The sequence below is a fragment of the Lynx rufus genome, unplaced genomic scaffold (assembly GCF_022079265.1).
Source record: "Lynx rufus isolate CCGP_SWC_20201006 ecotype Redwood Valley unplaced genomic scaffold, mLynRuf1.p SCAF_7, whole genome shotgun sequence".
Classification (NCBI taxonomy): Eukaryota; Metazoa; Chordata; class Mammalia; order Carnivora; family Felidae; genus Lynx; species Lynx rufus.
This window is the reverse complement of record NW_025814889.1, coordinates 41,964,745-42,108,923: the sequence shown is the minus strand read 5'-3', so window position 1 is coordinate 42,108,923 and position 144,179 is coordinate 41,964,745. Positions and strand designations below refer to the sequence as shown.

The 144,179-nt window shown below is 41.3% G+C and overlaps 1 protein-coding gene, 1 long non-coding RNA gene and 1 pseudogene across 2 annotated transcripts; 2 read left to right on the top strand and 1 right to left on the bottom strand.

Annotated features, from left to right (window-relative positions):
* Positions 1-24,164: 24,164 nt before the first annotated feature.
* On the top strand, positions 24,165-25,558 carry LOC124501227 (uncharacterized). Its single transcript, XR_006959722.1, has 3 exons — positions 24,165-24,887; positions 24,991-25,050; positions 25,179-25,558. It is a non-coding gene; the product is annotated as an uncharacterized LOC124501227 (long non-coding RNA).
* Positions 25,559-59,992: 34,434 nt separating this feature from the next.
* On the bottom strand, positions 59,993-118,535 carry LOC124502477 (antigen WC1.1-like). Its single transcript, XM_047067156.1, is given in 14 exon segments — positions 59,993-60,249; positions 61,330-61,464; positions 62,350-62,442; positions 62,827-62,964; positions 63,516-63,548; positions 63,778-64,092; positions 64,175-64,216; positions 69,065-69,379; positions 70,750-71,064; positions 71,140-71,232; positions 77,125-77,442; positions 77,536-77,841; positions 84,328-84,648; positions 118,333-118,535. Coding segments are annotated over 14 exon segments (2,643 nt in total). The 5' UTR covers positions 118,409-118,535; the 3' UTR covers positions 59,993-60,106.
* LOC124502478 (AN1-type zinc finger protein 6-like) lies at positions 106,369-107,020 on the top strand (annotated as a pseudogene).
* Positions 118,536-144,179: the final 25,644 nt, after the last annotated feature.

The following is a 144,179-nucleotide window of genomic DNA, read 5'->3' as shown; positions in this document are numbered from 1 at the left end:
CGAGCTGAAGTCGGACGCTCAACTGACTGAGCCACCCAGGCGCCCCTGCAACTGCTATTTTTAATATCAGGACTACTGATCTTTCCTCTATGTTATTTGTTGCATTCAATCTCCCAGTTTGTCATTTGACTGTAAATACTTTAGACAGATTTGTATTGCACTGAAGAAATTTAAGGCTTGGGCACAAAAAATAAAACAGACAGTGATCTTAGTCTTTTAATAGCACTCTATATTTTATCTGATTGAAAATGTGGACCCCACTTATCTCTCTAATGGTGGTGGGGTTATTATACTGTGTTAGTTCGCTACAGCTGCCGTTAGAAAGCCACTCTGGATTACTTAAACAGCAGATATTTGTTTCCTCACAGTTGCAGAGTTTGGAGGTCTAAGATCAAAGTGTCAGCAGAGGTGATTTCTTCTGAGGTCTCTTCTCTTGGCTTTTCTCTGTCTCTTCACATCTTCCTTCTGAACCTTTCTCTGCTCTGGTTTCTTCTTCTTGTAAGGACACCAGTCATATTAGATTAGGGCCCACCTTAATGATCTCATCTTAATTGTCTTTTGTAGACCATATCTCCAAATATACTCCCATTCTGAGGTACAAGGCATTAGGAGGATTGCAACATGTGAATTTTGTAGGGACACGACTCAGCCCATCACATGCCCCTAGTAAAGGAATTGCACCAATCTAGAATATGCTACCTTGAAGCTCCCCAGATCTATCCAGTTGTTTTTTGAAGTGATTGTTTTCATTTCCACTTTCGACAGTACAGGAATGCTCCCACCTATTACTCCACAGTTTTATTAATTGGTATCTGATTAGACTGATCTGATCTGCATCTGTGCAGTCTGCCAGAGGGCAAACTGAATCTTCTTTTGAGAGAAATAATATCATCCAGAGCATCCAAAAATTTTAAAAACGGGGCGCCTGGGTGGCTCAGTCGGTTGAGCGTCCGACTTCGGCTGGGGCCATGAGCTCACAGTTTGTGGGTTCGAGCCCCACGTCGGGCTCTGTGCTAACAGCTCAGAGCCTGGAGCCTGCTTCAGATTCTGTGTCTCCCTCTCTCTGCCCCTCCCCCGCTCATGCTCTGTCTCTCTCTCTCTCTCTGTCAAAAATAAACATTAAAAAAAATTTTAAACACAATATTCGGTATTTAAAAACAAACAAACAAAAAAACCACCACCAGGCATACCAAGGAATAAGACCATACGTAAAAAGATGCCAAAGAATGAAAACCAAAGTGGACCCCGATACTGGGGTTATCAGTTAGGTATTTTAAAGTAATTATGATTAATGAATTCAAGAAAAAAGCTGTCCAGGTAGAGAATTTCACCACAAAATGGGAAGCTATGAATAAAAATGAAATAGAAATTCTATGATAAATACAAAACTGAAATTAAGAATGCAATAGGTGGGGTGCCTGGGTGGCTCAGTTGGTTAAGCATCCTACCCTTGATCTCAGGTCAGGTCATAATCTCACAGTTCATGAGTTCAAGGCCGGCATCAGCTGTTGGTGCAGAACCTGCTTGGGATTCTGTCTCTCCTTCTCTCTGCCCCTCCCCTACTGGTATGCTCTCTCTCTCTCTCTCAAAATAAATAAATAAACTTAAAAAAAAATAAGAAAGGGGGCACCTAGGTGGCTCAGTCGGTTAAGCATCTGACTACAGCTCAGGTCATGATCTCACAGTTCGTGGGTTCGAGCCCTGTGTCGGGCACTGTGCTGACAGCTCGGAGCCTGGAGCCTACTTCTGATTCTGTGTCTCCCTCTCTCTCTGCCCCTCCCCTGCTCACACTCTGTCTCTCTCTGTCTCTCAAAACTAAATAAATGTAAAAAGAAAAAAAATTGACAAAAAAATAAGAAAGAATTCAATAGGTAAGTTTAAGAGCAAACTGAATAGAGCTCAAAAGAGAAAGAATGAGCTGTATGATAAACCAATAGATAATAATTAGACTTACAGAAAGCAAAAAAAAAAAAAAAAAGATGACAATACAGCAAAACACAAGAGAAAAATAAAGTATGATAAAAAGTCTCTAATTAATGTAATCGGTGACATCAGTTTCAAGCGAGATACAGCCTGTGTCTCCTGCTGATGAAAACTAATACCTCTGAGCAAACATAAAAAACCAACCACTCACCTCAGACCCATCAGAATGGCTACTACTAAATAAATAAACAAGCAAATAGGTAGAAAATAACAAGTGTTGGCAAACATGGAGAAAATGGAAACCAATGCATTGCTTATGGGAATGTAAAATGGTAGAACCACTATAGAATATACTATGCTAGCTCCTCAAAAAATTTGAAACAGACCTACCAGATGCTCCAGCAATCCCCCTGCTGGGGATACACCCAAAAGAACCAAAGGCAGGTCTCCGAGGGGTACTTGTACTCTCACGTTCATAGCAGCATTTTTCACAGCAACGAAAACATGGAAGTCACCCACGTGTTCATCAGCAGATGAATGGATCAGCAAACTGTGGTACGTAAATACAACAGATTGTAGTTCAGCCCTAAAAAGGAAGTGAAGTCTGACGAGCTACAACATGGGTGAAACTTGAGGACCCTGTGCTAAGTGAAGTCAACCATGAAAAGACATCCTATTTGATTCTGTTTCCATGAGGTACCTAGAGGAGTCCAAATCATGACAACAGAAAACAGAATGGCGGTTACCAGGGGTGTGGGAGACCAGGAATGGGAAGTAATTGTTTAGTGGCTACAGAGTTTCAGTTTCGCAAGATGAAAAGACTTCTGGAGATAGATGGTGGTAATAGTTGCACAACTGTCTGGATGCACTTAATACCATTTAACTGTACATTCAAAAATAGTAAAGATGTCAAAAAGAAAAATTTTTAAAAAAACACAAAAAAACCTTAGGACTCTATGACTCCATAAAGTAAATAATAGATGGAGGAGGATTTTCTTTATTTTTTTAAGTTTTTATTTACTCATTTTGAGAGAGGGGGAGAGAAAGAGAGAGAGAGAACATATGTAAGTGAGGGAAGGGCAGAGAGAGAGGGGGTGGGGGAGAGGGAGAATCCCAAGCAGGTGCCCCTAACTTCTAGCCCACCTTTCTGGCCGGAGGACCAAGGAAGGGAGGACCAGGGAGCACGGCGGAATCCTTTGGGGTTTTTCTTTTTTGCTCTCCTGCCCCTGCCCCTAAGGCAGTTTTAGGGCATATCTATGACAGTGTTATTGATTTCTAGTATTTCTTTTTTAATTTTTCTTGTCATTCCCTCTCTGCTTACGTTATCCATACGCTCTTACAGGTTGTCTATGTTCTTCACTTGAGTCATTAGCATGTTAATCATAGTTATTTTATTTTTTTAAATTTTTTTAACATTTATGTATTGTTTTGAGAGACAGAGCATGAGAGGGGGAGGGGCAGAGAGAAAAGGAGACACAGAATCTGAAGCAGGCTCCAGGCTCCGAGGTGTCAGCACAGAGCCTGACACGGGGCTCAAACCCAAGAACCCTGAGCCAAAGTCAGATGCTCAACCAACTGAGCCACCCAGACGCCCCATAGTTATTTTAAATTCCTGGCCTAATCATTCTAATCTCTCTGCCACAATTTGAGTCTCATTCTGATGCTGGCTCTGTCTCTTCTTTTTTTTTAAGATTTGTTTTTTTTTATTTTGAGAGAGGGAGAGAACATGAGCAGGGGAGAGGGGAAGAGAGAGAAGGAGAGAGTGAGATGAGAGAGAGAGAGAGAGAGAGAGAGACTCAAGCAGGTTCCATGCTCAGCAAGGAGGCCGAAACAGGGCTCAATCCCATGACCCTTGCGATCATGACCTGAGCCAAAATCAAGAATCTGATGCATAACCAACTGAGCCACCCAGGCGCCCCTTGCTCAGTCTCTTCAAACAGTAGTTTTATTTTTCAGTGTCCCTTGTAATCTTTTCTTGAGAGCCAGATGCGATGCGCTGGGTAAAAGGCATTGAGGTAAATAAGCCTTTAGGGTAAGGTTTGATGTTTATCTGGCTGGGAGTTACACTGTTTGCTATAAGCTATAGGTGTCAGAGGCTAAAATTTCCAGTGGTGTTTTTGTCTCCCATGTTGTCTTTGGGGTTCCCTAGTGACTTCTTCATTAATAATGTCTCAGATGTGCCGTTCTTTCTGTGGTCATCCCCTGTTAGTATATAGCAGCCCATTGATGTGGTGGTGAGGTGTTGGGGGAGGCGAAGCGTTCTGCAGGCCTGTCGTTTGATCTCAATTTTTTAGTAAGCCCGTGCTCCCTGGCCGTGACCTTCACCTCTGTCTTCCCTTCTTAGGGGAAGGAGACAGGAAGGCCAGAAGGGGCTGAGGTTGAATATTCCCCTTCCCTCAGGTCTTTTAGGCTGTGGTAAAATCCCAGTCCTTCAGGCTCAGATTAAATAGTTTCCCTCGAGGGCAGACCTTGTGTAAGTAAGTGAGTAAATCAATCAAACGTTCAGTCAGCCAAGCAACCAACCAGAATGCTCTGGGTGTCTTTCCAAATGGCTGCTTTTCTCTTTTTTCCTGCTGGAATCTCAAGGGGATTTCTCTCCAGTCTTCACTGTGAGAACCTGGTACAGGTCCCAACGGTAAAACTCACAAAAGCGTGGGACCCCTGAGGTTTTTACATTCCAGTTGGTCCACACGGAGCCTCCAGCAATTTGCCCGTAGCGGCTGAGGCTGAGGCGTTTCTTTACCGTTACTGGTCCCACAGAGCTTTCTGCTCTTGGGCTTCTGTTCCAGTCAACTTACTGGAACAGTACTCTGTGCTCTGTCTCTGCCTGCCGCTCTCCAATTTGGGGAGCAGCAGTTTGCCCGGTGACCTCAAGTCTCCGGCAAATCTAAGAAAAGTTGCTGGTTTTCAGTTTGTTCAGCTTTTGTTCTTGCTGTGTGGCTAGGAATGATGGTTTCCAGGCTTCTTACACGCAAGATGGGAAACCGAAGTGCAGACGGTCACTCCTAATAGATCCAGTCACAGGCAGCCTTATTAATGTTGAGTCACCAGATTTCTCCATCCGTGGACAATGCTCCATTGCTCTCAATTCTGCTATGAATGGGGCTGTGGTGTGTGTGTGTGTGTGTGTGTGTGTGTATTACAGTTCTAGGCCTTTAAGATACTGGGAGCAAATCTGATCATCTAATTATAAATGCATTTTTAGTGATGATACCTCAATGGCTTGCCCGTCTAAATTTCACAATTAAATGTTTTCACTCAAAACAGTAACTGAGCTTGCTTTTCAAGGAATGTAATAACGTTCCTTGCTCTATTGTATTTTCCCAGCTGCTCAAAGACTCCACCTGACAGCTCTTCCCTCCGCGGTGCAGTGGTCTCCTACTGGATAATACAGAGGAGCTGGCCTTCTGTTAGAGGCACCCGCACCCACGATCGTGAAGGTGCTGGCCACATCACAATGCTGGATGTTCTTCCTGCCTCGGAAACCAGAAACGACTGTGGGCTTCCAAAGCCCGCGCGGCAAGTTGAGAAGCATTACGCAGTCCCTGGAACGCAACACACACAGATCTACCCTCACAGAATTCAGCGTACCTCTTTTCTATCTTTATGGCTCACATCCTCAGTCTGTTCAGCACTCCAAGTTTCCTCCTGGAAAAGGTTACGGGTGATGAGACAGTTGTTCTAACAGAAAGAAAGCTTACAGAATGTATCAGGACTCTTTCCGAGCATTGGCTGAAGCTGTGGATAGTCTATCATTGAGGAGAAGGGTAATTAGATCTCAGCTTCCGATACGGCTCATTAATGTCTTCCGTTCCTAGGACTTCCGCTTATTTTTATTACACAGAGTAGGATATTCACATTTTGTTCTCTTTAGTGCAACCCAGATTCGGTGCATTAATATTGTCTTTTTTTGTTTTAATCTCCAGGGCCTAGCACATGATACGCACTCAATATTTGTTAAGTGTAGGTGGCTTTGCCTGATGAGAAAACATCAGCGTAATAAACAAGCTCCGGAGATTTAGAGAAACATGCACTCATTACATGAAGATGTCATATATATGTGCACGTGTGTGTATATATATATATATGTGTATATATATGTGTATATGTGTATATATATACGTATATATATGTATATATACATATGTATATATGTATATATGTGTATATATGTATATATACGTATATATGTATATATATACACGTGCACATATATATACACATAAATATAAATATAAATAATATAAATATATACACATATACATTTAAAAGTCAATTCTAAGACACCTACCAGTGCCAGAACAAGGAGAAAAAAAAGCCAACTGGGAGTTCTGTCATGAAAAGAGCAATGTTTTCTAAGTCCTAAGGTCCTCGCTTATTAGAAATAGAGCTCACTGACAATTTTTGCTAAAATGTCAAGGAATCGGAAGGTTTCATGAGATCTGATCACTCACTGCACCCAGAGAGTAGAGTGAGTGGGCCAGGCACAATGGAGAAGGGAATTGAACTTGTAGAAGTCACAGCACTAGAAAGCACGATGCTTTACAAATAGCATTGAGAAAACATTCTAATTCCCAGCATGGGTAAACTAGCAATTCGGAAAAGATTGTTCCTGTGTAATCCAGAGTCAATTCTGAATGCTTTTTTTAAAGTTTATTTTACTTATTTTGAGAGGGATGGGGTAGGGGTGGAGAGAATCCCAAGTAGGCTCCATGCTACCAGCACGGAGCCCGATGTGAGGCTCAATCTCAAGAACCACGAGATCATGACCTGAGCTGAAATCAAGAGTCGGGCACTCAACTGACTGGGCCACCCAGGCACCCCTGCGTGTTTTTATGGGAATAGATACTAGGATGCAGATATAGGTCATCTCTCCTGATTTTTATTATAGAATATTCAGGTATCACTGGCACAAAACTATTCCAAATTTGACCCAAGCATCCAAGTGAATGAGCTTGCATTTCTTTTTTTTCCTCTCAAAAATATATTTAATTACCAAAATAAGAGAAAAATGTTGGAAAAGTCAGAGGCAAAGTACATGAAAACCATTTCAGTGGTAACTAGCCCAACTATAACACAGTAGTTACTCTTGTGAGTAATACTGGAACTTACTTGTATTTATGGTTGCAACCCCCTTCCTACTCATATGCCATTCCTTAGTTATTGATGATGATATTAATTTCTCTATCTGGAAAAGTTCAGTGAAAAGCGTAAACTAAAATATTCTTTAAACACAGGAGTGCTGGGGAAACTCACTCACTTAAGCGTCTGACTCTTGATTTCAGCTCAGATCATGGTCTCATGGTTCGTGAGTTCAAGCCCCACATCAGGCTCCGTGCTGACAGTGCAGAGCCTTCTTTGGATCCTCTGTCTCCCTCTCTCTCAGCCCCTATCCTGTTCTCTCTCTCTCTCTCTCTCTTTTTTTTTTTTTTTTCAACTTTTACTTACTTTTGGGACAGAGAGAGACAGAGCATGAACGGGGGAGGGGCAGAGAGAGAGGGAGACACAGAATCGGAAACAGGCTCCAGGCTCTGAGCCATCAGCCCAGAGCCCGACGCGGGGCTCGAACTCACGGACCGCGAGATCGTGACCTGGCTGAAGTCGGACGCTTAACCGACTGCGCCACCCAGGCGCCCCGTCTCTCTCTCTTTCAAAGTAAATAAATAAACTTAAAAAATAAAATAAAATAAACATGTACCTTATAATATTTCCATCTATATGATGTAAAGAACAAAAGATTGTCTAGATTATTCTAAACAATTTTTTATAATCAGCAATTTGTATTAGCACAAATTATTCTTTGCGAAAAAAAATAAATGTTATTTTTAACACACTTAAAATTAAGTTTCTATGTTAGAAAACATTTTCCCTCAGCAATTCTGTTTATTTTTTTAAGTTTATTTATTTTGAGAGAGAGAGAGAGAGAATGACTGGGGGAAGGGCAGAGAGGAAGGGGGACAGAGGATCCAAAGTGGGCTCTGTGCTGATAGCAGAGAGCCCAATGAGGGACTCGAACTCACAAACCATAAGATCATGACCTGAGCTGAAGTAGGACGCTTAACCAACTGAGTCATCCAGGCGTCCCTTTGTTTAGTTTATTATTGTGCTTAATCTATCAGTGTGCTAGGGCCACCATAACAAAATACCACGGACCAACGGGTTTAGACAACAGAAATGTATTTTCACACAGTTTTGTAGGCTAGAAGTCTGAGATAATGGTGTCAGCGTGTTAACTTCTTCTAAAGCCTCTCCTTGGCCCATAGATGCCATCATCTCTCTGTGTCCTCACATGTTCACCTCTTGGTCTGTGTGTGTCTGTACCCTAATCTTCCTACTTCATAAGGATATCAGTCATATTGGATTAGGGGCCACTAAATGACCTAATTTTTCCTAAGTACCTCTTTAAATCCCTATCTCCAAATATAGGCACACTCTGAGGTACTGGGGGTTAGGACTTTGATATATGAATTTGCAGGGACATGATTCAGCCCATAACACTTAGCACATCAGTTATCATACGAAACAAAGGGCCACCTTTGCCCTGTCTAAACCTTATTAATCATAAACTTAGAGTTATTAGAGTCCAAACTAAAGACTTTTTAAAGAAGCATGTCAAAAGCAAAACCACATACAGTTTTACCTTCCTCTTTCACTCTGAGGTTATCTAGCTGTTTCTTGTCAAATGAGTTGTTTTTACGTTCTGGGACTCACTAAGGAGACAAGAAGAAAACGCTTAAGATCTGGGCATAGAACGTAATATTAGGATATAACACCGGAGAAATCTGTCCTAAGAATTTAGGAAATCTGATCAATTCTTTGTGTGTGTGTGTTCGTGTGTGTGTGTGTGTGTGTGTGTGTATCTTCATATATTCAAGCAGCTTTATTTCGAATAGGAACTTATTGCCTCTTTTATAATTTCAGATCAGCTTCCAAATGTCTCTGAAAGAGACAGTAAATGTTGAGTGAAGAGGAAGAAATCAACTTACCCTATGAAAAGCTGGTCCAAACAATAGTTACTGAGCAATAAAAGAACAGCTAAATTGATAAAGACTGGTGATAATAAAAGTTAATTTTCATGTATCGCTGTTACGGACTTAATGTTTCTCACCCTCTCTTCCCACCCCACCATATTCATATATTGAAATCTTAACACCCAGCATGGTGGCATTAGGGCCTTTGGGAAGGAATTACTGCCCTTATAAACGGGATCGCAGAGAGCTCTCTCACTCTCACCGTGTGAGCTACAGTGAGAAGTTGGCCATCCACACCCTGAAAGAAGGCCTTCACCAGAACCCCATCATATGCTGGCACTCTGATCTCAGACTTCCAGCCTCCAGGACTTGAAAAGTAAATTTCTCTTTTTACAAGCCACCCAGTCTATGGTATTCTGATATAGGAGTCTGAACTAAGACACCACTAAGACTTCTGTAATAAACTAAACAATTAGAAACATTATCTGAGAATGTGGAAAACACCATTTTCTTTTTTCTTTTTAAATGTTTATTTTTGAGAGAGAGAGAGAGAGTGTGTGTGTGTGTCTGTGTGTGTGTGTGTACAGGGGAGGGACAGAGAAGGAGACACAGAATCTGAAGCAAGTTCCAGGCTTTTGAGCTGTCAACACAGGGTCCTATGTGGGGCTTGAACTCACAAACACGAGATCATGACCTGAGCCAAAGTCGGATGCCCAACCGACTGAGCCACCCAGGTGCCCCATGAAAACACCATTTTTAAAACTGAATATCAGAATCGTCATCTTTATTTTTATCCCTGTTTGATTTATTCATGACGCCTTTGGTCAATTGCCTTGCTTCTAGTTTAGCTTCCTTGCATTTTGAACGTATCTGCCTTTCCATAGGAATTGTAACAAATTATAGCAATAAATACCTGTCTCAAAAGAAAAAGAATTTTGGAAAAACCAATAGGCTTCATGGAGCTCTTATAAGAGATGTAATAGAGAGAAAAGGAAGACCAGGTTATGATACAGGAAATTTTTATTTATTTATTTTTTAAATATAATTTATTGACAAGTTGGCTAACATACATTGTATAGTGTTCTCTTGGTTTCGGGGGTAGAACCCTGTGATTCATCACTTACATACAATACCCAGTGCTCATCCCAACAAATGCCCTCCTCAATGCCCATCATCCATTTTCCCCTTTCCCTCCCCTTCCCATCAACCCTAAGTTTGTTCTCGCTATTTAAGAGTCTCTTATGGTTTCCCTCCCTCCCCCTCTGTCTGATCTATTTTTTTTCCCTTCCCTTCCCCCATGGTCTTCTGTTAACTTTCTCAAGTTCCACATATGAGTGAGGACATATGATCTTTGTCTTTCTCTAACTTATTTCACTTAATAATACCCTCCAGTTCCACCCACATTGCTGTAAATGGCTGGATTTCATTCTTTCTCATTGCCAAGTAATATTCCATTGTATATATAAACCAGATCTTCTTTATCCATTCATTAGTTGATGGACACTTGGGCTCTTTCCATAATTTGGCTATTGTTGAAAGCGCTACTATAAACAGTGGGGTACATGTGCCCCTATGCATCAGCACTCCTGTATCCTTTGGGTAAATTCCTAGTAGCACTCAGTCATAGGGTAATGTTTAATTTTTTGAGGAACCTCCACACTGTTTTCCAGAGTGGCTGCACCAGTTTGCATTCCCACCAGCAGTGCAAAAGAGATCCTCTTTCTCTGCATCCTCACCAACATCTGCTGTTGCCTGAGTTATTAATTATAGCCATTCTGACAGGTGTGAGGTGGTATCTCAGTGTGGTTTTGATTTGTATTTCCCTGATGATGAGTGATGTTGAACATCTTTTCATGTGTCGGTTGGCCATCTGGATGTCTTCTTTGGAGAAGTGTCTATTCATGTCTTCTGCCCATTTCTTCACTGGATGATTTGTGTTTTGGGTGTTGAGTTTGGTAAGTTCTTTGTAGATTTTGGATACTCACGCTTTATCTGATATGTCGTTTGCAAATATCTTTTCCCATTCTGTCGGTTGCCTTGATAAGGGAAATTTTTAAATCTTTAAGCTCCCAAGAAACTTTTGTTTATTTAGGGTCTCTGCTCTCAAGGAGTCGGGGATTTTGTAAATCAGAACATTTGGTCCATGAATGCAATCAGAAAGAATAATTAGCCCTGTTCCAAGAGAAACTTGTTTTGTGAGCTTCTTTTCAAAAGAGAACAAGGCTTTGGTCCCTTAGATTTGATATAAATCCCAGGACCTATCCATGCATTATGTTTGCAGTAAATATTATGAGGAAATGTAGTAGAGTGTTTAAATATTAAAATTTAACCTTGACCTATTAAGATATGTTTAATTAATATTTTGTCCTTCACTAAAAAGTTTCCTGTATAAAAGTGCAGAGATATCCCTTCCTCTATTTATGGAAACTTCAGTTCTTTTATTAGAAAATGAATGCATGTTTCATAAAAATATGGAAAATATTAAAAAGACAATAATAAACACTAATAATTCTACCATTCTGAGATAATTACTGTTGATGTTTTAGAATGTTTCTGTCAGTCTTTTATTTATCTTTGTATGGAATATAAGTGAATGTATATTGTTCATCTGTGTAAAATAAAGATGCTTTGTTCTTATTACATTAGTTTTTTTGAACTTCCATTAAGTCTAGCATAAATCGTGTCGTACAGAAGTCATTTTTCCCTTGCTGTTTTTGATTTTCTCGTTGTTTTTCAATAGTTTGGTTTTGATAGGTCAAAGTGAGGATTTCTTCATACATTCCTCTTAACCTTGTCTCTTAATAAGATCATTAGTGGTCCACCATATTCCATTCCTTCTTATAAGGAATATGATTTTTAGTAGATGTGTCAGCTATAATTCTCAGCCTTTTTTATGTGATGATGTGACTGGGGCTCAGCCAAGGAATGTGAGCCACCTCTGTGCATCGTACCCGCTCTTTCCCCTTCCGTGAGTGAATACAGATGACTGACCACCAAACGGGTGGAGGAGTCACAAGATGGGATGAAGTCCCATTAACCAGCAGAATCAAATAAATCTGTTATGCAAGTGCAAAACAAATCAATTTTGTTTTTAAGCATTATACATTTTTTGGCTCTCTATGATCCAATCGTTTTCTGGTAAACTAACCAGTGAGTGAAAAAGGAGTGTCTGAGAAAGAGGAAGGATACAAGTCATTTATAGGGAAAGAGCAAACAGGAAAATTTCGGAATAGTGAACACGTGGCATGAAAGTGAGTAAAGGACTACAGTGCTTTAATAGTAAAAACTATAGGGGTGGCTCAGTTGGTTAAGCATCCGACTCAATTTCAGCTCAGGTCATGATTTTGTAGTTCATGAGATCAAGCCCCGCATCGGGCTCTGTGTTGATGGTGCAGAGCCTGCTTGGGATTTTCTCTCTCCCTCTCTCTTTCTCTCTCTGTCTCTCTCTGTCCCTCCCCTACTCATGCTACACACTCTCTCTCTCAAAATAAATAAAGAAACTTAATATCTATCTATCATCTATCTATCTATTGGCACTGCTGGTGCCTAAGCCACATGTGAGGTAAAATGAGTCAGATTGTGGTGATATTTGTCTATTGTGTTAAGAATATTTTAAATTATGGGCCAGCTGTTGTTGTGATATACTAAACAACATGAGAAGAAGAATATAAAGTTACAGTGAAGGCCGGGAAACTCTAACAAAGAGGCCAAAAAATATGGTGACTAGTGAACCAAGAAGTTTATTCTGTCTAAGGGAAATGTGCAGGGGCAAGAGGTGGCCTCTGCTGTATCTAGAATCATGGCTGGAAAAGCTGTTCTCTTTGCTCTAAACAGGGCTTCGAATTGAAGAAGATACCCAAAAAATGGAAAAATATTCCATGCTCATGGATTGGAATAACAAATATTGTTAAAATGTCCCTACTACCCAAAGCAATCTACATATTCAATGCAATCCCTAACAAAATGACACCAGCATTCTTCACAGAGCTAGAACAAACAATCCTAAAATTTGTATGGAACCAAAAAATACCTTGAATAGCCAAAGCAATCTTGAAAATGAAAACCAAAGCTGGGGGCATCACAGTCTCAGACTTAAAGATGTATAACAAAGCTCTAATCATCAAGACAGTATGGTACTGGCACAAGAACAGACACTCAGATCAATGGAACAGAATACAGAACCCGGAAATTAACCCACAAAAGGTATGGCCAATTAATCTTTGACAAAGCAGGAAAGAATATTCAATGGAATAAAGACAAATTTGTCTCTTCAGCAAATGGTGCTGGGCAAACTGGACAGCGACATGCAGAAGAATGAACCAGGACCACTTTCTTACACCACACACAAAAATAAACTCAAAATGGATGAAAGACCTAAACCTAAGACAGGAAGCCATCAAAATCCTCGAGGAGAAAGCAGGCTAAAACCTCTTTGACCTCAGCTGCAGCAACTTCTTACTCAACACATCTCCAGAGGCAAGGGAAACAAAAGCAAAAATGAACTACTGGGACCTCATCAAGATAAAAAGCTTTCGCACAGTGAAGGAAACAATCAGCAAAATTTAAAGGCAACTGACAGAATGGGAAAAGATATTTACAAATGACATATTGGATAAAGGGTTAGTATCCAAAATCTATAAATAACTTATCAAACTCAATACCCAAATAAACAAATAATCCAGTGAAGAAATGGGCAAAAGACATGAATAGACACTTCTCCAAATAAAACATCCAGATGGCCAACCGACACGTGAAAAAATGCTCAACATCACTCCTCATCAGGGAAATACAAATCAAAACCACAATGAGATGCCACCTCACCCCGGTCAGAATGGCTAACATTAACAACTTGGGCAACAAAAGATGCTGGCAAGGGTGTGGAGAAAGAGGGTCTCTTTTGCACTGCTGGTGGGAATGCAAACTGGTGCAGCCACTCTGGAAAACAGTATGGAGGTTCCTCAAGAGATTAAAAATAGAACTACCCCACGACCCAGCAATTGCACTATTGGGTATTTATCCAGGGATAAATAAGATACAGGTGTGCTGTTTCAAAGGACCACATGCACCCCAAAGTTTATTGCAGCACTATCGACAATAGCCAAAGTATGGAAAGAGCCCAAGTGTGCATCGATGGATGAACGGATAAGGAAGATGTAGTATATATATATATATATATATATATATATATATATGTGTGTGTGTGTAGTATATTATATATGTATAGTATATGTATGTAGTATATATATATGTATATACAATATAGTTACATAAATATACACAATGCAGTATTGCTCGGCAATCAAAATGATAAAATCTTGCCATTTGCAACTACGTGGATGGAACTAGAAAGTATTATGCTAAGCAAAATTAGTCAGAGAAAGACAAAGATCATATGACTTCACTCATATGAGAATTTAAGATACAAAACAGACGAACATAAGGGAAGGGAAGCAAAAATAATATAAAAACAAGGAGGGGGACAAACCATAAAAACTCTTAAATACAGAGAACAAGCTGAGGATTGCTGGAGGGGTTTTGGGAGGGGGGTTGGGCTAAATGGGCAAGGGGCATTAAGGAAGACACTTGTTGGGATGAGCACTGGGTGTTATACACAGGGGATGAATCCCTGGAAGCTACTCCTGAAATCGTTATTGCACTATATGCTAAGTAACTTGGATATTAATTAATTAATTAATTAATTAAACAGGGCTTCTAAGGTGACCTCAGTTGGTTCCATTTCCAAGTCAAGGACAGAGAAAACATTTCCCTTTTAGCCAATGACATGGATTCAGCATGGATCATTTGTTAGCATTCTACTGGTTCAGTCACTACAGCAACAGCTACTACGACCTGCTATAGCTACCACTTGCTTACAGGGAAGTTAAGAAACATAGCCTCTTGCTGAAAAGCCATGTGCCCAGGAAGAAGAAAAACACAGATTAGGGGAGCGAGCAAAGAACTTTGTTCCATGTGCTTCTTAACATGCACCTCTTCAAAATGAGAGAGATTACACCAGGGAATCTTCATTCTTTTTTAGTATGGAAGTTGATCCAATGAATGCCACAGTATAAGAGTACTAAGATAGTTGAGGAAGAGCCAACAGAGACCTTTATGCAGAGAAAGAACATGTTAAAACATGATTTTTAGGCTAAATGGGATGAAATGTGGAACATAGCATGAAAAGGGGACGGATTAGCTCCATAGTCTGAATTGTGAAGCAGTTATAATTGCACAGAAGAAAAATATGATGCTCCGGGGGGGGGGGGGGCATAAAGCTTAAGGAAGAATAAGAAAAGCCACAGCAGTTCCTCCCCCACACATCTGTGAAACAATGTTCCATTGTAGGATGGGGGAGGAGCATGGCGCTTGTGCAAGAAAATGTTGTAATCTGGACAAAACACTTCAGAATATTTACGTGATTTGTGAAATCATTTTGGGTGGAGGGAGGAAAGGCTCAGCTCTGGTCCTGGAATCAGTGTCTGCTTATTCCGGTAAGAATCATGAGCATTTCTTTACCTACGACAGTGAAACCACATGTTGCACTGAGAAAGGAAATAGCACAGGTCACTCACATAGGACAACAGAAGTGTGCTTGGGATTTTGATTTATTAAAAGAAATGGGGGGGGGTGTGCCTGGGTGGCTCAGTTGAGGGTCTGACTCGTGATTTTGGCTCAGGTCACTGGATCGAGCCCCACGTTGGGCTCCTCAATGAAAGTGGAGCCTGCTTGGGATGCTCTCAATCCCTCTGCCCCCTCCCCAACTCACATGCTCTCTCTCTCTCTCTCTCTAAAAGAAGTTTTTTTAATTAAAAAAAAAGAAACGAAATGAAAGAGGATAGATATTCAGTAAAGAATTCCTTAAAGCATAGCGCTTTTCTGAGAATATCAAAACGTTTATTATCAATTTTCATTTCCGTACACACAGATAATGAGGGTCTCAGAAGCCGTTTCCTGTCGGAGACATCACATCACAGAGAATCCCTTACAGGTAAAGCCACTCTCAAACTGATGTTACGAGGCCGACTTCCTGGGTTCTGTCTCCTACCACCTTCACAATGAGTGAGTGATCTTGTCTCATCCTGGTTTCTGCCCCTCTCAGAGCTTCTCTCCCAGGTAGCTGAAGAGGATGGCCTGAAACAGAAAGAATGCTCTTTGGCTAAAGCTTAATGCAGCAAAATGACAGAACCCTCTTTAGGCAGATCCAATTTCAAGAGACGCAGACTGCAAATATTTCAGAACATCAATAAATATCTCTCAGCCTTTATATCAGGGTAGAGTTATGTGGCTCATGGGCCATAGTCTGGTAAATACTTACAAGAGATTATAGCCAGACAACCACTGTGTGCAGAACTGTCTCCCTGTTTACATAATCAGTAAGGACATGAGGGCAAAGAGGCAAACATTTCATTTTGCAAAATGTGGATAAATTCACAAGGAATGGAAGGTAGGAAAATGCAGCTCCAACCATCATGCCTGTCTTGATTTTCCAAAATCTCCATGTGGATAACCCCAGCCTTGTTTATCCCCAAATAAATAGGAGTGATTACTTGAGCTTCATGAATAAGTTTACCAAAAACCATGCAACTCTCATCTTACCCATTCTGTAATTGGAAAGATTAGAGCTTATATTTTCTGTGGTTCCTTCTAGATCTAACTGCCTATGTGTATGTCTACTGTTCTCCTAAAATCTGATATCTAACTCATTGAAACTCCATATCTATCAGGAAAGTCTTAATCGGAATTACTAGGGTCAACAATCACCAAAAGTCAAACATGTCACAAATGTGCCAATATTTTAAAATTTGAACAGATTACCCACAATTCATCACACCTGGAGTTAGTGCAAATGAATCATGATATTCTGAGGAACTAACATTTGAATTTAGGGATGTGTGCATCAATGACTGAGAATGTAGGTGAGAGAGAAGGGAAGAGTATGATTTCTTTTTTTTTATATGAAATTTATTGTCAAATTGGTTTCCATACAACACCCAGTGCTCATCTCAACAGGTGCCCTCCTCAATGCCCATCACCCACTTTGCCCTCCCTCCCACCCCCCATCAACCCTCAGTTTGTTCTCAGTTTTTAACAGTCTCTTATGCTTTGGCTCTCTCCCTCTCTAACTTTTTTTTCCCCTTCCCCTCCCCATGGGTTTCTGTTAAGTTTCTCAGGATCCACATAAGAGAGAAAACATATGCTATCTGTCTTTCTCTGTGTGACTTATTTCACTTAGCATAACACTCTCCAGTTCCATCCACGTTGCTACAATAGGCCAGATTTCATTCTTTCTCATTGCCAAGTAGTATTCCATTGTGTATATAAACCACGATTTCTTTATCCATTCATCAGTTGATGGACATTTAGGCTCTTTCCATAATTTGGCTATTGTTGAGAGTGCTGCTATAAACATTGGGGTACAAGTGCCCCTATGCATCAGCACTCCTGTATCCCTTGGGTAAATTCCTAGCAGCGCTATCTTAGCCGAGGGTCATTGAAAGGTTTAAGACCCAGAGATGAGGAACTGTTTTCCCAGATCATGTATTAACCACACACTTTATTCAGCCTCTGTGAGGATAAAGGGGAATGACAGAAATGCCTTGCAAAGGACACAGCTGATGTGTAGGAGAGAGAGGAACCCACTCAGCTTCTGAACTCTCAGAAAGGATAGTTATTCTAACTTCAACTTTCCTTGGCCACTTACAAGAGGCACCAGATGATCAAGCTGTGTCTCTTCACCCCTCCATGAAGGCGATACCCCTCTCACCCATGGCTGCAATAGGAAAAGTTCTAGACAGAGGCACCCATTTGACTCTTTTGAAATTATCACTTGAGATATTGTTTTTCTGACTTTGGGTTCTTATGGGCAAATGGGTCTCAAGAACAGTAGCAGAGTGGTAGAGTGGAGCATGAATTGGGGAAGTGGAGACATTTATACAAATGACTAAGAACTACAGTGAGTTATTGTGAAATTTGGGGCAACTCAACTTCTTCAACTACCATACTACATTATATATTCTCGTGTATATAATGGCAATGTTGTGATAGATGGCAATGTTGTGTGGTTGCTTACAATTAAAATTACCATATACTTTGGTTATGTTGGGGGTGTGGCAGATACAAATACATGGTCTCCCACTCTTCCCTTGAGTTAACAAAAACATTCCCAAATCCAAATACTTCCTTCAGCCCAAAATGTATTTCTCACCTGTTTTACTTACCTCACAGCAACACAATAACCTTTTATATACCAGACATTTCAATTTTATGAGAGGAAACCTTGGTCAAGGTATTGGTAGGACATGTAACATTCATATTGAGGGTGGGAGATGGTGGGCACAGAGAACCCAAGAATCTGGTGCTTTCTCTCCTCGTGATGCCATGAAGGGCCATAGAACAGCACAAAGGAGGGAAGAACTGACCCTACGTCGAGAGGCAAGTCACCTCATATACACAGTCTATGGAAGTTACTAGTTAACAGATGATGAGAATGATTTTCAATCTTTCTCTGAAGGTCTCGTCTCTATAGATGAGAGGATCCTGGGATCCTTCTATCTTTATTCCTATTTCAAAACCAAATTTATAACCACTGCCTGGTTATAAATTGTTTCTTTCCTTTCACCCTCTAGCATGTTAATGTGGAAATTTCATCACTGAGTCAGTTGAAAGGGACCTTTAACAATAGAAAGAGAAACATCACAGAAATAGACAAAAAGGAGAAATGTTTCCACTCACAGGAATTAATGAGAGCTCAGAAGAAAAAGTCAGTTTGATACATTTTCTCCCCAGAAAGAAGGCTCAGAGGACTTAGGTTTACCTGAGACAAAGGGGAGGGCATTTACAGAGCCTATGGGGACTGTCTCACTAAGACCAGATTTCTGCACGTCTAAACTGCCTAGCACATGGGCTTTGGAACTCACCGGAGCTGCCAGGTTTTTGTACAGAAGAACCTAGAGGTGAGGGCAAAGAATACTCACCTGGCCTTTCCAGATGGTCCATCTTTATAATTTCGTCATCTTTATCATTACACAGAGCATTACACAGGGACCATCTGTACCTGAGCAGGACTAAGACAAAGTTCCCTGGATCAGAGACAAATACTTGGAAACTCCCTCATGGGTCCCCAGATTCTATAGGGTTTTTCATATTCTTATACCTGGTCACTAACCTCAGCTCAGTCAGGGCCCCAAATACTTCCTCAGACTCCACAGGCATACCGAGAACAGACTTCCTAGCCTGATCCTGACCTCTGTCCCTAGGTATTTCTATCATACATGAAAGTATGATTTTTTAAGAACTCTTAGCCCAGGGACATTGAAGGATTTAAGGCACAGGGATGAAGAACTGTTTTCCCAGATCATGTGTTAAGGGACATATTTTCAAATACCTTATACTTTAATGGATCCCTCCCCTCCCCTTCCAGGCCCCACATTAAGACTCACATTTCCTTATGTGTTCATCAACCTCACCAAAGAAGGGAAAAAAATGAGAAAAAGAAAATAAAAAGAACAGTGATGGTAAGCCACATTTAGGGGTAAGCAGAGAGAGAGGGAGACACAGAATCAGAAGCAGGCTCCAGGCTCTGAGCTGTCAGCACAAAGCCCGACGTGGGGTTCAAACCCACGAACCATGAGATCATAACCAGAGCCGAAGTCGGACGCTTAACCGACTGAGCCACTCAGGCGCCCCAGGAAGAAAACTCTCAGGCCATCTTAAATCTCAGTTTAAGTCCCAGAGGTTGGGTTACAAAGTATATTTGTTAATAAATACATCAGGCTTCTCACCCCTCAGAGAACGTTTTGGAAGAGCAACAGTTTTCTGGGAAGGACATTAGGACTAGAACCTTCATGTCACACATGAAATATATAGGTTTAAATAACCAAGATTTGGGGAAAATAAATGGAAAGCTATTGGGATTGTAGTGTGCTTTTAGAAAGGTAAGGAAGAAGATGGTTTCCAACTTGGCAATGATTTCAAAAGGGTGGGATCTCAGCTTGAGCAAGGTTAAGCCCTCCTGACCCAGCACCCTGAAGAATCCCTGTGAAGAACAGAAAATGAAGTAATGAGAGAAGTATTGCCACGTACAACAGAAAATGAAGTAATGAGAGAAGTATTGCCACGTACATTACAGTGTACTAGAATCACTAGGATTCTCCGGAGGATAAGCAGAGAGCTCCCCTGTGCACTGACTGGGCAACTGAGCTGTATTACCTCTTACAAATTCCTCACTATCCCTGCTATCTCGTATGCTCTCCCTCAACAGCAGGGGCTGGAAGACTGAGAACTACATTTCCCGCAAACCTGTACGGGTGGAATCTGGGCCAGGTTGCACTGTGCTGGGTTCTCCTGTCTGTGGGAGATTTTGTTTTGTAGGGGCCTTTGCACTTGCCCTGAAATTTGCTAGACTTGGTTTTGCAACACGGTGCAGTGGTTTCCTGAGGTTTTTGAAACTTCATGATGAGGAATTTGTAAGCGTATAATTTCCCATAGTAAACCACTTCCTGCTTTAAATACCTAGACGGCTGTTTGGTGTCTAATTTTAGAGCTCTGGGTCTCCTTAAATTCATTCAACCTGGAGAAGGATTATGTTTGGGGGAGCAGGGCAATAGGGCCTCGGAGTTGTATTCTCTCATTCCAAAGTAGTGAAACATGAAGAATGAAACATTTGCAAGAAATTTATTGGGTTGGTAGACAGAAAAAAAGAGAAAGTAAAAGAAATTATACTGAGTAGGAAATAATCAGAAATTTAGATAACCGAGGGGGGTGGGGAAGATGGCAGCATAGGAGGGCGCTGGGCTCACCTCGTCCTGCTGATCCCTTAGATTCCACCCACACCTGCCTAAATAACCCAGAAAACTGCCAGAAGGCTAGCAGAACGGACTCTCCAGAGCCAAGCATAGACCAGAGGCCCACAGAAGAGGATCCACCCCAGCTAATATGCCAGATCCCATCAAGACAGCACCACAAGCCTGGCAGTGTGCAAGTAGCCTGGACAGGGGCCACACCACTCAACAGTGAGTCCTGCCCCTGGGAGAGGGGAAGATAAGGTACACACCAGTCTGACTGTGGCCCCAGCAGTGGGCTGGGGACAGACATCGCATGACTGCAGCCCCACCCACCAACACAAGTTACTCCAGACAGCACAGGGGAAGTGCCCTGCAGTTCCACGCCACCCCAGGGACTCCCCAAAATGATGAAACGGAAGAACTCTCCTCAAAAAAACTCCAGGAAGTAGCGACAGCTAACTAATTGATCAAAAACGATTTAAGTAATATAATGGAACAAGAATTTAGAATAATAGTCATAAAATTAATCGCTGGGCTTGAAAAAAGTATAGAGGACAGCAGAGAATCTATTGCTACAGAGATCAAGGGACTAAGAAATAGTCACGAGGAGCTAAAAAATGCTATACATGAGGTGCAAAATAAAATGGAGACAACCACAGCTCGGATTGAAGAGGCAGAGGAGAGAATAGGTGAATTAGAAGATAAAATTATGGAAAAAGAGGAAGCTGAGAAAAAGAAAGATAAAAAAAAATCCAGGGGTATGAGGGGAGAATTAGAGAACTAAGTGATGCAATCAAACAGAACAATATCCGTATAATAGGAATTCCAGAAGAGGAAGAGAGAGAGAAAGGGGCTGAAGGTGTACTTGAACAAATCATAGTTGAGAACTTCCCTGCTCTGGGGAGGGAAAAAGGCATTGAAATCCAAGAGGCACAGAGAACTCCCTTCAGACGTAACTTGAATCGATCTTCTGCATGACATATCATAGTGAAACTGCACAATATACAAGGATAAAGAGAAAATTCTGAAAGCAGCTAGGGATAAACATGCTCTAAGTTATAATGGGAGACCCATAAGACTAGTGGCAGACCTATCTACTGAAACTTGGCAGGCCAGAAAGAAATGGCAGGAAATCTTCAATGTGATGAACAGAAAAAATATGCAGCTGAGAATTCTTTATCCAGCAAGTCTGTCATTGAGAAGAGAAGGAGAGATAAAGGTCTTTCCAAACAAAAACAAGAAATTCATCACCACTAAACCAACCCTACAAGAGATCCTAAGGGAGATCCTATGAGACAAAGTATCAGAGACATCGCTACAAGCATGAAACCTACAGACATCCCAATGACTCTAAACCCATATCTTTCTATAATAACACTGAATGTAAATGGACTAAATGCTCCAACCAAAAGGCATAGGGTATCAGAATGGATAGAAAAACAAGACCCATCTGTTTTCTGTCTACAAGAGACTCATTTCAGACCTGAGGACACCTTCAGATTGAGAGTGAGGGGATGGAGAACTATTTATCATGCCACTGGAAGTCAAAAGAAAGCTGGAATAGCCATACTTATATCAGACAAACTAGACTTTAAATTAAAGGCTGTAACAAGAGATGAAGAAGGGCATTATATAATAATTACAGGGTCTATCCACCAGGAAGAGCTAACAATTATAAATGTCTATGTGCCGAATACAGGAGCCCCCAAATATATAAAACAATTACTCACAAACATAAGCAACCTTATTGATAAGAATGTGGTAATTGCAGGGGACTTTAATACTCCACTTACAACAACAGATAGATCATCTACACACAGGATCAATAAAGAAACAAGGTCCCTGAGTGATACATTGGATCAGATGGACTTGACAGATATATTTAGATCTCTGCATCCCAAAGCAACAGAATATACTTTCTTCTTGAGTGCACATGGAACATTCTCCAAGATAGATCACATACTGGGTCACAAAACAGCCCTTCATAAGTATAAAAGAATTGAGATCATACCGTGCACACTTTCAGACCACAATGCTATGAAACTTGAAATCAACCACAGGAAAATGTCTGGAAAACCTCCAAAAGCATGGAGGTTAAAGAACACCCTACTAAAGAATGAATGGGTCAACCAGGCAATTAGAGAAGAAATTAAAAAATATATGGAAACAAATGAAGATGAAAATACAACAATCCAAATGCTTTGGGATGCAGCGAAGGCAGTCCTGAGAGGAAAATACATTGCAATCCAAGCCCATCTCAAGAGACAAGAAAAATCCCAAATACAAAATCTAACAGCACACCTAAAGGAACTAGAAGAAGAACAGCAAAGACACCCCAAACCCAGAAGAAGAAGAGAAATAATAAAGATCAGAGCAGAAATAGACAATATAGAATGTAAAAAAACTGTAGAGCAGATCAATGAAACCAAGAGTTGGTTTTTTGAAGAAATTTAGAAAACCGAAATAGGAAAGACATGCACAAACCCAGAGATGAAGATGAGAAAAATTATTTAAAACTTTCTAGGGGCACCTGGGGGGCTTAGTGGGTTAACCATCCGACTTCTGCTCAGGTCATGATCTCACCGTTTGTGAGTTCAAGCCCCGCGTCGGGCTCTCTGCTGTTAGCACAGAGCCTGCTTTGGTTCCTCTGTCTCTCTCTCTCTGCCCCTCCCCTGCTCTCACTCTCTCTCTCTCAAAAATGAAATTAACATTTAAAAAAAACTTTTTAAAATAATCAATATTAAAAAAAGAATCAATAAAATCTAATAAATAACATACAAAAAGAGAACAAGAAAATGGAAAATGGAAAAAGAGAAATGTGCCCCCAGAAACTGCAGGAGAACTTTTGAAGAAAAAAAGATACACAGACATACCAAGAGACAACGCTCCATGCAAAGACACAGATGCAGACACACACACACAAAAACAATATCCCATGGCCATTTTGAATAGCATCTTAATAGGCAGCCATACAGTTTTGTGAGCATCAAAGTAAATTGAAATTTAACAGTCCTTTCTCAAAAGTTATTGTAGGGGCGCCTGGGTGGCTCGGTCGGTTGAGCATCTGACTTCGGATCAGGTCATGATCTCACAGCTCGTGAGTTCGAACCCCGCGTCGGGCTCTGTGCTGACAGTTCAGAGCCTGGAGCCTGCTTTGGATTCTGGGTCTCCCTCTCTCTCTACCCCTCCTCTGCTCATGCTCTGTCTCTCTCTGTCTCAAAAATAAATAAACATTAAAAAAAATTTTTTAACTTATTGTAATTATTATACAATGAAGGGACTTTTCCAGACAATTTTAACATTGAATGCAATGCGGAAATCTGTCACATAACTGTTCTGACAGGTAGTGCCAGACTTTTCTTTAGAATTTCTTTTTTTTTTTTAAGTATGAAATTTATTGTCAAATTGGTTTCCATACAATACCCAGTGCTCCTCCCAACAGGTGCCCTCCTCAATGCCCCTCACCTCCCTCACACCCCCCATCAACCCTCAGTTTGTTCTCAGTTTTTAAGAGTCTCTTATGGTAGTCTCTTTCATCTCACAACAACTTATTCCGAGTCTCCAAGCTAGATATCACTGCCCTCTTTTTCCCTCCCTCCCCTTTTCCTTTCCTTCTCTCCCCCTTCCTCCTTCTCTCTCTCCACAATCGCTTATATACCTCTCCAACTAGAGGTTTCCACACAGATGCTTTAATGACCCATCGTGACAAAAATACTGCACTTGGTTAAAAGAGGGGAACAGAGAGGAAGAGCCAGTAAGTAGACATATGTGGTAGGTAAGAATGAGTGAGAATCATGTGGAGGAACTTCCGTGAAAATGGTTCCATTGGTAATGAAGCAGCAGCATTTGGGGGGCCATGATGCTTTGGGTAGAAAGAGGAAATCTATGCCAATCTATACCAATCCCTTCCCTATGCGTCTGACTTCATGAAACTATATTCTATGCTAAGATGTGAAAGGAGCCTGGCACTTATTTAAGACAACAATCTAGACAGAACATTTTAGAACGTTCTGATGAATTAGCTGTGTGATCATCTTGGGTGGGGAGGAGGAGGACTCAGCTGTGGTCCTGGATTAAGTGCTTGCTTTTCTTCCCCTGAAAGAATTACTCTACATGTTGTTTAGAAGAATAAGAGAACGTAAGTCATTCGCCTAGGATTTTGCCTGAAAATGGGAAATGTGAGATTTGGATTGACTATAAGCAACGGAGGGTAAGTTTGACAAAAAAATTCCTGGCAACATAGAACTTTTCTGAGAGTCTCAAAATATTTATTATCTCTCTCTCTCTCTCTCTCTCTCTTTTTTTTTTTTCAGTATAAACATACATAATGAGGGACTCAGAAGCCCTCTCATGTCTGGAATACGATGTCACAGGTGATTCCTTACAGGCTCAGCCACTCTCAAACTGATGGCCCAGGGGTGCAGATGTCAGCCTTAGAATCCCTTGCTACCCTCACAAGTAGAGAGGGATCTTTTCTCATCCTGTCTTCCTTCCTTCCCAGAACGTCTCTCCTTGGAGACTCCAGAGGACAGCCTGAAACAGGAAGAAAATTGTTTGATTATAACTGTGACCCAGCAGAATGGTGGTACCCATTTGGGACAGCAGACACAATGAAACAGAGGCAGGTCATAAAATTTTCTGTGCATCATTAAACACTCAGCAAAATCCTGTCGGGACAGGATTATACGACTCTCGACCTATAGTCTGGGAAATAGTTGTCACAAGAGATTATTGTTTCTCAAGATGAATGTATAAGAAATGTTTTAATCTCTAAAGCATTTGTTCCTCAATGGCCAACCCTTTCTTGTGACTTTGTCCTGATTCTACCTATGAAGATAACCCCACCCTTTATAATAATAAAGCTATATAATGTTACTGTTATAGAATTGTTATATTGTTATAATAATTATATAATGGGAGTTGTCAAATGAGCTGTAAAAGTCAATCCTCACCAAATAGCCCACAACTTTCACCTTCCATAGCAGGGAGAAAACAGAAGTTTAACATGCAACATTCCTATTGAGGGGGTGATATGTGGGACATGAAGAACTCAGTGATGTCTTAAGTTCAAGGACCAAAAACGCAAGAATCTGGTGTGTTATCTCCCTGTGATGTCACAAGCGAGTCACAGAAAAGCACAAAGAAAGCTAGAGCTGACCTTACCTAGAGAGGCACGCACACAATTTTCAGGAATTATGGTCACCTGGGGGTCAGAATGTCCCCCTGAACAGTGGACTTTCAGTCTCCTCAGGCTATTTGTACGATGATCTATCCCTACAAGGTCCTTCTGCACTTATCACTATCACAAAGGCAACTTTATTACAGGTGCCTGGACAAGAGTCACCTAATTTTTTTTAATGTTTATTTATTTTTGAGACAGAGAGAGACAGAGCATGAACGAGGGAGGGTCAGAGAGAAACAGAGACACAGAATCGGAAGCAGGCTCCAGGCCCCAAGCTCTCAGCACAGAGTCTGACGTGGGGCTCGAACTCACTGACCGTGAGATCGTGACCTGAGCCGAAGTCAGATGCTCAACCGACTGAGCCACCCAGGCGCCCCGCCTAATTTTTTTTTTTTAATGGTAGCTTCGTCAACGAAACTATCAGGAGAAACATCACAAGTATAGATGAGTAAAGAGAAACTTTTCCACCTACAGGAGACCCTAGATTCTGAAGTCAGTGAGGGCTCAGAACCAAACTTCTGCTTGAAAACTGTTCTCCCTAGAGAGAAGACTCAGAATTCCTAGGCTAAACAGAGCGCGAGGGGGCTGTCTCGCAAAGACTAGATTTGGATGTGGAGTTCTCGGCCATCTAGCACATTGACCGTGAAAGTTACTAGAGCTGACAGCTTATGGACACAATGAGCCCATAGAGAAGTGAAAGGCAAGGAATACTCACCTGGCCTTCTCAGATGGTCCATCTTTATCTCATTTCCTTTATCCTTACGCACAGCATTATGCAGAGAATACCTACATCTAAGCAAGACTAACACGAAGCATGGTGGGTCAGAGACCATCATCTGAAAATTCCTTCATCTGTCACCAGATTACACAGAGTTTCCTGTGAACTTCTACCTGGGCCTTACATCAACGCAGGCAGGGCCCTAGATACCTCCTCATGCTTTATACATGTACCACAAATGGGCTTCCTAGTCCATTCCTGGCCTGTGTCCCCCAGATACTTCTAGCACCTGTAAGATTAGGATTTCTAAGACGTTTAGCCCTGGGTCATTAAGACCTTGAAGTTCAGAGAACAGCAAACATTGTTTCCATGTCCCCCGCCTTACAATGTGTACCTTCTCACTCCACACACACATTCTCTCATTCAGCTCCCCTGTGTCCTAAGGCCGAGGGGAAATATACTCACATTTCTTTATATATTGTTCAATCTCAAGTAAAAAGGGAGAGAACATGACAAAGAGAAAAAATACAAAAAGCATAGCAAACAGGGCGTAGAGCCAAGGAACACCATTTGGGAGTAAATTGGCCCCGGGTTCAACTTCCGCCATTGAGATCTGAGAGAAGGCACAGAATTCTCTGCCCCAGGCTGTCTCACCTCCTAGGTGATCCAGGTGATGAAGTCACAGCCTCAGGCACAATGGGAGGGATGAAGATCTCTATGGGGATTGGCCAAGCCTCATTCTATACATGCTGTATAGAAACAAGGAATCTCAGGGAGCTTAGAAGCCACAGCTCTATTGAACCAAAAATACTAGACTATCAGGCCAAAGCGGCAAGAAGGTAGATTGTTCCATAGATATTCAGAGTGTTCAGTTCACCGCACTGGAACCGTATCCATTCACGAAATGAAGGAACTGTTTTCCTAGACTTCACAGTCCCAGAGCTACTCTTTGGCAGCAGAATGATGTCTAAGTTGAAAGACCAAATTTTCCTGAGGAGAGAGTTCAGATCCTTCCCTAGAAGCTCGGAAATAGCTTGTCTTTGTGTGCTCATCATGTCAGGACTGTGTGTCACATGGATCATGGGAACTTCTCCCCAGTCATGTCAATGGGGAGGGAAGAGTTTATTTTCTTCTTCTTTTTTTTACTGTTTATTTTTTAAGAGAGAGCATGAGCAGGGGAGGGACAGAGAGAGTGGGGGAGGAACAGTCGATCCAAAACAGGGTCTGTGCTAACAGCACAGAGCCCGATGCAGGGCTCGAACTCTCTCCAACCGTGAGATCATGACCTGAGCCAAAGTCCAGAGCACAACCGACTAAGCCACCCAGGTGCCCCAGGAAGAGTTTATTTTCTTTTTTTATAATGTTTTTTCTTTATTTATTTTTGAAACAGAGAGAGACAGAGCATGAACAGGGGAGGGGCAGAGAGAGAGGGAGACACAGAATCTGAAACGGGCTCCAGACTCTGAGCTGTGGGCACAGAGCCCGATGCGGGACTCGAACTCACGGACCTCCAGGTCGTGACCTGAGCCGAATCAGACCAGGCGCCCCAGAAGAGTTTATTTTCTAAGATGGGGGTTATGTTCTTTTAAATGAAACAGAACATTAGGCAGGAGTGTTGCTCCGAATATCGCCGTTCTTTTCCTATGTTTTAATTCCTAACCTACTACACAAACCCATCTAACACGTTTCGAAGAAGAACTTTGATTAATCGATTTCCCCCCCCCCCCCCACGTTCAAAAGAGCACTTGACACTTGTCTTATGCTTCAAGCCACTTTCCCCAGAGATTCCCAGCCCACCGCCACAGGCAGCACCCTGTCCCGGCGCCACTCCCCCTGCCCACAAGCATCCCAATCCCCGGTCTGAACTCGACCTTCTCTAACGTCACCCGGCCACACCCGCTAACCAAGTGCCAATGTGCCTCCACGGTCTTTGCCAGCTGCCAACACTTGTTACGGACCGTCTCCGGGAGCCTTCGTGCCTAATCTCTCTCTGCCACGAATACGGGCTTCCTCCCAAAGTCCACAAACGCCCTCTTGCTCACCCAGAACATCAAGGAGAAAAGTCGCTGACACCATCCCACTGCCTAAGAACAAAAACAGTGCCCAGTGCTGTCTTAGGACAGGAACCCCCCCGGCCTAGAGGAACTGCCCTCTAGGGGCTTCTCGTCCAGCTGAGGAAATAACACCCCAGGTGGAAAAGGGGGGGGCCATTGTGGGAAAACTGGGGAGTTCTTTATGGAACATGAGAGGAGAAAAATCTAGTAAATTAACGGAACTAAAAGGAAATGATCTCCTGAGAGTCAAAAGGACTTCCTGGTTTCAAGGAATGTAAATAGGGAACCACGACGCCTGCTTGCCTTTATTGGCTTTGTTTCTAGTTGAGTCTCAGAAACCAAAGTTCTTCCACCCGAGCCTTTTAAAAACTTATCAGGATAAGAATTAATGTCTAGAAGCTGAAACAAAACAAACAGACAAAAAAAAGTTGGTCATTACTGTTACTGTTACTAACAACCGCACTAGAATAAAATCTACATGATTCTGTTATTTTGTGTTGAAATCCTATACAGAAAGCCTCATGTTTTAGGCCAAACCAGTATTCCTTGACCCCAGCACATCTTTCTTCTCCCAAAAAGCTCTTTCCTCCTTATGGAGGACTCTGTTAAAATTCTTTTCTCCTTTTCATATAATCTGTTTGAATCTCCATGTATATAGGGGGAAAAAATCAAGGAGGATACAATTTTTTTAAGTTTTTTAATTAAAAAAATAAAGAAATACAAATAAAATAAATTTAATTAATGTGTTGGTTAATTCCAGTTAGTTAACATACAGCGTAATATTAGTTTCAGGTGTACAATTTCATGATTCAGCACTTACATAAACACAGGATGGAAAGATACAATTTATTTTTTTTTATTTTTTTTTTCAACGTTTATTTATTTTTGGGACAGAGAGAGACAGAGCATGAACGGGGGAGGGGCAGAGAGAGAGGGAGACACAGAATCGGAAACAGGCTCCAGGCTCTGAGCCATCAGCCCAGAGCCTGACGCGGGGCTCGAACTCCCGGACCGCGAGATCGTGACCTGGGTGAAGTCGGACGCTTAACCGACTGCGCCACCCAGGCGCCCCAAGAAAGATACAATTTAAATAATCACGAGCGAGGAGGCTTTTTAAACCAATAGCACTTGCCTCATGCTTTTAACAAGAAAGGCATTTTAAATCCCAAGGCTCGGGGCCCCGGGGTGGCTCAGTCGGTTAAGCGTCCGACTTCGGCTCAGGTCATGATCATGCGGTCCGTGAGTTGGAGCCCCGGGTCCAGCTCTGTGTTGACTGCTCCAGCCTGGATCCTGCTTTGGATTCTGTGTCTCCCTCTCTCGCTGCCCCTCCCCCTCTCAAAAATAAATAAACATTAAAAAAAATTTTTTTAACAGCCCTCAGAACCTCAAAATTCCTACAAGGGCTTGCGCCGTATTAATCACAGCTTTTACCCAACCAGACAACACCGAAAACCTTACAGCAGCGTCTGGATCTTGAACTTTCTGAGGGTTCCCTGCCCATCCTCTCCCTTGCAGATGCTCCAGTAAGGCTTTGTCCTGCAGCAGAGACAAGTCTTCCCATGCTACCATTGTATCATCAATGTAATTGGCCCATGGTACTGATGTGGGGAAGGAGAACAGGGACAGGTCCCAGCAACCATTCCGGGACATATGGTGGGGCTGAGCAGGCAGCCCTGGGGGAAGCACTTGAAAGGTTCATCATTGTCCCTCCCATGTGAAGGCAAATTGATCTTAGGAGAAACATATTTGTCAGTCTTTTCCATGAAACTCTTGAAAATGAAGCACTTTTGCAGGAACACTTTTTGCCAAAGGGTCAGAGAAAAACCAGTGCTGTCTGCAAGAAACACAAGACTTAAAAGTGGCCAGGGTTAAAATCCGATGAGAGGTCATTATAATGCGGTGAACAAAGGAACTTCTACAGATGTATATTACAAATGTATGTTACAGATATATGTTACAAAGTATGCCCCCTTTCTTTCCTTCAGTCTCTGTGGGCCAGGTTTTGATTACCTCCTGGAGAGTTTACATTTCAAAGACATGATAACATTTACAACTTGAAGGGACAGAGAAAGAATGCAAGTTTTCTAGAAGTTTTTGAGTAACTGCTATTTAAAACATTTTTTTTTTTTTTGGTAAGGGTCAGAAAGCATGGGGTGTTTTGTCTGTGTTTTCATCAGTTACCATAACATTCTCCCCTTTTCCTTCATTTCATCACTTTCTCAAAGATTTCACCTCTTTGTGCACTAAGCAGGCTTTGCCACAAATGCCCGGATCTTAATCAGTGGCAGCTTGCACCCTCCTGGCTTTGCAAAACAGCACCCTAAGGTCTCCAACTGACTATCCTGCTCTCCCATCCCTGTCTTCCAGCCCTGAAAGTAACAGACTAGTGGACACCCCCACATCCTTCTCTAACCTCAGCTCTTCTAACTTTCTAACCCGAGCTTCACTCTCTAGTCGAGCCTGGTGGCCAGCGAGCTGCCCACAGTAGAGGCCAGCCCACCACGGCAACGACATGCTTCCCTCCTCCCTCACAGTGTGCCCTGAGCGGCTTCACCAAGTGCATTATATCAGCCTGTGCTTTTGGGGCGTCCCTGTAGTCATGCAGTGGTCCATCTGACATACAAGTCACCCCCCCGCCCCCCGCACACACACAGAAGTCGATGGCCAACTTAGGAGTCCCCCTGCAGATGCCTCTTGACCAAGGCCCATTTTTTCAATCTGCTGACTGGCTCACCAATTGTTGGTTCATAATCCTCTCGGGAGATTCCCAGGTGAAATCTGAAACCAGCCCCATATGAAGAAGGCAAATAGAGGCAGGCCACTCCGGGTTGGTAGGTGGCAGTTTTAATAAAGGAATTTACAAAAGGAATTTACATGAGAGGCTTGTCTTGGGAGGCAGCAAGACCGGTGGGTGCCCCCCACTTGCTTGGGCTCGGTCACGTACACCATGCAGGTGTTCTCATCACCACATCACTATCTCAAGGCTGTGTCCTCTGGGAGTGAGAACCACCATTCCAAGAACAGGGGAAGGCATGAGGAACCTCCAAGTGCCTGGGTCCAGGTCACAGGTCAGCTGGTGGTCACGTCTCTTTGATGACGTTCCCAAACAATATCACTTTCAGATACTGATTTCATTTTCTTTGGATATATACCCAGAATTGGACTGCAGGATCATATGGCAGTTTGATTTTTAATTTTTTGAGAAACTTCCATACTGTTTTCCATAGTGGCTGCATGCACCAGTTCGCATTCCCACCCAAGTGAATTCACCCAAGTCAGTTCTCCCTTTTCTCCACACCTCACTAAAAGTTGTACCTCGGAGCATTTGGGTGACTCAGTCGGTTGAGCATCTGACTCTTGATTTCAGCTCAGGTCATGATGAAGCCCCGCATCAGTCTCTGCCCTGAGCATGGAGACTAGTTAAGATTTTCTCTCTCTCTCTCTCTCTCTCCTTCTGTCCCTCTCCCCTGCTCCTGCTCTCTCTCTCTCAGTCTTTCTCCCCAATAATAAATAAATAAATAAATAAATACTGTCTCTTGTCCTTTTGATGATAGCCATCCTAACAGGTATAAGGTGACATCTCATTGTGGTTTTGATTTGCAATTCCCTGATAGTGATGGTGAATGTCTCTTTACCGACTTCTTGGCCATTTCTATGTCTCCTTTGGAAAAATGGCTGTTCACATCCTTTGTCCATTTTTTAATTGTTTTTTTTTTTTTTGTTTTTGGGGGTTTTTTTGCTGTTAAATTGTGTGAGCTTTCTATGTAATTTGGATAGTAACCCTTCATCAGATAGGTGGTTTCCAAATATTTTCTTCCACTCCCTAAGTTGACTTCTAGTTTTGTTAATTGCTTCCTTTGCTGTGCAGACATTTTCATGTTATATAGCCCACTTGTTTGTTTTTGCTTTTGTTGCCTGTGCTTTTGGGGTCTTATCCAAAAATTGGTGTCAAGACCAATGTCTAGGAGCATTTTCACTATGTTTTCCTCAGTAATTTTTATGGTTTCAGGTCTTACATTTAAGCCTTTAATTCCTACTAGTTAATTTTTGTGAGTGGTATGATATAAGGGTCCTGTTTTATTCATATTTACTTATGAATATCCAGTTTTATTAACACCATTTATGGAAGAAACTATCATTTCCCCATTGAGTGTTCACGGCATCCTTGTCAAAAATTAGTCAACTGTACATGGGTTTATTTCTGGGCTCTGTACTCTATTCCATTGGTCCATGTGTCTGTTTTTATGCCATTATTATGCTGTTTTTTGATTACTACAACTTTGTAATAGTTTGAAATCGAGAAGCAGGTTGCCTACCGCTTTGTTCTTCCTCAAGATTGCTTTGGCTATTTAGGGATCTTCTGTGATTTCGTATGAATTTTAAGATTGTTTGTTCTATTTCTGTGAAAACAGTCAATGTAATTTTAGTAGAAATTGTATTGAATCAGTAGGATACAGGATACTTTTCTATTTATTCTTTTGTTTCTTAAATTTCTCTCACCAATGTCTCATCATTTTCAATGTACTTTCACTTCCTTGGTCAAATTCATTGCAAAGTATTTTGCTTTTTTTAAATTTTTTTAATGTTTATTCATTTTTTGAGAGACAGAGAGAGACAAAGCACGAGTGAGGGAGGAGCGAAGAGAGAGGGAGACACAGAATCCGAAGCAGGCTCCAGCTCAGAGCCTAACGTGAGGCTCAAACTCACAAACCATGAGATCATGACCTGAGCTGAAGTCGGATGCTTAAATGACTGAGCCACCCAGGTGCCCCAGTATTTAGTTTTTGATGCTCTTGTAAATGGGATTGTTTTCTTCACTTCTTTTTCACATAGTTTCTTGTTAGTATGTAGAAACACAACTGATTTTGTGTATGATGACTTTACCTCCTACAACTTTGCTGGATTTATTTATACATTCTAACAGTTTTTGTACCGTCTTTAGGATTTTATGTAGGTAAGATCATGTCACCTGCGAACAGAGACAATTTTACTTGTTTCTGTCTGATTTGGATGTTTTCTTTCTTTTTCTTGTCTAATTGCTCTGGCCGGGACTTCCAGAACTATGTTAAATAGGAGTGTTGAGACGGGCATACTTTTCTTCCTGACATTAGGAAAAAGCTCTCAGTTTTCCGCCACTGAGTGAGATGATACCTGGTGGCTTTTCATATACAGCCTTCATTATGTTGATGACCATTCCTCCTCTACCCAATTTGTTGAGGATTTTTATCAGGAAAGAAGGTTGAATTTTGTCAAATGCTTTTTGTGCGTCTGCTTCGATGATCATATGACTTTTATCTTTTGTTCTATTAATATGTTGTTTCACATTTGTTGACTTACACATGTTGAACCACGTTTGCAATCCAGAGATAGCTACAGCTCGATCACTGTGTATGATTCTTTTAATGTGCTGTTGAAAACCTGCTTGCCAGTATTTGGGTTTTTTTTTTTTTTAAGTTTATTTATTTTGAGAGAGAGAGAGTGCGAGTTTATTTATTTATTTTTGAGAGAGAGGAAGAGTGAGAGGATCCCAAGCAGTCTCAGGCACTGTCAGCACAGAGCCTGATGTGGGGCTCTAACCCACAAACCGTGAGATCATGAACTTGAGTTGAAATCAAGAGTCAGTTGCTTAATGGACTAAGCCACCCAGGCATTCTGATCCAGTATTTTGTTGAAAAAAATTGCGTCTATATTCATCAAGGATGTTGGCCTATAGTTTTCTCTTCTTGTAGTGTCCTTATCTGGCTTTGGTATCAGAGTAATACTGGCCTCATCAATTAAGTATGTGTTCCCTCTTCAGTTTTTCAGAAGATTTTGAGAAAGATTGACATTGAGTCTTTAAATGTGGTAGAAGTCACCCATGAAACTGCCAGGCCTTGAGTGTTTCTTTGTTGGGAGGTTTTTGATGACTGAGCCAGTTTCTTTATTCACTATTGGTCTGTTCATACATTCTTTTGTTCATGATTCAATATTGGTAAGTTGTATGTTTCTGGGCATTCATCCATTTCTTCTATGTTCAGTTTGTTAGCATGTGATCATTCATAAGAGTCTCATGATCCTTTCTTTGTATTTCTGTGCTATTTGTAATGTCTTTTCTTTCATTCCTTTTTTGTTTTTAAGTCTTCTCTCTCTTTTTGTAGTTAACCTAGCTAAAATTTTGTCAACCTTGTTCATATTTTCAAAAAATTAAAGCTTAGTTTCACTGACCTTTTCTATTGTTTTTCCAGTTCCTATGTCATGTATATCTGTTCTGATCTTTGTTATTAATTTCCATATGCTAACCTGGGGCTTAGTTTGTTCTTTTTCTAGTTCCTTAAGTGTAAAGTTAGGTTATTTATTTGAGATATTTTTTCCTAAAGCAATCATTTATCAGTATAAATTTCCCCCTTAGCACTCGTTTTGCTGCCTCCCATAAATTTTGGTCTGTTGTTTTCCACTTACATTTGTTTCCATATTTTTTTAAATCTCTCATTTGCTTTCTTCTTTGACCCATTGGCTGTTCTGGAGTATGTTGTTTAATCTCCACATATTGGGGATTTTTCTGTCTTCTTCCTATTATTAAATCCTCCTTTCATAAAATTTTAATTGAAAAAGATGCTTGGTGTGATTTCATTCATCTTAAATGTACTAAGACTTGTTTGTGACATAACATATGATCTATTCTGGAAAATGTTCTATGTACTATTGAGAAGAGTGTGTATATGCTGCTGTTGGATGGAATGTTCTGAATAGATTTTTAGGTCCATTTTGTCTAAAGTACAGTTCAAGTCCATTATTTCCTTATCAATTTTCCATCTGGATAATCTATCTGTTGTTAAAAATGAAAGGTTGTAGTTCCCTACTATTATTGTTTTGTTAGCTGTGTCTCCCTTCACATCTCTATGTGCTTAAATATTTAGGTGCCCTGATGTTAGGTGCATATATGTTTATAACTGCTATATCCTCTTAATGAATTGACCCCTTATTACTTATAATGACCTGTTTCTTATTACAGTTTTTGCTAATAATCTATTTTGTCTGATATAATCATAGCTATCTTGCTCTCTTTTGGTTTCCATTTGCATGGAATAGCTTTTTCCATTCCTTCACTTTCAGCCTGTGTATAACCTTAAAGCTGGAGTAACTTATAGGCGGTATATAGTTGGGTCTTGTTTTTTGTTTTGTTTTGTTTTTTGTTTGTTTGTTTGCTTGTTTGTTTTACCCATCCAGACTCTGCTTGGCTGAGTCTGCTATTGAAGCTTTATATTAAATTCTTCATGTAGTCATTGTGTAGAATTTTTGTTTGTTTTTAATGGTTTTTTTTAAGTTTATTTATTTTGAGAGAGAGAGAGAGACCCACACACATGGGAGAAGGGGGGCAGGGACAGAGAGAGGGAGAGGGAGAATCCCAAGCAGGTTCTGCACTGGCAGCGCAGAGCCCAATGTGGGGTTCGATCTCACAAACGGTGAGATCATGACCTGAGCCGAAATCGAGAGTTGGACACTTAGCCAACTGAGCCACCCAGGCAACCTTGCTGTTAATGGTTTCTGTTTCTTTGTTGAACTTTTTTTGTTCATAAATTGCTTTTCTAATTTTATTTATTTGTTTATTTGTGTTTTCTTGGCCTTTCTTGTGGTGCATGACTTTCTTTAAGAGGGTTTCTCTCAATTTTTTGTAAGTTTATAGATCTGCATATGATTAGTTTCAATCATTGGAGCTTTATTTATACCCTATAACCCCAGAGTTCCTCTTCTGAGAATTCCTAAAAAAATAGCTTTCATCAACTTTGGGTCATACTTGTTGATATGAATATCTTTACATAAGTGTTTTGGTAGGTAAAGGAACTCATTTTTTTGATTCCCCATTATTTCTCACATCATCTCTATTTATAATAGTCAAACACTAAAAATAATTTAATTTTCAAAACACAGTAGAATAAATAAATTGTGATGTAGTCTTGCATTAGGATATTAGATAGCAATTTAAAAGAAATACTGAGACATGTAGCACCAGACTTGACTCTCACAGGTACACTATTTTGTAAAAGAAGGCAGGCAAAAAAGAATTCTCACTCTTCAGGGACATCTGGGTGGCTCAGTCCATTGAGCATCTGACTCCTGATTTTGGCTTAGGTCATATCTCTCAGTTACTGAGATCAAACCCCACATCAGGCTCTGTGCTGACAGTGTGAAGCCTGCTTGGGATTCTCTCTGTCTATCTCTCCCCCCCCTCTCTCTCAAAATAAATGAATAAACATAAAAAAATTCTTACTGTTAAAACAGATCAAAATGATGATAAGAGGTCAATATAGTAATACGCAGGAGAGGCAGGCATGACAGAACCTTTTGTGGCATGGAAAATATTCTTTATTTAGCATACACATATGGCTATATAGATATGCAACGATTCTCGAATTGTATACTTAATATTTGTGACATTTTCTCTATGTAAGTTTATCACTCTATAAAAAAAGTACAATTAATATTACACTAGGCTTTTTAAAGAAGCTGGGACTTTTTCCGTTTTCTGCTTCTTCTACTTTTTGGTATAAAATAGTAATTGTTACTTGAGAGTTTGATGGAACTTACCAATAAAACTATCTAGGCCTTCAGCATTAAATTCAATTTCTTTGCTTCTTCTTGTGTTAATAGCCGCTTTAAATATATTTCATAAAAATTGTGGCTTATATCGCATATTTCTTTCTCCCTTAGGAATGATAGTTGGCTCCAGATACAATTCCAAATTCAGTGTTCTTGCTTCTTTTAAGATATTACTTTGTCTTATAAGTAATGTTGCCACTGAGAAGTTTAGAGTCAATCTGATTCTTGTTCCTTAACAGGTGATGTGCTCTTTCTTCCGGAAATTTTACTCTGGTACTTTAAAAAAAAAAAAAAAACAAAAAAAAACTTCTCTATAGTTTGTCTGGGTGTGAAAGTTTTTTCTCATCTTCCTTTAGTGGCAATCCAGAAGTGCTTCCAAAATGAAGCACTCACAAATCCTTTTTATTCTGTGAAATTTCCATCTATTGATAGAATTCTTCAGCTCTTTCCTCCCCTATAGTTTTCTGTTTCTTACTTGTAGGACCCCTGTTAAGTATATGCTGAGGCTTTTCTTCTGTCCCCTGTATCCCTTACCATTTTATATTTTCCATGTTTTTGTTCTTTTTTTCACGCCTTCTTGGAAAATTACTGAAACTGATTGGGGCGCCTGGGTGGCTCAGTCAGTTGAGTGTTCGACTTTGGCTCAGGGCATGATCTCACGATGATTCATGAATTTGAGCCCTACGGTGGGCTTTGTGCTGATAGCGTGGGACCTGCTTCGGATTCTCTGTCTCCCTCTCTCTCTGCCCCTCCTCCGCGAGCACTCTCTCTCTCCAAAATAGAATAAACATTAAAAAATGAAAATTACTGAAACGGATATTTCAACTCAGCAATTTGTTCTCTGCCTATATTTATCCTTCTATTTATTTCTTAATTGTTTTCCTTAACTTCTTAGCTTAGTAGCTAGCACTTTTATACTTGCCTGATATTAGTCATGGACAGACACGGTGAGCAGCTTGGATCACTGCCACAGATTTCTGTGTCTGTAAAATTAAAATAAGTGATAAAATGAATTGGGGGAGATACAAGATCAGAACTGGCCCACTGTCTACACTTTCATCCCTCCCCTCCTGCCGCTCTCCTCCTGGACTGCAGGCATTGACCACCTTCTGCCCCGTCCACTGCTCTCAGGTCACCATTTCAACCTAAGTTGGTCTCGTTCTAATGTGATTAATTCTTTAGATGCTTATTTCCGTTTTACCTCAATCACTTCTCCAGAGGTGATTTTGGGAATTGGTAGCCCTGTTGATTTTACCATGTTGGCAGTAACAGGATTCATGGTGTATAAAACAGATTTCCCACGGAAGGAGAAACACTTTGAGAAGATAATACAAATATGTGTCGTTCTGGAGCCCAGCTACACCCAATAGGATTCATTAATAAATCAAAATTCCAATTTCCAAAGTTAATCACCCCTTTATCTCTATGACTGATCAATGGTGAGGCTGGTAGCGTAGGGAATTCTGTAGATACTCTAGATCTTTCATAGCAATCTAACATATACAAAGTACACCACAATTTTCTGCCAAGTAGAGATCAGTGAAGCCTCTTACATTACTGTTAATCAGATATTACTAGGGGATGTGCAGAATGCTTTTCTGTTCATTGTTAGGTCCATTTGCCATTATAACCACAGTGGTGTGAAACAGGAAAGAAAACCTTGCTATATCAAAAGAAATAACAGCAGTAGCTTTTGCATTCAGGAAACGGGGGTGGGTTATGGGTAACAGTAGTAAAAGTTTACTCTCCATGTGTATTACAGGAGGTTAACCAGTGCCCAAATAGTATGATTGGAGTCATATTCCTCACATAAGTCTGCTATGTGGGTAAGATTCCTGTGCATACTTATAAACTAGACTAATCTATTTATATGCTAAAGCTCTGTCATATTCCAATGTGAAAATCTAGGCAGCTCCTGCTAGACCAAAGCACAAGGCTGACCTGAGCCCCGAAGAAGCAGAACATGCAAATTCTGTGGAGTGGGGGCAGCTTATGCACAAAGGTAATTATAAGAATCCAGGAACCAAAAGCTGTCCAGGCAGCAGCTGATAGAAGGATAAACCTTTTCTTGGATTTCTTGCCCAAGAATCAAGCACAGGAGCTAAAGTGGATGATATTCCTCTACTTTGTCTTTGTTGGAAGAAGGATTTTTAATTGATCTACTCTCCCACCACCTCTCGATACCTGAGGCAGAGGCAGGAGGGCCAATTTCGAGAGGACTTATGAGAGCATTTCAAACCCCATCTGAGAAAGAAATTAGGAAAGGAAAGAAATTAGAGACAGGGGTAGATGTGTGCTAAGTAATAGGGAAAGAGGAACAAAGAGAAACCCCCTCAGGCAGGGGGGATAGGAGAAAACAGCAGCGGGACATTAAGTTTAGGTCAAATTTGGGGTGACTGGCTGGCTCAGTCGGAAGAGCATGCAACTCTCGATCTCGGGTTCGCGAGCTCAAACCCCACACTGGGCGTGGAGATTACTTGAATAAACATTAAAAAAAAAAAAAACTTTGTAAGATTAGGTGAAATTTGGTAATTATGTGTATCTTTTACCAGGCTATATTCCCTTCTTCCCACCCCCTCTTAACACTAAATTTCAGTGAATGCTGATTGCAAGAGCTTTTGATAATGTTTTAGAGGAGGAAGAAGGAGCAAGCTGTCCACACATTCGGTGACATGGGGCAGAGGGAAGATAAGAGGCCTCAGGAGAAAAGGGAAAAAAAAAAAAAAAAAACAAGAGATGGAGAATTCAACAAAAAGACACTGTGAGGAAGCAGTAGTTAGAAGCATCACAGCCCAAACACACTCGAGAACCATTAGAAATTCTAGGGACAGGATGTAGAGCTAATGATTCAAGTCACTTCATTTCTTATTTTGCAAAGGACCTGAGAACTTGGACATGTTTTTTTTTTTTTTTTTAATAATGTTTTTGAGTTTTTCTGAATTCATTTTTTATTTATTTATTTATTTATTTTAAAGTTTTTTTTTTAATGTTTATTTATTTTTGAGACAGAGAGAGACACAGCATGAGCAGGGAAGGGGCAGAGAGAGAGGGAGACACAGAATGTGAAGCTGGCTCCAGGCTCTGAGCTGTCAGCACAGAGCCCGACGCGGGGCTCGAACTCACGAACTGTGAGATCATGACCTGAGCCGAAGTCGGACGCTTAACCCACTGAGCCACCCAGGTGCCCCAGAACTTGGACATGTTATATGTAGATTGTGTATCTGTCCCCAGCAGATGTGTGAGCTCTAACGATTTTTCTCAGGATCCCCAGGCGATGAGCCTACTCTATTACCTGCGATCCCGTTGACTTTAACACAGCAGGTCAGACATAAAGGACCTCATTCTTTTTTCCCCTTTGATGGATAGGCACACACTCGGATGCAATTTGCGTATGAAAGCAGGCACTTTTTCCTTGTAAGGGTTTATCATTTGACTTTCCGGTACACGTAGCTTGAAGCTAAGGGCTTACTTCGTATCTTCAAAACAAGTAATTCGGAGATAGTGGTGTAGAGAGTAATTTTACAGAGACACTGTGACTCTTTTTAGCAGCTATTTTCCCAGATGTCGTGCACCTGTTCTCACTTCTCCAGGCTATCGGGAAAGAGCAGAAACTACATATCACTGGGTGAATATTGGGAATGCCAGAAGCCAGATTAGGGTCAGGTTTAGGAGTTAGGACATTCCTGTTCCCTCAGCATGTTACAGCCTTGGTGAATGTGGAGTGTCTTCTCAATTCATATCCTAGAAGATGCTCCGCCCGGGGGGGAATTTGAACCAATTTACATTTTCAAAGATCGCTGTGCTTGAGGATACAAGAAATAATATTTATTTTAATTAAATGTGTAACACACATGTGCTACGCCCAAAAACTCAACTATGAGAAGACAATTAGGTTTGGAAGCAAGTTGAGGTATGAGTATGTTCCCAAAGTCACAAAGTTAACGTAAAATCTTTCTCCTTCCAAGTGACCTGCACTCTCCTATTCCAATTATGCCTCCGTGAAATTTTTAGATTTATTTATGTTTACTAAGAAATTTCGGACATACCCACATCTACCCCAAGTGAATTGAAATTCCAGAGTCTGTAGGGTGGAAGGGAGGGGCTGAAATTATGTAAGAAAAGATGATATAATTAGGATAGAACATTTCTGGAATCTTCAAATGTTCTTACTGTGATGTCATCTTGAGGAAAGAAACCTCAGCTCCGGAGCTGGATTCAACGTCTCTTTCAGTGTGACCACAGAGCAATCACCTAGGATTTCACTCAGGAAAAGAAAATGTATACCTGGATTAAAGCAGCTAAGGTATGAATTCCATAAAAAGCGGTTTAGCGTTGGTGGTATAGTGGTGAGCATAGCTGCCTTCCATAAAAAGCGGTTTGTGTTAGAGTCTCTAGATGTTCACAAAGATTTCTTGATAACACAGAACTGGTCTGGAAGGAGCCAAGTATTTATTATTGGACATTTTATATAAAGATAGACCACAAGTTAGCACTGTCCTATCCTGATGTAGGCAGTGATATTTTCTGAACGTCTAGCCTGGACCAAAATGTAATAGGAGTTTCAATACAGGCATATTTATTCTTCAAATGACACCCCATTGACTCCAATCTCAACATTCTCACATACAAGCTCTTCTTCATTCAGGAGTTTCTCCTCTTCTAGACCTTCTTTCTCTGAAGACCGTGAAAACCAACCTGCAATAGCAAATTCAGGGCCCTGTTATAATTACAACTCAGAGACTAATCAGAGCCTTCGAGAGGCATCAGAACCATGGACAAGAGGAAAACGGCACCCTGGGGGACCCAGATTGAGATAATTTCTGCATAATATAAAACCCATCAGGGAAATCATCCATACAAACTGTTGATGTCACACCGTTGTGTAGGAAAGATCTGTAATAGAGACTAAAGACCTCTGAAGAGCTGCTTCGCAGTCAATACAAACAGCAGAGACATGAAATTGGAGAAGGAATGGTGAGAATCCTACTTTTCTCAGTTAGATTGGGCCACATCAAGGGAAATTGGTAACAGGAAGGTATAACTCTATTACCATATATCCCATGAAGTCACCTAGGCACCAGATCCTGACTCCCCCAGTGTCCACAAGGATAATCCCAATCTTTTCTGAAAGCCCCTAAATGGGTATAGCTGCTTCCGCTTCCCCTGTTGTTCTCCTCCCAAGGAACCCCACCCCACCTTCAAGAAGGCTGCGGTAGCAGATGATCTGTTGGGCCTTCCAACTCTGAATACTGTGGATCCAGCTCCATGGACATGTAGCTCATGAGGTTGTGTAGGACTCCACGCTCCAGAAGGCCCTGTGCTTGGTCTCACACCCCGTTGTCACCATCTTCAAAGTCTTAGTATCTTTGAGGGGCACCTGGGTGGCTCAGTCGGTTGAGCACCCAACTTCAGCTCAGGTCATGATCTCAACAATCGTGAGTTTGAGCCCCGCAGCGGGCTCACTGCTGTCAGCGTAGAGCCTGCTTCGGATCCTCTGTCCCCACTCTCTCTGCCCCTCTCCTCCATTCACTCCCTCTCTGTCAAAAATAAATAAGAACAGGAGTGCTTGGGTGGCTCAGTCGTTTGGGCGTCTGACTTCGGCTCAGGTCATGATCTCACTGTTCGTGAGTTGGAGGCCCACATCAGGCTCTGTGCTGACAGCTCGGAGCCTAGAGCCTGCTTCGGATTCTGTGTCTCCCCCTCTCCCTGGTCCCCCCTGCTTGTGCTCTCTCTGTCTCTCAAAAATAAAAAAAGATTAAAAACATTTAAATAAATACATTAATAATTTTTGAACAAGGAATCCCACTTCATTTTTCACTGGGCCCTGAAAATTATGAAACCAGTCCTGCCATAGGTCTTAAAGAAATATGGAGTAATTCTTGCCCTTCACCCAAAACCTGACCCCATGGAAACCCATACTTATCAGAGTAATTTTAATATATTATTAGCAGCCATAGAATATCAAAAAGTAGTCTAACGTTAATGTTTTGCCATTTTAACTACATTTCTCACTTTGTCACATTTTGAATTCCCCCCCCCAAAACTCTTTTAATAATCTATGTGATTGCTGTGATTGGGAAAACATGACCACAGCATCAAAAAGTACCTGCATGGCCACAACTGCAGGAAAGTCCCTATCACCAGATCCAACCCATTCCCATTCTCCCTAAAGATGCTAAGAAATAACTGAAATGACTTGGGAAGCTAACTCTCTCTCTGATTAAGAGATATTCTTTTCCTTGTCGGTAAGGGACTATTTTACTACTTGTCTGTGAGGTACTATTCTCAGGATTACATAATTTGCGGGGCCTAGTGCAAAACAAAATCAGAGCCTCTTGTTCAAAGACCATCAAAAAGCTCAAGATGGCAACAGGAAGGCAACAAGCCAAGTGTGAGGTCCTTCTTAGTGTGGGACGTGGGCAGTTGCACAGGTCACATTCCCATGAAGGTGGCCCTGAGCAGGTCTATCTCATCTGTCCCACATAAAGAAGTCTTGGCAAGAATTTCAGGGACGGGAAATCCTTCATTTATGTAATTGTATTCCGGATCACCTGTCTCTTGTCCTCTAAGGGCAGGCTAGGGCCTCTGGTGGAGCACGTAAGTAGAGCGGACCTACCCCCAGGAATCAGGATAGGATCATTCTGGATCTAACAGTGACCTCTTGGTGACCTTGAGAAAGTCACATCCTATCTACTTTCAGTTATTTTATCTATGTAGTAGTGGTTGATTATACAATTCCTCTGATCCCTTTAAGTACCAATAATCCCTGAGGCTATAATTGAAGGCATTCTGGATAATTGGTGGATATATCAGCTTATGGGGCGCCTGGGTGGCTCAGTCGGTTGAGCGTCCGACTTCGGCTCAAGTCATGATCTTGCCATCCGTGAGTTCGAGCCCCGCATCGGGCTCTGTGCTGACAGCTCGGAGCCTGAAGCCTACTTCGGATTCTGTGTCTCCCTCTCTCTCTGACCCTCCCCCGTTCATGTTCCGTCTCTGTCTCAAAAATAAATAAATGTTAAAAAAAAATTATAAAAAAAAAAAATCGGCAGCATTCGCCCCTAAAATACCAAAAGGTTCGCCAAATCCCAATATATTTCAGTAAAATGATCTCTCAGTTGCCTCCCACCCTGGAGTTTTACAATGTTTTGTCAAACCAGATATCTTGGTTTGGGAAATACCTATATGTTAACATATAGCTGAAACCATCAGAGCAGCTATGCACATGGAGAACTGTCTCTTTCTTACTCTCTAAAGTCATGAGGTGTCAGGAGAAAAACAGTTTAAACCAGCTGAGAAGTAGTCATTCAGTTCCTGAGAGAATGGTCCCCAGGAAACCAGACTTCCCCTCTCAGAGGACTGAGGTTGCCATCTCCCAAAACTCTATCCCCCCTTCAGTCCATCTTCCACACAGGCCTTCCTACCCCCACCCGAGTCCCCAAAGCAGACTGGCCTGCCTTGCCTATAACGTTCCCAAATCTAACTCTGTCTTCATACTCTTTGGCGCATGGTAGCAGCTTGGCCACAGAATTATCTGCCAGGCGAGAAACCTTCCCAGAACAGACGTGAGAGGATAAATCTGCATATATGAAAAGTAAATAAAGATTCATAACAGAACCTGGGGCTTGAAATGGTTTCTTTCCAGAGAGAAGACTCCGCGTTCACTGGGGAGCAGAGAGAGCTGCTGAGAGCCTGAGAGTGTGGAGAAAGGTATGGTTCTGAGGAGGGTTGCAGGAGTTGTATGTGTAGATGCTGCACCACGGATGCTGTGAATCACCGTAGATAGTGGTTTATGGCCAGAACGTGCTAGGGAGGGCAGGGACATCCACCCAATTCCAGCTGTTTCTCCTCCCTAGTTCCATGGTCATTATCAACGATTTCACATGCAGCCCCGTGTGGATACTATTCACAAGTGGGCAAGATTGATACAAAGGTTCCGAGTCAGAAACTCACATGCTAAAACACCGTCATATAGAGCCACCTTTGAAGTCTCTGGGGCTGCTCTCAGCTCATCAGAGCCCCTTCCTTGTTCATGCTTTATGGACATACCCCGGAAGAGTCCTAACCTGTGTCCCTATTCCTGGTGCTGAACTCACTGCTGTCATGGGATACCATATTTCTTTGGTCCTTCTAGTCCAAGGTCATTGAGGTTTAAAGTCCAGAGCAGTCCACGTATCACATTTTCCAGAAAATGCAATAAGGACAAAAGGCAGCTTCAGTATCCACATCACAACGGCCCCTTCTCATCCACAGCCCACAAGCTCTCCTTTTCCTCGTCCCCTTTTTGAGCCTACCTTTGCATTTTATTTTCTTTCTGCACGGCCGAATCACCAGGAAAATGAGAAAAAGGAAGATGCAGGGTCCAAAGATGAAACTGAGGATACCTGTCACAAAGAAGATCCCAGGGCCAGGATTTGAGCCTAAATTGGACTCTGAAAAAAACATATTCTCAGGATGGGAAAGGACATGGGGGAAATCCTGCCCCTACTGTCACCTGGTGGGTTTTCAGGATGGTGAAGTCACAGCACAGGCACAATGGGAGATTGTGAGATCCTGGCAGGTACTGGCCCAGCCTTTGGCTTTCAGAGAGCCCAACCCTATCCAATACTACCTTGAGAAGTTGTAGGAGAGAATGCTAAGGAATATCAGGAAGCTTCACAAATTGCCACACGCATAGGTTCAGAAGCACTATATCCAACCCCCCTTTCCCGGAATGGAGCCCACCCACATCAGAGCAGGGAGAGAGAAGGCTTGGAGTGCTCTTGTTTAGGATGAGAATATTCCCAGAGCAAACAAGACCCACGTGCATGGCAACTGGTTTGTTTTCCCAAGTTTTCTGTTCTAAGTCAACCCAAGGAAGGGAAAACTTTCCCAGGAAGGGACTCCTGATCCTTTCCTGAAAGGTCCAGTCTTCCTCAGGGCACATCCAATCTTGTCTAAAATGTGTGCACCAGAGATCATCTTAGAATAGCTCTCCTGCCCTGTGGGACAAAAAGAAGGGAACACTGTCTTCGTGTGAATATGAGGCAGATTTTCCCTATTGTCTGGACAGTAAAGAAAGAGCTTAAGTTGTCCAATTATCACCAGAAAACCCACCCTCATCCTTCACCCTGTTCCTGGGAAGTCCTAGGTGCCCCTCTTCCAAAAGTACCTGGAGAAATCCATCAACTTAGGCACGTAGCCTCACTTGGTATAAGAACTCTTACAGTTCCGTTGAAGCACTTTTTGAAAGAACATTTTTACATTCCTACCATGTTTCCTAAGTCTGCCATAACAAAGTCCACGCTCTCTCTGGAGGCATTAGGGAAGGATTCTCCCTTGCCTAGTTTCTGGTGCTTGTTGGCAATTTTGGGCACTCTTCTGTTTGTAAATGCATCACTCCAATCTCAGCCTCCTCCATCACATGGTAGTCTCTGTGCGTCTGGTCTTCACACAGTGTTCTTCCCTGTGTTTGTGTCTAAATGTCCCTTTTCTTATAAGGGTACCAGTCATTGGATTAGGGCCAACCCTAAGATGCTATTTCTAAATAAAGTCACATTCTGAAGTTCTGAATGGACATGGATTTTGGAGAGATATATTCAAACCAGTAGGTAACTAATCCCCAAAACTGTCAAGACTAATTCTCCTTTACAAAGTTTCAATCCACAACCCAATCTTCTTCACTCAACAGACAACCTCAGCTGATACTGCAGGGAGATGGAATGGCCCTTCATATTTTTTCCAAATAGAAACAGAGACCCATGCACTGAAGAGTCACTGGATAGATGAGGACTGTCCCCAAGGAGGGAACATCCACCAACACTTACAGCAGCTCGAAAATGAATGCCTTAGTCAGAAAGGGGGTTACACCAGAGAAGCCCCTTTGTACCTCTCCAGTTCATTTGCTTTATGCGTTAAGTATGAATTTTTACATTAAGTTATGGGAGCTTATTCCTGCTGGATTCTTGTACGCTTCTTTTTCTGGAGTATTTTGCAAGAGGAAGGTTAGCTAAGACAAGCTACAGGTCCCCACCACTGCAGTTGGGTCTTGAGTCCACAAATCATCACCTCCCTCCTATACCACATTCTAGATTTCCTTCATCCTTTATTAGCACCTCTGCTGGTCTAGGTAGCTTAGCTGGTGGGATGATCCAGACCCTTACCCTGAGTGATCTAAAACTCTGGCCACCATATACTTCTCAGGCTGTGACTCATGCACTAGTATATTTATTATCAAAATGGGGCAAGGAAGTGCCAAGAGATATCCAAATATATGTGCCAAGTATATTCTTGTCTGCACCTGTTGTGCGACAGTTTTCATCTTCCTGATGATTAGGGTCATTTACCCCAATAATGAGGTTATTGTTTTCTTGCTTATTGATAATTTGTCATGGATATCCTGATGTGACTGGAAAGGAGCCATGGCTTAAAGTTTAATGTGGCACTTAATGTGATCCCTGGTGGAATCATTTTTCCTTCTGGGAACCAGAGCTTCTAAATGCACAAAGCCTAGACTTAGAAGATAGAAATCCCACGGGCGCCTGGGTGGCTTGGTCGGTTGGGCCTCCGACTTCGGCTCAGGTCATGATCTCACGGTCTGTGAGTTCGAGCCCCGCGTCGGGCTCTGTGCTGACTGCTCAGAGCCTGGAGCCTGTGTCAGATTCTGTGTCTCCCTCTCTCTCTGCCCCTTCCCTGTTCACGCTCTGTCTCTCTCTGTCTCAAAAATAAATAAAAAAATAAAATCGTTAAAAAAATTAAAAAAAAAAAAAAAGAAGATAGAAATCCCAAATACCTCAAGTGGACCATTGGGAATGAAGGTAAGCATAGCCACTCCTATTTCCACTTATTCTTGGATCCATGTATTCTTACCTATTGGCCATATCATGGGTAACCACATAATGGTAACTTATTTTGAGAACATACATTGTACTGTGGATGGTGGGCCCCATCCTTGCAGGGTATCATCTCCAAGCTGTTTTTCAGCTACACCTTCAACAGGCATTTCCATCACTCTGTCAGTGGATAGGTGATAGGACCCTTGGATCTGACAGTCACATAACGCCTGCCAAATCTCCTTTGCCATAAAATGAACCCTTGGTCCGAAGCAATGTGGTGCAAGATCCCGCATTAATGAACTAAACACTTTATAAGACCCCAAATAGCGGTGCTGGCTGAAACCCTGCAGGACTTTCGGATATCAAAAATAAAAAAGACATTACTAGAAAAGAAAACTACAGGCCGATATCTCTGATTATTATAGATGCAAAATTCTCAATAAAATACTAGCAAACCAAATTCAGCAGCACATTAAAAAGATCATTCACCATAAACAAGTGGGATTTATCCCTGGGATGCAAGGGTGGTCAACACCCCCAAACCAGTCAATATGAAGCATCACATTAGTAGAATGAAAGAAAAGATTCATGTGATCATCTTAATAAATGCAGAAAAAGCATTTGACAAAGTTTAACACCCATTCATGATAAAAATGCTTAACAAATCAGGCATAGAAGGAACATACCTCAACATAATAAAAGCCATATCAGTCAAGCCCACAGCTAAAAAGCCTTTTCTCTATGATCAGGAACAAGACACCAGGGCCTACGTCTCCACTCCTATTCAACATAGTGCTGAAAGTCTTAGCTAAAGCAATAAAGCAAGAAAAAGAAATAAAAGATATCCAAATCTGAAAGGAAAAAATAAATTTCTCTCTATTCGTAGATGACATGGTTTTTATATAGTAAATCCTAAAGACTCAACCAATCTAATCAATGAGTTCAGTAAAGTTATGTATCCAAAATTAACATGCAAAAATTAGTAGTTTCTAGACACTAACAATGAATTTCCTGAAAAACAAATAAAGAAATTGATCTTATTTATAACATCAAAAATGATAAAATACTTAGGAATAAATTTAACCAAGAAATTAAAAGATCTCTACTTGGTGAAAGAAATTGAAGAAGGCATAAACAAGTGAAAAGATATCCTATGTTCATGGATTGGAAGAATTAATATTGTTAGAATGCTCGTACTACTCAAAGTCATCTTTATGTTAAACAAAATCTCTATTAAGAGATTGCTACGGCTGAGGTCAGAGAGGTCTTTTCCTGCTTTCTCCTCTAGGGTTTTGATGGTTTCCTGTCTCACATTCAGGTCCTTTATCCATTTTGAGTTTATTTTTGTGAATGGTGTGAGAAAGTGGTCTAGTTTCAACCTTCTGCATGTTGCTGTCCAGTTCTCCCTGCACCATTTGTTAAAGAGGCTGTCTTTTTTCCATTGGATGTTCTTTCCTGCTTTGTCAAAGATGAGTTGGCCATACGTTTGTGGGTCTAGTTCTGGGGTTTCTATTCTATTCCATTGGTCTATGTGTCTGTTTTTGTGCCAATACCATGCTGTCTTGATGATTACAGCTTTGTAGTAGAGGCTAAAGTCTGGGATTGTGATGCCTCCTGCTTTGGTCTTCTTCTTCAAAATTCCTTTGGCTATTCGGGGCCTTTTGTGGTTCCATATGAATTTTAGGATTGCTTGTTCTAGTTTCGAGAAGAATGCTGGTGCAATTTTGATTGGGATTGCATTGAATGTGTAGATAGCTTTGGGTAGTATTGACATTTTGACAATATTTATTTTTCCAATCCATGAGCATGGAATGTCTTTCCATTTCTTTAAATCTTCTTCAATTACCTTCATAAGCTTTCTATAGTTTTCAGCATACAGATCCTTTACATCTTTGGTTAGATTTATTCCTAGGTATTTTATGCTTCTTGGTGCAATTGTGAATGGGATCAGTTTCTTTATTTGTCTTTCTGTTGCTTCATTGTTAGTGTATAAGAATGCAACTGATTTCTGTACATTGATTTTGTATCCTGCAACTTTGCTGAATTCATGTATCAGTTCTAGCAGACTTTTGGTGGAGTCTATCGGATTTTCCATGTATAATATCATGTCATCTGCAAAAAGCGAAAGCTTGACTTCATCTTTACCAATTTTGATGCCTTTGATTTCCTTTTGTTGTCTGATTGCTGATGCTAGAACTTCCAGATACCATATGGTTTCACTCTTATGTGGATCCTGAGAAACTTAATGGGAACCCATGGGGGAGGGGAAGGAAAAAAAAAAAAAGAGGTTAGAGTGGGAGAGAGCCAAAGCATAAGAGACTGTTAAAAACTGAGAACAAACTGAGGGTTGATGGGGGGTGGGAGGGAGGGGAGGGTGGGTGATGGGTATTGAGGAGGGCACCTTTTGGGATGAGCACTGGGTGTTGTATGGAAACCAATTTGACAATAAATTTCATATATTTAAAAAAAAATAAACAAAATCTCTATCAAAATGCCAATGGCATTTTTCACAGAAATAGAAAAAACAATCCTAAGATTCATATAAAATCACAAAAGACCTGAAATAGACAAAGCAATTATGAAAAAGAAGAACAAAACCACACACATCACATTTACTGATTTTAAACTATATTACAATGCAATAGTAAATTAAGCAGTATGGTACTGTTATAAAAAATACACACACAGGCCAATGGAATAGAGTATAGGGCCCAGCTATATATTTCTACATATATTGTCAACTAATATTTGACAAGAGAGCCAAGAACACTCAGTGGGGAAAGGATTGTCCCTTCCACAAACTGTGTTGGAAATACTGGATAACTACATGCAGAAACATGAATGTGGATCTCTGCCTTCCATCATTCACAGAAATTAACTCAAAATGAATTAAAAATGTTGACATAAGATTGATAGAGTGAAACTCCTAGAAGAAAAAATAGGAAAGAAGTTCCTTGACATTGGTCTTGGTGATGAATGATTTTTTATAGATATGACATATATTAAAAGCACAAGCAACAAAAACAAAAGTCAACAAAGTGAAACTACATGGTAAGTGGGCATTATGCCAAATGAAATAAGTCAGAGAGAAAGGCAAATACTGTATTATATCACTTATATGTAGAGTCAAAAAAATCAAATTCCTATAAATGGAGAGTACATGTTGCATACCAGAGGCTGGGGGTTGGGAGAATTGGGAAGATGTAGTTTAAGGGTACAAACTTGCAACCAGTAGGATAAATAAGTCCTGGAGAATTCATGCACAGCATAATGGCTATAGACAATAATGCTGTGTTATAAACTTCAAAGTTGCTAAAAGACTAGATCTTTATTGCTCCCCCACAAAAAATAAATTATGTGATGTGATAGAGGTGTTACCTAATGTTATAGTGGTAATCGTATTGCAATATATAAATGTATCAAATCGACACATTGTACACCTTAAATTTACACAAAATTATATGTCAATTATATCTCAATAAAAATAACTTTTTAGGCGCGCCCGGGTCGCTCGGTCGTTGAGCGTCCGACTTTGGCTCAGGTCATGATCTCACGGCTTGTGAGTTGGGGCCAACATTGGGCTCTGTGCTGACAGCTTAGAGCTTGGAGCCTGCTTTGGATTCTGTGTCTCCCTCTCTCTCTTCCCCCTACCTGCTCGCATTCTGTCTCTGTCTCTCTCAAAAATAAATAAACATTAAAAAAATTTTAAAAAGAAAAATAACTTTTTAAAATGGTGAAAACATGATCAGTACTTGTTTTGTTGATAGCAAGGGTATGATAAGCAATTTGTGTAAAACGGATTTCATTTCCAAGCACTGTAAGACATTTTCATTATTTACTCAAAGGCCTGGAAAGAATGTGAGAATAGTAGACTGGTTTATATGAAAATGAACAGAAGAAGGGGAGGCAGAGAAACAGAAATGTTGACGAAGAGGACCTAAGAGTAGAAGGGCATATACTTTCTTTTCTTTTTTTTTAATTTTTGAGACAGAGAGAGACAGAGCATGAGCAGGGGAGGGGCAGAGAGAGAGGGAGACACAGAATCCGAAGCAGGTGCCAGGCTCTGAAGCTGTCAGCACAGAGCCCAATGCGGGGCTGGAACTCACGAACGTGAGATCATGACCTGAGCTGAAGTCGGACACTGAAGTCAGACTGAGCCACCCAGGCGCCCCAGAAGGGCATGTACTTTCCAACCAGATTGCCACAGTGTAAAATGGGGATTCATTTTGTAACTGATTTGTAATCTATAGGTCCACCATGTCCGGGGAACTATAATTGATTCCCAGGTGACATGTCCATAGTGGCCATGGTAGTCTTGAGGACAAAACTTCTCTGTGATGTGATGGAAAGGAAAGACATACCTCACACTTGCTGCCCTCAGGAGTCCTTGATCTTTATAAGGCTTTCACTTACCAACCAGAAATGAGAGGAAAGACCCAATGATCGTGTTCCCTTGAGTCCATCTCACCTTTTTTTTTTCATCTTCTTGAGAATTTTTTTATCCTTCTAATCCCAATTTTCTACTCTTCTGATTCTTTGTTCTGTTGGATACTTCTCATTTCTTTAGGGCCACAATATGTTGTTCATTGGACATTGGAGACCTAGGCTTCGTTAAACCAAAAAAAGCATCTTTTCTTGGGCTATATGTGGTAGAACTGACTCCAAAACAGGGTATCTGACTGTCAATAACACCGGCTGAGCTGAACCAGCCATTGAGTCAGACTCTGGGGATGGAGAAAAGAACAGCATATTTTTTTTAACATTTATTTAACATTGAGAGACAGAGAGACACAGAGTGTGAGCAGGGGAGGGATGGAGTGAGAGGGGGAGACATAGAAGCTGAAGGAGGCTCCAGGCTCTGAGTTGTCAACGCAGAGCCCGATGCGGGGCTCGAACTCACAAACTGTGAGATCATGACCTGAGCAGAAGTCGGTCACTCAGCCAACTGAGCCACCCAGGCGCCCCATGAACAGCATATATTTTTTGATAGAACTTTTTTATAGGAGCTTTGGAGACAAAATGAGACCTAATGTCAGGAAAACTTGTAGCTCATATAAGGAGATATTTAAGAGTCAGCATGTAATCGGTGTTTGTATTTCAGAAAGTTTACGTTTTACATAGTCTCTGATGGCAGAGGAGATGTTAAACAGGATTTCTGTTGGTTCCCAGAAAATAGTGAAGCCAGGGATGGGACTATACAATTCCCTTCCTGCTGTAGGAGCCCCATTAGGGACCAGGAGAGTCCCTTGTATGGTTTGAAGAAGCTAAGGCTATTACCTGAAGGCATGAGGATCTGAACTGAGTCTTCTTTCTCCAGGGAATTGCTTTTCTCCTAGTCAGTATGCTAGTGAGTGCTCAAGGTTAGCATAGCCTCAATTCTTAAAATCAGCAGAGATATTAGATTAGCTCAAAGAATCTGGAGAGCTATCTCTGGGGTTGTAAAGACAATGCCTTTTTACTGACCGTTTGGTTTTGACCAAATGTGACCTTTAGTAACAATGAATGTTGGTTTTTCTCCTGTGGGGGAGAGACTCTGTTTTTCAAGTTCAGCGGTGGGATGTTCCAGACATATGAAGTTGGTTTTCTGAATCAGCCCCCACAACACCGAAAAGTTCAGTGAATGTCAAATCACTTCCAAAGTATCCCATAATGGATTGTGGCTGAGAGGCTACGTCAGGCTGGATCTCTGATCTATCCTTCCTATACTCTGTTACTTACCCTTTAGACTATGGGCATCTGAGTCAGACAGGGGTTGGGGAGTGGGGTGGAGGAATCAGGTGAAGGGGAGTCTGAAGAGGAGGAGAAGGCTAAATGCGTAAGCAGAAACATGTCTGCCGGCTGAAAGTCAATTCTTATAGATAATACTCCATAGAACTCACATTGTCTAAGCCAGATTGCTGGATTTGGTGGTGAAGGTGGCGGTGGTGATGAGGATACATATGTATGTGTATATGATAGGGCAGATATAGAAACTTTTCTGCCTATAAAGAAAGTCCTCCCGGGGTGCCTGGGCAGCTCAGTCAGTTGAGCATCTGATTCTTGGTTTCAGCTCAGGTCAGGGTTCAAGCCCCACACAGGGCTCTGTGCTGTGAGCACAGAGCTTGTTTGGGAGTCTCTCCCCTCCTCTCTCTCATTCTCTCTCAAAATCAATAAATAAATAAACTAAAAACAAGTAAAATAAAATCCTCCCGATATGAACTATAATTACACCCCCCCAGATAACCCCGCACTTGCAAGGTAAGCCTGACTTTGACTTTCTTTTTCTTCCCCACACACCTACAGCTCAGCTGTTTTTCTTATTTACTGTGGTCTTTCCCCAGCATTGGGTTCTTGGCAGAACTGTGTCTTCCTGCCTGTTATGTTTTTGCTTTTTTTTAAGTTTATTTATTTACCTTGAGAGCGAGAGCATGAGCGTGCAAATGGGGGAAGGGCAGAGAGGGGGGGGGAGAGAGAGAATCCCAAATAGGCTCTATCTCGCGAACTATGAGATCATGACCTGAGCTGAAATCGAGAGTCAAATGATTAACCAACTAGCTACCCGGGCGACCCTGATGTTTTCCCTTCTTACCTCTTGATCATTCTGCAACCTCACTGTGCAGCAGAGAAAAGTGATGTCAAATGTAGGTGCCCTTAGATGCACTGACATTAGCATTGAAGGCAGAAGAGGGCTAGTCTTAGAGACTTCAGGATGTGTCTCTTTGGTTAATTTTTCCCTCCCCTAGTGAGGTATTCAAGCTTGTTTGGGGACGTCCTAATGGATTCACTCTTTAGGAAGAATGCTGTGCTTAGAACATGCTTTGGGAAATTTTGTCCCTTGTAGTTCCCCCGGATCCCATATGAAATCTTGTCTCCACTGAGCCCCTGACTGAGGAGAATACAAGATATCAGTGCTTGAGCTTCCGAAAGAACAATCTAGTCACATGGCCAGAGAGCCAGCTCTTCCAGATGTGCGCCTTCGTCCCTGGCTGCTGCAGCAATGTCCCTCAACTCTCTATCCTTTCCCTCACCCTTTTTCCTCCTGTTTCAAACCCCTCCAACCACAAGTCTCTGTCTCTCTTCTTTAGGAAAGTCTATGCCTCCAAACAGGAGCGAGAGGTTCTGCTCCTCATTTCCTTGTTGTATTTCTTGGAACCTCCAGTTCCTCAGGTTTGGGCCATATGCTAATGATGGTTGTCCTTCTGTAAGCTTTGCAGGCTTTTAGGGGTTGAGGTAGACTCTCACGATGAAATGTAAAATTGGTGCTCGGATTCCAGGTTGGCCTCTCCAGCCCTGAGAACAACGAATGCCTTTCTCATTAGGCTAAGAAGAAATCCCATGTCATCAGTCAAGCGCATTTTTTTGCAGAGAGAACTTTTTTAGAATCATGTTTTTACGGAGCATGTTCGCATGTTAAAGCATTCGGTTCACATGAGTTCACCCCATCTACTTGTGACACTTCAGCTTTGGTATCATGGTGTCAAAGGTCATCAAATATTCCCCAAGCCCGCCACGTACAGGACAAGTCAGGGTCTGCCAGCTCCCTTTAGATTCTTTCTGAACACTAAATCTCTGCTTTAATAGAGGGCACATCTCAGTCTCTACACACGTGTGTGTGCATGCATACACACACACACACTCACACTCATAATTGGATCATAAAGTACACAATTTTATATACACTTTCAAAATTAACAATATTTTTTTTATTTTTTAAGGTTTATGTATTTTTGAGAGAGAGAGAGACAGAGCACAAGTGGGGGAGGGGCAGACACACACACACACACACACACACACACACAGAATCTGAAGCAGGTTCCATGCTCTGAGCTCTCAGCACAGAGACCAATGCAGCACTCGAACTCACAAACTGCAAGATCATGACCTGAGCCGAAGTTGGACGCTTTACTGACTGAGCCACCCAGGAGTCCCTTAACAATATATTTTAAATTTCTTTCTGTCAATTAAAATATCTTCTATGTCATTTGTATTGTTGCCGGTATTACACTGTATTACTGAATCATAACTTATTTTTCTAATCCCATTTGTTGTATATTTATGTTTTCAATTACAATACTGTGATGAAATTTTTATGAACATCTACATTGACCCAATAGAAAAGCCATTATTATTTCCTCAAGATAACCATTCTGAAGCCTCTGATATATATTGTCTAATAGCCATCAAAATAGCTATCAGTAGCTTTGATTTTCAACGTTAACTGAGAGCATTATTTTCTTCATAACTTTGCCATAAGTGCATTATATCATGTTTTTATCCATATTGATCCTATACACCAAAATATTGTCTTATACTGTAACCTTAAAATGTCTGTCATAACATTTCTATTTTTTCTTTAGAATGTTTTTCATTTTAGTGTTTACTTATAGGAATTCTTTAAATTTTTTTAACTTTTATTTTTGAGAGACAGAGAGAGACAGACCACAGCAAGGGAGGGGCAGAGAGAGAAGGAGACACGGACTCTAAAGCAGGCTCCAGGCTCCGAGCTGTCAGCACAGAGCCCGATGCGGGGCTTGAACCTGCAAACTGAGAGATCAGGACCTGAGCTAAAGTTAGATGCGTAACCAACTGAGTCACCCAGGCGCCCTGACTTATAGGAATTCTTTTTTTTTTTAATTTTTTTTCAATGTTTTTTATTTATTTTTGGGACAGAGAGAGACAGAGCATGAACGGGGGAGGGGCAGAGAGAGAGGGAGACACAGAATCGGAAACAGGCTCCAGGCTCCGAGCCATCAGCCCAGAGCCCGACGCGGGGCTCGAACTCACGGACCGCGAGATCGTGACCTGGCCGAAGTCGGACGCCTAACCGACTGCACCACCCAGGCGCCCCTAGGAATTCTTTATAAACTAACATCATTTACTATTTGTCTTACATATTTTCTAAATATTTCCCCCATTTTTGCATATTAATGTTTTTAGGGTTATGCATGTGTTAAGGGGCTATTGTGTGATCAAATTTATAATCCTCTACCTTTAGGATTTATGTCTTTAATGCAATGCTTCAAATGCCAATCTTCATACCACAATTACTTTCAATCAATTTTATTTTTCTATAAATAATTGTATAGTTTCACTAGAGAACATTCAAAACCTTATTACATCTCAATTTATTTTACTGTATGTAATGGTGTTATATCAATTGCACCAAATAAGAATATTTTAGATAGTGATATATGAATTTATGAATTACTTCTTCAAATTAAAAAAATTAATGTTTATTTTATTTATTTATTTTTGAGACAGAGAGACAGAGCATGAGCAGAGGAGGGGCAGAGAGAGGAAGACACAGAATCTGAAGCAGGCTCCAGGCTCCAAGCTGTCAGCACAGAGCCGGACGCGGGGCTCAAACCCACAGACCGCGAGATCATGACCTGAGCCGATGTCAGATGCTCAAACGACTGAGCCACCCAGGCGCCCCTGAACTAATTACTTCTTAAGATGCAATATTTATTACCACAAACCATTACCATTAATTTACATTTCCTTTGTTATTTTGCTGATTAACAAGAATTTAAAGGAATCATATTTTACTGGACTTTATTCATCCATTCATTCAATACATATTTATCAAGCCCCTATAGATAGTATTTAGAAAAGGTTCTCAATGCATGCTGTTGAAGAATGTGCCAGGCACTGTCCTAACAGCAGAAACACAGAGGTGAATAAGGCATGCAGAGTCTTTCTTCTCATGGAGCTTGTGTGTGTGTGTGTGTGTGTGCGTGCGTGCGCGCATGTGTGTGTGCACATGTCTGTATTTTATTTGTTGTGGAATGTGGAGAGTGATAAACAAGTAGACAGATAAAACAATTTCAGGCGGTGTTAAAGGCTATGATTTGGTCAACGTCTCAGTAACTCAGCCCATTAGATTAATTCCGAAGACTGTTATTTTCCCTTGCCACTTGGACTGAACCCAGGACTTCAGATCATCTTGTTTGGGGGCAAGATCGCTCCCAGCTGTCCCTGACCTAGCGCTTCCCCATTGTCTGCTTCTGCAGGAATGAGACCCAGGAGCTGTCCAGCAGCTGCCCCCTGCACAGGTACATCAGTCCCTCCTGCCTCCCCTGCTGGCTCCTGCCTTCCCACCAGGGGCGGTAACCGAAGGTGCTGCTGCCTTTTCAGACCAAGAGAAGCTCCGGCTCAGGGGAGGAGACACCGAGTGCTCAGGGCGAGTGGAGGTTTGGCACGATGGCTCCTGGGGCACAGTGTGTGATGACTCCTGGAGCCTGGCAGAGGCCGAGGTGGTGTGTCAGCAGCTGGGCTGTGGCTCTGCCCTGGATGCCCTGCAGAGGGCGGCATTTGGCCCGGGAAATGGGAGCATCTGGCTGGATGAGGTGAAGTGCAGGGGCAGGGAGTCCTCCCTGTGGGATTGTGCTGCCAATCCCTGGGGACAGAGCGACTGCAAGCAGGAAACAATGCTGGAATGAGGCGCTATGGTTGAGTAGAAGGACCAGGGTATTGGGTGAGGATCCAAGGACATGTGAGTTTGTATCCAGAAGTACTTCCTGTACTAACTTTGTATTGTGCCCTGGCTCAGTACAAATACAGGAGAGGCCCTTGCCTGACCTGGGATCTGGGAGAGAACAATAGGACTCTGATGTAGGTGTAGCCTATGGCTTTTCCAGGCCAAGTCAATACAGTGATCCCATTCTCCTTCTCTTCTCGCCAGGTGTGAGGACAACCATTCTCCCCCATTCATGGAAGTAAGTGGTTCTTCTGTCCTGAACTATGTCAAAGAGGAGACACCCATATTTTTAGGGACCTGCACTATGGAATCTACATATTTCTGGGAAAATTGACCATTTCAGTATAGGAAAGGCCTAATGATAAGGTGTTCATAGTCCTATTAAGTTGTGACAGCTGCAATGCTCCAAAGATTTACTGGCTTTAATTTTATAAAATTCCCTTAGAACCAGATTCAGAAGAGAGTTGACACAGCTCAGGGCAGGACCTAGGTCGATCACATCTTGGGATTCAGACAAATCCACTGTATCTGAACGGTGATTTCATGGTCTTGAGGACTCAGGAGGTGACTGGGATAAGGGGGATTCTCTTGGGCTTATGGCCTTCTCTAAAATCTCATGGCCCTCTTTTCTCCTCAGACAACAATTCAGGCTCAGCTCTTTTCCCTGGCATTTTTTCCCTACCTGGGATCCTCTATACCAACCTAGGGGAACTTCTTTCCCCAGTCCTCATCATCCCAGTGATTCAGCTCTGCAGATCGTGAGCAGAGCACTAAGGCAGGCCTTAAGGATGCTAAATGATCTGGAAAGTAGTGGGAAGACTATGAAGCCAGGTGGGATATCAAGAAAAGTGCACAAGTATTGGTCTCCATCCTCATTATCTAGCAGAACTCCACCTTCCCTACAATGGAGTTCAAGATTTGAAAGAATTCAATCCTTGGTCCTGGGTTGAATGTAAAATCTCTCAAAAATTATGACTTCTTATGTGAACATGTTAGTGGAAACTGGAAAACTAAGGGAAACTGAAAACTTATAGTAGCCAGCTTTCTATTTGGGCTTTGTTGACATCACGCATCAGAAGTAAAATATAATAATCTTGGTGGGCATACTTTATTCCATCATTGAATTCATCATTTTCCTATGGCAAATGGCCATGTATGTTGCACCAGGAGAATCCTTGAGCACCTTCCAATCCCCATGTCCTGCCAAAAATTATGAAGATTGCAAAAGTGAGTGTAGGTTGGACCGCCGCCCCCCAACAACATCCAGAGCCATCAATTAAGTATAATAGGTTGGGCTTGGTAAGAATGAGGGTATGAGTATGGACCAAGTTTAGAGTCCCCTGTCTAAGAAAGAGAGACCTGGAACATTTGAGAGCCTAGGGCAAAGTAATGCCTTGAGTAGCCTATAGAGGAAGTGAGAAAACAGGTCAGTTTATTCACCTTGTATTTCCTTTGGGAGAAACTGAATCAACATGAAACTTGCTAAATTATCATCAAAGCAAGAAGTACTTTATTCAGAATATTTCATTTTAAGTAATTTCCATATAATACCATTATAGGGCAGCACTACTCTATTGAAATACAGGCAATTAGAATATCTGAGGCCTCATCTCATTTTTAATGCAACATCAGGTGAAAACCATGGTAGATGTTCAAGGGGCATTTAGTTCAACGTCATCATACCCCGGGTCACCTTCTTCCCCCTGGAGCAGCCAGGGACTATCTTCTTTCCCAGGACTAGCTACCTCTTCAGAGAACCGCAGAGAAGAGCCTGAAACAGCAAAGAGAAGTTTGACTGGAACTGTGACAAAGTGATAGGACAGTGCCCCACGGTGGAAGCAAGTTAAGTAAGTGGTGATGACAAAGCATCCCTGGAGACCCAGTAATGCTCAAGGAAGCTCAGACAATTTAATATTAGTTATAGCGAAAATATATCAAGGTTATCCTATCAGAATCCAGTCCATATGGGTTTCTGGGGCCTCAGCTCATCTGGGAAATGCTGTTATCACAGATCTATGGCCAACACAGGGGCTCTCTGAAGACATGTTTCTCAGCAAATGGATGGCCCAAGAATGGTGAAAATCATAAGAAGGGACATGAAAATTTCTCCTCTCACAATGTACAGGTCTGAATTCAGAAGGAAAAGGACAGGAGACCTAGGAGAAATCTCAGGTCCTCACTGGATGTTCAACTCTGCTCTTGTGTCCCCAGATGCCCATAGAAACAATCACAGGATCCTTCCTTCCATAAATGCCACCTCTCCAGGAATCACATGGGCCTTCAGATGGAAAAATACTCTTCTCTGGAGAATGAATGTCTTCATTTGACCATTGAAATGTCTGGAGCAGATTGGCTCCAGTTATCCACAGACAACTGCCCACAAATCCAGTCTCTATACTCCATCACCATGGCTTTAATATTCAAGGCCACCATATATCATAGACTTTGTACATATTAGGGCTAACATATGATTACAGAGCATCTCAAATGATCAAAATGCCTCACAAATTCCAGTATTCCAATATTTCTTACATCTCTAAATGCCTTTCACATATGAGACAGTGCAACAATGTTATTAGAACAGTTGCTCTATCTTTGGATTTGGTAAGTTAATCTATAAGTCTTAATGCAAGCACATGAAAGACGAAGTTATGGAGACTCCGATACCAAGAACACAGAGTGATTCCTCCCTCCCCAAGGAATGTGCCAGCACTAAAGAAAGGAAGATGGTTGAAGGATATGAGGTCATCCAAATTTTGAATCTATAGGAAGGGCGGGCAATGAGGATCTCAAATTCACCCTTTCCAAGACAGAGACAAAAGATTACAGGAGATCAGCTAACCCCACTCACCTGTCTGAGAGGCCATCATCCCATTCTCCTCAGGGGGCACGTCCCCCTCGATCATCCAAGAGGCAGGAAGAGCCTCAGGCACCGGTACCTCTTCAGCATTATCATAATCCTCAACAGGAGTGTCAGTCCCCTGAGCTGGGGTTTTAAGAGCAGACCAGGGGGTCAGATGAAACCACAGTAAATGGGTTGGCCTAGGAAATATCTGAAATCCTTCTGCTGCAGAGATTCTGAAGGCTGCTAAAGTAGAGGCACTAACTACCCACTCCCTGTTTTAACAGGTCTCATCCAAGGTCATATATTTCACTCTGATGTGTCCGTAAGCCAGAAAAATGACCCAAACACCTCAATAGTCCCTTATTAAAACTACATATTTCAGAGAAACTCTTACACCAATGGATTACTAAATATTTTGTCAGTTACACTTTCCAGACGATATTTTTCAAAACAATGTGTGTGAGTTGTGACTGAATGAGGATGGTGTTGAACACAGAGAGCCCGGCCTCAACGTGAGGCATGTTCAGAGCAACCAGAGAAGGAGGAGAGAAGAGACCTCTCTAATCCTAGTCAAAGGAAGACGGTCCCTCTTGGATCTCATCTCTAGGAGGGAAAGCCCCCTGCCCCTAATATCCAGCCAAGGCAGATCCACCCGTACTACCTGGAGCAGATTTAAAGTCACTGTCCTCCTCACCATCCCCAGTGTCATATGACAGGGTAGTCACTGAGTCCTCTGACAGGGACGCTAATGTGGAGACAAACATCACAAAACAAGCAGAACGTGCCTTCTCACGCCCGTGGGACCTGTGGTAAGGCTGAAAAGAAATGCTGGAGCGGGCAAGGCTCCCGTAGAATAAAGAGAAGGCTCAGCGTTCACAGGGGCTCAGGAGGGGCCCATCCTGCAGCCTTTGGAGGGGCTGCTTCTGTGAGCCTGGGGCACATATGGGGTCTGGCACGTTCTGAGAAGACGTGGCTCGCAGACAGCAGGGACCAGAAGTCCCAGGAAAGCAAAGTAGGGATACACACCAGTGCCGCCCAGCAGATCTTCCTTCATTGTCACAAGATGATCGATCTCCTCGTACACAGCCTCACTGAGAGCATCTTCGAAACTGGATAAGGCTGAGCAAACCACCAGCAAGTGAGAGATCGCCACCTGAGTTCATCCCTGAACCAACAGGCTAATCGTTCTTCCCAAGGCTCACAGGTGGAGAAGCCCTCGGGGCTGCCAGGATGCCTTCATAGTCTCCAACCCCATGCACCGTATCTGCATCCCTTGCCTACCCTGTGTCCACAGCTCAGCTCCTATCCCTTCCTGTCCCACATAGAAGCCATGACTTACGAGGGTTCACACTCCAACCCTCAAAGCCTCTGTAGATTCAGCCTTTACAGTTTAACGTAGAGCAGCTGGAGTTTTTCAAACACGGTTTCCCCCCGACCTCATGCCTGGCCCCCCCTCCTGCTTCCACACACTTTCCATGTTACCCAGTACCCCCTGTAGCCCACCTCTGATCGCTGCTCTCCATCTGTACAGCTGAGTTACCAGGATCATGAGGACCAGGAAGAGAAGGGCCCCCAGGATGAAGCAGAGCATCTCAGACAGGGAGAAGATGCCACGGACAGGATTTGGGCCTGGTCTGGTCCCTAAAGAGAATAAAACCAATGGCCTCGGGAAACTCCTTTAGCATTTCCAGAGGTACCCAGGATGAGGAAGTCCCAGACTCAGGCATAACAGGACTGACCACGACCCTGGTGGGCACTCCAAGCCTTGTCCTGAGATAAATTCAACTCCACTCCAGTGAGGTCCAAGGGAGCGCTAGGATTATCAGAGAGCTTCCCTGCTGCAACAGCCTCTGAGCACCAAGCCACACAAATGCAGCTCCCTTTCTTTGGGCTTCACCAGACCAGAGCATCAAACAGCTCCTGGAATAGGCATCTTGCCTCTGAGCAGCGACACTCAACAGACAAATGGGAAATCCTGAGATCCTGCAGCACGGGAACCAGCCTGCCTTGGCCCCAGGGCAAGAGAAACTTCTGGCGCAGTGGGCCAACGAAGGGAAAGCTTCCCCAAGGAAAATGCCCTAAGACTTCCCCACCAGCCAATGGCTCCTCAGTATCTTTCTTTTTCTGAGTTGGCTAATTCCGTCAGATTCCACAGAACAAGTCCCCAGAATCTGAATACTGCGGCACTGTACCTGCTATAGAAGACAGCAATGCTTTTCTTTCACCTAGAGGGAAAAACAGTACAGGAATTGGCCAGAGTGCAGGGCCGTCCATTTTCCCCACCTTAGTCCCTGAAATCACCCCTAGATTACCACAACATCAATGTGGAGTCCTCCCCCGCCCCTCCATCCGGGACTCACAGCACCTCGATGCTTTCAGAATGCAAACTTCCGAGGACAACCCTGGCCCACCCCGTTGGCCCACCCCTGCCCCAGCTCAACCAGAACCGCTCACCAGAGCACCTCACTCCAGCATCCTCCTCGTGCTTGCAGTCGCTCTGTCCCCAGGGATTGGCAGCACAATCCCACAGGGAGGACTCCCTGCCCCTGCACTTCACCTCATCCAGCCAGATGCTCCCATTTCCCGGGCCAAATGCCGCCCTCTGCAGGGCATCCAGGGCAGAGCCACAGCCCAGCTGCTGACACACCACCTCGGCCTCTGCCAGGCTCCAGGAGTCATCACACACTGTGCCCCAGGAGCCATCGTGCCAAACCTCCACTCGCCCTGAGCACTCGGTGTCTCCTCCCCTGAGCCGGAGCTTCTCTTGGTCTGAAAAGGCAGCAGCACCTTCGGTTACCGCCCCTGGTGGGAAGGCAGGAGCCAGCAGGGGAGGCAGGAGGGACTGATGTACCTGTGCAGGGGGCAGCTGCTGGACAGCTCCTGGGTCTCATTCCTGCAGAAGCAGACAATGGGGAAGCGCTAGGTCAGGGACAGCTGGGAGCGATCTTGCCCCCAAACAAGATGATCTGAAGTCCTGGGTTCAGTCCAAGTGGCAAGGGAAAATAACAGTCTTCGGAATTAATCTAATGGGCTGAGTTACTGAGACGTTGACCAAATCATAGCCTTTAACACCGCCTGAAATTGTTTTATCTGTCTACTTGTTTATCACTCTCCACATTCCACAACAAATAAAATACAGACATGTGCATACACACATGCGCGCACGCACACACACACACACACACACACAATCAGAAGTAGGTCATAAAGAATTTTAGGAGAGGTAAAAGCATTTAAATTGTGAAGGGGATGTCTCACCAAGGAAATGACATTTAATGTAAAAACTGAATGAGGAGGGGCACCTGGGTGGCTCAGGTCATGATCTCACAGTTCGTGGGCTTGAGCCCCGCATTGGGCTCTGCACTGACAGCCTGGAGCTTGCTTCGCATTCTGTGTCTCCCTCTCTCTCTGCCCCTCCCCTGCTCACCCTCTGTCTCCGTCTCTCAAAAATGAATAAACATTTTTTAAAAACTGAATGATGAGAAGTTGACAAGTAAGCAAAGCAGATAGAACAGCTAGTGCGAGGTCTTAGGATGAACAGTGCCATCTGCCTGGTAAAAGAATACCGAGGCATTAAAGGATGGCCAGCCTGCCTTCCCTTACTTCCCGCAGGCCTGGCTATTTCAGGGACACAAAGAGAGTCAATATGTGTACCGACTGAGTGGAAGAGTGTTCCCAGAAAAAGACTGAGTGATGGGTAGGGAACAGATCATATATAGCTTTGTCAATCAGTATAGGAACTCTGAGTTTTACCTTAAGTTGAACATGAAGCCCCTGGAGGTTTATAAGCAAGAGACAGGATAAACACTAATTTTTAAAACTTCTCTCTGACAGATGATAAGGCACTAAGATGATACTGACAATGGAAGGTATAGAAGCACTGAGGATATGGGAAGCACTTCATATGGGAAGTAGAGGGTGAGGGAAGTAAAGAAATTAAGGCTGACTCCTATATATTGAGCTTAAGTAACTGAGTAATCGTAGCGATGTTAACTGAAATGGGGAATACCGTGGGGAGGAAAAATCAGGAGCAGGAATTGAGAAGGTGGACTCAAATATTCTGCTTTAGACTAAATTTGAGCAGCCCGCTGATACTCAAGTGGAGATGTCAGGTAGCAAAGGACTATATGAGTTTGTATTAAGAACAGAGATCAGCTGTGATGGTATATATTTGAAAATTGTTAGTGCAGCGATGCTGTTTGGGCCATGGGCCTTAGGGAGGGAGTATAGCCAAGAAGGATAGACAGTCTGATACTGAGCCCTGAGAGTCTCCAAGATCTAGAGGCTGAGCACAGGAGTTACAACTCTGTAAGCATAAGAACAGCAATGAGGCAGAATTGGAACAACGATCAATGAGGTAGAGTGACTGTCAGGAGGCGTTAAAAACGAGAAGGAAAGAGGGGCGCCTGGGTGACTCAGTCAGTGGAGCGTCCGACTTTGGCTCAGGTCATGATCTCGCGGTTTGTGAGTTCGAGCCCCGCGTCGGGCTCTGTGCTGACAGCTTGGAGCCTGAAGCCTGCTTCAGATTCTGTGTCTCCTCCTCTCTCTGCCCCTCCCCTGCTCATGCTCTGTCTCTCTCTGTCTCTCAGTAATAAATAAACGTTAAGAAAAAAAATTCTTTTTTTAAATGAGAAGGAAAGAGAAGTCAGCCTGTTGAATGCTGCCAAACGGTCATGAGTAAGGAAGACAGAAAAGTTTGCTACATTTCATTACCTTACCAATTCGGAGGAATGGTGGACCCTACCACTTAATTGGGATGAGTTTAGACCAGTAAAAGACAGAAAATTGTGAAAACAATGAGTGATTACTGACCGTCCTTTTACATTTTTTTTAATGTTTATTTACTTTTGAGACAATGCGAGAGACAGACTGCAAGCAGTGGAGACAGAGGGGCAGACAGAGGGAGCCACGGAATCCTAAGCAGGCTCCAGGCTCCGAGCTGTCAGCCCAGAGCCTGACGCAGGGCTCGAACTCACGGACCGTGAGATCCTGACCTGAGCCGAAGTCAGCCGCTCAACCAACTGAGCCACCCAGGCGCCCCACTGACTGTCCTTTTAGAAACTTGGCTGAGGAGGGGCGAGAAGAGGGATAGGCGGCAGCTAGGAAGGGAACTGGAGTCAAGGAAAACTCCGCAGGTATTTTTCAAGATGTGAGATACTCAAGCCCATATATACATTGATGAGAATAAACCAGGGGACAGGGAGGAAGTTGATGGTACCAGGAAGAGGGCATAACGGAAGTGAAGACTTTGACAAGTGCAATCAGGCCCCACAGCCTGAGCAGAAGACCTGGCCTAAGGTAAGGACGGAGGCCACTGAGCCAGGAAGCCAAGCAAGCAGAAAGTGCGCACAGAGACCACAAGTGAGTAGATTTGGTAAAAGGGAGATGAGGGGTTCACAGCTGACTGTTCTAATTTCTTAGCGAGGTAAGAGGCAAGATCATGACTTGAGAACAGATGGTGGGGACCCAGGTGTTGACAACGTGTGGAGAGCAGAAAACATGTAAAATATAATTTTAAAGATAGGGCAAGCCCACATATTGGAGGACTCCGGGGACACTGGGGAATGCCCACTAGAGACTGTCCGTGAGTTCCAAAGTAGACTGGCGCCACGACTGTGGGCCATTTCCCACCTTTCCGTTAGTCAAGTGCAGACAAGCAGTACTCTAACCAGATCTGGAGTTTGCCAGGTGAGGTTGACAAAGAGGAGGCGAGGGAGTTGAATAAGTTAAAGGCGAATGGTTACAATGCTGGATCATATTATCTCATTTGGCTAAGAAAAAAAAAATGTGCAGACATGGAGAAGACTAGAAAAGTAAGAAAAATGGTTAGGGGGAAAGACTGGGCATCTCCAGGAGGACAAGAAATGACTTGAAATGGAGCATTCTAGGTTAGGAGCCGTAAGTTTAAGAGGCACTGGCCAGAGACTGAAATACAGAAATCAAGATTTCCAGGTATACAGTTATTGGTGGTCAGTAGTGTTTAAATAGGCAGAGATAGGCTGGAAGGAAAGGTGCCTGGAAATGAGGAAGTCAACGAACTGCGAGGCCAGGGTGCTGTCTTGGTTGTGTTTAAGGGCATTGAAGGACCCCCCCACCGGTTCCAGGAGTAAGACAGAGATGAACAACTTGGTGAGCGTGGTGCTGCAGTCTTCGGTGGACAAGGGGAAGTGGCCAGAAGGTTAGGATGATGACAGCAACAAGCGCGAGCTGTGGGCGGTGTTGTCTCGTGGCGTGAATTTCCAGCAGTTGGGTGTTGAGAAGACAGACAGGAGAGGAGTTGTTGAAAGTGACACCGGCGAGCCAGAAGCATACCTCCTCCAAGTCCCAGCCCAGAGAAAAGAGTGTTTTCAGAGAGAAACAAAGAGCCTCCAGGTGACAGGCAAATCAGTGTTCCCAGGGAAAAGTCGGGTTTTGATCAGAACATGAAAGTGAAGGGAACATTGAGGGCATAAGGGAGTTTGAAGATGTCGGGCTCCAAATTCCAGCAGGCTCTGCAGAACATTTCGGGAGAGCGGGTGAAGGGGACAGATTAAGTACATGGTGGTCAATGAAAGGCCCAGAGGATACAGGATCAGCCATGAAGACTGGGATCCTACGGCCTCTGAGAAGAGCTAAATTCAAGCAGAAAGACATGGGGGCATGAGGTCACTGACCTCTCAGTTCCCCAGGATGCAGCAGCCAAGAAGATAAGCAAATTCCTCTCAAACAGGAATGTCTTCCTGGGCCCTGCCTCACAGAGGTCTCTGGTTCTGTACTGCTCTCCAAGGTCACCCTGTACCGCTCTCCCTCCCTCTTTTCTGCTCTGGTCCTGATGGGATTTTTCTCAGTGCCTCAAAGACACCATGTTTCCTCCCACCTCAGCACCCACACTGACCCAAGTGATCTCTCCACTTTCTTCCTTTGACATACTCTTACTCAGCCTTCAGGTTTCCACCTAAGTATGAGTTCTTCCCTTACCCAATTCCACACTTCCATGGCACTTTCTAGCTCTTCATGAAATTTCTGTTGAACAAGAGTTTTCAACGCTGGATTGTAAGCTCCGTGATGGCGAAGACTACATTTTCTTCTCTTCTCCATCCTCCTGCACGCAGCATAAATTTGTGCCTACAAGGCACTCAATTACTCTCTACCAACAGACTGACTGAAAAACTAGTCTGACTGGTGTCAATGCATTCCAGAGTAAAATACCATCAGCTCAAGAAACAATCAGGAAATGTCTGGATGGCTCAGTAGTTTAAGCATCCAATTCTTGATTTCGGCTCAGGTCATGATCTCACAGTTGTGGGATAGAGCCCCAAGTTGGGGCTTAGCATGGAGCTTTTTTAAGATTCTCTTCCCTCTTCCTCTGCCCTTCTCCCACTCACACAGGCACACACACCCATTCTCTCTCTCTCTCTCTCTCTCTCTCTCTCTCTCTTAAAAAAAAAAGAAAAACAATCAGGATTGATTTTACTTTAACCTGTTGGGCTATTCCTAATTAACTGTTCCTAATTAATTAGCAATTGCTTAGAAAGTTTATCAGGGTATTACTTATTCTTTCTGGTACCTTTCATATAAACTCCTATTGGCACAGGTTTCCTTATTTTTTCCTTCAAAACAACATTGGAACATGTGAATCAAATCATCATCCAAACTTCATTTTGTAGTCTCATACTGAACCCATCCCTTAGATTCGAAGACATAAAATCTCACTAACAACATCCTGCAGGACTGGGACGGACACATAGAAACTGTAAGTTACCTGCACACGAGATATAAGCTTCCTCTTTTGCAGAGCATGATCTGTGTTTCCACGGGCCAGAAGGACATTGCCAGAGAGAGAAATCGGTTTTCCGACACTGGATTTGATCCACCCACCGAAGCCTAGAACCCTCCCTGGGAACTACGGAAGAGTCGAGGGTCCCACTGTCTCCACAGCCAAGCTGTCTACAGATGATGGACAAGGTCATGGGTGTCATGGGGCTGTGGCAGACACTGCCCCAGGTCCCGTTGTAGAAAACTTCCGGCCACCCGGCACACTCCTGGTCCTCGCTCACCATCCTGAGGTTCAGGAAGTCTACATCGAAAGGAGAGAGAGGGGGAAACAATCCACAGTAAACATTCCACTCAAATGCTCTTGATTTTTTTTTTCTCTCCATGCCAGAGATGGTGAACGTTCATCGCTGACTCTGCTGAGGAAGCACCCACGGGATGACAAGGCTGAAATCTGTCTCCCTTCTACCTGCTTTTGTCTGTTTGTGTCTGTCTTTCTATTTCCACCACAATGACGTAATGGACTATGAACAGAGAGGGCACTCTCCACGGAGGGCAAGCTGAATCCTGCTTCCTGACAAAACTTCTAACAGAGCCTGGGAAAGAGAGTGTGGAAAGTGGGATGCTGGCAGAATAACGCCCCCTCAAAGGTGTTGTGTAAATATGTTACCTTACATGGCAAAAGAGACTTCGCAGATGTGATCAGGTTAAGGACCTTGGGATGGTGACATTAACCATAATGGGATATGTGGAATATAACCATAGTGGAATAGTGTGGGTTAAGCAGGTGAGCCCAAATCCAATCACATCCCTAAAACCGGGAAGACTTTTCCAGCTTCAGTCAGAGGGAAACGTGACTATGGAAGAATGGGAAGAATGCTCAGAGGGAGCAACGTGGTCAGCCTGAAGAAAAAGAGAGGGAGCTAACTACCAGCCAGGGAATGCACACGGCCTTAAGAAACTAGCAAAGATGGAGAAAAGGGATCTCCCCTAGAGCCTCCAGAAAGAATGCTGCCCTGCTGACACGTTGGTTGGAGCCCAGCGAGACCCTTGGTAGACTTCTAACAAACAAAACTCTAAATTCATAAATTTGTGGGGCGCCTGGGTGGCTCACTCGGTTGAGCGTCCGACTTCGGCTCAGGTCATGATCTCGCGGTCCATGAGTTCGAGCCCCGCGTCGGGCCCTGTGCTGACAGCTGGGAGCCTGGAGCCTGCTTGGATTCTGTGTGTGTGTGTGTGTGTGTGTCTCTCTCTCTGCCCCTCCCCCGCTCGCGCTCTGTCTCACTCTCAAAAATGAATAAATGTTAAAAAAATTGTTTTTTAATTTAATAAATTTGTGTGGTTTCTACCACTAACGGTGTGGTCATGCATTTCAACAGCAATGGGACCTCAAGACTTCGCCGCCACGGAAAACTGAAGAGCGGGCCCTGCTTTCGAATGGAAACTGTAGGAAATGGCTGTCAGGAGGTCTTGCTGAGAAGGAAGGACCTCAACCCCAGCTGCCACAGGAGGAAAAGAAAGCATCTAAGCTTCACATCTGCTAGAAAGCCCGGCACTGGGGCAGGAAGCTTTCTTCTCCTCTGGCCCTTTCAGCAACACCCCCTCAGGGCTCAGCCTCCCCTCCTGCAAAGCCCCCACCTCCTCGCCCAACCTGCAGACGGGGTGCGGGCCGACCTGAGCAGATGACCCCGGCGTCTTCCTTGTGCCTGCAGTCGTGCTGCCCCCAGCCCCGGGCGGGGCACTTCCAAATGTGAGACTCCTTTCCTGTGCAGTTCACGTCGTCCAGCCAGATGGAGTCTGATCCCGCCCCGAAGTGAGCGGAGACCGTGGCATTGAGGGCCTCGCCGCAGCCCAGCTGTCTGCACACCACGTGGGCGTCGTTCAGGTCCCAGCTGTCATCACAGACGGTGCCCCAGGAGTCCTGGTAGCGGATCTCCACTCTGCCAGCGCAGGGACCGCCTCCGTCCACCAGGCGGAGCTGTCTGTGATCTGAGGGGAGAATCAGGCCACTGGGGCATCGAACAGGAAACGGGAAGGGCTTTCTGGTCCGGTGGGACCCCTTACCTGAGCAGTTGGGAGCACTCTCCCGTGAACCCGCAGAGGCCGCCGGCTCAGACACAGAGTCGTCGCACTGGGGCAGTACCTGGGTCTGGTTTCCTGCAGAAACAGCAAGGTCAGAGGGTTACTAGGGTTGGAGAACAGGAAGCTGACTTAAACTAAATATGGAACCTGTGGCCGGGGTCTGAGATGAAAGCTGTTACGTGAGAGTAATGTTATCATAATGGTAGAATTCACTTCCTGCTTCTGACAAGGCCAAGATTTGTCTTTCAAGCCAAGTGCGGCACTAAGCATGAATTGTAAAATGTGGGAATGTATCGGGGCACCTGGGTGGCTCAGTCGGTTTAATGTCCTACCCTTAGGTTTTGGCTGAGGTCGTGATCTCACTGTTGATGGGTTCAAGCCCCTCATTGGGCTCTGCGCTGGCAGCACTGAGCCTCCTTGGGATTCTCTCTCCTCTCTCTCGGCCCCTCCCCCACTCACGCTGTCTCTCTCTCTCTCTCTCTCTCTCATAATAAATAAATAAACTTAAAAAAAAATAAGTGGCAATATATCAGTACTGCTTGAAAGCGTTGAAGATCTACCAAGGCAGTGAGAATTTGGGGAGCCAAGCTCTAAGAGAAAAGACGGCCAGAGGTGAGCCACTTCCCCTCGAGGCCTTTGTCAATTCCAAGACTCTAGCCAAGATGCGGAAAGGTTCAGCACAGGTTTTGCCAGACTCACAGGGCTCTGGGAATAAAAGAATAATTGAGGGTCACCCAAGGAGGAGGCACCCTATTAACCAGAGCCCTTGAACCATAGAAAGAAAACTGAACTAAAAGTAGACTATTCCTCACAAGGACAGATGCACAGCATCTAATTATGCAATTCCTTTAGATAAGGTGATCTGGCCATAAACAGGTGCCAGGAGGAAGCAAAGTAAAATCCTTTCTGAAGGATTTCTATAATGTTTCATCTATGATGTCTGCCAATCAAAAATGCCCAGGCAGAGGGGCACCTGGCTGGTTCAGCCAGTAGAGCATGAGACTCTTGATCTTGGGGTCATGAGTTGGAGCCCCACGCTGGGGTAGAGATTACATTAAAAAATTAAAATCTAAAAATAATAATAACCGGGAATAAAAGAGAAGAGATTTGACAAAAATCCAGGAGGATAAAAGAGGCATTGGAAAGAAATGTACAGGGTATCCAGTTGTTGGAGTTACCTGACAAGGAGTTTAAATTACCACGAATGAAATGTTTGTGGGGGCGCCCGGGTGGCTCAGTTGGTTACGCGTCTGACTCTTGATTTCAGCTCAGGTCATGATCTTACTTCATGAGATCAAGACCCACATCCACTGACAGCATGGATCCTGCTTGGGATTCTCTCTCTTCCTCTCTCTGTCCCTGCCATCCCCCATCAAAAATAAATAAACTTTTTAAAAATTTTATTTAAAAAAAATGCATCTAAAAGATGTATAGGATATACTAAGATATATATTGCCAAATTATCTTCCAGGAATTTTGTAGTCTTTTGCTCTTCTACTAAACTGTATTTTTCTACTACCCCATACCTACCACTAACATCAAATATCTTAATATTTTTAAATCACTGTCAACATGGTAAAATAATCTCTACTTTGAAAAAAGACGAATCCAATTTGCACTCATGCAGGATGGAATCTAACATCAATTTACCATGCTTGTACACGATTTCATTCTCCTGACTATGGCCACAACTCAAATTGGAAGGAGATTCTACATAATAACTGGCTTGTATTCTTTAAAAAATGTCAATGTCATGGGGTGCCTGGGTGACTCAGTCAGTTGAGCGTCTGACCCTTGATTTCGACTCAGGTCACGATCTCACAGTACATGGGATCGAGCCTCGCTTTGCACTCCATGCTGAGCATGGAACCTGCTTAAAAGACTCTCGCTTTCCTTCTGCCCCTCCACCCTGCTCATGCTCTGTCTCTCTAAAAAATAAGTCAATGTCATGAAATACAAAGTGAGATTCAGGAAGTGTCCTTTATTAGAGAAGACTAAGGGGTATGACAACTGAATGTAGCATATTACCTCACCTCTTTTTTTGCCGCGAAGTATGTATTTGGGACAGTTGTGAAATTCTGAATAAGGCTTGTGAACTAGATAATAGAATTATCACAATGCTAATTGATCAAGAGATGAATGGATAAAGAAGATGCATCATATATATAATGTAATATTATTCAACCATGAGAAAGAAGGAAATTCTGTCATTTGGGACACCAGGGATGGATAGTGATGGCATTATGCTAAATGGAATAAGTCGGAAAGAGAAAGATGGGTAGTGCATGATATCATTTTTATGTGGAATCTAAAAACAATCAAAATCATAGAAATATGGAATAGAAAAGCTGTTGCCAGGGGGCGTGGGGTGAAGGAAATAGGAAGAGTTTTATAAAAACGTACAGACTTCCAGTTATAAGATGAATAAGTTCTGAGTGTCTAATGCATAACACGGTGACGACAGCTGATAACACCATATTGTATAATTGAAATTTGCTATAAGAGTTGAACTTAAATGTTCTCACACACACACACAAAGATAAATGTGTGAGGCTGAATCTGTATTAATTAACTAGAATGGGGGAATCGTCTCACAATGTACATGCATATCCAGTCACCATATTGTACCTTTCAAATGTCTTACAATTTTGTCAGTGACACCTCAGGAAAGCTGAAATTTAAAAATATTTTTGCTTAAAAAAAAAACATGATTACAGTTTGATTGAGGTGGGATTTAATCTACAGATGAATTTTGAGGTAACCAACTTTGACAATATTTAGTATTTTCAACTCATTTATATGGTGTGTCTGTCCATTGTTTACATCTTCTTTAATTTCTCTTGAAGATCTTTTATGTCTTTGATTAGCTTTTCTCCCCAGTATTTTATGTTTTGATCTTTTTGTGAGTAGTACAGCTTTTTATCTATTTTCTATTTATTGATACTATTTATTAAGAAAATTATTTTTTGCATATATTTTGTGCATGGGCTTGTACTTAGCAATGTTATAGTTAGACTATAACTTCTAATAATCTAACTGTAGATTCTCTTGGGTTTTCTTGCAATCATGCAGTCTATAAATAATTGTTTTGTTTCTTCCTTTCTAATTCTTATACTTAAAAATTTTTTGTGCTCTAGTAAACTGTTGGATAACAATGGTGATAGATATTAATATCATCTCTCTCATCTGAGGGAAAAATATTTCAATATTTCACCATTAAGTGTGACATTTTCACCAGATTTTTTTAATGAGGCCTTTGTAGACTGAAGAAAGTTCCTTCTATTTTCAATATGCTAAGAGATGTTCTCATGCATCGTTCTCAAATCTTTCCAAATGCCTTTTCAACATCTGATGAAACGATTACATGGTTCTTTTTTTGTTTAGTTTTGTTAATTGGTATATTTTACACTAACTTTGCATTTCTGGGAAAACTCTGTTTGGTTGTGGTGCATTCATTTTTGTACATCTCTGGATTCAACTTGCTAACATTTTCTTCATGAATTCTGCATCCCTATAGAGAAATGGTCTGTAATTCACCTTTCTTCCAATGTCCCAGATTTTTACATTTATGGTTCTTGCAACTTTTCTGTAAGTTTGTGTTCATTTAAAACTAAAAAGTTTAATACATCAGAAAAAAAGAATTAACACTCAATCTTCCAAATAATTAAAAAGAGAGAGAGGATAACTCCTACCTCATTTATGAGAATTGGAAAAATGTATACATGGGAGGTGGTGAGTTTAGCAACTTCACATGTCACCATGTTGGACTCGATCATCAAGCTATTTTTTGGTGGAAAATGACAAGCTAATTTTAAAAGTTTATATGGAAGGGACTCCTGGATGGCTCAGTTGGTTGAGTGTCCAACTGTTGATTTTGGCTCAGGTCATGATCTCACGGTTTATGAGATCAAGCCACCCATTGGGCTCCATAATGAGCGTGGAGCCTGCTTGGGATTCTCTCTCCCACCCCCTGCTCACTCTCTCTGTCTCTCTCTCTCTCTCTGCCCCTCCCCTACTTATGCATGCCCTCTCTCTCTCTCAAAAATAAACATTTTTTAAAATAAAATATATATGGAAAAGACCACAAATGATCCACACACTTGAGAAGAAAAACAATGAAGTTAAAGGAGTAACTTTACCACGTATCAAGACATACTACAAAGTTACAATAATTATGGAATGGGGGCATTAATGCCAGAATAAACAAGGATACAATAGAAGAGAATGGAGTCCAGAAAAAGACTCAGACATGCGTAGACTCATTATGACAAAGGAGGCACTGCAATGGGGAAAAGTGTCTTTTCAGGGAAGGAGTCTGAGTCTGTTGGGTATCCTGATAAAAATATGAAATTTGACCCCTATCACACATGAAAATCAATTCTAGGACCATACAATTATATGTGAAATAAAGGTAACTAAACTTCTATAAATACCATAGAGGAATATCTTCAGGATCTTTAAAGTTCTCTTTAAAAGGACATAAGAAGGGGCACCTGGGTAGCTCAGGCGGTTAAGCATCTGACTTCAGCTCAGGTCATGATCTCATGGTTCATGAATTTGAGCCCCATATCAGGCTCTGTGCTGAGAGCTTCAGAGCCTGGCGCCTGCTTCGGATCCTGTGTCTCCCTCCCTCTCTCTGCCTCTCTACCACTCACACTCTGTCTCTCTCAAAATAAATGAACATTTAAAAAAATTTTTAAGGGGCGCCTGGGTGGCGCAGTCGGTTAAGCGTCCGACTTCAGCCAGGTCACGATCTCGCGGTCCGTGAGTTCGAGCCCCGCGTCAGGCTCTGGGCTGATGGCTCAGAGCCTGGAGCCTGTTTCCGATTCTGTGTCTGCCTCTCTCTCTGCCCCTCCCCCGTTCATGCTCTGTCTCTCTCTGTCCCAAAAATAAATAAACGTTGAAAAAAAAATTAAAAAAAAAATTTTTAATAAAAAGATATAAGAAGTATTGTGTGCCAAAAAAAAAAAGTTGACACACTAAACCTTGTTAAAGTTAAGAACTTGGCTTATCAATAAACACCATTAAAAGAGCAAAAATAAAAAGACAAGAGTTAAACACCCAAAATAAATACATACATATTTGCACCACAAGTCACTGTCACAATTATCTGTAACATCACTATTTGCAATAATTAAGAACTGGAAATAGATCAAAACTCCACCATCAGTTGATGGATCAATACCTGGTCACATGGTCAATCAATGGAACGCTTTACAATAAAAAATGAAGGAAGCGCTGCTATAAATAACTCATGCATGAATCACAAACATAGTATGGAATCAAAGAAGTTAGACACAAAATGAAACATACTATATGATTTTATATGAGGCTCAAAATAGAAAAAAAACTACCCTATAGCATAGAAGTTAGGGGACTGGTTTTCTTCAGGCAGGAGGGCAGGGATAGTGATTGGTAGGGTATGAATGTGGCTTTTGGGGTGCTAATGATCTCTTTGTTGATCTGGGTTGGGGTTACATGGCGTTCATGTTATTATGACTCATCGAGCTACACACTTACTACTTACATACTTTCTCTGTAAATACTCAGATGTATCTAAATAATAGTGTTAATTTAATTTTTTTAATGTTTATTTTTTGAGAGAGAGAGAGACAGCGCACTAGCAGGGAAAGCAGAGAGAGAGGGGAAGAGAGAATCTGAAGCAGGCTCCACACTTTTAGCACAGAGACCAATGAGGCTCGAACCAGTGAACTTCGAGATCATGACCTAAGCGAAAGTCAAACGCTCAATCGACTGAGCCACCCAGGCGTCCCAACAGTGTGTTAATTTTAACAGATATCCCTCTTAAATTCCTTGCCTTGACCTAAAGGCAAATAGCAATGAAAAGAACCATATTTTATCATGGATTTTCTCACTTTTAAAATAATTTTTCCACACTCTTTGCTCATAGGGACATTTCACTCAAAGAGCATCCTGAGTAGCAGTTAGCCCTTCCCTCTCTCTTACCTGAGCAGATCACAGAGGCTGTGTTTCCATGAGCACAATCAGGAATGCCCAGGGCAGTCATAGGACAATTCCACAAGAAAGACTCAGCCCCCGAGCAGTGAAATCGAGCTTTCCAAATCTGATCACCTCCTTCCACAAAGTATGCTCCTTTTGGAGCAGAGATAGCAACTCCACAGCCAAGCTGTTGACAAACAACATTGGCATTTGCCATATTCCAGTGTGAGGCACAGAGGGCTTTCCAATGTCCAGAAATATTCATCTCCACTTGTCCCTCACACTGAGAGGTGCCATTTTTCATGAGCCGGACTTCCGTGTATGCTAGTAAGAGAAGACAGGGTTTCGGTGAGAGCTCATGTTTTTCTTACCCCAGCAGAGTATGCAGCGAGGTTGAAGTCCTGCTCTGCATCTCACCTGAACAGGAAACCTGAACAGCCCTACGGTGGCAAGCACCTCCTGGACAGCACACTCTAGGGCAGAAGCGGAGCTCAGGTTCATCCCCCTTACACCGGAATTCTTCAGGCCACACTTGTCTATCTGACTCCCTGAAGGACACATCTCCCAGGAAAGACACAGCTTTGCCACACCCCAGCTCTGCACAGATGATCTGGGCAGTGAGGAATGTAAAGTTCCCATCAGATACTAGAGTCCAGTCTTTTCCAGAATGCACTTCTACCTGCCCTGAGCAGGGTCCATCTCCACCAGCTAGACGCACAAATCCTAGGAGAAAAAACAACAACAACAAACACAGGTAAATATTCATGATTCTGGCTTGGCAATTAGAAGTGACATGTCATGGACAATGGTGTATGACAGTGACATGTCAAAGTAAAAAGTTTTTCTTTTCCCGGGCATTGGCACAGAGGAAAGGATTTAACAGTTGGTGGCAGAATGGGACCTCCATGAGTGAGTTTCTGAAGACAGACTATTTGGAGTAGGTGAATACATTTTGGGGTTGGTTAGAGAAGTGAATTCCTCATCTACAAGTCTTGGCCCAAGGAAACTGCATAATACATAGGCATTCAGACTTAAGTACAAAGGTATGAAGAACAGAACCAACCCAGCGGGACATGGGCTATGAGACAGTAGAGATGTATCAGCCAGACAAGGTCAGAAAGTCATCCTGAGACTTGCGGGGCTCAAATTCTGGTCAGCTTTCTCTCCTAGGAGTCAATCCTCAAGTGGCTGAGGATAGGGAAAATCATGAGGGCTGTATCCATGAATGCATGACAACCTGTTGACAGACTGATGGCTCAAGATTAGAAATATAGACATTATAACCGGTCCACAGTTATAATTTCAAATTTTATCTTTCTGATAATTTTGGATGCAAAATATTCCATGAACTTCTTAGGTGACCTACATGGGAAAGAAGATGAGTATGGATGTTAAGAGAGCTCAGAGAGTCAGGAGAGGAAGGGTATGGTTCTAGCCAACTCTCTTGAAACCCTAGGATATAAGAATAGCCACCTTGCGGGGCACCTGGGTGGCTCAGTCGGTTAAGCATCCGACTTCAACAATAGCCAAATTATGGAAAGAACCTAAATGTCCATCAACTGGTGAATGGATAAAGAACTTGGGATTTATATACACAATGGAGTACTACGTGGCAATGAGAAAGAATGAAATATGGCCCTTTGTAGCAACGTGGATGGAACTGGAGAGTGTTATGCTAAGTGAAATAAGCCATACAGAGAAAGACAGACACCATATGGTTTCACTCTTATGTGGATCCTGAGAAACTTAATAGAAACCCATGGGGGAGGGGAAGGGGAAAAAAAAAAAAAAAGAGGTTAGAGTGGAAGAGAGCCAAAACATAAGAGACTCTTAAAAACTGAGAACAAACAGGGTTGATGGGGGGTGGGAGGGAGGGGAGGGTGGGTGATGGGTATTGAGGAGGGCACCTTTTGGGATGAGCACTGGGTGTTGTATGGAAACCAGTTTGACAATAAACTTCATATATTGAAAAAAAAAAAAAAGCGTCCGACTTCAGCTCAGGTCATGATCTCACGGTCCATGAGTTCGAGCCCCATGTCGGGATCCGTGCTGACAGCTCAGAGCCTGGAGCCTGCTTCAGATTCTGTGTCTCCCTTTCTCTCTGACCCTCCCCCATTCACGCTCTGTCTCTCTCTGTCTCAAAAATAAATAAACATTAAAAAAAATTTTTTTTAAAAAGAATAGCCACCTTGCAATCCATGAACCCAAGATGTCTTTTCCATTTATCTGTATATCCTTTCATTTCCTTCATCAACGTTTTAAAAATGTTTGAATTTTTTTTAATGTTTATTTATTATTGAGAGAGAGAGAGCATAAACATGGGAGGGGCAGACGCAGAATCCAAAGCAAGCTCCAGGCTCTGAGCTGTCAGCACAGAGTCCAACGCGGGGCTCAAACTCACAAACTGCGAGATCATGACCTGAGCCAAAGTTGGACGCTTAGCCAACTGAACCACCCAGGTGCCCCAAAAAATGTTTTAATTTTTAAAAGAGTAAGCATTAAGACCAGATACAGAAATTATAGAGATGATTGAATTAGCTGACAAAATATTTAAATGACTTATATAAATATACTCAATGAAACATAAAACAGATTTTTACAAACTAGAAAAAAATAACCAAATGGAACTTCTAAAACTGAAAAATCCAATATCTGGAATGAAAAATTATATAGATAACTTAATAAGAGATTAGATGCTGCAGAATAAAAGAACTGTAAAGTTAAATGCAGGGCAATAGAAGCTTTCTCTTTGAAGCACAGAGAGAGAAAAGATGGAAAAGTGGTGGGGCGTCTGGGTGGTTCAATCAGTTAAGTGGCCAACTCTTGATCTCAGGATTGTGAGTTCAAGCCCTACACTGGGTACGAATCCTATAAGAAAGAAAGAAAGAAAGAAAGAAAGAAAGAAAGAAAGAAAGAAAGAAAGAAAGATAGTAATGGAAATGCAATCACATATGGGTTAATATTAACCCATATTTTAAAATACGTATTTGGAGATTCAGAATAAGGAATGAGTAGAAAAAAATATTTGAAGAAATAATGGATGTAATTTTTCCAAATTTAATGAAAACTACAAACTCACTGATCCAGGAAGCTAAACAAATTCCAAACAAGATAAACATAAAGAAAACTACCTCAGGGCACTTGATAATGTAATTTTTGAAATCCAATCATTACAAAAAAGTCTTTTAAAAAAGTCTTAAAAGCATCCAAAGGAAATTGGTACATTATACAGGGGGGCATAAAAACAAAACTTCTTGTTAGAAGCAGTGCAAGCCATATAACAATGTAGAAACATTTTTAAAGTACTGGGAGGACACCATCAACCTAGAATTCAATTGCCTGTGAAAATGCAGTTCAAAATTGAATGAAAATAAAAACGTTTTCAGATAAATAAAAAATGATAGGATTTGAGGCCACCAGAATTGCACTACACAAAAATGTTACAGAAAGTTCTTCAAGCTAAAGGAAAATAATAACAGATGAAAATGTGAATCTACCCAAAGCCATAAACACTACTGTAAATGATAAATCTGTGGGTAAATATAAAAAAATTTTGTCTCATTTTTAAAATAATAAAATGGCTAAGGCAAAAATCACAGCAATGTGTTATAAGATTTATAATATATTTATAAGTAAAATGTATGACAACAATTGCACAAATGACAAGAACAGGGAAATGGAAGTATACTGTGTTCAGGTCTTACATTATCTATTAAGTGAGATAATATCCTTTGAAGGTAAAACATAATTAAAGTAATAATATCAGCATTATGGTAAACTCTAAGAAAAGCAATATATCTAATAAACCAATAGGGTAAATAAAAGAGAATACTAAAAAATACACAAAGACACAGGAACAAAGAATACATAAGACAAATAGCAAGCTAGTAGACTTAAACTCCAGCATATCAATAATTATATTAAGTTGAAATAATTTAAATACTCCAAATAAAAGCAAGATAATCATGCTGAATAAAGTAAGGCACAACTTCAATTATATCTCAATAAAACTAGGGGGAAAAAAGTAAGACACACCATATGCTATCCACAAAACATATGTACATTAAATATAAACATAGAAACATATGAAAGGTATCAGAAAAGATAAACCATGCAAGCACTAATCAAAGAAAGCTATTGTATCTATGTTAATATCAAAAAAGTAAGACTACAAGATAAGAAATATATTCAGAAATAAGAAACATTTCATGATGATAAAATACAAAAGAAATCATGCAATATCAAAATTAGTGGGATATAGCTAAAGCAGTGCTCAGAAGGAAATCTAGAGCCTTGACACTTCCTTGATGGCATACATTAGAATAGAAAAGAAAAACTAAAAATAAATTATCTAAAATTCCAGCTCAAGAATCTATAAAAATAACAGCAAATCATAACAAAAAATGTAAACTAAGAACCAAAACTTAATGAAATAGAAAACAAATACACAATAAATAAAATCAACAAAGTTCATTGGTGAATCCCTTAAAAATAAAACTGATAATCTTCTAGTAGACCTGATCAAGAAAAAAAAAAATACACAGATTAACAATATCAGGGATGGAAAGGGGGTTATCATTATGGATCTTACAATAAGCAAACGATAATGAGATATGAACAAACTTTGTCCTAATTTGAAAATTTTACTTATAATAGGATGAATCCTTGAAGACTAATTACTTGAAAAACACAATTTATCCAAAACGGATACCAAAAGAAATGGAAAATATAACTAGTCCTATATTTGTTAAAGAAATAGAATGCATATTATAAAAACTTCCCACAAAGAAAATTGCAAGTTTCAAATACCAGCACTTCTACAGAACTCAAAAACTACTCCTACATCAACATAGAGGAAGAGAGGGAAGGAAGAAATGAGAACAAGAAGGTTAAAAACAGAAGCTGTAGTGAATATATGAATTAGCATGGATTTTCAGTCCCCAACCTCCCCTCCTTCAATTAATTGTATCTTCATCCCCTTACCATTCTGTACCTCAGTGCTGTGGCCCTTCCCAATCTGTGAAGCCCCTCCCCAATCTTTCTCCCCGAACCCTCTGAAATTCCCTCTTTATTTCAAACAAACTCCTCTATATTCTTCAGAGATCATTCTTTCTACCTCTGAATTTCTCTTAAACACAATATTTTATTTCTAACAATCTACTAGAGGCTGAAATGTCTTTTTCATACCCCTTTCCTAAAATTGAGAGAAAGGAAATTCAAGAAATCAATTTAAATTTGAAAATTTATAAAGGGCATGGTTGCCTGTTCTTATCTAGACTGCATCATTACCACTTTGACTTCCCTTTACACACTAAAACATGTTCTGGAAAATATAGAAACAGACCAGAGGGAATAAACTTCTGACAAAGAGATTAGAAGAAAATCGAAACAGTTCATAAAAATATGAAAAGTTAAAATTAAAGCGATGGTAATGGTGGTCAGGGAGTAAAAAACAAAATCAATGTTTAGATGCCATATCACTCTCAAACTCTTTTTGTCTTTAAGCGTATCTTAACTGGAATTAATATCAAAAGCATCAATTTTCTTAAGGTAATAATAGAAGTTCTGACATCACCGACTCCATTTTTCCTCAGATACTGATTTATCAAACAAAATAAGTCAGGTCCTCCTGTAGTGTTTACAAAAGTTGATCTGCAGTTGATACCATGATTAGGACCTCATGACAATAAGGAATGTTACCTGAAATGCCAGAAAACAAGCTTTCTTCAAAAACCCTAACTGAAGGTAGTAAACTCAAATGCCTCCTTGAAAATAATTATTTTTTTAATAATAATAAAGAGGGTGGGAGGAAACTTTTGAGATGATAGATAGCTCTTATGGCACAGACTGTGATAATGCTTTCACAGATGTATACTCACCTCCAAACTCATCAAATTGTATGCATTAAGTATATACAGTTTTTTGCATGTCAATCATACTTCAATAAAGTAGTTCTCAAAAAAGAAAATAACTGTGTTTTTTAGGGACCTGAATTAGTATCATCAAAGATCTGCCAAAGTTACAATTTGAAAAGATCACTTTTCCAGTGATCTTCCTCACGCAGATCACAAAACTGCCAACTGGCTATGGGCTATTGGGCTGCTATACGTCTAGTCGAACGTATTCATGTCTCTACCTGTCCCATCACTCCATCAGAGGGGATGACCCTTTTTTAAGACCCAACAATCTACCTTAGGGAATTCACTGTGATATCTGATAATATCTTCTTCAAGTCAAGCTGTTCTGATGGCATTAGTGACAGATATCTCATCAACCACTGTGATAACTGAGAACATCTCTGACAAATAATGACACCACCCATTCACATGCTAGTTTCATTGCTGTCTTTACTGCCTCCACCTTGGCACACGTCAAATACACTTAGACGTTACTGAGCACTTATTATGTGTCACCTCAGGTTCTCTTGGCCTCACTGCCCTTAGTATTTCCTTTGCTCCAGCTACTATGTTATAAATTTTTTAATTTGTATTTTCCTGCTGCCTCAATGTCTTCACAAACAGGCTGTGAGCCCACCACCCAGGTGACCAGGTGTACCAGTGAGATAAGACTGACACCTGCCACCACTCCCCTTTCCATCCCTCCCCTGAGTGTGACCTAGTAAGATTCAAATGCACCAATGAAATCCCCTTATGCCTTTTGCTCATGTACTCCACCCGGAGCCCCAATAGGGTCATTTGTCCACAGGTCTTTATTCTGTTCCTTGGCTCCCCATCTGCTTGGATGAGACTGTTCCCCTGGCACTTCTCCCGTGGCTCTGTTGCAACATTAAGTGACTCCACCTCTCTAGGACCTTTAAGTGTAATGAACTTTGTTTCCCTGCACCTCTCCCATGTCCCCTCTTTTGTCTGTACCTGACTGACCATCTCATGAAAGAAAACAAAAGAGCTACCATGATGAAACTTATTTCATCAATTGCTGGGTTGTACCTGTATGAAACACTTGACTCCACATTCCTACTTTTTATGACAGGTCATAGAGCTCTGAATGGCCCTGTGATCCACAGGTCTGGAGCCTTCACCGCCCAAGGCCAAGCAAGTCTTTATGCTTCCTTGGACACCTAATACTATAGAAGTCACTGCGTGACTGGAGTCTTCACCCAAATATGTGATCCTGCATTGTTAGTTATTCTGGGAATGAAACCAAGGCTACTCCTACTGGAGACCCCTCACGAGACCACACAGGCCTTACCTGAGCAGACTACTCCAACACCATTACTGTGGAAATCGATTTTCTTTCTGTAGTTTTGAATATGAAAAGAATTACACTCATTGAGAGTTGATTCTGTACCTTTACAAACAATATATGTAAACCAAATAGGCCCAACCCCTGATCCAAAACGAGCCGCTCTGGGAGCATCAAGAGCATGTCCACATTTCAGCTGTCTGCACGCCACATTTGCATCCTTCAAGCTCCACCAGTAATCATCCACTGTGCCCCATTTTCCTTGGTATTTCACTTCCACTCTCCCCTCACAGTGGTGTCTCCCATTCTTCAGACTCAGCTCCACAGCTGCAAGAGAGACACATACACAGAACACAGGACACAGGAGATTTTAGGAGACCATGCTGTGGTATTCTGGTAAGTATGAAAAAATGAGCTCTCTGGGTAGGGTGGAGGGGTGAGGGGGACCTTTCATGTATAACATTAGTCGATTTCTGTATTATAAACACTGTGATCAATTTGAAGCTACCAATGTGGCGTCACTGAACATGGAGTTGGAAGAGATACACAATTATTTCTCACAAGCCAGTAAGACTCAGCTCCATGCATACCAATGAGGACAGACCTTCAGATGACTCTAGGTGCTACTGCCCTCCCAGTAGATTTGCATAAGGCTGGTAGGGGCCCAAATTCCTCCATCTCAGTTACAGTTGACAGTCCCCGAGGTCAGTGGAAGAATCTTCCCTTTCCTTCTCTGTCTCATGCAGAAGACTCTCATCTAGCTTTAGAAGAGAGGACCATGGTAAGCAGCCTCTAAACTGTCCTGATTATTCCTGCTTCCTGATATTCACACTCTTATGTAATCCCCCTCACACTTGAATGCGGCCTGAACCCAGTAACATTCATCTAACAATGGAATTTGGTAAAAGTGATGAGATGTTCCAAGAGGACGCTGGTTTCTCTCATTGACCCATCTTGCTCTCTCATTTGTTTGCTCTGATGAAGCCAACTGCCACATTTTGAGCTGCATGTGGAGAGATCCACATGACAAGAAACTGAGGGAGGTGTCTAGTCAAGAGTAAGCAAGGGACTGAGGCTCTAAGTTAGACACTCCACAAGTGGCTGAATGCTGCCAATAACCAAGTAAATAAGTTTGGGTGGCATTCAGTCTCATTTGAACCTTAAGGTAATTGCAACCTTGTGAGAGATCATGAGGAACCAGATCAGAGATCAGAGATCAGAGGAACCAGAAAAGCCATGCCCAGATTCCTGGCCCATAGAAACTATGAGATCCTAGATAGTTGTTGTTTTAAGCTTCCAAGTTTGGCAGTAATTTGTTGTACAGCAATATATTACTAATTTAGGGCTTCCCTCCAGGGTCAGAAAATAGCAGGGTGGACAAGATGGAGATTTATATGAGTGGCTTAATCATTTCATCCAAATAAGACTTCTTCCTAAGTGACCAAATCTGTGATCTTGGTCCTACTTGGAACTGGGACCCAAACCACCTCTTTCTTGTCATATCAGCTTGTCATCTAGTAGACTAAGTTCCTGTTCTCCTGTCAGGAACAGAGAAGTGGGTTTTCTGAAGCCCTAGAATCATCTCCATTAGCTTTGAATTGGGGTTAGCAAAATGAGAATTTTTCTCATAATATAATCAAGGCTTTGTCCCTGGGGTACCCATTTGCACTGCTCAGGTCTATACCTGGCTCCATATGCTTCCACTCTGGAAGTTAGAAGTGGTGTATCAAAAAGGGAAACATCTGGGAAGATTCTGAACTTGGAAAGACTCCTAGTGTGCTAGTAGTCTTCTCAGGCAGTCTGCCATAACAAAACACCATAGACTAGGTGCCTTAAACAGAAATTTATTTTGTCACAGTTCTATAGTTTGGAAAGTCCAAGATCAAGGTGTTAGCAAGGTAGTTTTCATTCTGAGACCTCTTCTCTTGGTTTGTAAGCCACTGCATCTCACTGTGTCTTCACATGACTTTTTCTCAGTATGTGTACACAGGGAAAGATGGAGCTAGATAATTCTCTCTCTCTCTTCTCTTGTTATGAGAGTGGATTAGGGCCCCACTCTTATGACTTAATTTAACCTTAATTACCTCCTACAGACCATATCTCCAAAGACAGTCACATTGGGAACTAGGGTTGCAACATCTGAATTTTGGAGGGGCACAATTCAATCCACAGCACCTGTGGAGGTCCATTCTAGGAAGGAAATGGAAGTAAATGGGAAGAAGGTAAAAGAGTAGAAGAAGGGAGACATCCTATGAAGCTTACTCAGTTTTTTAAAAAGTCTGACATGAGGTAATACATTGAAATAGGATTCTAAAAGTATACAAGAAACTGTTATTAATAGTAACATCATAAAAATAATGATGATGATGATGATGATGATGATAACATTGATTGAGAAGCAGGTCCTGTGCTAAATGCTGTAAATGTAGAAAATAATAAGATAATGTTTTTGCCTTCAGGTAGCTTATATCTAGTTGGTGACACAAGCAAGAGGATGATTTCATGACTGTAAAAAATTCCAGAAGACTTTTTCAGTAATAGTAAGCTTGGTTATTTGAGGCTATCTCTTCTGCTGAAAATTTAAAAAAAAAGTGGAATAAAGCATACTAAAAGTGATCTTAAAAGATTAAAGACCTGATAAGATAGGAAGGAAAAATCAGGCCAAATCTGAAGGGAAAATGGGAATTCATTGCAACACAGGAGTATGCAATGTTTTTGCCTGGATAGAATTACCCTATACAAGAAAATGTGGCTTTCTCATGGCCTTTGATGGTGAGGAGGCATAAATCAAATCCAAATCTATACCCAGATGAGACATCTAACAGTCTCCACAATAAGCTGGGATACCAACTGAAATAGACATGCCCTTGTATAAAAGTATATTTAGTATTTGAATCTCTAGATTGTCTAGATAATAGCAGTTTTCTACTTGTATTAAGGTGGCCCACCACTAATAATGCTATAAAATCATGGGAAAAATAAAATCCTCGCAGAAGAAATTCCCTTCATGCTAGGCCTCAAATCACTTCTATAAATATCATAAATAAAATGGCCAGTACATTGTCAAGAATAAACAGACACACAAAGAAACAGAAGTCCATTAACAATAACCAAGAGAGGGGTGCCTGGTTAGCTCAGTCGGTTGAGTATTCAACTTCAGCTCAGGTCATGATCTTGCGGTTTGTGGGTTCAGGCCCCATGTCAGGCTCTGTGCTGACAACTCAGAGCCTGGAGCCTGCTTGGGATTCTGTGCCCTCTCTCTGCCCCTCCCCCACCCACACTCTTTCTCAAAAATAAATATTTAAAAACAATTTTTAAGCAATAACCAAGAGAAACTACTGAAATGGATAAATACTTCTAATATTAGATATATCAGATATAGGCTATATAAAAACCATACATACTATATTTAAAGAAATAAAAATACACTCTTAAACAATCTTCAAGGAACTAAAAAAAAAGTGTAGAAAAAAATTTTAAACCCAAAAGAACTTCTATAGGTGAAAAATATGTTTGTTGAAATTAAAATTTTTTCATCAGATTAAATTCAGGTACAGAGAATTATTGATGTGAATAATAAGTCAGAAGAAATTATCTGGAATACTGCACAGAGAAACAAAAGAACAAAAAATACAGAAGAGAGGATCAGAAATATAAATGGAGCAAGAAGGTTTACACTAAAGTGAAATTGGGAGGGAAGACAGGAAGACAGAGAAAGACACACACACAGAAAGAGAGAGAAATGAGCAGAAACAAAATTTGAAACATATTGCTATAAATTTTCCAGAACTTATGAAACACATTAATGCTTAAAGTGAATAAACCCAACAAAACTCAAGTAAGACATAAAAACGAGTTTATCTGTAGACATATCATAGATGTGGTAGACATGACTAGTGTTCAGCAATATTTCTGGTTTTCTCTGGACACATGTAAATATCAATACTTCCTTGCCTATTTGAAGTTAATCATGACCTTGTGATCTGCCTTTTGAATGAAGTGTGAAAAGAATGATGTGTGGCACTTCCAGAAAGAAATATATAAAAGCTTGGGGCACCTGGGTGGTTCTGTCAGTTAACCGTCCAACTTTAGCTCAGGTCATGATCTAGCAGTTCATGAGTTCAAGCCCCATGTCAGGCTCTGTGCTGACAGCTCAGAGCCTGGAGCCTGCTTTGGATTCTGTGTCTCCCTCTCTCTCTGCCCCTCCCCCATTCACACTCTGTCTCACTCTCTCTCTCTCTCTCTCTCAAAAATAAATAAACGTTAAAAAAAATTTTTTTAAGTGGTGGCATAAGAGAGTGAGGCATTCAACAACTTGAGAAGTTGAACAATTATAAGCAGAGGCCCAGCCAAACTGGACAGAATGTGTAGTGTAAGAATAAATAAATTTTGTTTATTTAATTCTTATGAAATTTGGATTATATGTTACTACAACATAACCTAATTATTCCTGTTAAGATGATGAGAAATAGTAGAAACCTGACAAAGAAAAAATGTTTAAGAGAATTGGTACACATAACCTCCAACTGAGCAACATCTATACTAACATTTAAGTCCTCAAAAACAGAGAGATACAAGTACATAGTAGAATGAAGCTTTAGATGATCCAAAAGAAAAACAAATTGCCAATCTAAATTGCTATACTCAGGAACACTCTATTTAAAAAAATGGTCTCAGAAGTGACATCACCAAAATGGCAAAGTAGGAGACTCTATTCCCACCATCCCACAAAATGAATAGCTTTCCATGAACAATAGCACTCTCACAAAGCTCAGAAGTCCACTTAAGAAATTTTAGAAACATTAAGACTGCATATTTTGGCAGTATCATCCCATCCCTCAAGCCAGCATTGCTTAGCACATAGAGGGAACTTCCTAGCTAGAAAGGGTTCCCCTCCAGCCCTACCTCCACCTAGCCTGATCCTTAGTCATTAGCCCTAGAAGCACTGCTGAGGCTCCAGCAGCCCTTGCAGCCACTGCAGACCCTCTGCAGTGCTTGCTAAGATCCATGCAGTTGTCAAAACTATGGCCCTCAGGAGCCTGAGCTGGAGATATCATGCTCCCCAGACCTACTGCTGCCACATACCCCTGCATCACTAGACCTAGGTTATAGCATGCTATAGTATGCCCCCACTCACAGGTAAAGGTCTTCTCCTACCAAAGTCAGTCTGTAATATCTGGAAAAGGTTACACATACATATGTGCAAGGCTACAGGGATTAAGAAAAAAACAGGGGGAAATGATTTTACCAAAGGAATACAGTAAACATCCATCCAGTACATGGTCCCAAAGAAATGGAGACACAGGAATTATCCAACAAAAAAAATTCAAAATAAATGTTCTAAAGATACTCAGAGAACTACAAGAAAACACATATACACAATATAACAGTATCAGGAAAATAATACACAAACAAAATGAGAATTTCAACAAAGAGATAGAAAACATTAAAAAGAACCAACCAGAAACTTCGGAGCTGAAGAATACAATGACTGAAATGAAGAAATCAATAAAGAGCTTGAATAGCAGTCTTAACAAAACAGAAGAAAGATTCAGTGAGCTAAAAGACAGATCAATTGAAATTATCTAATCAAGATGAGCAAAAGAAAAAGTAATAAAAAGGAGTGAAGAAAAGCCTATCAGACTTACAGGACACCATCAAAAAAAACTAGAGAAGAGTTAACATGGTGGAGCAGCATGGAGACCCTGAGCCTGTATCATCCCTGAAACACAGGTAGATCAGCCCATTTTGAACACCTAGGAAATTGATCTGAGGATTAATGCAACAATCTGCATAACTTGAGCCACAGAACTAAGCAGGTACATGGTGCAAAGAGGTGAACTGGAGAAGAGAAAAGACGCAGAGAGTAGGGAGCTGTTTTTGCAGAGAGAGGTCAGAGAGAGAAAGAGAAAGGGGGAGAGTGCTGCACATTGGGATCATGCAAGAAAAGCACTCTCCCTGAAAGTAGCTAGAGAGAGAGAGAAAGAGTGAAAGTACTCACAAGGGACTGAACAAGAAATCTGTTACCCAAAACCATTGACAGGGAGAAAGGAGAGGGTTTCAATACCACCTGGATTCTATAAACAGTGGATCACAGAGTCTGAAGTTTTGGAGCTCAGTGCCTGGTGGTGCTCTGGTAAGGAAGTAGAGTGAATCCCCAGAAGCAGGCAACGCAGTCTGAGGGGTCCACGTGCCACACAGGGAGAATTGGTTCCCTTGGAGTGCATTTGGAAGAGACCATGTGGCCTCCCCACAAGCAATAGTCACATTGGATCCTGGAGAGCAGCCATGATTGCTGGTATTTTGTCCCCATACAAACATGCCACGGTGCGGCAAAACCTGGCGCCGGATGTGTGTTGTGATTTGTCATAATCTCTGAAACTCTGCCACTGCACAATAACATGAACATTTTCTGGGGCAAGCCAGCACCCAGCCATTGCTCGGCGAGACCCTCCCCCAGAGAGTTGGTGCAGATCCAAGCTGCAGGGGTCTCTTAATTGTGGGGTTTTGAAACACAACCCCAGCTGAGAAAAAACTCTGGAGGGAGGTGCCGTCTGGCAAGGGGACAACTTGGACATGGACAGGGTAGAGGCAGGGAGTATAAGAGGCCTGAAACAAAGGAGAGGTGCTTGATCATGGGTCACTGAGAGCACGAAGTTCCAGCGCCAGAGACTAGGGAGCTGGGTGAAGCCATTTCCACCACTCCCATGCACACACATGCATGCGCGCACACTGATCCACCACAGTAAGCTAATCAGTGCTATCTAATGGAGAATGGAGCTGTTACACCAAACCCCACCAAACTAGGCCCTGCAAGCACATCCCCCAGAAGACCAGCACAAGTCACTCCACCTACTTAGTGTATGGACTAAAGAGCGCTTCACAGTTTCAATTCTAGGGGAAACTGGATATAACTTCGTTCAGGTTTCATTCTGTTTCCTGGCTCATTTATTTAGTCATTTTCTTTGCTTCTCTTTTTTACCTAAATTGTTTTTTTTTCTTTCTTTCTTTTCTTTCTCTTTCTTGGATATAGAAAAAAATTTTTTTTACTTTATTTTTATATTTTTAAAATTTTTTATTTTATTTTATTTTATTCTATTCTATTATATAATTTCTTTTTATTTTTAAATTTTCTCTTACCTTTTTTTTCTTTCATTTCCCTTTTTTCTCTATCCTATCAAGTGTCTTTCAACAAGCAGGCGAAAACATACTCAGGATATAGCTTCCTTTATTTGATTCTTTGTTTTATTTTTCATTTTTTTATTAATTTTTTTCTTCCTCCAAAATGACAAAATGAAGGAATTCACCCCAAAGGAAAGAACAGGAAAAAATGACAGCTGGGATTTAATCAACACAGATATAAGTAACATGTTGGAACTAGAATTTAAAACCATAATAACAAGAATACTAGCTAGGGTTGAAAAAAGCATAGAAGACACCAGATAATCCCTTCCTTCAGAGATAAAATAAATAAAATCTAGTCAGGCTGAAGTTAAAAATGCTATAATCAAGATGCAATCTCGAATGGATGCCACGATGGCAAGGATGGATGAAGCAGAGCAGCAAATGAGCAATACAGAAGATAAAACTGTGGAGAAAAATGAAGCAAAAAAAAAAAAGAGGAAAACAAAGGCAAAATATCACAATACAAGACTTAGAGAATTTCAGTTACTTATTAAAAGGAATAACATCCAAATAATAAGAGTCCCAGAAGGTGAAAAAGGGGCAGAAGGTTTATGTAAGCAAATTATAGCAGAAAACTTTCCTAATCTGGGGAAGGACACAGACAACAAAATCCAAGAAGCACAGAGAACTCCCATTATATTAAAAAAAAAATAAAAAACGACCATCACCAAGGCATATCATAGTCAAATTCACAAAGGAAAGACAAGGAAAGAATTATGAAAGCAGCAAGGGAAAAAAAGTCCTTAACCTATAAGGGAAGACATACCAGATTCATGGCAGACTTATCCACAGAAACGTGGCAGGCCAGAAAGGAGGGGAAGGATGTATTCACTGTTCTGAATTGGTAAACTATACAGCCAAGAATTCTTTACCCAACAAGGCTGTCATTCAAAATAGAAGGAGAGATAAAGAGTTTCCCAGACAAACAAAAACTAAAGGAGTTCATGACCACTAAACCAGACCTGCAAGAAATTTTAAGGGGGACTCTTTGAGTGGAGAAAAGATAAACCAAAAAAGAGCAAAAGCAACAAAGACTAGAAAGGACCAGAGAACATCACCAGAAACACCAATACAATGGCACAAATTCATACCTTCACTACTCACCCTAAATGTAAATGGACTAAATGCTGCAATCAAAAGACATTGGGTATGGGGCGCCTGGGTGGCGCAGTCGGTTAAGCGTCCGACTTCAGCCAGGTCACGATCTCGCGGTCCGTGAGTTCGAGCCCCGCGTCAGGCTCTGGGCTGATGGCTCGGAGCCTGGAGCCTGTTTCCGATTCTGTGTCTCCCTCTCTCTCTGCCCCTCCCCCGTTCATGCTCTGTCTCTCTCTGTCCCAAAAATAAATAAAAAACGTTGAAAAAGACATTGGGTATAAGAATGGATAAGAAAACAAGACCCATCTATATACTGCTTACAAGAGACTCATTTTAGACCTAAAGACACCTGCAGATTGAAAGTAAGGAAACAGAACCATCTGTCATGGTAATGATCATCAAAAGAAACCTGGACTAGCCATACTTATATTAAAATAAAGACTGTAACAAGAGATAAAGAAGGGCATTATATCATAATTAAGAGGCCTATCAACTGAGAAGATCTAACAAATGTAAATATTTATGCCCCCAACATGCACCCAAATATATAAATCAATTAACCACAAACATAAAGAAACCCATTGATAATAATACTGTAATAGTAGAGGACTTCAACACCCCACTTATAGCAATGGACAGATCATGTAAATAGAAAATCAACAGGGAAACAATGGCTTTGAATGATACACTGGCTTGGATGAACTTAACAGAGCATATATTCAGAACATTTCATCCTAAAGAAGCAGAATACACATTTTTCTCGAGTGTACATGAAACATTCTTCAGAATAGATCACAAACTGGGTCACAAATCAGCCCTCAACTAGTACAAAAAAATCAAGATCATACCTTGCATATTTTCAGACCACAATGCTATGAAACTCAAAATCAACCACAAGAAAAAAATTAGAAAGAACAGAAATACTTGGAGATTAAAGAAAATTCTACTAAAGAGTAAATGGGTTAACCAAGGAATTAAAGAGGAAATTTAAAAGTACATAGAAGCCAATGAAAATGAAAACAAAACCATCCAAAACCTTTGGGATGCCACAAAGGTGGTCATAAGACAACAGTATATAGCAATCCAGGCCTTCCTAACAAAGGAAGAAAGGTCTCAATTACACAACCTAACCTAACACCTAAAAGAGCTAGAAAATGAATAGCAAATAAAACCCAACACCAGCAGAAGACAGGAAATAATAAAGATTAGAGCAGAAACCAATGCTATCAAAACAACAACAACAACAACAACAACAACAACAAAAAACAAACAGTAGAACAGATCAATGAAACCAAAAAGCTGGTTCTTTGAAAGAATTGACAAAATTGATAAACCCCTAGCCAGTGTGATCAAAAAGAAAAAGTAAATGGCCCAAATAAATAAAATCACGAATAAAAGAGGAGAGATCACAACCAATACCACAGAAATACAAACAATAGTAAGATAATATTATGAGCAATAATATGCCAACAAATTGGGCAATCTGGAAAAAATGGACAATTTCCTAGAAACATATAAACCATTGAAATTAAAACACAAAGAAATAGAAAATTTGAATGGACCCATAACCAATAAAGAAATTGAATCAGTAATCTAAAACCTCCCAAGAGTCCAGAGCCAGATGGCTTTCCAGGGTAATTCTACAAAAAATTTAATGAAGAGTTAACACATATTCTTTTGAAGCTGTTCCAAAAAATAGAAATGGAAGGAAAACTCCCAAACTCATTCTACGAGGCCAGTATTACCTTGATTCCAAAACCAAAAACCCCACTAAAAAGGAGAACTACAGACCAATTGTGCTGATGAACATGGATGCAAAAATCCTCAACAAGATACTAGCCAACTGGATCCAACAATACATTAAAAGAATTATTCACCACAACCAAGTGGGATTTATTCCTGGGATGCAGGGCTGGTTCAATATCCACAGAATCAATCAATGTGATGCATCACATTAATAAAAGAGAGGATAAGAACCACATGATCCTGTCAATAGAGGCAGAAAAAGCAATTGGCAAAATATAGCATCCTTTCTTGATAAAAACACTCAAGAAAGTGGGGACAGAAGGAACATACCTCAAGATCATAAAGGCCATACACGAAAGACCCACTGCTAATATCATCCTCAATCGAGAAAAACTGAGAACTTTCCCCCTAAGATCAGGAACATGACAAGGATGTCCACACTCACCACTGTTATTCAACATAGTGTTGGAAGTCCTAGCCTCAGCAATCAGACAACAAAATGAAATGAAATTCGTCCAAATCAATAAGGAAGAAGTCAAACTTTCACTCTTTGCAAATGACATGTTACTCTATGTGGAAAACCCAAAAGATTCCACCACAAAACTGATAGAACTGATCCATGAATGCAGTAAAGTTGCAGGATACAACATCAATGTACAGAAATAGGTTGCATTTCTATACACCAATAATGAAGCAGCAGAAACAGAAATCAAGGAATCAATCCCATTTACAATTGCATCAAAAACTATAAAATACCTAGGAATAAACATAACCAAAGAGGTGAAAAATCCATACACTGAAAACTATAGAAAGCTTATGAAAGAAATTGAGAAGACACAAAAAAATGGGAAAACATTCCATGCTCACGGATTGGAAGAACAAATATTGTTAAATGTCAATAATACCCAAAGCAATATACATATTCAATGCAATCCCTATTCAAAATAACACCAGCATTCTTCACAGAGCTAGAACAAACAATCCTGAAATTTGTATGGAACCAGAAAAGACCCCGAATAGGTAAAGCAATCCAGAAAAATAAAACCAAAGCTGGAGACATCACAATTCTGGGCTTCAAGCTGTATTACAAAGCTGTAATCATCAAGACAGTATGGTACTAACACAAAAACAGACACTCAGATCAATGGAACGGAATAGAGAACCCAGAAATGGGCCCACAAACATATGACCAACTAAACTTTGACAAAGCAGGAAAGAATATCTAATGGAAAAAAGTCTTTTCAGCAAATGGTGCTGGAAAAACTGGATGGTGACATGCAGAAGAATGAACCTGGACCACTTCCTTACACCACACACAAAAAATAAACTCAAAATAGGGCTCCTGGGTGGCTCAGTAGGTTAAGTGTCTGACTTTGGCTTAGGTTATGATCTCACAGTTCATGGGTTCAAGCCCCATGTCGGGGTCTGTGCTGACAGCTCAGAACCTAGAACCTGCCTCAGATTCTGTGTCTCTCTCTCTCTCACTGCCTCTCCTGCATTCACAATCTTTCTCTCTCTAAAAAATAAATATTAAAAGAAAAATTTAAAAATAAACTCAAAATGGATGAAAGACCTAAATGTAAGACAGGAAGCCATCAAAATGCTAGAGGAGAAAACAGAAAACAACCTCTTTGACCTCGGCTGCAGCAACTTCTTACTTGACAGGTCTCCAGAGACAAGGGAAACAAAAGCAAACACGAATTATTGAGACCTCATCAAAATAAAAAGCTTCTGCACAGCAAAGGAAACAATCAGCAAAACTAAAAGGCAACTGATGGAATGGAAGATATTTGCAAATGACATATCAGATAAAGGGTTAGTATCCAAAATCTATAAAGAACTTATCAAACTCAACACCCAAAAAACAAATAACCCAGTGAAAAAATGGGCAAAAGACATGAATAGACTCTTTTCCAAAAAAAGACATCCAGATGGCTAACAGATACATGAAAAGATGCTCAACATCACTCATCATCATGGAAATACAAATCAAAACCACGATGAGATACCACCTTACACTGGTCAGAATGACTAAAATGAACAACTCAGGCAACAACAGATGTTGGGGAGGATGCAGAGGAAGAGGAATCCTTTTACACTGCTGATGGGAATGCAAACTGGTGCAGCCACTCTGGAAAACAGTACGGAGGTTCCTCAAAAAATTAAACATAGAACTACCCTATGACCCAGGAACTGCACCACTAGGTATTTATCCATGGGTACAAAAATGCTGATTCAAAGGGCACATGCACCCCAATGTTTATAACAGCACCTGCGACAACAGCCAAAGATTGGAAAGAGCCCAAATGTCCTTCAACTGATGAATGGATAAAGAAGATGTGGTGTGTGTGTGTGTGTATACATACATTGAGTAATATTCCATTATGTGTATATGTGTGTGCATATATATATACATACATTGAGTAATATCCCACACACATAATGGAATATTAGTCAACAATCAAAAAGAATGAAATCTTACCATTTGCAACAATGTGTATGGAAATAGAGAATGTGTATGGAAATAATGCTGAGCGAAATAAGTCAGTCAGAGAAAGACAAATATCATATGATTTCACTCATATGTGGAATTTAAGAAACAAAACAGATGAACATAGGGAGGGGAAGCAAAATAAGATAAAAGCAGAGAGGGAGACAAACCATAAGAGACTCTTAATACAGAAAACAAACTGAGGGTTGCTGGTGGGGTGTTTGGTGGGGGGAAGGGCTAAATGGACAATGGGCATTAAGGAGGGCACTTGTTGGGATGAGCACTGGATGTTATGCATAAGTGATGAATCACTAAATTCTATTCCTGAAATCATTATTACACAATATGTTAATTAACTTGGATTTAAATAAATTGAAAAAATTAAAAAAAAACAACTATGAACTAATCAACAGAGCCACAGAAGGAGAATGGAGACAGAACAGGGCAGAAAGCTTATTTAAAGAAATAATGCCTGAGAATTTCCCAAAGTGGCAAAAAAATATAGATATCCAAGTTCATAAATCTATTAGATCATTGCAAAATTTCAATCCAAAATTAGCTCATCCAAGACAAACTATTATAAAACTGCCTAAAATCAAACATAAGGAGAGAATTTTAAAAGCAGCAAGAGAAAAAAATTTTTTTTCAATACAAGGAAACCCACATAAGACAATCACTGGATTCCTCAGCAGAGACCTTGCAAGCCAGGAGAGATTCAAAGTGCTAAAAATAAAATACTTCCAATTAAGAAAACCTTACCCAGCATGTTGCCATTCAGAAACGATGGAAAGATAAAGACTTTGCTAACAAATAAAAGCTAAGAAAATTCATTACCACTAGACCTGCATTACAGAAAATTCTGAAATGAGTTCTTCAAGCTGAAATGAAAAGACTGTAATTAGTAACATGAGAACATATGAAAATATAGAACACACTAGTAAAGCATATAGTCAGATTTAGAATACTCTAACACTATAAATGGTGATTATTAATTACTTAACTCTAGTATAAAGGTTAAATGATACAAGTATTAAAAATAACCATAGCTAAAATAATTTATTAATGGATACTCAACATGAAATGATGTAAGTTGTGGCATCAGAAACATAAAGGGGGAAATGTGAAACAATAGTTTTTGTATGAGATAGAAGTTAAACTGTTAGTATAAAATAGACTGTTTTATTTATAAGGTGTTTTATGTAAGCTTCATTGTAACCACAAAGAGAAAACCTACAGTAGATTCACAAAAGATAAAGAGAGTCAAAGCACACCACTATGGAAAATCAATTTACAAAGGAAGGCAGCAAGAGGAAGAAAGGAACAAGAAAACAATAAAACAGGGGCGCCTGGGTGGCTCAGTTGGTTGAGCATACAACTTCGGCTCAGGTCATGATCTCACTGTCTGTGAGTTCAAGCCCCACATTGGGCTCTGTACTGACAGCTCAGAGCCTGGATCCTGCTTCTTCGGATTCTGTGTCTCCCTCTCTCTCTGCCCCTCCCCTACTCATACTGTGTGTGTCTCTCTCTCTCAAAACTAAATAAACATTAATAAAAATTTTTTAAAGAAAACAATAAAACAGCCAGAAAACAATAAGATGACATTATTAGTAAATAATACAGATCAATAATTTATCTAAATGTAAATGGATTGCATTCCCCAATCAAAAGCCATAGAGCAGATGAATGGATAAAAACAAAAAGACCAGATATATTCTGTTTTCAAGAGATTCACCTCAGCTTTAAGTACACACATAGACTGAAAGTGAAAGGTTGGAAAAATATAGTCCATGGGAATGGGAACCAAAAAAAAACCAGGGGGAGCCATACTTAGACAATATATACTTTAGTCAAAAGCTATAAAAGAAACAAATAAGGCCATTGTATAATGATAAAGTGGTCAGTTCATCAAGAGGATATAAAAATTTAAACATATACCCCAATATTGAAGCAACTAAATATATTAAGTAAATACTAACAGATACAAAGGGAGAAACAGACAACAATAAAATAATAAGTAGAGTTTTTCAATACACCATTTCAATAATAGGTGGACCAAGAATGCAGAAAACGAATAAGGAAACCTTGAACTTGAACCATACTTTAAGGCAAATGAACCTGAGAGACATAAACAGATAATTACATCCAACAGAAGCAGAACATATTCTTTCCAAGCACACATGGAAAATTCTTCAGAATAAATCATATAATAGGCCACAAAACAGCTCAACAAATTTAAGAAGACTAAAATCATAACAAGCATCTCTTCCAATCACAATGGTATGAAACTAAAAATTAATAAAAGGGAGAAAACTGGAAATTTTACAATAATGTGGACATTAAACAATACACTTTTAAATAATGAATCAAAGGAAAACTCAAAAGGGAATTCAGAAAAATATCTTGAGACAAATAAAAATGGAAACACAACATATTAAAACCTATGGGATATTAAAGCAGTCCTAGGAGAGAAGTTTATAGCAATAAATGCTTACATTACAAAAAACAAAAATCTCAAATTGAAAACCTAACCTTATACCTCAAGTAACTAGAAAAAAAAAAAGACTAAACAAAGCCAAAGTTATCAACAGAAGAAATGAAATAACAAAGATAAGAGTAGAAATAAATGAAATGCAGACCAGATAAACAACAGAAAAGTTTAACAAAACTGAGAGCTGATAATTTTGAAAAGGTAACCAAAATTGACAAAACTTTAACTAGACTAAGAAAACAGATAGAGGACATAAATAAATAAAATTATAAATGAAAGAGGAGACATTACAACTGATACCACAGAAAACCCAAGGATCAAAAGAGTCTACTGTGAATAATCACACACCAATAAAGTCAATGACCTACAAAATACATAATAGAAATACAAAATACAAAATAGATGCCTAGGGACATACGACCTACCAAGAAGAAATCATAAAAAAATAGAAATTCTCAAAAGACTAAGGAAGAAGCTTTTCCTCTAAGATCAGAAACAAGACAAGTGTGCCCATTCTCCCATTCCTGTTCAAAATAACACTGGAAATCCTAGACAGATCAATAGGGCAAGAAAAAGAAATAAAAGGCATCCAAGAAAGAAATAAAATTGTCTTAGTTTGCACATGATATGATCTTCTATATAGAAACCATAAAGACTTCACCAGAAACCTGTTAGAACTAATCAATGAATACAAAAGTTGTAGGATTAAAAATCAATACACAGAAATCAGCTGCCTGTAAATACACTATCAGTGAAATGTCTGATAAAGAAAGCAATTCCACTCACAATAGCATCAAATACAATTCCATTCAAAACAGTATCGAATACACAATACATCAAAAACAAATCAAATTCTTAGGATTGAATTAAACCAGTGGAGGTGAAAGATCTGTGCACTGAAAACTATGAGACTCTGATGAAAAATATTCTGTTTATGAATTGGAAGTATTAATATTATTAAAATGTTCATACTTCCCACAGCCATCCAAACAATCAATGCAATCCTTATCAAAATTCCAATGATATTTTTCAGAAAAAGAAAAAAATTCCTAAAATTTGTATGGAACCACAAAAGATCCCAAACAGCCAAAGTGATCTTGCATAAGAACAAAGTTGGGGGGCACCTGGGTGGCTCAGTCAGTTAAGTGTCTGATTTTGGCTCAGGTCATGATCTTGCAGTTCGTGAGTTTCAGCCCCACATCAGGATCTGTACTGACAGCTCAGAGCCTGGAACCTCCTTCAGATCTGTGTCACCCTCTCTCTCTGCCTCTACCCTGCTTGTGCTCTGTCTTTCTCTCTCAAAAATAAACATTTAAAAAAAGAAGAACAAAGCTGGAGGTAGTATGTTCCTGATTTCAAACTACCACAAAGCTATACTAATCAAAACATATGGTACTTACATGAAAATAGACACATAGACAAATGGAACAGAATAGAGATTCCAGAAATAAACCCATGCATATATGATCAAAGAATAGTGTCTTCAATAAATTATCTTAGGAAAAGTGAATAACTATGCGCAGAAGAATGAAACTGGACCACTATCTTACATCACGAACAAAAATTAACATAAAACAGATGAAAGGTTTAGATGTAAGACCCCAAACTGTAAAGTACCTAGGAGAAACACAGGGGGGAAGCTCATTTACATTGACTTTAGCAAAAACTTTTGGAATATAACACCAACTGCACCTGGGTGGCTCAGTTGGTTAAGCGCCAGCTCTTGATCTCAGCTCAGGTCATGATCTCATGATTCATGAGTTCAAGCCCTGCACTGGGCTCTGTGCTGACAGCTCAGAGCCTGGAGCCTGCTTCAGATTCTGTGTCTCCCTCTCTCTCTGCTCCTCCCCCGCTCATGCTCTGTCTCTCTCTCAAAAATAATAAACATTAAAAAAAGAAATTTTTAAGAATGGCTATCTTTAAAAAGACAACAAGCACCTGGTTGGCTCAGTCAGTAGAGCAAGTGCCTCTTGATCTCAGGGTCATGAGTTACAACCCCATGTTGGACATAGAGATGACTTAAAAAAAAAAAGACAAAATAACAAGTGTTGGTGTGGAAATGGAGAAATGTAACCCTTGTGCACTGTTGAAAGAAACATAAATTAGTGCAGTCAATATGGAAAACAACATGGAGATTTCTCAAAAAATTAAAAATAGAACTACCATATGATCTAACAATCCCATTTCTGGGTATTTACCCAAAGGAAATGAAAACATGATTTCAAAGAGTTATATGTGCTCCCATGTTCATTGCAGTATGATTCAAAATAGTCAAGATATGAAAATAACCTGTTGATGAATGAATGGAAAAAGATGATGGGATACACGTATACACACACACACAGAGTAATATTATTCAGCCATGAGAAAGAAGGAAATCTTGCCATTTGGGACAACATAGATGACCTTGAAGACATTACACTGCTGAAATAAGTTCACCAGAGAAAGAAAAATCCTCCATGATCTCACTTGCATGTGGAATCTATAAAAGCCAAACTCCTAGAAATGAGATTAGAATGGTGGATGCTAGTGGTGGCTGATGGGAGGAATGGCTAGATGTTAATCAGAGGCTACAAACTTCCAGTTATAAGATGAATAATCTTATGTGTACAGCATGGTGATTATAGGTAACAATACTGTATTATATACTTGAAAGTTGCTAAGAGAGTAGATCTTAAATGCTCCCACCATTATAAAGAAATGGTAATCATGTGAAGTGATGGAGGTGTTATCTAATGTTATTGTGGTAATAATCTCATGATATACAAGTATATCAAGTCATCACATTGTATGCTTAAGCTTAAAACGTTATATGTCAATTGTATCTCTATAAGGCTGGAAAAAAGATATTTAAAACCTTAGGAATATATGGAAATTAACAATGAACTCAAATAATTCATGAATCAAATAAAAATTATAAGAAATATTAGGAAAGATTTTACAGTGAGTGACACAAAAACACAACATATCAATATACGTGGTAGGAGACAAAACAGTGCCTAGAAAGAAACTTCTAGCACTAAATATTTAAACTATAAAATAAGAATGTTCTCAAATCAAAGCTTCCACCTTAATAAACTAGAAAGGCACAGCAAATTAAACCCAAGGAAAGCAGAAGTAAAAAAAAAAAATGGAGTAAGTATCAGTAAACATAAAATGGACCCAAAATAATCGGGAAAACAAATGAAACCAAAAATTTGCTATTTGAAAATAATAAGATAATTCATAAACATGTAGCCACATACAAAAAAGAGGGGAAAGGAGAGAAGACACAAAGTATCAATATGAGGAATAAATAAGAGATACTACTAGGTTCTTACAGTCATTAAAATGATAATAAGGGAATATTACAAATCAACTTTATGCTGTTAAACTAGATGAATGGAAACTTCCTTGAAAGACACAAAATACCAAGGCAACTGGGTGACTTAGTTGGTTAGGCCTCTGACTCTTGATTTTGGCTCAGGCCATGATCTCACAGTCATGAGATCAAGCCCCTCAGTGAGCTCCATACCCAACATGGAGCTCGCTTTAGATTCTCTCTCTCCCTCTCCCTTTGTCACTCCCCCACTCATTCTCTCTCTCTCCTCTCTCTCTCTCAAAAAAAAAAAAAAAGAGAGAGAAGTTATTTAAGAAAACTTAAGTGAGGAGAAAAATCATGCCAATAAACAAGATTCTTAACAACAATGATTTGTACTTTATTCCCTTCTAACTAGTGTATGATGTATAGATCCAGTGCAATTCCATTAAAAATCCCTTCATGGTTTTTCATGTAATCTGACGTGCTCCTTCCAAATATATGTGGGAGAGCAAAGAACCAACAAGAGTCAAAACTTTTTTCAGAAAAAGGTTCAGGGGCTCCTGGGTGGCTCAGTCAGTTGAGCATCCAACTTTGGCTCAGGTCATGATCTCATGGTATGTGAGTTCGAGCCCCATGTTGGTCTCTCTGCTGTCAGCACAGAACCCACTTTGGATCCTCTGTCCCCCTCTCTCTTTGCACCTCTCTCCCTTGCTCATACTCGCTCTCGTTCTCTCTCTCTCTCAAAAATAAACATTTTTTTAAATTATTTTTTAAAAAAGAAAAGAAACAGGATCAGGGACAGGGGAGCTTTCTCTATTAAATATCAAGCCTTATTGTGAAGTTTAATATTAATAAAACAGCATGGTTCTAGCAATAGGATAGTTTGACCAATAGAACATTTGTGTCCCCCACTCCAAATTCATACATTGAAGCCCTATTGCCCCAGTATGATGGTATTTGGAAGTGGGGCCTTTTGAAAATAATCACATTTAGATTAGTTCATGAAGGTAAAGTCCTGTGATGGGATTAGTGACATTAAAATGAAACTAGAGAGCTTGCTCTCTCTCGCTCTCTCTCACTCTCTCTCGCTCTCTCTCGCTCTCTCTCTCTCTCTCTGCCACATAAAGATATAGCAAGAAGGTAGCCATCTGCAAACCAGGAAGAAAATGCCACCAGACACCAAATCTGCCAGAACCTTGATCTTGGACTTCTAGCCTCCAGAACTGTGAGAAATAAATGTGTGTTGTTTAAGCCACCCAGTCTATGGTATTTTATTATAGCAGCTGGAACAAAGACAATAATAAAAATTTTAATAAAGTAAATAAAAAATTTTAAAACAGACAAAGGCAGGAGTGCCTGGGTGGCTCAGTCGGTTGAGCGTCCGACTTCGGCTCGGGTCATGATCTTGCAGTTTGTGAGTTTGAGCCCCGCCTCAGGCTCTGTGCTGACAGCTCAGAGCCTGGAGCCTGCTTCAGATTCTGTCTCTGTCTCTCTCTCTCTCTCTTTCTCTCTCTCTCTGCCCCTCCCCCACTCACACTCTGTCTCTCTCTCCTTCAAAAATAAATAAACATTAAAAAAACTTCAAATAAATAAATAAAGCAGACAAAGGCATAAGTGGAGTTAGGATATGACAAAGAAGGCATGTCAAAAAAGCAAGCAAGCATGTCAAAGGAAGGCATGTCAAAGAAGCAAGATCAATTACATAAACGGAGGTGGAAACTTATGACCCAAATGGAAAAAAATTATATTAGATTCCTACCTCACATAATAAACAGCTACCATCTCCATATGGATTTAGTAAACCACCTCTCAAAATTAAACTTTAAAATGCCTAGTAGAAACAGTAGCTGAATAGCTATTAAACATGGGGGTAGGGAAAGATTTCTTAGTTTGAGTACAAAAAGAAAGAAAAGATTGATAAATTTGGTTAAATTAAAATTAAGCGATTTGTTCATCAAAAAACACATAAAGAAAATTAAAGTCACTTCCTAGAAACATATAGCCTACCAACACTAAAGCAGGAAGAAATAGAAAGTTTAAACAGACCAATCACCAACAATGGAATTGAATCAGTAATCAAAAACTCCCAAAAAACAAGTCTAGAACCAGAGGCCTTCACAGGTGAATTTTGCCAAACATTTAAAGAACAGTTAATACTTATTCTTCTCAAACTATTCCAAAAAATACAAAAGGAAGGAAAACTTCCAAATTCATTCTATGAGGCTCGTATCACCCTGATGTCAAAATCAGATAAAGATAGCACACACACACACACAAAAAGAACTACAGGTCAATATCTCTCATGAATATAGGTACAAAACTCCTCAACAAAATATTAGCAAACCTAATCCAACAATACATTTAAAAAATCATACACCACAATCAAGTGGGATTTATTCCCAGGATTCAAGCATGGTTCAATATTTGTAAAACAATTAACATGATACATCACATCAATAAGACAAAGGATAAAACTCGTGTGATCATTTCAGTAGATGCATGAAAAGCCTTTGACAAAATATGACATCCATTCATGATAAAAACCCTCTGTAAGGTGGGTCTGGAGGGAACATTCTTCAAGATAGTAAAGGCCTTATATGAAAAACTCACTGCCAATATCATACTCAATGGTAAAAAACTGAGAGTTTTTCCCCTAAAGTCAGGACCAAGATAAGGATGTCCATTCTCACCACTTCTATTCAACATAGTACTGGAAGTCCTAGACAGCAATTACACAACATAAAGAAATAAAAATTATCCAGACTGGTAAGGAAGAAGTATAACTCTCACTATTTGCAGATAACATGGCACTATATATAGAAAACCCTGAAGATTCCATCAAAAAACTACTAGAACTCATCAATGAATTCAGTAAAGTCTCAGGATACAAAATCAATGCACAGAAATGTGTTGCATTCCTATACTTTAATAATGAAACAACAGAAAGAGAAATTAAGAAAGTAATCCCATTTACAACTGCACCAAAAATAATAAAATATCTGTGAATAAACTTAACCAAAGGGGTAAAGGACCTGTACTCTGAAAACTCTAAAACACTGAGGAAAGAAATTCAAGATGACACAAAGAAATGGAAAAACGGTCCATGCTCATGGGTTGGAAAAACGGTTACTGTTAAAAATGTGTACATTACACAAAGCAATCTACAGATTTAATGCCATCCCTATCAAAATACCAACAGCATTTGTCACAGAACAAGAACAAACAATCCTAAAATTCGTATGAAACCACAAAAGATCCCAAATAGCCAAAGCAAATTTGAAAAAGAAAAACAAAACTGTAGATATTACAATTCCAGATGTCAAGTTATATTACAGAGCAGTAGTAATTAAAACAGTATGGTACTGGCATAAAAATAGACACATAGATCAATAGAATAGAACAGAAAACCCAGAAATAAACCCACAATTACATGGTCAATTAATCTCTGACAAAGGAGGAATGAATATCCAATGGGAAAAAGACAGTCTCTTCAACAAATGGTTTCTGGAAAACTGGACAGCCACATGCAAAAGAATGAAACTGGACTGCTTTCTTTCATTGTACACACAAAAAAACTCAAAATGGATTAGAGACCTAAATGTGAGACGTGAAACCTAAAATTCTTAAAAAGAGCACAGGCAGTAATCTCTATTGCCATAGCAACATTTTTCTAGATATGTCTCCTGGGGCAAGGGAAATAAAAGCAAAAATAAACTGTTGGGGAAACAGAAAACTGTGCAGGTTTTGTGGGTGTGCACCAGAGAAACATGGCTCAAGAAACCAATCACAGCCAAGTGCCTATGCTTTGTTCTACTGGCTGCGGATTTTATGGAAACCCTCTACAAATGGCATGTGTTCAGTATGCTATAAAGAACATCTTCAAAGGCAGAATAGCAGTAATGGTAGAACCAGCCCACCTGCAGCTTCTGTCGGTAGTATGTCTGAGTCTTCTTCAGTCCAGCACGCAGACGGCTGCATCCCCGATGCGCAGTCACCACTGGACTCCATATCTGCATCCGTGTAGCCAAGACCTGTATCAAATCAGCCACTCATATCAGAATCTGTAACATCTTCCCAAGTGAATAGTATACCTGTGGACAAAGCAATGCCTGAAAGGGAAGACCTGCAAGCTTCAGTATCAGATACGGCACAGCAGCCATCTGAAGAGCAAAGCAAGTCTCTTGAAAAACCAAAACAGAAAAAGAACCGCTGTTTCATGTGCAGGAAGAAAGTAGGGCTTACTGGGTTTAAATGCCAGTGTGGACATGTTTATTGTGATGTACCCCGTTACTCAGACGTGCACAATTGCTCACACAATTACAAAGCTGATGCCACGGAGAAACTCAGAAAAGAAAACCCGGTAGCTGTAGGCGAAAAGATCCAGGAGATTTGAACCCCTGCCGGAATACAAACTCCTTTGACCATCTGCACACTAAAAGTTGACTTGACGTCTTTTTTTTGTAGTCCTTGGGAATGTAGAGCGGTGTACGTTGCATAGACCTTTTAATCATGCATGTCATCAGAAAAATAGATTTTTGGTTTTGTTTTGGAAATGACTGAACATTTATTTCCACTGCAGTTCCTGTGGCTGAAAAGACTTAAGTAAACTTTACAAGTATTACCTTTTTAAGAGCACTTTAATTTTAGTTGAGTGCAGAGGGCTTTTATATCAAAGGTGGAGAACTTGCAGAGGGCTGTGATTTTCCCATTATTAAGCATGCATGCATGCTTGCATCTTGCAGTTTATTTTTCTTCTTGTGTGTGTATATGCAACTTTACTCTGCAGCATGATTTCTCTTTTGATGATGCCCATTAGGGCACAACTCACTACCAGTAACTGAGCGTATTTTAATCATTATGGCCGCTTCTGTTATTTCATTAACAAAGGTTATACAGGTGTCAGCATATAGTTTCTTTGCACCTGCCATTTCTGTCTGAATCATCTGTCACAGGAGAGTGTGTGCTGATGAGATTCTAAGTTTGTGTGTTTTTGAATTATTTTGAGCAAGGGAAGGAACAGCTGTATGCGTTTCATTGCTGACTGCAGGTTTCTTTCAGATTGTGCTCACCGGTCTGGGTGTGTATACAATATGAAGAATGATCCGGAGTAATTGTGCTGCGCTTACGTTTACCCCACCCATCTGTGATTAAATAAAAAGGAAAACCATAAATAAATAAATAAATAAATAAGCAAGCAAGCAAGCAAACTATTGGGACTACATCAAAATAAAAAATGTCTGCACAGCAAAGGAAACAATCAACAAAACTAAAAGGCAACTTACTGAATGGGAGAAGAAATTTGCAAATGACATATCCAATAAAGGGTTAGTATCCAAAACATACAAAGAACTGATAGAACTGAATACCCAAAAAACAAATAATCCAATAAAAATTGGCAGAGGGGCACCTGGGTGGCTCAGTCGGTTGTGTCCAACTTCAGCTCAGGTCATGATCTGGTGGTCCGTGAGTTCAAGCCCCGCATCGGGCTCTGTGCTGACAGCTCAGAGCCTGGAGCCTGCTTCAGATTCTGTGTCTCCCTCTCTTTCACTATTCCTCCCTTACTTGCACTCTGTATCTCTCTCTCTCTCTCTCTCTCTCTCTCTCTCTCTCTCAAATATAAAGATTAAACAAATTTAAAAAAATAAAAGTGAATGCAATGTAAGTATCTGGTGCTGGTAGTAGTTATCATTGTCATAGTCATAGTGGTAGTAACAAGATAAAGAGTTCCAATATAAATCATGACAAAAATGACAAACATCCCAAGTTTAAAAGGGCAGACATCATTAGCAAGTAATTCACAAATGAAGGATTAAATTAGCTAATATGTACCCGTTTTTGTTTACAAAACTGGCCAGTTTTTTTTAAGTCCCTGATTTTATTTTGAGAAAGAGAGAGGGAGAGCATGAGCAGAAGAGGGGCAGAGACAGAAGGAGAGAGAGGGAGAGAGAGAGAATCCCAGGCAGGCTCTGCACCATCAGCTCAGACCTGATGCAGGGCTCGAACTCATGAACTGTGAGACCATGACCTGAGCCAAAATCAAGAGCCTGACGCTCAACCAACTGAGCCACCCAGGTACTCCAAAACTGGCCACGTTTTTAAAATTTGATAAATAGCCAATGTTGGTGAGGGGATATGGAAATTAAAACTTGTATACAATGTTAGTGAGAATAAAATTTAGTGCAAACATTTCTGGCAGGCAAATGATTTTTGTGTATCAAAAGCTTTGAAGGTATTTATAGACTATAAAACAGTAATTCCACTCCTAGAATGTTATTGAGAAACACAATCATGAAGTGATTTACATTTAAGTATAAGGAAGTTCAGAACAACATTTTTCAAAATGGCCGAAACACTGAAAACAGAGGGGCCAAGATGGCGGAACAGCATGGAAAGTTTTTTTGAGTGTTGCATCCATAAAATACAGCCAGATGAACATTAAACCATCCTACACACCTAGAAAACTGATTTGAGGATTAACACAACAATCTGCACAACCTGAACCACAGAACTCAGCAGGTATGCAGTGCGGAGAGGTGAACTGGGGAAGAGAGAAGCTGAGGAGAGCAGGGAGCTCTTTTTGCTTGCGGAGAGAGGACAGAGATGGGGGGAGGACGGGAAAAGCACCCCTCCCCAAAAGCAGCTGGAGAGAAAGTGGAAAAGTAGAAACAGCTGCAGGGACTGAAGAAAAAAAGGGAGAAAGGGGAAAGAAAAGGGTTTAAATTCCATTAAGACTCTATAAGCAGGGGGAGTGTAGAGTCAACTCCACAGCTCAATACCTAGCAGTGCTCTGATGGGCAGGACAAGTCCCCAGGAGCAGAGAGTGAGGTCCAGGGGTCCTTGGGCCACACGGGGAGAGGCTGTTCCCCTACTGGGAGGACATTTGGTAGAGGCTGTATGGTCACCTGACAGCCAAAGTTCCCAGCAGACCCCAGAGAACAACCACATTCGTTGATGCTGGAACAAGGATGTTAAGTGGGGAAGCCTGGTGCCGATATGTATTGTGATTTTCCATAATCCCTGAAACACTTCTGCTACATTGATCATGTGAAGTGCTTCTGGGGCAGGTTGGCACCCAGCCACAGTTTCTGGGCGTCAAAAGCAGCATGGTCCCACAAACGTTCCTGAGGGCTGGCCGGCACCCAGCCATTGCTTGGTGAGACCCTTCCCCCAGAAGGTCTGAGCAAGTGAAAGCCACAGTCCCTCAGAAGTGAGGGATTGGGAAACACAGCCACATCTGAGATAAAACTCAGGAGGGAGGTACCGCCTGGCAACCGCTTGGTCACAGACAGTGTAAAAGCAGGGAGTGGACAGAAGGCAGAGACAAAGGATGGGTGTACGATTGCTGATCAAGGAGAACTGAGTCTAATACTAGAGACTGGGTAGCTGGGTGACTCCATTTCACCCCTCCCATGCATGCACATACACACCTACAAGTCCCACAGCAATCCATCCCAGTAAGCTAAGCAGCACCATCTAGTGGAGAACAGAGCCATTACACTAAGCCCCGCCCAACTGGGCCAACCTCGCTCTTCAGAAACACCACAAGTGTCTGCCTGCTAGTTTACAGACTATAAAGTGCTTCATAGTTTGACTTCTAGGGGAAAATGATGTAATTTCAATTGTATTTCAGTCTGTTTGCTGGTGAATCTATTCCATTTTATTTCGTTTTCATTTCTTTTCTTCTTCTTGAATACAGAAAGAAAAATTTATTTTTATTTTCAATTTTTATTAAAAATATTTTTCTTTAACTTTTTTCTACTATATTTTTTACTTTTTTGTAAATTTTTCAAATTCTATTTTACTTCCATCATTTCATTTTATTCTATTTCACTCTATTCATTTTTTCAAAATTTCAAACATCTTCCCTTTTTTTTCTTTTCTTATCTTTCCCTTTTTTCTCTAATCTGTCAAATAAATTTGATTTTTTTGTGTTGTTTTTAATTTTTTAATTTTAATTTTTTTTACCTTATTAATTCCATTCCTTCCTTCAAAATGATGAAACAAAGGAATTCACCCCAAAGAAACAGCAAGAAGAAATGACAGCCAGAAACTTAACACAGATACAAGCAAGATATCTGAACCAGAATTTAGAATCATGATAATAAAAATACTAGCTGGGATTGAAAATAGATTAGAATCCCTTTCTGCGGAGATAAAAGAAGTAAAACTAGTCAGGATGAAATTGAAAAAAAAAAAAAAAACCACTATAACTCAGCTGCAATCTCTAATGGATGCCATGGCGGCAAGAATGGATGAGGCAGAGCTGCGAATCAGCAATATAGAGGACAAACTTATGGAGAATAATGAAGCAGAAAAAAGAGGGAGACTAAGGCAAAAGAGCATGATTTAAGAATCAGAGAAATCAGTGTCTCATTAAAAAGGAACAACGTCAGAATCATAGGGGTCCCAGAAGATGAAGAGAGAGAAAAAGGGGTAGAAGGTTATGTAAGCAAATCATAGCAGAAAACTTTCCTAACCTGGCAAGAGACACAGACATCAAATCCAGGAAGCACAGAGGACTCCCAATAGATTTAACAAAAACTGACCATAAACAAGGCACATCATAGTCAAATTCACAAAATACTCAGGCAAGGAAAGAATTATGAAAGCATCAAGGGAGAAAAAAGTCCTTAACCTACAAGGGAAGACAGATCAGGTTTGCAGCAGACCTATCCACAGAAACTTGGCAGGCCAGAAAGGAGTGGCAGGATCTATTCAAAGTGTTGAATCAGAAAAATATGCAACCAAGAATTCTTTATCCAGCAAGGCTGTCATTCAAAATAGAAGGAGAGATAAAAATGTTCCCAGACAAATAAAAATTAAAGGAGTTTGTGACCACTAAACAGCCCTGCAAGAAATTTTAAGGGGGACTCTCTGAGGAGAGAAAAGATGAAAAAAAAAAAAAAGCAGCAAAGACTAGAAAAGACCAGAGAACACTACCAGAAACTCCAACTCTAAGGCTACATAATGGCAATGAATTCATATCTTTCAGTACTCACTCTAAACGTTAATGGACTCAATGCTCTAATCAAAAGACATAAGGTAACATAACAGATAAGAAAATAGGATCCATCTATATGCTGTTTACAAGAGACCCACTTTAGACCTAAAGACACCTTCAGATTGAAAGTAAGAGGATAGAGAGCCATCTATCATGCTAATGGTCAACAAAAGAAAGCCAGAGTAGCCATACTTATATCAGACAATCTAGACTTTAAAGTAAAGACTGTAACAAGAGATGAAGAAGGGAATTATATCATAATCAAGGGGTCTATCCACCAAGAAGACCTAACAATTGTAAACATTTATGCTTCACATGTAAAGCACCCAAATATATAAATCAATTAATCACAAACATAAAGAAACTCATTGATAATAATACCATAATAGTTGGGAACTTCAACACCCTGCTTACAACAATGGACAGATCATCTAAACAGAATATCAACAAGGAAACAATGGCTTTGAATAACACACTGGACCAGATAGACTTAACATATATTCAGAACATTTCATTCCTAAAGCACCAGAATACACATTCTTCTCCAGTGCACATGGAACATTCTCCAGAATAGATCACATATTGGGACACAAACCAGCCCTCAACAAGTACAAAAAGATCAAGATCATTCCATGCATATTTTCAGACCACAATGCTATGAACTCAAAATCAACCACAAGAAAAATTTGGAATGATAACAAATACTTGGAGACTAAATAACATCCTACTAAAGAATGAATGGGCTAACCAAGAATTTAAAGAGGAAGTTAAAAAGTACATGGAAGCCATGAAAATGATAACGCCACAACCCAAAACATCTGAGACACAGCAAAGATGGTCATAAGAGGGAAATATATAGCAATCCAGCCCTTCCTAAAGAAGGAGGAAAGGTCTCAGATACACAACCTAACCTTACACCTTAAAGAGCTGGAAGAAGAACAGCAAATAAAACCCCAAACCAGCAGAAGACAGGAAATAATAAAGATTAGAGCAGAAATCAATGCTATCAAAACCAAAAAAAAACAAAAACAAAAACAAAAAAACAGTAGAATAGATCAATGATACCAGAAACTGGTTCTTTGAAAGAATTAACAAAATTTATAAACCCCTAGCCAGTGTGATAAAAAAGAAAAAGGAAAGGACCCAAATAAATAAAATCAAGAATGACAGAGGAAAGATCACAACAACCAACACAGCAGAAATACAAACAATAATAAGAGAATATTATGAGCAATTATATGCCAATAAAATGGGCAATCTGGAAGAAATGGACAAATTCCTAGAAACATATAAACTACCAAAACTGAAACAGGAAGAAATAGAAAATTTGAACAGACCCATAACAAGTAAAGAAATCGAATTAGTAACTAAAAATCTCCCAAAAAACAAGAGTCCAGGGCCAGATGGCTTTCCAGGGGGATTTAATAAGCATTTAAAGAAGAGTTAACATCTATTCTCTTGAAGCTGTTCCAAAAAAATAGAAATGGAAGGAAAACTGAAGCCAGCATTACCTTGATTCTAAAACCAAAGATCCCACTAAAAAGAGAACTATACACCAATTTCCCTGATGAACATGGATGCAAAAATCCTCAACAAGATATTAGCCAACCGGATCCAACAATACATTAAAAAAATTATTCACCACAACCAAGTGGGATTTATACCTGGGATGCAGGGCTGGTTCAATATCTGCAAAACACTCAGTGTGATCCATCATATCAATAAAAAAAAGGACAAGAACCATATGATCCTCTCAATAGATGCAGAGAAAGCATTTGACAAAATGCTTGATAAAAACTCTCAAGACAGTAGGGATAGAAAGATCATACCTCAAGATCATAAAAGCCATATATAAAAGACCCAACACTAATATCATCCTCAATGGGGAAAAACTGAGCTTTCCCCCTCAGGTCCAGAATAAGACAGGGATGTCCACTCTCACCACTGTAATTCAACATAGTATTGGAAGTCTTAGCCTCAGCAATCAGACAACACAAAGAAATAAAAGGCATCCAAATCAGCCAAAAGGTCAAACTTTCACTCTTCACAGATGACATGATACTCTACATGGAAAACCCAAAAGATTCCACCAAAAAAACTGCTAGAACTGATCCATGAATTCAGCAAAGTTGTAGGATATAAAATCAATGCACAGAAATCGGTTGCCTTCCAATACACCAACAATGAAGCAACAGAAATAGAAATCAAGAAATCGATCCCATTTACAATTGCACCAAAAAACATAAAATACCTAAGAATAAATCTAGCTAAAGGGGTGAGAAATCTATACACTGAAAACTATAGAAAGCATATGAAAGAAATTGAGAAGACACAAAAAAATGGAAAAATATTCCATGCTCCTGGGCAAATATGTTAAAATGTCAATACTATCCAAAGCAATCTACATATTCAATGCAATCCCTATCAAAATAAACCAGCATTCTTCACAGAGCTAGAACAAACCATCCTAAAATTTGTATGGAACCAGGAAAGACTGTGAATAGCCAAAGCAATCTTGAAAAAGGAAACCAAAGCTGGAGGCGTCACAATTCCAGACTTCAAGCTGTATTACAAAGCTGTAATCACCAGGACAGTATGGTACTGGCACAAAAACAGACACTCAAATCAGTGGAATATAATAGAGAACCCAGAAATGGACCCACAAACCTATGGCCAACTAATCTTTGACAAAGCAGGAAAGAATATCCAATGGAATAAAGACAGTCTCTTCAGCAAGTGGTGCTGGGAAAACTGGACAGCGATGTGCAGGAAAATGAACCTAGACCACTTCCTTACACCATACACAAAAATAAACTCAAAATGGAAGAAAGACCCAATGTAAGATAGGAAGCCATCAGAATCCTTGAGGAGAAAGCAGGCAAAAACCTCTTTGACCTTGGCCGCAGCAACTTCTTAGTAGCACGTCTCTGAAGGCAAGGGAAACAGAAACAAAAGTGAACTATTGGGACCTCATCAAAATAAAAATATTCTGCACAGTGAAGGGAACAATCAGAAAAACTAAAAGGCAACCAACAGAATAGGAGAAGATATTTGCAAGTTATATATCAGATAAAGGGTTAGTATCCAAAATCCATAAAGAACTTATCAAACTCAACACCCAAAAAACAAATAATCCAATGAAGAAATGGGCAGAAGACATGAACAGACATTTCTCCAAAGAAGACATCCAGAGGGCCAACTGACACATGAAAAAATGTTCAACATCACTCATCATCAGGGAAATACAAATCAAAACCACAATGAGATACCACCCTTACACCTGTCAGAATGGCTAACATTAACAACTCAGGAAACAATGGATGTTGGCGAGGATGCGGAGAAAGAGGATCTCTTTTGCGGTGGGAATGCAAACTAGTGCAGCCACTCTGGAAAACAGTATGGAGCTTCCTCGAAAAATTAAAAATAGAACTTCCCTACGACCCAGCAATTGCACTACTAGGTATTTATCCAAGGGATACAGATGTGCTGTTTTGAAGGGACACATGCACCCCAATGTTTATAGCCGCACTATCAACAATAGCCAAAGTATGGAACGAGCCCAAATGTCCACTGATGGATGAGTGGATAAAGAAGATGTGGTGTTAGAGAACAAGAACCCAGAGGCACCGTAAGAATGTCCTAAAGGAAAGGGACAGAGCAGCAAGGAACTGAAAGCAGTTTCATTCCCAGAACGGAAAGCCACCAGGACTGTTCATTCTCTTCAGAAGGACACCATATGGGCATCAGGCTTGGGATAAGAATGTTTTGTCTGGCACCAGATGTACTCATGACCCAGTATGGAATATACTGCAGGTTCATGACCTGTCAAGATGCCAAATACTATGTTGCATGTCCTGCTATTATCAGACAATTTGTAAAAATAAAAGAGGCTTGAGCCAGGGGACCAATGCTTCAGTTCCAGGAGAGTCTTAGCCCCTTGCTTTCCAACTCTCTCATCACTGCACCTTTAGGACCTGTCTACAATGTGGTATATATACATACAATGGAGTATTACTTGGCAATCAAAAAGAATGAAATCTTACCATTTGCAACTACGTGGATGGAACTAGAGGGCATTATGCTAAGCGAAATTAGTCAGAGAAAGACAAATATCATATGACTTCACTCATAGGAAGAATTCAAGATACAAAACAGATGAACATAAGGGAAGCAAAAATAATACAAAAACAGGGAAGGGGACAAAATATAAGAGACTCTTAAATATGGAGAACAAACAGAGGGTTACTGGAGGGGTTGTGGGAGGGGGGATGGGCTAAATGGGTAAGGGGCATTAAGGAATCTACTCCTGAAATCATTGTTGCACTATATGCTAACTAACTTGAATGCAAATTTAAAAAATAATTAATTAAAATATTTAGTCTCAAAAAAAAAAAAAAACCCCACAGTGAAAACAACTAAATGCCCCAAACAGGTGATTAGGTAAGTATATTGCATTTTGGTCATATAATGAAATAATTGGAAGCAATTAAAATTTTCCATATTACCCTTGTAACAGTCTACATTTTTGTAATACTACCATAAAACATTTTCACTGTGTGCAAGAATAGGAAGATATCCAAAATATATTGTTAACTTTAAAAAAAGTTTACAAAATAATAAATACTGAATTATCCCATCTTTGAGAGACTATACTTATGTGTATAATGGCATAAACTGTGTTTCAAAGAATAATCTTTTGCCAATGCCCATCGTGGATTTCACAGTGGAGACTCCTGTAATGTGTGCCCAACTCACAAATGATCAAATGCTCAGAAGGACGAGGACTATTGTTTTACACAGAGCAAGGTCAATGTTGTATGAAGTAGAATAAATTTTAGTAGGACAACACTGAATGGTGTTTTTTTTTTTTTTTCTGGGAAAATAAAAAGAACACTTGTTTTGGCGAAATGTTCTTGCAACTTAAGTTACTACTGAGGAAATGTCCTATAGTCTTTCTAGTAAGAAGAGGGGGCCTCATATCAGAACACTCATTGCCTCTCCCCCTCGTGGGACCAAAACCCCTATCTGCCCTTCAAAGTCGTCAAGAGAAGGATCGTCACTAGCATCCAGCCAACACTCATGGAGCAGAAACTTAGAAGGTTGGGGTCTTCCAAGGAGAGTTGGGGAGGGACTGAGAGACTGAGTTCTAGGAAGCAGACGATGAGCACCGAGAGGAGTCAGAACTGGAAGAAGGCTCATCCTGCACCAGCACCCAAATCTGAAAGAGTGACCTCCTCCAGTCTGAAGGCTGGATTTTTTTGCAGCCCTACCCCTAATGCCTGCAGTCCTCCGAGTCAAAGGCACAGTGGAAAGCAACCTGCAGAGAGGGATAGAAGAAAGCAGAGAGAGAAAATGCGCCCTGCAGGATTCACAGCGGATGAATTCTGTAGGGAGTGAGAAAGGACCAGTCCAGGATCCCGGCAAGTCAGGAAATGACGCGCGAGGACTGCGGTGGGGACCCAGGAGACTTAATGTAACTGATACTGTGCACCGGCTAATGCCTTTTATTTTTTTAATGTTAATTTATTTTTGAGGGAGAGAGTGTAAGTGGGAGAGGGAGACACATAAACCGAAGCAGGCTCCAAGCTGTCAGCACAGAGCCCGATGTGGGACTCGAACTCACGAGCCGCGAGATCATGACCTAAGCCAAAGTCGGACGCTCAACCAACTGAGCCACCCAGGCGCTCCATGGCTACTCTCTACTAACAAGAGGCCTCCTGTTATGGCTGCAGGCTCCTCTGCTCTACAAGAGACACTTGGTAGGTATAGGTGAGGCCAGGAGGCCAAGCCTCTCACAGAACCCCGTGCTCAGCAAACACTGCAGTCAAGCAGAGAGAAGGCCAAAGGATTGAAGGAGAGGAGCAGGTGCGAGATTATCTATGATCTGGTTACCTACAGCTGATGTGACTCTCCAAGTAGTGTGGGTACTGTGTGCTTCACAGAGCAACAGACTCAGTCATTTCTCAGCCGCCCTGTTCCTCTCCCGCTGACAGTCTTCTCATATTGTTCATACCCCCCTCACACCCACTCTACACACACACACACACACACACACACACACACACACACACAAGCGCATGGCCTCCAGGAACATAAACCTATAAAACATCCTGATGGGGTGGCCTCTGCAAAGCAGGCAAATGGAATGTGCAAGGAGCAGCCCACAGATGCAGTGGAGGTCAACCGCTGGTCCTTCCCACACACGGGGAACCACCGGGACTAACCAGATGCTCCCTGAAAACAAAGGAGACGTTGGAGAGGACTGTCACGGACTCATCTCAGTCTGGCCCCACATCATTTCTCTGAAAAATCTGCCACCATGACCAGTTGACCCCACAGAGAAGAGCCAACATCCAGGGGTGCCTGGGTGGCTCGGTTGGTTAAATGTCCGACGTCAGCTCAGGTCGTGGTCTCATGGTTCGTGAGTTCGAGCCCTGCGTCAGGGTCTGCGCTGACAGCTCAGGGCCTGGAGCCTGCTTCAGATTCTGTGTCTCCCTCTCTCTCTGCCCCTTCCCCGTTCACTCTCTGTCTCTCTCAAAAATAAACATTAAAAAAAAAAAATGAAGAACCAACATTCAGTCAATGTGGTCCCTTTCTGGCCAAAAACACATGGCTTACATTGAGGTTCTGGCTCCCTGACTTCAGAAACCTTTCCCTTCACCAAGGTGTCCAATCACTTACTGTTGATCCCAGGAAACTCTCACCTGGAGCAGCCGCCATGGTGCTGAGGAGAAAACAGAGTCCCTGAAGAGGGAGATTCGAAGCCATCCTGACTCCCATGTCATCAAGGTCACAGTCCCAGCTGCAAAATAACCCTGCAAGGAGGTATCAGGATACCAACAAAGGTCTACAGTAAAGGGAGGGGAGAATACAAACACATCCTCTGACATCCTCCCTACTGCGAACCAATAGACACACATTTTACCATCTAAGATACGATCGGAGACTTCATCTGCCACTTTCTGAAGCTCAAACACCAATTAGATTCTGAATCTCCAAAATCTCCTTATATGAACAACATGGCCTTTGGACACCATGTTTCCTTAGGTCTCTGAGAACCAGGCCCCCATGACGGGGGCTGGGATGGAAAAGTTGCATCAAAAAGCACGAATGGCTTTCTCTCCCCTGAGGGTCTTGGCCGATCGCTGCAGCGTGAGATCTTTCAGGGTCAGAGTGCTGCGATCAGTTACCACTTGGCCCGTGAGAGGAAGTTTTTGGTTCAGTCAGGCATTGTTCTTCCCAGTGACTTAGCTCATGGCCGAAGCAGAGAACCAGCAACGAGGAGGTTTGAAGTGTAAGAACAATCATCAGGCCAGCAGAAAATGAGGACAAGCAGCATAGGAACTCAAAGGTGAATGTGAAGGGCTAAGGTGGGAATCAGTAGGTGGGGGAGGTGTGATTATGGGTCTTCCTTCCCTTCTCAGAATGGTCTGGAGACTGGGGCCCTGGAGCACAGAGGGGCTCCTAATAACAAGGAGCTTCGACAGAACCTAACTTTTCCCCCTTGGGGATCTTTCGTAGCCTTTGAAACCATCCTGCCCAGACCACACATGTCACCTGGGGTTAAATTCTCCCTCACCAGGATGAGGAGGGGCTACAATCGATATTTACAGACCTCATCTTCTCCTCTCTGTGCAGCTGCCTAGGGCCAGCAGTCCTGCCCAGAGAGCCAGGCCAGTGCTCAGGTCTCACAAAGGCCATAGCCTCTCTGTCCCCTACAACCCCTTCTTTATCCCAAACCAGTCTTTGGGCACCCCTCACTTTCCCATTTGCTCCAGCCAAATGACTGATCCACTTGTACCATTTTTCTTCCTGCATCCACCACCCGCGCCCCCACATACACCCTTTTGGAATCTCTCTAAAGTCATAGTTTGGTGTAGTGCAAAGTTTAACCCCGAATCCACCTTATCCTTGCTATCTCTAATACATGTGTCTGCTGGCTTTCCATTTTTAATGGTTTTACTGTTAGTCACACCGGAGAAAGAAACAAGGGGAGACAGAACCAATAATCACTCATAACGTCTGAGTGCTCACAGAGGTAATATTTGTGAGTTACTGTGCACCATGCATAACATACCGTCAACTAGCATTTACTAGCACCAACTCTATAGCATCACATACACACACTGTGCCACGGGCTGGGAGTGATACAACCAACAGGACAGACACTATCCACGCACTCGTGGGGTTTACAGTCCGGCCGGTGGCCAAAGAGGTTATACAGATAAAGTTTATAGGAAATTGTTTAACAACAGATGTGCAAAATCCCTAAAGAGAAAAATACCATGAGTAATGAGAGGTTGCAACACGGAGGCTGTGGGGAAGCCAACTCCAGCCAGGGGAAGCTTCTCTCCGGAAGAGATAGTTCAGCTGATACAAACGAAGGAGTTGGAGTTTACAAGGAAACGCAGGTCCCTCAACTCGACCCTCACAGCCCCTCCCTGGACTCTGGCATTCCTGGTAACCACTCCCTCCGAGGATTTTTACATAGCGAAATTTTGTTCTTTGAGTTCTTGTCCTTATTGCAACCACACCTGTCCTTGAACTCAGCAGCACCCCTCCTCCCTTGGATCTCTTGCTCTACTTGAGATAGAATGCACTAAGGGTTGGAGAAAGAAAGATTAGATCACCAAGAGGCGTATTTGAGTTGACTGGGACATAAAACCCCACGGGGCTCGGAGTTTGAAAGAACGAAACTGATATTGTTGAATTTGTGGGGAACGCTGAACCAGAGCAAGAGGGACAGGGACGCTACCATAGCCTTCAAATGTGTAAAATACCACGAGCAGCAGTGTCACTTAACTGGCCCTACTATTTTCATGTTTTATTGTGAAACATGACTTCCAACAGACCAATGTCTGGACGCAGTAATGGGAGTGGAGATTCAGGAAGCTCCAGCCTGTAGGAGCCTAAAGGAAGGGGGGAAAGCCATGAAACTCTCGGGGTCGAGGCAGAAACTGCTAGAGAAGACAAAGACAGCTGTAAAATCTGTACAGTCTGCCCCCCCCCCAAAAAAGGAAGATTTCTCATCAGCTCCATACCCCTTACAGGAGTACTTTCGAACCTCGGGCCCATTGCTGGTTCTCTCACGCTCCAGTATCAATGCAGGGGTCAGCCTACATCCTCCAGGATTGAACAGTGACTTCCTACACCACCATTCCTGCAATTTTATTCTCACTGGATCCCTCCTCAACACTCCCCTGCTCCCCACCGCTGCCTCTCAATCTTTACTACACTTGATCTTAGCCAAAAGGCCGAGAAGCGATGCCTCTCAATCTTTACTAACTGATGTTCACCACTATTAATCCAGGACCCTCTGAAAGTCACTGAGCCAGGCCTGGGAGAGGCTCACTGTCAAGACTGGGTCGAAGGCAGAAAGACCCACGGGCAGTCAGACAGCAGTGCCAGGCTTTCCTCTCCCCCTGGCCCACAGAGTTTCAGGGTGGGCCCCAACACCTTCACGTCCATCCAGCATAGAAAGTTCCAATTATCCACCTCCATGTTTCCACCATTTTTCCTCGGCGACCATTTTTTCTACACTCAGTCAAGAGAAGAGTATAGGAAGGTTACCACACCACACTGGTCAACGTGAGCATTCTCGGGATTTTGTAAAGATTCCCGTGCAGGGTCGCTTCGCATATGCGATGGGATACGCGGGGTCCACGAGGCCCTCAGAACATTCTGCTTCTTACAAACTTCTGTGGAGTAGGCGGCACCAGGTTAGGCCCATTTCCTCGTGTGGTTCCTCAAGGGATTGAGATCTAAAACAGAAGCAGAGACGGGCCTTGAGCTGAGAGAAAATGACTCTTGGGGACAAGAGGGATGAAAAAATCCTGATGCTGCTGCTGACAATTGTAGTGAAGGGAGAAGAGAATTTATTAAATCCTTGTCTGGTAACTTTACTTCTCTCAGTGAAACAGAAGACAAAACTACGGGAAGGAAGGAAGTGGTTAGCAAAAGGTTTAGAGAGAGAACCAAGTTTGCAATTGCCCCTGATGGGAATGAAAGAGAAACTCAAGTTGCGTTATTTCAGTTACCTGTCAGAACACAGAGCTTCCAGAGTTAGGAACCCAGAAACCCACCTGCTGACGAACAAATACAAAGTGGGTTGAAAAGACCTAGAGCAACGTATTGAGCCATTGGGTATGGAAGCTGGGACTACCCACTGCCAGGAGTCTCTGCGTTGACCCCTCAGCTGTTCTTGCCCGGTTCCATTCTTTTCTACTGCAGACCAGTTCTATCCCATTCGTACCCCAAGAGGCAAAGGGGTCTCCCCTTCTGGCTGCAGTTTGAGCAACCCAGAAGAGGACACCGGATGGCCTGGCTTAAGGCTTATGTCCATCCCTGAAGCAGGAGCTATGGAGAGCTACTCTCCCTGGCTCTACCTGCCTCAGGTGTGCAGGGTTTGGAGTGCATTACCAAAAGTTGAGAAGAGTACGAAAAGACAAGTGAATGGTTGGGGGCATTCTGTGCACAACACAATGCCAAAGTTACCCTTTTGGTTCTTGGACCCACTTCTTACGGGGGTTTAGGGGGTTGCGGGCTTCCGACATACCCCCCAGGCAATTCTCTCAGGCCAACCAGCAGGTGTCTAAGAATTCAACTCAATTCTGACACTGTCTACCCAAAGAGAGCACCAGATTCCACAGATTAAGGGTGTAGTCCCACAAGACTGCCCCCCAACACACACACACACATACACACACACACACACACACACACACACACACTTGAGATGCCAATCCCAAGCCCAGGTTGTTACCTGTGCTTCGTGGACAGACCAACAACAGAGGAGGTTTACACGACCTCCTCCCTGGGTTCCATTAATTTGCTAAAGCAGCTCACAGAACTCAGAGAAACATTTTACCTACTAGATCACCAGTTGATTACAAAAGGGCACGGCTCAGGAACAGCCAGATGGAAGAGGTGTGCAGAGCAAGGTACGTGGGAAGGGATGCTGAGCTTCCATACACTCTCCAGGTGGGCCACTTTCCCTGCACCTCCATGGGTTCACCAGCCCAGAATCTCTCCGAACTCAGTCCTTTGGGGTTTGTAAAAACCAATAAAGGGAAACCTCACTAAAATGGAGTTGGGAGGTTCTGAAAGGGCAGCTCTCACGCCCTACGACTGGTTGTCAATTACAGGCGCAACAGGAAGAACAGACCTTCCCAGTGGATACCACTTTACTATGCCAGGGAGAAGGAAGGCTTCCTCCTCACCCAGCAACAGCCCAGCCAATGAGAGACAGTTACAGTTCAGCCAATGAAAAGCCACTATGCTTAGAACTCCCCATTTAATCCAATGGACGGTTTGTTTATAACAAACCTCCCACTTTCCTCTGCAGAAGAGTGTTCCTCTCCCTTGTTCAGACTTGCTTATAGTGTTCCTCTCCCTTGTTCAGACTTGCTTATGGTTTTGCCGTAGTTCCCTGGTCCTAGATTCCAATTCTCTGTTATTCCTGAATAAACCATTTCTTGCTAGTAAATTAACTGCCAGGGTCTTCCTGTTTAAGATTTTATTTTTAGGGGCGCCTGGGTAGCTCAGTCAGTTAAGCATTCCCCTTCGGCTCAGGCCGTGATCTCGCGGTTTGTGAGTTCAAGCCCCGCGTCAGGTTCTGTGCTGACAGCTTGGAGCCTGGAGCCTGCTTTGGATTCTGTGTCTCCCCCTCTCTCTCTCTGCCCCTCCCCCACTTACAATCTGTCTCTCTCTCTCTTTCAAAATAAATAAACATTAAATTTTTTTTTAAAGATTTTATTTTTAAATGAAATCTACACCCAATGTAGGGCTCGAATTTACAATCGTGGAGATCAAGAGTCACAGGCTCCACCTACTGAGCCAGCCAGGCCCCCCAGCAGCTGTGTTTTTTTTTTTTTTTTTTTTAAGGTTAACAGGTTTCATGGAGAATGCATTACATAATCATGGTTGATTAAATCACTGGCCGTTGATTCAAGCTCCTCCCCCTTCTTTCTCTCCAGTTGTTGGCGGGATAGAATCGAAATTCCAAGCATATGGTGGATTCCACTGGAAACCCGCTCCCATCCTTGGGTGCTTTCATGAGTTTGAGCCTCAGCACGGAGCCTGCTTGGGATTCTCTCCCTCCCTCTCTCGCTCTCTCTCTGTCTGCCTCTCCCTCACTCAGGCTGTCTCTTTCTCAAAAATCAATAAACTTAAAAAAATAAAAAAAGGAAATGAAAATTGTCAGGCCATACCCAGACCTGCTAAATCAGAATCTGGTTGCCACAAACTTTCCAGGCTATTCTTCTGCACATCAAGGTTTGAGAAAGCTTCAAGGCACCTGGGTGGCTCAGCCAGTTAAGCATCAGACTCTTGACTTCCCCTTGGGTCATGATCCCTTGGTTCTCGAGACGGAGCCCCATATGAGACTGCACTGACAGCACGGAGCCTGCTTGGGATTCCCCCACCCCTCTCACAATAAATAAATAAACTTTAAAAAAAACAACAACCCTCCTTTCTTGACACTATGATCCCTTTAATATCCATGATCTGTTTAATGGGGCCAAGCGCCATGAACCAAATCCAATATATTACCTTTGCCAATTCTGTATTTAGTTGTCTGCCTTCAGAATTTCTTATCATTTACATTTTGATGACTTGGTGACAATTTCGGCTTTAACATTTCTACTCCAGAAGCATAAGACAGCTATCAAAAACAAACGGGCTTTTTAAGCCAGAGACTGTCCTTACTGGTCAATATGATGGTCTGGTCTCCTGAAAGACATCTGATACTGTCTCTTTGGAATGGAAGTTACATCCATCTTTGTTGGAAGGATGGGTTTGTCAGTTTTCAGAGCTTGAGGCCATTAAACCTTCCAACTAAATATCCAGCTTCCCCTGTTCATTAACCAGGTTTTCTTTTTTCTTTTCTTTTTTTTTTTTTATCATTTATTTATTGTGAGAGAGACAGAGAGAGGGAGCAGGGAAGGGCAGACAGGGAGGGGGAGAGACAGAATTGCAAGTGGACTCGGGACGGTCAGCGCAGAGCCTGATGGGGGGATTGAATTCATGAACCATGAGATCATGACCTGCGCTGAAACCAAGACTTGAACTCTTAACCCACTGAGCCACCCAGACAGCCCAACTAGCTTTCCAATCATCACATACCAGCCCCTCCGCCACCCTGTGGGTTATGGTCAAAAGATGCCTCGGTCATATTCAGGTAATATCAGGCCAGTCTGACAGTTGCATTTCCCAGTGTAAATTAATAACAATGGTATTCTGATTTTTTTTAATGGTATTCTGATTTAAAATTTAAATTGCTTTCTGAAAAGTTGCAGTTACTAGACATATCTTTTTGAACATAAAAACATATTAACAGCTTTCTTAATGGTAATAATTTATCAATAATTATCAGTGAGGAAAAGGAAGAAAAGAATGAGGCATAGGAGGAAGGTGGAAAAGAAAATTCCATATTATTCATTTTCATCTAGCTAATGTCAACATAAAAATCTTTTCACATAAATTTGTCCACATCTCAGATTATTTATCTGCATAGATGCCCAGAAAAAGAATGATTATTATGACATTTGCAGAAGAAAAATTTATTTTTATTTAAGTGGCAAAAATGTTGTTTCTTACCATAAATCCTTCCATTCTCCTCTGAATCACCCAAACTTCTTGAAGCAGGAGAAAGAAAAAAATTAATTTATCTCCTTCATCCCACTCCATGTCTAAGTCACTGTCTCTTCTAAGATTGGCTGGAGTGGGGAGTATTTCAAACACAGATGTGTTGAAGACTCCCCCAAGGCCCACTGCCCACTCTCCCTTCAAGTAGATATGGAGTCTTTACATAGTCTTTGATGGGTTCCAGGCTTCTGAGTTCCAAATACTTAAATGGTAATTTTTTTAAAGAAATTTCAAAATCAAACTCTAATCCGCTCGCTGTATCAGTGTACTTGTCCAATGTGTGAAAACATCAGCTTCTACGTGGATGCTGAGGTTCCTGGCTGCAGGTGTGCCATTTATAGGATCGCCACAAGGTGGCAGAGCTGGGAATGACAAGTTCCTGGAAGCAGAAGGAGCCAAGAGAAATTAATCGCTTGTTTTTTTTTTTTTAAAAGATCACAATATTGGGGCGCCTGGGTGTCTCAGTCCGTTAGGCGTCCAACTTCGGCTCAGGTCATGATCTCACGGTTCATGGGCTGGCGCCCAGCCTTGGGCTCTGTGCTGTCAGCTCAGAGCCTGGAGCCTGTTTGGGATTCTGTGTCTCCTCCTCTCTCTCTGCCCCTCCCTGGCTCGCACTGTCTCTCTCTCTCTCTCTCTCTCTCTCTCTCTCTCTCTCTCTCTCTCTCTCTCAAAAATAAAGAAACATTAAAAAAAAATTTTTTTTTAAAGATCACAATATCTATTTCATAGTTAAATGTCCTAGAATGGGAAGCACTTGGGTGCCTCAGTCAGTCGAGCTTCTAACTTTGGTTCAGGTCATGACCTCGGTTCACAAGTTTGAGCCCCATGTCAGGCTCTGTGCTGACAGCTGGGAGCCTGGAGTCTGCTTCAGATTCTGTGTCTCCCTCTCTTTCTCTCTGCCCCTCCCCTGCTCACGATCTCTCTCTCTCTCTCTCTCTCTCCCCCTCTCTCAAAAATAATTAAACATTAAAAAAATTTTTTTTAATTTAAATGTCCTAGAAGATCTATTGACTAAGATATCAGCGTTCTGTTGTTTGAACTATGAAATAAATTAATGAAGACAGAAATGTATTAGTATTTGAGGACAACAAAATTCTCCCACTTAGAAGATAGTTTGAAATAAAATTTATATCTACTCTGAGGATGCCATAGCTATAGAGTTAATCAAGTAAATACTTTGACAAGTGTTGGAACCTACCAATTAGGATAGATGCTAAATTATTCAGATGGCAAGAGATCGTTTCATGGAAACTTCTATGATGTGAAAAAATGTATCACATATTTTAAAGCATTGACACAAACTGTACTTACTGAATCTCAACTGATGAAATCTCTGGAATTTGTAATTAATAGACTGTATAATTAATAATGGTAGGTAACATTTACTGTGGATCTACTAAGTGACAGAAATACCGCTAAGTGACTTACACAAGTAATATACTCTCTGTTTTTGTAGAAAACATGGGCTCTTACCTCCCACACTAGGAGCGTCTGCTCCGGAGATGTGAATTTTCATGACTTGGCTTACAAGAACGACTCAAATTTAGTCCTTTGTTCCACAAATATTTATTGAATACTTAACTATACATCAGGCATTGTGCTAGGTGCTGAGGATGAAAGAGTCATGTTTTTAGGGGATGAAACTTACACAGTTTTATCTACAAAATTTGGTATGCCCAGCATCCACAGGGACCTATATCAGCAGGACCTACCCGGACCAGGAGTGCAAATGGAACTCTGCCTGCTGTTGTCTGAATGTTTAAATGTTATAAGTCAACCTCACAATCCGTTAAATAACGTATGTTCTGTTCTCCTAAAAAAATAATTTTTTTTAACTTTTAAAAGAGAATTATAGACACTAAAGAAATGGATTAGATAGATGGTGTGATTGATGATGGTGGTGATGGTGATAGATGATGATGGACAGATAATAATAATAATAATAATAGATAAATAAATAAATAAATAAATAAATAATAGAGGGATACAACATCTAGACATAAGGGGCTTTTTAATGATGCTACCCTTTTCTTTTCTTGTGTTTCACTTTATGTGAACTATCCCTTTCCGTTAGTGACCAAACGATCTTCAGGGGAGAAAGAGGTTGTTATTACAGAAAATAGAGAAAGAAGGAGTCGATATTCAACTCCAGCCCTCCAAAATAAGATTTTTAGGTCCTAAGGAGAAAATAAATAGTTTCCAAAGATTATGGTTTTCTAAAATTCAAATTTTTCCCCTTTGTATATTAAGAGTTTGGTTTGGTAGGACACAGAACACACTTATATTATAAACCACAGCTAAAGAAGACACAAAATATAATTTAAGGGAACTGCCCCAGACAGAAAGGGGAAAGAGAAAGTCTTTTGCTAAGGGGTGGCTGCAAAGGGTAAAGGTCAAAGGAGAGGCATGTGAAACAAAAAATATAAGGGGACAGATGCTGCCTGAAACCACCAGTGACACCCCTCCCCCCCCCGCCACGTCCTTAGATCTAAGGCCACGAGGAAAGGTGGGGGCAATGATGAAAGCCCAGATGGGTTGCAGGGAAAGCCAAAAGTGGAAGGGGCGTATGACCAATTTAGCCATTACTGCCTTACTCTGGTTTCCATTGATCAGAGATGTTCCCAAATGTTCCCCCAGAAAGTAGCCCTGGGGTAGGTATGGAGTGAGAAGGGCAAAGAAGGAAAGTGAGAAGGAAAAGCAAAATAGGGCCCCCACTTCAAAATTGAACCTTGGCAACACCTGCTACCACCCCATTCTTCATGCCCCCTCAAGCTCAGTGCTCCCATAATGCACCCCTGTGGTGCACACAAACCCACCATGTGACCCTCTCACCCTGGCCCTCAGCATGTAAGCACACAGATATGGAAGGAAGCATCCGATGACATCCCCATTCGCAGAATTCCCCCACCCGCACCCCGGAAGCTCAGAGACAGCTTCATGCTCTGCCTCAACCTACACAGGAAGTTCTCCCTGGGGCAAACACTGAGGACAGCTATGAGCCAGTCCACAGCCTTGCCATGTTCTCCACGAGAAGGACCCACCTCATCCAGGTCAGCAGACACAGGTTCTCTGTCCCTGCCATGCCCACTTTTTCTCCTCGAGATGTAGGTAAATTAAAAAAGAGAAAAAACAATTGAACACAGGCCCTTCTCCCCCTAAATATCTTAAAATTGACCTATTAATTTCCCAAGAATCACTTACTTGTCATCTGTTCCTTCCACCAAGTCCCATGGCTATATGTGACCCCTGTCTCCTTCTGTGTTGGCAATCTTACATATTAATAATAATAACTGATTATAAATCTCAGACATGGGATCTGAACTCAGGTGCCACAGGCAGGATGAGGATCTGGTCACTCACTTAGAGTTGATGCTATCCTCCCTCTGGGGCCCAGATTTAAAATTCCTTCCCCAGTTTGAGATTCTACATCATCACCAGAAACCATCTACCAGAAACCTAGAACACAGAATACGCTTGCTGGAATCCAGACATGCCTTCGCCCAAGACGGAGTGCATTGAATGTAATCCATTTAGTGTAACCAGTTTCACAGGATCTCATTTCCCTCAGGACTGAGAACTCATCCAGAAGGCACTGTTCTGGGCTCCACACCCTGTGATAGGGAATGATGGGCTGGAAAGGAGGATCTCAACTCAGGGCTGGGGTGCTGTCTCCACACAGCACCCTGTACTCGAGAGCTGTACAAGGTCAACATGAGCCAACTTGTCCTCCGATAAAGATAAGCTCTGCTTTCACACACGAGGAAATATCAGTGTTACAATCTCATCGAAGATGAGAGGGAGGAAAGTTTGAGAGGACACCAGTCCAGCTGAGTCCCACGTGACCTTGAGAGAGCCACAATGCGGTAGTCGAGAGAACAGACCCAAGAGCCAAACTGCCGAGTCTTGACTCCCAGCTCTGCCACATACTCTAAGAGTGACCTTTGTTACGAAGAAAACCACAGTCCCAAAATGGCATCTCTTAGGCCAAGTCGCCAAACGGGGACTTGATACCTAATCGAATTGCAGTTTCAACCTCCTCTAGAAATGTAGTCTTAAATGGTCCGTCAGGAATTTTCTGATCAAGGCCAATGATCAGGGCTACTTGGGCCCTCTCCCTTCCAGAAAGGAAAATAAGGAAATCTGCATAAGACCCCTGCTCTTCCCCCTAAGGGGAATGTACCTTTTTTTTTTTTTTAATATTCATTTATTTTTGAGAGAGCACAAGCAGGGGAGAAGGGCAGAGAGAGAAGGGGAGACACAGAATCCTAAACAGGCTCCAGGCTCCAAGCTGAGGGCACAAAGCCCCACACGGGGCTCGAATCCACAAACCGCAAGATTATGACCTGAGCCAAAGCCAGCACTCAACCAACTGAGCCACCCAGGTGCCTACCTTGGCTGGACCGATCCTTTTCTTTTGCTAATAACTTTCCTGCCCCACCCTCCTTTCTTTAAAAACCTTCCATTTAGGGGTGCCGGGGTGGCATTAATTTTAAATGGATGAATTTCCAGATTCAGCACTAAAGAATATGCCCAAATCAATGGATCCGGTCGATGTGCCTATTTTCAGAAAGGAAAGATTTCTATTTCCTGCTGCAGCACTGAAATTTCTTGGATTTGTGAGAAGACAGCTACATTAGTGAAGTTTGAAGACCTGGATTAATACGCATCTTCCGAATTCACGAAGATGTAAGGGACTTGTGATTACGTTCACGTGAGGAAAGAGAAAGCTACCTTATATTAATTCATTTATCGACTTGCCAATTTTACTTCGTAAGTTCTAATGTTCTGGGTAAAAGTTCTGTGTCTCATTTACCTCTGTATCTTCCATTTAAAAAAAAAAGCATTTAAAAAAAATCCCAAAATGTATGTATTAAGTGAATGAATAAATAAAATGGCACTCAGGTAGGTGTTTTACACAAGTTATCTCAACTAAAAAATTATTTTGAGGAGCACCTGGGTGGCTCGGTGGGTTAAACGTCCAGCTCTTGGTTTTGGCTCAGGTCGTGATCACACACTTCGTGGGTTCAAGCCCCATGTCAGGCTGTGTGCTGGCAGTGCTTTGGATTCTGTCTTTCTCTCTCTCTGCCCCACCCCCCATGTGTGCACATTCTCTCTCTCTCAACATAAATAAATAAATAAACTGGAAAAAAAAGAACCGTTTTGAGAATGTTATTCAACTTGATGTCATGAGGGCTTCCCATCGCAGTGCAAATTATATCATTTGATAGAATGATAATCCAGTAGCATTAAATGCTATTCTATTACCACTAAAAGGTATGAGCGAGGGTTCAAAGCAACACAGTGTTTCTGCCATGAATACAGTTAAATTCCCAATTCCAGAAACCAAAGCAGCCCATTCCCAGAGCAGCGATGAGATGGGCAGTTTTAAAAACATACAGTGGAGGGGCGCCTGGGTGGCTCAGTCGGTTAACTGACCGACTCTTCGTTTGGGCTGAGGTCATGATCTCACAGTTCGTGGGTCTGAGCCCTTCCTCGGGCTCTGCGCATTGAGTGCACAAAGCCTGCCTGGGCTCCTCTCTCTCCCTCTCTCTCTGCCCTTCCCCCATTCACTCTGTCTCTTTCTCTCAAAAATAAATAAACTTAAAAATATACATACAGATGCTGCAGGTTTCTCTGCGTGCCCCAAGATACAGAAGACAAACCACAACACACTGACAGGTGAAGACCATGCCGCCTCTAACTCTAGCCTTAATCAGATATATCAGATACGGCTAAGTCGGCAGGATGTTATAGATTTATCACTTGGCACATTGCCAGCTAAGCCCACACATGACTGTAACAGGAAGAAAACTGTATTATAAAAAAAAATATTCTTTCAGCATCTTCTATACTGAATACAAAATACGGAAGTAAAGAGCAGAAAGAATTTTGTCTTGTTTTGTTTTTTACTTAGGATAGCTGCTTGATTGGCCTTACGGACTGGAAAGCAATGCAGTGCGTCCCAACAGTGTCATAACGTAAGATTATAATTCCCAATTTATCCATGGGAAAGTGGTTTAAGAGGTTAAATGATCTCTTTTGTGGGAAGTTAATCAGGAAGCATTCTTGCACAAGGGACAGTTCCTCGAGAGCTATCAGAAATAGAGTGACTAAGATATTAGAATTAAAACATTCCAACTAAGATATAAAATAACCCTTATGAATTACAAAATACCTATACAACATTAAAAAGAAATTAGTAATTGAGTTGTTTTAGTAGAGTAATGGAGGTCCACCTCACCAATCTGTGTGCCTCGTGTAGATGGTGCAAGGGTTAGTAAAGGCTCCTTTACCAAAGCCCATTTCGTTTCAAGGGACAAGAGTCATGAGCTGGCTCAGGTCCAACCCATCATGTTTATTGAGCCTCCTGCCACCTGTGGCTAGCAACATCTAGCAAAGACCTTGGCACTGAATAGGTCGCATTCCTTTGTCCACAAATCCAATACGGTGCCCAGAAACCAGATCAGATCAGACCTATTAAAAGGAAGACAGGTAGATACTTAAGGAAGGAGACCAAGGACGCTGCACTGCCATTCAGGTAACAAGCCCCTTGGTCCCAGACACCACCTCTGGAAGGAGAAACAGAAGAAACGCTTCCTGGAAAACCCAAACCGACTCCAACAGAGAGTTGCAGTCTAGAATTGGCAAAGTATTTTACTGCGCTGAACCTGAGCTAACTTGAAGAAGACATTTTAAGCGGTAGAGTATGAGTTAACTCTATGGATATTTTTAATCCACACAAACACCTCTTGCTAGTGGGCACGACGAGATGAGTTATAAAAATAGAAAACACTACATTTGTGCAGATTTGAGTTCCAGAGGACATTCTTAAGTCCACTAAAGATAGATAATTCCTAAATCTACCTGAGGTTTTTTTCTTTTTCACTTTACCTTATTTCTTTATCCTGATAAGTGTACTCTTTAACCCCCATCCCTTATTTTCCCCACCCCCCTATCTGGTAACCATCAGTTGGTTCTCTATAGTTAAAAGTCTGTTTCTTGGTTTCTCTCTCTCTCTCTCTTCCATTTGTTCATTCGTTTTGTTTCTTAAATTCCACATATGAATGAGATCATATGGCATTTGTCTAGCGTTCTCTAACTTACTTCACTTATCATAATACTCTCTAGCTCCACGCATATTGTTGCAAATAGCAAGATTTCATGCTCTATTGAGGCCGAATAATATTCCTTCCATTGTGTATGTATACCACATCTTCTTTATCCCATTCATTTCTCCATGGACACTTGGGGCTGCTTCTATATCTTGGTTATTGTAAATAATGCTGCTATAAACATAGGGGTGCATGTATCCCTTTGAATTAGTGTTTTTGTATTTTTCGGGCAAATACACAGCAGTGTCATTCCTGATCCTAGGGGTGTCCTGTTTTTAAATTTTCTGAGATACCTCTATACCGTCTTCCCCAGTGGCTGCACCAGTTTGCATTCCCATCAACAGTGCACAAAGGTTCCTTTTTCTCCACATCCTCACCAACACCTGTTGTTTCTTGTGTTTTTGATTTTAGCCATTCTGACAGGCGTGAGGTGATCTCTCATTGTAACTTTTTGTTTTGTTAGGGTTGTGTATGTGTGTGTGTGTGTGTGTTTTAAGTAAACTCTATACCCAGTGTGGAGCTTGAACTCATGACCCCAAGATCAAGAGTCATGTGCTCTACAGACTGAGCCAGCCAGGTGCCCCTCGTATTGTAGTTTTGATTTGTATTTCCCTGATCATGAGTCACATGGAGCATCTTTTCACATGTCTGTTGGCCGTGTGTATGTTTTCATCAGAGAAACTTCTGTTCATGGTTTCTGCCCATTTTTAATCGGATTATTTGTTTTTTTGGGTATTGAGTCGTATCGGTTCTTTATATATTTTGGATACCAACCCTTTATCAGATATGTCATTTGTGAATACTCTCTCTCATTCCATAGGTTGCCTTTTAGTTTTTGTTGAATGTCTCCTTCACTGTGCAGAAACTTTTTATTTTGATGCAGTCCCAATAGTTTCTTTGTGCTTTTATTTCCCTCGCCTCAGGAGACATATCTAGAAAAATGTTGCTGTGGCTAATGTCAGAGAGATGACTGCCTATTCTCTCTTCAGGGATTTTTGTGGTTTCAGGTCTCACATTTAGGTCTTTCCTGAATTTACGAATGCACAGAGCTGTCATCTCTGTGAAACACTTTCTACTCCCTCCAGCCAGAAATTACTGCCGTGTCTCCTTAACCTGTACAAAGTTGCTTACCGTCTCCAAACTGGAAGCTTCCTGAGAGCAGGGACTATGTTTTATTCTTCAAAGTCTCTTTCGGGCCAGGTAAAGGCACATTGTAAGAGATTAATAGATATTCGATAAAGAAATGAATGCATGAACGAAGGATGAAAACAACACTGCAGTTAAGAACTACTGATATTCACAGGAGGTAAGGAATAGGGAAGACAAAGGTCTGTCTAATCACCTTTGGCACTGACTAAAGTGGAGGTGAGGAGTTAGAGACTCCACCAGTCAAAGGAATCACATGTAAAATGTCTTCCAAACCCACTCTGGGGAAGTTCAAATCACGTTCAGTTTCTACACAAAGCTGGACCTCACAAGTTCCCCCAGAAACAGCCAACAGCATTGCTATCAAATGTTTGATTGAAGAATGTGGCATAGAGAGTAACATACTCACCAAATATTCATTTTCCTAGGCCCAAATGACTAGTTCTGGCCAGTGAAATGTGAGTACGTGTCACATGTGTCCCTGCCAAGTGGAGGCGATGAAAAGCCCAAGTGTGACTCTCTAGGCTCTCTCTTTCTTGCCCCGGAAGCTGCATGTTCCAGATGGCCCACGTACAAAATGGCGGAGCCTTCAGTCAGCCTGGGCCCCTGAGTTACTAAAGAGAGCAGAGCCCTCTATTGACCACATGGTGACAGACAAACCTCTGTGCATGTGAACTACTGAGATTTTCGTGTTAACTCGTTCCAGCGGCATAAAGTAGTCTGTTCTGACTGATGTCAAGGAGAAAGAAGACCTGGAAAGAAGATAGAACCTGTCACATGAAGAAGGCGCTTCTCAATAGTTTCCTGCATCCAGGCGTCCTTCTGTGTGTTCATTCCAAGCTGCTCTCTCGGATCTCAGTGTGCTTCCCCTGTTGGACTTTGCTGGTTCCCAGTCACCATTTCTTACTTTCTGACAACTAGGACTAAAACCCTTTTAAGATCAGCTAGACCCAGGGGCACCTGGGTGGCTCAGTCAGTTGAGCATCCGACTCTTGATTTCGGCTCAGGGCACGATCTCACAGTTTCACGGGTTCAAGCCCCACATCAGGCTCTGTCCCAGCAGTGCAAAGCCTGCTTGGGATTCTTCCTCCCCCTCTTTCTCTCTCTCTGCCCCTCCCCCACTCATGTTGTCTCTGTCTCTCTCAAAATAAATAAACTTTAAAACAGAAAAAAAAGAAAAGCCACCGAACCTGGATGCATCTCCTTTTCCCTTTTACATCGGTCTGCGCTAACAGTCACACTCCCCTTTCCCTGCTTGCTGTCTCTTAGCATCTTGACCTTAATCCGTAACCATCTCTCCTTTCCTCCAGGTTAATCAAGCTATCACCTTTGACTTTATTTTTCTCCTTCCACCATTCCCATACTGATGAAAAGGCAGCATGTGCTTTAAACCTCTTCAGTCACTCCTTAGTTTCCTGAGCAAACCTGATTCCCAGATTCAGGGCTCCACGCTCAGTCCCCTTTAATTACCTTCTTGGCCTTTGGGTAAGAAATAACCTCCCTGACTTGCGTCTTTTCCTCAACACAAGAAAATGGCACATGCAAAACATATGCCTTTGTGACCACAGTGTTGGGGCCCCCTCCCAGGGCCTTGGAAGGGCCGGTGCAATGCGAGGCCATGACATTAGGCTTTGTTAGTTTCGTGATTCCTCCACCACTGATCAGAGTTTATGTGATTAACAACTCCAGAGCAATTTGAGGAGTTCTTGTGGGTGGTGATTCTTTCTTTTTTTTTTTTTTAATGTTTATTTATTTTTGAGATAGAGAGACAGAGCATGAGCAAGGGAGGGGCAGAGAGGGAGACTCAGAATCAGAAGCAGGCTCCAGGCTCTGAGCTGTCAGCACAGAGCCCGACGCGGGGCTTGAACCCACAAACCGTGAGATGGTGACCTGAGCAGAAGTCAGATGCTTAACTGACTGAGCCACCCAAGCGCCCCTTGTGGGTGGTGACTCTTAAGCCACTTAAGTCCAAGGTTAGTGCTACCAGTTTGTTCTCTAACACGGAAGAGAGTTCAAAGCAACTTAAAAGAGGAGTAGAATTTGGGGGTCTGAGCCATCTATGGCTGGCACTCAGATCTCAAAGCTAGATGCTCCCACATTGGTTGCACATGGAGCTTTGGTGCTGCTTTAAGTCCTGCCTGCAGACCTGCTTGAAAACACTGAAAATACAGGAAAATCTGTTATTCCTTTTAACATCTAAAAAGTCTGTAAACAAACTCTCTTCCTTATCATTAAATCCTTCCCCATCTGGGCATACTAAGACCCCTGCAGGCTACAGACATCTGCTGAGGCCTGGGAAGAAACGCGGTGGGGGGAAAAGCTATACCTCCTTCATGCCCCGTTTTACCTCCCAGGTACTGCTACCAGAGTGCCTGAAAATGTTAACTCATTTGTTTATGTGCCACTTAATCTCCTAAACTCGATTTTGAGAGGAGCAGCTCTGTATTTCCAATGTCTATAACTTACTAGATGCTCAACTAACATTTATTGAATGAATAACACTGTGCTGGACATTTAAGAGAAATGATCTTATGTAAGAAGAACCATTTCTGAGAATACTACTTGGTAATTGATATTTTAGCTCCAAAGGCATAAGATTTCAGCAATTAATAAAGCAAATTCCAATTTAAAACCAGAAGCAGCTTGTCACCACAAATGTATGACATCAAACTCTGCCAATCTCTCTGTCTCCAAAGATACACAGGACAAACCACAACTACTAACAGGTGGAAACTCTGAGTTCTCATATTAAATCTTAATGAGACACAACGGAAGAGATAGGATATTTATGTATGTATTTATCATTTGGCTGATTTTCAAGTAAAACCACACAGGATACAACAGGAAGAAAAGAATGTTACTAAAAATGTTCTGCAGTACTGAAGAAATTAGTCATGCAGAACTGAAATTAAATGGCCATCCACAAATGTGTTACTACATGTTACCCCATCGGCTCCAGTAACATAGCAAGGTGTCACCTTAACAGTAAGAAGGGAAGAAAAGAAATCAAAAGAAAGGATGGAAGAAGACTAAGAAATAGGGACTCATAGGTGCCTATCTAGAGGAAAAAAAGGCAATAGTATAGAAAAGTTAATAGATGATCTGTTCCATCCTCTAGATGTCACAGATGCTCATGATCAACTATGAGAAATTTGGGTCCTTTGGAACATGAACTGTGTCTCATGGCTTTCCAAATGTGAGACAGCATGGTGGCTTTTCCACATTGGCTTTTCCAAAATGGGCAAACTGTAATATACCAACAGGAAACTAGCTCTCCTGGTCAAACCACTCAATAGAAAATACCAAAGAACCCACCATTGTGCCACCCAAACTGTTAACAGAATGGTACTTGGTGGGGATGGGAGTGGGGGGCTGCCAAGGAGATTCCCTACGAACAATTATGGTGCTAAGAATAGATTCTCAGAGAAAAAGGAATTGCATGGGTGGAGAAAGAATCAAGATATCGGAACCCAGAAGAGAGTTATTTCTAGAATCCAACTAGAAATCCAGAACCATTGTCTATTATATGAATTCACTGGAATGATGCCTGCAGGAATTGTCCCCATTAGAAAGAGTGGAGGAGGGGCGCCTGGGTGGCGCAGTCGGTTAAGCGTCCGACTTCAGCCAGGTCACGATCTCGCGGTCCGTGAGTTCGAGCCCCGCGTCGGGCTCTGGGCTGATGGCTCGGAGCCTGGAGCCTGTTTCCGATTCTGTGTCTCCCTCTCTCTCTGCCCCTCCCCCGTTCATGCTCTGTCTCTCTCTGTCCCAAAAATAAATAAACGTTGAAAAAAAAAATTTAAAAAAAAAAAAAAAAAGAAAGAGTGGAGGAGAAAACCCATCGAAATCCTCACGTCACTCAACATTCATTTCTTGAAGAAAGTTGTATTCCTTGAAGAAGAAGGAAGATCCATACGTGATACAGTTATGTTCATGGGAAGTCCTTTGGCACAACCTGCTGTGGCTTTAGGATTGGTAATAGCAAATGGTTTGGATTTCCTATACAGCTGATGTTTTCCTCTTCTTATTGGAACATCTGCGTGTGATGTTTTCTTCTACTGTTGGGTCATTTATTGTAACAAAGATTGAGATTACTTGGATCTTTTTTAAGCTAAAAAAAAAAAAAATGGCGCCTTGAACTAGCCAATGGAAAAGAAGCAAAACGCAGGGAATGAGGACTCCAGGATGAGTTCACCTCCCTTTGACAACTAGGTCCTGACTTGCCCTTTCTTCTAACAGGATCCGAACAACTTAGGGTAACTTTGGCTGAGAACCAGCAGAAAGTAAGAGAAACTCAAATATCTGATAGCAGTAGCAGTCATTTTTGCTGCATGGTGGTGGTTGTCGGATGTTGTTAGTGGAGTCAGCATAGGAATTTTTTGAACTGATAAAGCCTGTGTAGTCAAACTGAAAGGAAAAGTGGTTTAGACTCTGTCTTCTTGGAAACTTTGTAAATTATTTGGAAATTTTAATTATTTCAACAACCCAATTTATTAACCCAACTTGAGACGAACAGGTTCTCTCTTTGTGACACGTGAGATTAAGCCATTCAGCGGGGATCAAAGGATAATAGTTCCCAGGCTACCAGGAAACTTTGGCTAGAGCAGAGCTTAAAGGAGAACAAAAGATATGGCCCCGGTGGCCGCCCTTCGTCAAGACCAGGGGCCTGCTGCCTTAGAAGTTGAATGATGTGTGGGTTGCTGGAAATCCTAGAACAAGCTGATTAGGTGTTTTTTTCCTGAGTTTATGGATGGGATTTTCCCCCATATCTAACTATTTCTTTTCTTTCCCTTTCTTTGAAATACAAGGCTACCGTGAATATCTAGGAACTTCAATGATTATCCTCTTTTGTTTGAACAAGTGGATTATTTTTTTTCCATATGAATGCCCAAGAAAACTGAAAGATGGTGAGTAAAGAGTCCAAGATGATTTCAGGATCCCAGGGAAACTCCAGCCTTTTGATTCAGAGCCTGTGTCTGCTGTCTAGTTCTGGAAAAAGAACTGGGTAAATTGAATGAAACCAGCCAGAAGAAACTTTGATCTAGATTAGTGTGCCCATCTACCGAATATTCCAGAAGGACAGAGAGTATCTCGACTGCAATGGATTCCGACTTCAGTTGCTGTAAGAAAGACTACTAAGCATTCTACATAAATCCTGGGAGGAATCTTAATGGCTGCTGTGGTAGATCACTGTAATCACAGTCCTCAAAAAGGCCCACGTCCCTGAATCTGCATCTCTTTGTGAAGCATCATTTCTTCTCTTCCCGTCAAGAGATGAAGTCTATTTCTCCACACCCTTGATCCTGCACTGGACTTAGAAGTTTGCAAAGCAAATGGTTTGTCTTACCCGATAAAATGTTGCAGAAGTGAGATTGTATGAAATCCAAAGACTTGATCTTAAGACGCTTTGTTGTTTCTGCTCTTTCTCTTTTGACACCGCGAGGCCACCACCATGCTGTAAGAAAGCCAGTCCAGTCAGCTGGAGAATACCAGATCACCTGGATGACTGAAGAGGCCCACCCAGCCAGACACGTCAGCCAGACCTTTTTGGAACCTCCCCATCGGGCTCTGTGCTGACAGCTCGGAGCCTGGAGCCTGCTTCCGATTCTGTGTCTCCCTCTCTCTCTCTCTGCCCCTCCCCTGCTCATGCTCTTCCTCTCTCTCTCTCTCTCTCTCTCTCTCTCTCGCTCTTGGAACATTCCTAATTGGGCCATCAGATGACTGCAGGAAGTCCCACGAATGATCCCAGGTGACTACAGCCGAACCTGTCGGATTGGCAACCCACACGATCATGAGAAATCACTAATCGTTGTTGTTTTAAGCCGCTAAGTTTTAGGGTGGCTTTTATGCAGCAAAAGATAACTAATACACCTCACAAAAGATCTAAAAATCACATCAAACTCTGAATGCTTTAAGTACACTAGCTCTAAGAAAAACTTTCTTACTTGAAAATGAAAGTAACAATCTTCGTTGTCACTATTCTAATCTGTCGAAATATATCCATATCCCCATGAACTAATAGTTTTTAGGACTTTTTTTTTTTGGCACGTATATAAAGAAGCTTATTGGGTTTTTTTGTTTGTTTTTAAATAACAAAGCTAGCACAGATACATTGCAGACACCGCAACAAAAAAGCAGCATAAAGATAAAGAGAATCTCTTTGTACTTCTGAAAGGTTCACTTCATCAAGAGGATATTACAGTTTTAAACTTGTAGGCACTTGATAGCATGCATTCAAAATATATAAAGCAAAATTTGACAGGACAATAAGGAAAATAGACCATCTACAATCATAGGAGATTTTAACATATCTTTCTCAGTAATGGTGGGGTTTTTTTTATAACAGTTTTATTGAGTATTTATTGGTATTTATTCTTATACCATACAATTTGCATATTTAAAGTGTACAACTCAGTGGGCTTGAGCGTATTCACAGAGTTCTTGCAACCATCACCACAGTCAAAACGGTGATTTTCTACTTGGGTAAGGATTTTTCAAATAAAGCATGAAATTGTTTTGAATTAGGGGCCCCTGGGTGGCTCAGTCAGTGAAGTATCTGACTTTGGCTCAGGTCATGATCTCGAGGCTGGTGAGTTCAAGCCCTGCACTGGGCTCTGTGCTGACAGCTCGGAGCCTGGAGCCTGCTTCGGATTCTGTGTCTCCCTCTCTCTCTGCCCCTCCACTGCTCGTGCTCTGCCTCTCTCTCTCTCTCTCTCTCTGTCAAAAATAAACATGTAAAAAATTTTAAATTGCTTTGAATTACAAGTCCTTTATTTAAAAGTAAATATGTATATGTGTGTATAAACTAATAAATTATTAATAAAAAATTAAACAATCTTTTTTTTAAACTTTTTTAAAATTTTTTTTAATGTTTTATTTATTATTTTTGAGAGAGAAAGACAGAATGTGAGCGGGGGAGGGGCAGAGAGAAACGGAGACAGAATCCAGAACAGGCTCCAGGCTCCGAGCTGTCAGCACAGAGCCCGATGTGGGGCTTGAATTCATGAACCGCGACATCATGGCCTGAGCCGAAGTCGGACACTCAACCAACTGAGCCACCCAGGCGCCCCAAGAAATTAAACATTCTTATTCTATAGTAAATACAATTGATCCCTTTAAAAAGGATTTTGGATGAGAACAAAGGAAATCCTATTTTGGTTTATTACCTTCAGGTCTCTTCCATGTTACAAGAAAGAGCACAAAAGAAATATAAATGGACAACAGGCCAATGATAAGTTATCATGAAAAGTCTGAAGAGAAAATAAAAATAAATACAAAACATTCCCTGGGACTCCTGGCTGGCTCAGTTGGTTAAGCATCCGACTTCGGCTCAGGTCATGATCCCACAGTCTGTGGGTTTGAGCCCCACGTCGGGCACTGTGCTGACAGCTCAGAGCCTGGAGTCTGCTTCAGATTCTGTGTCTTCCTCTCTCTCTGCCCCTCCACCACTCGTGCTCTGTCTCTTTCTCTCAAAAATGAATAAACATTAAAGAAAAAATTTTTTTAAATACAAAACATTCCAGGTCTAAATTCCTTTCCAATATGTTGTTACAAATTGAAAGATACTTTATTAAAAATTTTTCTTGTCAGGATCCTAAGACCTTAAAACCCAAAAATAGAAGTTACAAGGGCAAAAATAAATATGAGAGTTAAATATTAATACAAATTTACTTGGATTAAACTGATGTGTGAATCTTGGACATACAAGATTTCTATATACATTCCTCCCATTTTTCCCAGTTTAAAATAAAACTACAAATGTGACATTATAGCTTACGTAAGACTGGATTTTTCCTACTGAAGACTGGATTAAGGGATGCCTGATGGCTTAGTTCAGCGTCCAACTCTTGATTTCGGTTCAGGTCATGATCTCATGGTTGGTGAGTTCAAGCCCCACATCAGGCTCTTTGCTGACAGCGTGGAGCCTGCTTGGGATTTGGATTCTCTCTCTCTCTTTCTCCCTCTCTCAAAATACATACATACATACATACATAATAAAAGACTAGATTAAATGAAACCTACTAAATAACTTGCATTTGCTTAAAGAGAAGGTAAGTTGAGGGCACTTGGCTAGCTCAGTGGGAGAGCATGCAACTCTTGATCTTGGGGTTGTGAGTTTGAGACCCAAGTTGGGTGTAGAGATTGCTTTAAAAAAATAAAATCTTAAAAAATAAATAAATTCGCTTTAAAAAGAGAGAGAGATAGGGGCGCCTGGGTGGCTCAGTCGGTTAAGCGTCTGACTTCGGCTCAGGTCACGATCTCGCGGTCTGTGAGTTCGAGCCCCGCGTCGGGCTCTGGGCTGATGGCCCAGAGCCTGGAGCCTGCTTCCAATTCTGTCTCCCTCTCTCTCTGCCCCTCCCCCGTTCATGCTCTGTCTCTCTCTGTCTCAAAAATAAATAAATGTTAAAAAAATTTAAAAAAAAAAAAGAGAGAGAGATAAAGTAAGTTGCTACCTTTGCCATTACTTAACAGCATGTAAGTGTTTATATGTACAAATGGATGTTTACATACTTTTATGTAATTAATATTTAAATTTAATAATTGAAATAATTAGTATCTTTATAAAAGGAGTTTTCTTAATCATAGTCATTAGTACAAATTATGTAGACTGCAGAGTTATCTTATATCCACAATCTGAGTAAAATTTTAAGATGCCATATTTCTCTGATAAATTCAGATTATAGTCATTGTATTGTTCATTGAAGCTAGCTTCAATATAATTTCTAACATCCCAAAATGACTTTAACTTTGGAATGATAATGGTAATAGTTAATAGTCTATATTTATTTGAAGATTTCTAAAGACATTAAATTCAATGCCCCTTTGTTGCATCCACATGACCCCTGAAACAGAATGCTACGGCACCAGTGACAGTCACAACAAAGTTTATTGCAATGAGAGTCAAGGTCGACCGATCGGGGACCAACAGTCTTCATCAGAGTGCGGCACCGAACAGCCGGGGTACAGAGTTTTTATAGCCGATCCCATCGTTTTATCATCACCTGGGAGCAGAACAAAGAAACAGTTCCCAGATGAGTTAGAAACAGTTCCCAGATGAGTTAGAAACAGTTCCTGGATGAGGTGATTATTTTAGACTTTCTGCCATTAAATTGCAACCAGTGGATCTCCTTGACCCTGCCTCTGATGCTCTTTTCTTTCAACTTTTGTTTCCTTAATTGGGGAAGCCTAATTTACAAGAATATCAAGCGTAATTTACAAGAGTAAAGCAAGGCTGTTATCTCTTAACCTTCAGTGTCAAAACAAAGCTGTTATTTTTCAAGCTACAGTGTCAACACAAAGCTGTTATCTCTCAAGCTACACGTTAGCGCTACACTACAATTTAACCCTTACACCTTCATGTTTTTTAAATGTAATATTCACAAGTTTTTTTTTTTAAAGCTCTTAACAAATGAGGAAGCTTCTGCAAACTGATAAATTGTTTTTACCAAAAATATTACAACAAAATCATTCCTACTTGTGAAAAATTAGAAGCATTGCATGTATGAACAAGAACAAACTCCTTTTTTTTTTTTAAGATTTTATTTTACGTAATCTCTACACCCAACATGGGGCTCGAACTCACAACCCCATATCAAGGGTCACACTCTCTGCTGACTGAGCCAACCAGGCACCCCAACAATAAACTCTTATTAAATATTATGTTGGCGGCTCTAGGTAGTACAGTATGGTTTAAAAAAGAGAGTAGTTACAAGGATTGAAGAGGAAGAAATAAAAAGGTCATTGATTTTATATGATACGATCTCTCTGATTGTCAAAAATATAAAAGAATATATTGTAGATTAATTAAACCTACTGAATTTCGTAAGAGAATTTGACAATTGGATATAAGATCATTATACAAAAAAATCACTTGCGGGGTGAGTGGATGGCGTCCAACTCTTGATTTCAGTTCAGATCATGATCCCAGGGTTGTGGGATTGAGCCCCATGTTGGGCTCCACACTGAACATAGAGTCTGCTTGAGATTCTCTCTCCCTCTGCCCCTTTCCCCTGCTCGCGTTGTCTGTCTCTCTCTCTTTCTCTCTAAAAAAAAAAAAAAAAAAAAAAAATCAGTTGCATTTTCATACACCAGAAATAAACAATTTTAACACATAATTGAATAAACACAATAATAATAATAGTAATAATAATCACAAGTACCTAGAAACAAATCTAACAATTCTAAAACCTTACGTTAAAACAATAACAGAAGAAGGCACCTGGGTTAAAAATAATAATAATAATAATAACAGAGATCTAAGTAAAGCTGAAAGATATTTCTACAAGTTTTACAGAAGAATCATTTTAAAGATGTCAGCTCTCCCAAAATTGATCTACAAATTAAATGCAACCTCATTAAAATCTCAATAGGTTTTTTCATGCACCTTTATAAACTCTTTATATATAATAAATATAGATACGAGCAAAGTCATGAGAAGTTTTTTAAAAATTTTTAAGTGTTTATTTATTTTGGGGAGATAAAGACAGCACAAGCAGGGAGGGAGCAGAGAGAGAGGAGACACAGAATCCGAAACAGGCAACAGGCTCTGAGTTGTCTGCACAGAACCAACGAGGTGGGGGACCCCTCCCCACCTCCCACCTCGTTGGTTCTGTGCAGACAACTCACCAGGGTCTTGAGGCTGGAACTCACCA